Source organism: Drosophila navojoa, chromosome 5 (genome assembly GCF_054131105.1).
Source record: "Drosophila navojoa isolate 15081-1374.11 chromosome 5, UAZ_NAV_1.0, whole genome shotgun sequence".
NCBI classification, from domain to species: domain Eukaryota; kingdom Metazoa; phylum Arthropoda; class Insecta; order Diptera; family Drosophilidae; genus Drosophila; species Drosophila navojoa.
The window spans coordinates 5,667,544-5,789,439 of NC_142893.1; the positions used below are offsets into that span (position 1 = coordinate 5,667,544).

The 121,896-nt window shown below is 40.3% G+C and overlaps 5 protein-coding genes across 6 annotated transcripts in view; 4 read left to right on the plus strand and 1 right to left on the minus strand.

The window, feature by feature from the left end:
- Positions 1 to 3,087, plus strand: part of LOC108653168 (uncharacterized) — a 17,933-nt gene extending 14,846 nt beyond the window's left edge. For both annotated transcript variants that reach the window (XM_089261520.1, XM_018103486.3), the window contains exons 3-4: positions 1 to 2,471; positions 2,560 to 3,087. The exon at positions 1 to 2,471 is cut by the window's left edge. In XM_089261520.1, the coding sequence (XP_089117646.1) occupies positions 1 to 2,471; positions 2,560 to 2,752 (2,664 nt within the window). In that variant the 3' untranslated portion in view covers positions 2,753 to 3,087. The remainder of the gene's footprint in view (positions 2,472 to 2,559) is intronic.
- A 3,590-nt stretch (positions 3,088 to 6,677) lies between these two features.
- LOC108655091 (uncharacterized) lies at positions 6,678 to 19,728 on the plus strand. The gene is given in 6 exon segments (XM_018106795.3): positions 6,678 to 7,436; positions 13,242 to 13,651; positions 17,494 to 17,714; positions 17,783 to 18,402; positions 18,658 to 19,049; positions 19,051 to 19,728. Coding segments are annotated over 6 exon segments (1,917 nt in total). The 5' UTR covers positions 6,678 to 7,210; the 3' UTR covers positions 19,099 to 19,728.
- An 872-nt stretch (positions 19,729 to 20,600) lies between these two features.
- On the minus strand, positions 20,601 to 120,832 carry Stacl (SH3 and cysteine-rich domain-containing protein). Its single transcript, XM_089262041.1, is given in 21 exon segments — positions 20,601 to 26,507; positions 26,624 to 26,818; positions 29,270 to 29,365; positions 29,596 to 29,729; positions 30,628 to 30,843; positions 37,487 to 37,912; positions 39,163 to 39,300; positions 40,603 to 40,758; positions 40,830 to 40,954; positions 47,182 to 47,238; positions 48,159 to 48,310; positions 83,821 to 83,967; positions 84,066 to 84,191; positions 85,307 to 85,498; positions 85,847 to 86,092; positions 86,459 to 86,575; positions 88,176 to 88,281; positions 88,425 to 88,533; positions 91,995 to 92,186; positions 95,182 to 97,077; positions 119,334 to 120,832. Coding segments are annotated over 20 exon segments (7,017 nt in total). The 5' UTR covers positions 96,620 to 97,077; positions 119,334 to 120,832; the 3' UTR covers positions 20,601 to 23,858.
- Positions 79,585 to 80,522, plus strand: LOC108654762 (uncharacterized). Its single transcript, XM_018106294.3, has 3 exons — positions 79,585 to 79,986; positions 80,055 to 80,178; positions 80,305 to 80,522. The coding sequence occupies exons 1-3, from the start codon at positions 79,672 to 79,674 to the stop codon at positions 80,412 to 80,414; spliced, it is 549 nt and encodes a 182-aa protein (XP_017961783.1). The 5' UTR covers positions 79,585 to 79,671; the 3' UTR covers positions 80,415 to 80,522.
- On the plus strand, positions 107,589 to 107,835 carry Mtk (Metchnikowin). Its single transcript, XM_089262291.1, has one exon. It carries the CDS (start codon positions 107,624 to 107,626, stop codon positions 107,777 to 107,779), a length of 156 nt encoding a protein of 51 aa, XP_089118417.1. The 5' UTR covers positions 107,589 to 107,623; the 3' UTR covers positions 107,780 to 107,835.
- Positions 120,833 to 121,896: the final 1,064 nt, after the last annotated feature.

Sequence of the window (121,896 nt, forward strand, 5' to 3'; positions counted from 1 at the left end):
AGCGGCATTCACGTCTCCTTCGGCGCCGAGAACAAGCACCAGACGGGCCACATCCTGGAGGAGCATGACGCGGAGAGCATTCAGCGCCAGGTGGTGGCGCTGCCGCTGACCAACACGCGCGCGGACTACGGACGCGAAAGCAGCTTTGCACGCGGTCCCGTTTCCAATCTGCTCTTCGGCAGCAACAGCTATCAGCAACATCAGCCGCAGCAGCAGCAACATTTGCATTTTGGCAGCCAGCAGCAGCAGCAGCTGCCGTCGCAGCACAACAGCAACTATTTTCGAGCCCCAGCAGCGCTGCCCACCAAGCAGCTGCAGCAGCAGCAGCAGCAGCAGCAGCCATCACAGCAGCAACATTACTATCAGAAGCAGCAGCAACAGCAGCAACAGCAGCGGCCCAGCATAACGCAGCAGCAATTGCCGGCCACATCCTCTCAGACCATCTTCAACAAGCTGGTGCAGCAATCTCAGTTCTACGTCAATCACAATCAGCAATATCAAACAGCGCAGCCACAGCCGCAGCAGCAGCAACAGCAGCAGCAGCAATATCAGAAGCCGCCACACAAACAGGTTCAGGTGCCATTCTTTCCCACAATACCCCCAAAAAGTCAAGAGTTGCCAACGCGTGCCAGCCAAACGCCATATCAGCCCATCAAGTTCCGACCCACACCAGCGCCAGCGCCGCAAGTGAAGCCATTGCAGCTGCCACAACAGCAGCAGCAGCAGCAGCAACGTCAGCAACAGCAGCAACAATATCAAACGCCCAAGCCGCAACCTTATCAATTCGTTAGACAGCCGCAATTTGTGCAGCAGCCGCAGTTTATAGTGCGCTCCCCCACCCCAGCAACCGACTACTATGCACAGCAGCAACACCAGCCCCAGCAGCAACAGCAGCAGCAGCATAAGTACTCAGCGCTCAACTATTTTGACATAAAGCCCTCCAAGGAGACGGAGCTGTTAAAGTCCATACCCAAGTTTGAGCAGCACATTACAGAGACGGTGCAGAATCCCATTGTCAGCCAGCAGCAGCAGCAGCAACAACAGCAACTGATTTCCCATCAGTCATTCGCTTACAGCAGCAATCGTAATGAAGTGATTCATGATATTCCCGCTCCCAATCTGGCACCCAATGCGCCACAGCCTCAAGCTCAGCCGCTGACGGGTCACTACATTACCGCCAGCTCCACACAGCAGCAACAGCAGCAGCAACAGCAACAGCAGCAGCAGCAGCAACAACAGCAACAGCAGCAGCAACAGCAGCAGCAATTGAACTTTGCCAGCGAAGCGACCCCCATCTATGCCGAGTCTACGCATGGCCAGAAGGTAATGGTGGTCACGCCCCTGCCGCCCTCATCCAGCTACGCCAGCTACAATCAGTATCCCTCGCACAATGAGCAGGTGATTCAGGTGCATCCGCAGACGCAGTCCAGCAGCAGCAACAGCAACAACTATGTGCAGCAGCCCAGGCAGTCGAGCAGCGCAGCTGTGGACAACTCACCCTTCAGCGTCTCCACCTACCACTCGGATGTGTTCAAAGAGCTGCAGCAGCGACAGCAACAGGAGAAACAGCAGCAGCAGCAGCAGCACCAACAACAGGCGCAGCAGCAACAACAGCAGCCGAAGCAACAGCAATCGTCCTATGTCACGCCAGCAGGATCCGCTGCAGCTGCAACTGTTGCTGCACCCACCTCGCCCTCGCCCTCAGCCACGCCCAATGGCAAGGCATCGCAGACGCTGCTGCAGCTGCCCGACGAGGTGCCCGACGATCTGCGCCAGCAACTCCTCTCCTCCGGCATTCTGAACAACGCCGACATCTCCGTCCTGGACTACGACAAGCAGGGTGACATTGCCCTGGAGAATCTGCCGGCGGAGCATCTGCAGCACTTCTACGGAGCAGGAGGCGGTGCTCAGATAGCCGAGACCAATAAAGTCCTCACCGTGGTCAAGCCCAACGGCGACAAAGTGGCGCTGAGCGAGAAGCAAATCGACCGTGTGAAGCAGACGAACTCGCTGCCCCAGAAACAGAATCTGGACGTGAAGGTGGTGCGCTACGATGCGGCCCAGGGACAGAGCGTGAGCGACAAGTATGTGCGGCAGGATGCGACCGTCGTGACGCCCGTGGAGCTGGCCGAGCGACAGCAGTACAATCGCTATCTGCCGCTGAAGATCAATGGAGCACAGTTTCCCATACCCGACAGCGAGGAGCTGCTGGGCAAGAAGATCGTTAGCGTGGTGGTGCTGGCGCCAGTGGAGGCGCAACCACAGACCAGCGAGGCCAGAAGCAGCAGCAGCGGCAGCGGCAGCAGCAGCAGCAGCGCCGGCACTGTAGACAGCAAGGAGATCAAGTTTCTGGGCGGCGAGCTGGTCAAGACGCTGCTCAAGAAGCCCACCAAGGACAACTTCAAGCGCTGGCTGGAGAAGGAGGCGCGCACAGACATTGAACTGCAGTCGGTGGTGCTGCTGGTGGCCAAGTGAGTAGATGAAGATGAAACTATGAATAATTCAGTATAACTTAACTCTCTCTCTCTCTCGTACTCTCTCTCTCTCTCTCCCTTGCAGAGCCAGCGAGAGTGCCGATCAGGAGATCTTTATGTACGACATTGCCACGGGCGGCGTGAATAAACTGAATGGGGAGCTATCCAGCACCTTCGTCAATGTGGCCGAGGAGAATGCCAGCAGTGAGGATCTGGAGCATGCTGCCACGCTAGATCAGAGTTCCATTGAGACCATGATGCAGTTGCGTCGCAGATAGACGCACACACACATACGCACACTCATACACACACACACATGCGCACACACACAGAGAGACATTATGCCATTTAGATACTCGAGCTATTCTTGTACTAGATACAAAAAATCTTTACATCATTATATTATGACACCCGCACACACACACACACACACACTCACACACACAGAGAAAATGCAAAATTTAAACACATTTTATGCAAAGGGTTTGAACGTTCGCAGTGCGTATATTCCTTTATTTTTCGTAGTATTTCAATGTTGTAAATATATTCTTGATGATTATCGTAATTTAAGTTAATTTACGTGATTAATAAAAACAAATTTAATTAAAGTCAATTGTGTGGAAACTAATTAAATTAATTAATTAATAAATTAAAATTATTTAAAGTAAATTACATTAAAAGACGACATCAACTTAACAGTCTGTGCTTGGTTGTTGTCTTAGCTAATTTTAGTATTATTATTGAACAACAATTTAGATCAACTCTGTAATAGGTTTATGTCTTAGCTACAGTTGATCTAAACAAAATGTAATTCAGCAGGCAACTTCAAACAGCTCAATAATCGGTTGTTGCCTTGACTAAATTTGAGTTAAAATTAAAATGACACTTGATGCGGCCCCACCAGGGGCTATTGTCTTGGCTAAGTTTGATTGAAACAAAATTTAACAGAGTTCCACATATGAATATTGCCTTAGTTACGTTTGAGTTGAACTTTTTGAAAATGGTTATTATCTTAGCTAAAGTTAGTTTCAATATATATTTTAACATAGTCCGGTAATTGGTTGTTGTCTTAGCTAAGCGCAAGCTGTTAGTTTATTTTAAGCTTTGCCACAGCATTCGAGCAACTTCTTAAGCTTCAATCTAAGAGTCATACAAAATGCTGGTCAAGACACATTTAGGCCAAGGTTGGCCAGCAGCACAGATTAACCGCACACACACACACTGTGATAACAGGACCAGATGGCAACGCTCACTAATCGAATGCGCATACGTGACCTATCAGCGCTGCCCCGATTGCCTTTGGCTATGGACGACGTGACCAAAGGCCAGCGAAGAGCACGCATTAAGCCATGCCTTGAGCAGCGTGAGCGCGCGCTCTTTGAAGACGCGCTCACAACGCTTACGCTCTTTGTATATTTCGAGCTCTCTTTGTGCAGTTGCTTGGCCGGTTCGATGCTGGAGAAGCGGGAGAGTGTGCACCGTGTAAGTATGTGAGCTTGTGATTGTGTGTGTGCGTGTGTGTAAGTTGGACTGCGTAAGTGAGTGCAACAAGTCGCTGGCAACGTCTATAATTATGCCGTTTATTTTTAGCTGCACGGCAACAACAGTTGTTTGGCCAGACAACAACAACAACACCAATTAAATGCAATAGCCAAAAACGTGGCTAGCAAACAACAACTGCAAAAAAATGCAGCGCATAAATGAGGCCTGTTTTGTTGCTGTCGTTGTTTGTTTATAGCATCGAGCAAAAGCGAACATAACCGGCTATTGCTTGTTGTTGTCGCTGCCGGATCGAGTTGACAACAACATAAACGCACACACACACTCTCGCACACACATGGATGCACTCATATATAAAAGCCATATACATACTTATGTACATTTGTACATACTTATATATATACTGTGTGTGTGCGCAGTGCAAACAGCGTAATTTGAGCTGTTGAGGTCTTCTCCCTTATGCAATCAGCGTTTCATATATCTTTCAATCATCTTGAGTCTGATGAATCACAGAAAAAATATATTTTACAAAAAATATGCAAGTTAAAGAGCTTAATTAAAAAAAAAAAATATTGTAAAGAAAATTTATTAATTATTAAAGTTATTATAACCAAATAGTCAACGAAAAAGTAAATTTATTATTTGAAAACATGTTTATTTACCTTACTTTATATTAATGCGCATACACATACATATATACATACATATACACATTCTGAATACAATAAATTAATCTCGGCTTTGTTTTACAATTCAAGGCTTAAGGCTTACATTTTTAGCTGTAGAACCTGGTTTTCGTCAAGCTGAAACCCAGTTTTTTGGCTGAAGCCTTGAGTTCATTTATTTTAACATTTCAATTATGTGTATATATTTTACTTTTATTTCGTACAGTTTTTTTTACCAAAACATTGCAAGTCTTTAATAAACTCATAAATAACATTTGCCATATATGAGCTAAGAAGACTTTGAAGACAGAAAAAATCTATAAATATTATAGTGTTTTTTATGAATTTATTGAATAGTCTAAAGAATTCGATTCACACTTGGAACAAAGACCTAAGGAAGGATCGTATACCAAAGTCAAGGACTTCAAATGAAATAAAAATTCTTAAAATACCTAGCTAAATATACTCTTTATATCTCTAAATCGTTTGACCATAAATAAAACCGAATTGAATATAAACTTATATTTATCTCTATACATTTTTGAATATCATATTCATGATATTATATTAATAAAAAATATTATAATTATATGAATATCACAATGAATGGCATAAATATCTTTGGCATATATCTAGATATACATATCTTCTCTCAATTAAGTTCCATCGAACAAATTTCTGATAATCTCCAGTGAAAACTAGTTTTTCAACTTCAAATAGCACTTCACTGGTTTTTGGTTATTTATAAGACTTAATTAGTAACTCAAAGCTTCATACAAATTATCACATTTACTTAAGCTAATTTTTGTCGATTTCTATTGATTTTGTTTAAAAGTCTATTTTAAGCTAAGTTTACGCATTCAATGGGCATTTCCTTTGCTCTTTATGGCAACGCGTTTTGCGAGCACTAAAAATAGCAATAAATTTGTATAGGAATCGATTGAGTCAACGCTTTATTGGTTAACTACTCAAATATAAAGCTCAGAACTGAATGCATACAATTTAATAACGGTTAAAGATCTCTTGAAGAAAAATCTGACTCAATTGCATTCGCTTTGCTGTTCATTCCTCACGGCGAGTACACAGACGCACACCCACATACGCATACATATGCACACTCTCACACGCATACACTGACATATGTTGTTTGAATTGTTTTCGATTTCTTACAACGCCTTTCGCTGTAATTTTCGTATTCTGCTTCCCATGCATGCGTGTTTTTCGCTGAGCTTTTACTGCAACTCGTTTTAAAATTGGGTTACAGAGCCCAAGACCAAAGCCCCAAACCAGCAAAGAAAAAAATGATGAAAAAACGAAAACAAAAATAAGGAACAAAGCACATACACACACACAAAAAAAATGCAAAAATCCGTTTGACGCCGTAAGCTCCATGAGTCAGAACTGTTGCAGTGATTGCCAAAAGCAGCACCAACAGCAGCAACAGCAGCGGAGGCCGCAGCAACAGCCGCAGCAGCGCCCGCTGGTGTGGGTGAATCAGGTAGAGATAGAAGAAGAGGAGCTGCTTTAGCTTGGACTTTATTTTTGTGTGCAAAAGATTTCGATTTCTCCACTTTTTGTTTGTTTGCTTCTTTAAGCGTGTCTGCTTTGTTAGTTGATTTGTAACATTACATTCGGGCGTCTCTTGGCATTGTTTTTGTTTTCGTGTAACATGTGAGTTGTTTACGAGCAGCTGCAATAAATTTAAGAGAGGCAATATTTGAGTTAAGAGCAAGATTAAACAACAATGGGATAGCTAAGCCATGAACAGTGCTGCTAGCCTTGAAACATTTTTAAAGCTAAAAAGTAACTTAAATATGGATTAATACAGTAGTTTAAAGTTGTAAATATTTATGAGTAAAAGATTAACTCTCAGATTTGTAAACACTTAAATGCAAACAGTAATTAAAGTAGCTAAAATTTAGACATAACAGATATTGGCTACTTGTACTGTCGCGAGCAAGCTAGTTTTTAGCGGCGGCCAAGCTAAATTGCCAGCATTGTCGAACGGCGACTCAATTGTAAAGCATCGTCGGCTGGCATCGCTCAAAGCTGCGCTCAGTTCGGTTCGATCATTCGTCGCAACAAGTCTAGTAAAGTCAGCGCGCTTCACACACAGCGCAGTCGAGAGTCGAGGGTGGCGCAGTGCATGGCCCAGTCTCCGTCTCCGTCTTCGTTTTCGTTTTCGTCTTCGTATTTCTCTAACCAACGGTAAAAAGGGCGCGCGAGTGCATTTAACTCGGAGCATAAATTTACAAAAAGTAATTGTCGCTCATTTTTGGTGACACTCGCGACTCGCGCTTATTTATATGCATGTGTAGAATTGTATGTCCAATCGAACTTATTATGATTTATTATGCAATTGGCCTTTGCTAAGTAAAGAGTCAAATTGTGAGTGTTTTTTTCTGTAATGCGCCGAAGAAACGAAAAGAGCGAAATCCAAGGAAAAGTGAAGCCATCCAACCACAATTGGCACGGCACTAAAAAGCCGTTTTAAAGCAAAAACAAATACAAAAAATAGCAATAAATACAATAATAACAAATACAAACAAAAAGTGTAGCTGAATTTAAGGCATGTCGCAGATAAAGATGGCGGCTGCAGCGACTGCGTCTCCGTCTGGGTCCACGGCGAATATTTGCGTCAGCTGCGCACGCCAGCGTCAAAGTCGACGCTGCGTCGGCGCCGGCGCAGCTGGAGCAACCGGCTGCAATGCTATAATGCAAATTTATAGCGCTTGGGCGCTGCTCACGCTGCTGGCGGCCAGTGCTGCCTATGTGCAGAGTGCAGCTGTTTCCTTTGGTATGTTTGTTTGTTTATTTATTATTTTTTTTTTTTTTAGCTATAGCCACATTTCATAGTTCCTTTATGGTGTGCTGCCACCAGACTAGCTAGACTTTCATTTCAATTCAATGTGAAGAAGAAGCTCTCAGAAAACAACGATTTGTCATTCAAATTTCGCAAGAAAGCCCCATTAAGGCATTAATTACTTAATACTTATTTGTAGATTTATGTTTGTATTTCTAAGCGTCTCATCTAGGGTTTCTGTGTTTAAACAAAAAAATTCACTGAAAACCACTGTCATTTGTATATGTATATTTTCTGTGTGTGAGCTTATTTTTTGTATTATTTACTGTTTATTTTTTTGCGGCGACAATTCGTGAACGTGAACTGTAAACCGGTCTTTGTCTTTCTCTCTCTTATTCACATGGGTTTTATTACTTATTTATTTATATTTTTCATCTTGTTTTTGTATATTTTATTTGTTTGGTTAAGCGCGTTATCGTCGTTCTTATTGTTGTTTCAGTTATTGTGAAGACCTTACAGAACTATGAACATAGACTTTTGTTTTCGCTTTTTGCTCGTCTCACTCCAATTTTTCGACGTGATTCACACTCCGGCCTAGGCGTTATAGCATTAAAAATAATTATTTAACTACACGCGGAAGCCGCAGGTTCAAAGAAAATAAAATTAAATCGAAAAATAAAACTTGCCTGAAAGACATATGAAAGTAAATGAATGGAGTAATATTTTAATTACAATCAGCAACAGATTGAAACAGAGGGGCGGGAGAGAATGGCAGATTGGGAGAGTTGAAAGTGGAGAATGGGAATGGGTGAGCGACCGACCTCATTGTCATTGAAATACAGTTAAGAAGAAGCACAAAGGCAGCGATGCCATGAAGTTCAGCAGTTGCCAGTTACCGTTAACCTCTCGCCTCTTCCTCCTCTCCCTCGCTTCTTTCCTTCCATCGTGTAGCCGCGGGCAACTGCAACAGTTGTTGTTGCTGATGTAGCCGTAACTGCGAACAAGCGCAGCTTTTAACCCTGTGTTCCGTTGAACTTTTTCAGCATTAATTTGACGTTCCATTTCGGAAATATGCCAATTGCAGCTGGCGAAGAGATGAAGAAGAAGAAGAAGAATGAGATGAGTTAACAGGCGAAATGAAGAACAAGCTGGAAGAGTGATGTGCCAGAGATTGTACCATGTTCGCTCCACGCTATGTACACCATGCGAAACATAAAAAAAAAAACAACCCCTGCAAAAACAAGAAGTTGCCAGATCTGCTCAATAACCATATGCATATGATATATGTATGTACATACATACATATGTACATGTATTCAGAGTCTAACCGGTTACTGAATCAATTTGCGTAAAAACAAAAAAAGAACCAAATCAACAACAGTCACGCGAAACAGCTAGAACTGTTTTTGTTTTCGAATTCTTTTTATTTTTAGTCGTTTGGCAACAAGAAGTTAAGCCGCCTCTCACACACACTTACACTCTCACACACACTCTTGCAGGTTTTTGCTCTAAGCTTTTGATCTGTTGATGTCATAAGAGTTCAATTAGGTGCAACACGCCCACCCGTTTAGCCTGTTGGCAGTTAAAATGCAAATAAAAGCTGCACAGCCAAAAAAAAAAAAAAAATGAAGAAGAAGAGATGTGCTAGAGCGAGAGAGAGAGAGAGTGGAAGAGCAAAAACTGCGATAGGCTTTAGATGTGTGCGCGTCAAACAAGCGCTCAATTAAAATGCAAATTGACCGTTATCTGAGCTGACTGTCCGCGCTCTTACACACACACACACGCACACTCTCTCACGCGCTCTCACACTCAAAATGGCGACACTTGAAGATGTTGCTGTTCTCTTTTCGTGATTTTGTGTTGCCATTGCTGTTGCTGTTGCTGTTGCTAACAGACGCCCAACGCCCACTAGCTTGAAACTTTATCTAAATTGGCGCAAACTATTTTGGCCAGCAGCAGCAGCAGCAACAGACACACGCATACATATATGTATGTATGTATATATATACTAGTACAAGCACTTACGTTGTTGGTAATTTTTTGCTAATTGCTAAAATGGCCGCCTTGATTTATGTATGCGACCGTTACAAGGCAGCAGGCGGTTGCGAGCATATCTCTCAGTGTATGTGTGCGTGTGTGTGTGTGTGTGTGTGTGGAGCCATGCTGAACCGGCTGGAGCAAGAACTCGCAATGCTCGGTCACGCTGCTGTTGGCAAACTGTGCGGCAACAGCAACAGTTGCCGTTAGGCTGCCTGCAATAAAATTGTTGCTGCTGCACGCAATGGCAAGCCACAGCAAGAGCAGCAGCAGCAGCAAGAAACAGTTAAAGCTGAATGCATGTCAAGTTCTTAGTATTTGGTTGTTGTTGCCTTGTTGTTGTCTTGTTTATACTACAATTTATTTTATTTAGTTTGCTGCCGCTGCACAAACAAAACAGACAAACGGACAGCAGCAGCAGCAGCAGCAGCAACACACGCTTGACCCATAAGCGAGATTGGCCAACAGGAATTGTAGCATTGTCCACTCATTCTTTTCTCAACAGAAGTGTGCATGTGTGTGTGTGTGTGTGTGTGTGGGCTAGCACTTAACCCTTGCTGCTCTGACTTTGATAGTTGACCCAATTTACAGTTGGTAAAAAAAAAATCTGAGAAAAAAACTTAAAAAATATATAAACTACACTCAAACGTTTTTTTGCTTCTTCTATATTTTGTAGCTTTTTATGCGTCAAGTGTTTACTAGTCTCTTCTTCTGCTTCTTCCTGCTGCCTTCACTCACTCTCACTCTTACGCCGACTCTCTTTGCGCTCTGCTCCTCTGCCACACTCTAGTGCGCTGTGTAATTTGTTTTAAACAACAACAACAACAGCAAGAACTTTTATTTTTTTATTTATTTCGAGTGCTTTGGCAGCACACTCAACGGCTGTGCGTAGCTTTTTGTGTGAAACTGTATGCAACTGTGCGTAATTATGATGCTCTCCGCATGCAATATGCAACATGCCACAGAATTTTTTATGTTATGGCCAGGCCAAGAGCCGCAGAGCCAGAGCCAGAGCCAGCAGCAGGCGTGGCACTCGAAACCGATGCTTGACAATTTACAAGCCAAGTGCTGCGCTTAACACATGAGCGAACTGCTGGCCCAAACAAGACCCCAAACAAAGCCCCGAAACAAACAACAACAACTACAAGGCCGCAGCCTCTGTGGGTGTGCCAGTGTGTGTGTGTGTGTGTGTGTGTGTGTGTGTGTGCGAGTATGTGCATCCATTTTAGTAGGCACCTGTAGATCAACATTGACTGCCCTTCAGTTAAGTTCAGCCCTATTCAAGTGACCGCCACACACAGCTCACGCACACTTGAACACACACAGAGACACTCAACCACACACACACACACACACACACATGCATTCACACATACTGGCACAGCCTCTCAATTATACTCGCCGCACACTCACGCAATTTTCAAATGTTTTTAGCCATTGTAAACGCGATTCTGTAATCAAACTTTTAACACAACTGCAAAAAAAAACAAAAAAATAACACTAAAATTTCCAAACAAATATTAAAAACAATTTAAAATAGTTGTTTTACTATCACTATTTTCCATATGATTCTTTTTGGGCAATTTTCAGCTTTCCATTCAGAAGGGAGAAATTTCGGGTCAACTCAATTCATGTTCTGCTCTAGAAATTGAGACAAATTATTAACGGCACATTTATGAGTCGGCAACCCAGGTCCCCCTCCAAAAAAAAGGGGCAATATCAAGTGAAATTTTAGCCCTTTCTTTGCTCCGGTTGGCTGGCTACCTCCCCACCTCCAGCAAAGCCCCATTGAACCAACAGTCCGGATCAGACCAAATGCGTTTCTCGTCTGTTGCTGCAGCCAAGCACAACACTCATTTATACTTGTTATACATTTATACACACACACATGTGTGTTTGTGTTTGTGTGAGTGTGCTTTTAACCCAATTAGCTAAAGCTGTAACTAAAGCTAGAGTTCAGTGGCATAAGCCCCGGCTTTTATAGCCAATGCTCTGTCAGTCAAACAAAAATATAAAATATAAAAAAAAAATAGGTAAAAAAAAATTGCAATAAACCTCATTGCTTTGCGGTGCTAATGGGCCAAAATTATAAGTGATGGCTCAATTTATCAGTCCATGCCGTCAGTAAAGGGTCAGAGGAACTAGTTTACTAGCAATACGTAAAGCGAATGCATTTGTTTATCTCGCATTTTATTCCCTTGCTGATGGATTAGAGCTAATTCTCATTGAAGGAAATGTGGATAATGTGGATAATATATTTAATGAATAAAAGTAAATTAATTAAATGAGCATTCTTTTGCCATTAATGACTATTTAGTATGTGTAAAGTATTAGATTAAATGTTTGTTTAGTCGGTGAGCTAGATAGAGTTACAGCAATCCATTCGGTATTCCTTAAACTCAAATTAAAGTTAAGAACTGCTTTTACTTTAGCCAATGCCAAAGTCAAAGCCAAGTAAATGCTCTAAAATCTTTGCAAAAGTAAAAGTTCAGCGATTCATAGAAATTTGCGCTTAAAACTTTCGAATAGCTAATCGGGCTTTAAGTTTCTGTTCAATAACTCCAATACCCAAGACAATTCGTGGTATTTGCTTAAATATAAAATTCAAATTGGTTTTAAATGTTATTCTTGTAAGTGAATGGAGTCGCCCACGCCCCAAGCGTCTATTTTGTAATCTGTAGAGTAGAATAGGAAAAAAGAAATGAATAACAAATTATTGGCAATTATTAATAAGCTTATGAGCTAACAAACAATTTGCGAATCATAAATGCAATTCGAGTGCAGCTTTTGTTGTTTGTTATTGTAGCTGCAGCTGAAGCTGAGCATTCGAATAATTTATTAAAGTGCAGCACGTGTCGAGCCACTTGGCTATTAATGTCAAGTTCACAATAAACTATGTGTGTGTGTGTGTGTGTGTGCTACAGTGGCTGCAAAAAGCAAATGCAAATTGATTTTGCGCATTAAATGTTAATAGCCCAAATGCGTTGGCAATTGCATAAGAAATGGCCAAGCCAATGGGCGACGGGGGGTGAGGGGCGTTCCGTGGGAGCTGTAATAAAAATGTAGCAATATGTGAAGTGTGTGCGAGTGTGTGTGAGTCAGTGACCCAGAATATAATGCAAAGAGTAGTTTTTTTTTTTTTCATCCTATAGCAAAGGCAAGCGAATCGACTGGCGCAGCAACTGGCGGCGGCACATTGTAAACACATATTTCATTATTAACAAACAGCCATAACAACTCGCACTCGTGCTTTATTAATTTAGCTGCAAGTGTGTGTGTGTGTGTTTGCAGCTTGTATCTTTAACCTCAAGCGCGCAAAGTTCGAGTGCGAGTGCAAAATAATTGAGCCGCAACTCTTGACGAGCTGCTGCTGCTGCTGCCTTTATAGGTAGACTAGATGCATGTTATTCAATTAGCAACTATATCAAATTAATTGAATTTCACTTATAGATGCCATAGATGTTATACAATAGATGTACATGTGGCTGTCCACATGAGCGACAAAGTAGCGCCAGCTATTTATAGTTTGATTACACTTCTCATCTGAGCCGGCAGAGAGGCATGACCTGAGGCATGTCGCCAAGGTGCTCCACATAGAGTCTCACACACATACATGCACATGTGTATATAACAGTTCCATGTGTGCGCCATAAATTAGCAGCTCTTTGTAAATTTGTGAGCAACTTTTACCATACACTCATACCTACCTCTTCTCTCTTTCTCTCTCTCTCTCTCTCTCTCTCTCTCTCTGTCTTTCCACAGGTGATCTGCTGTCGCATCCCACCTTTAAGCCGCTGTGCAGCGTTCAGCACGAGCATTTCATCGAGAGCGATGGCAAAGAGTCTAGTCTGATTATTGAACTGAAGCCGGGCAGCTATGGCGCCCAGCACAAGTCCTGCTCCCGCATATTGAGCGCCCCGCCCAGCTATGGATTCATTGTGCGCCTCATTCTGCCCAAGCTGCGCCACACCCAGCGCACCGACAATGCCAGCAACAATCCCCCGGCTGCCGCCAACTCCAACATTATGCCCGCTTTGGTCAGCGCAAACAAACAGTCGCAGTTGCTGCTAAATGCGACTGCAGCAGCAGCAGCAGCAGCAGCAGCAGCAGCAGCGTCAAATGCTGCCTCCTCCTCTGCCATTGTTGTGGGACGCACCTGTCCATTGAATATTGTAAGTACAAACGATTTTGGAGTATCTAATTGAATGTGTGTGCACTTCGAAAGCTAATCAGCTTTGGAGGGCTTGGGATAGCTGCAGATGATAGGTGTAGATTCCACATTGAGGTTAATCTAAATGCAATGAAGTATTTCATATGAAAATATTAATTCAAACTAAATGACTTTGTGTGCATGCTGGAGATGAAATTGTTAGCTCTAGCCATCTAGAAAATTTAACTAGAATATAGAATATAGAAATAGTTAGTCAACTGGAAAGCTAGCAAGCAACTGCCAATAGATGGCGCTACCAGCAGCAGACTGTTATATAGAATTTATAGGTCAGAGCTAGAGCTGGTAAATATTAAATTTCCTTTGAGAACAATATTCAAGCTAAATTAAAAAGCTAAAAACTATAAAAAGTAAAGCTAAAATTAGAAACTAGAGTTCGAACTCAATAAGCGACTAATGGTTAGATGGACGCTAGCCAGGCTAATAAAAGAATTTTTGATATGGACAACGCTACTAGAAATAAAAAATTTTTTAATGAAATGCAATTCAATAGAAATTTTATAATAAATTTCACAGAAAACCACAAATTAGTGTAATAAATCAATAGATTTTCTACTTAATTAATTACTGAAAATTAACTAATCATCACAAAGGAAATTGTTGATTAGCTCTTGTTTAATTACTAACTAAACCTAATTGCTAAGTGTGGCTCATTGTTATGCCAAAAAGGGCTGCAATAGAAAGAGAGCGCAACATTTAGTTGAGCAATGCACAAACAAACAATCAACAATTAATTAATTGAATTGAATGAAACCAGTTAGCCAGCCTGGCTAAGTGCTGCTGCTGCATCAGTAGCTATTTGATAAGTGCAGCTAATGATTGCCAATTGATATTGTGCAATGCGATATTAAATGCGATATGCTGTTCGTGTGCGACTCTCGATTTACTCATTAAGAACAAAAGCTGCAAATTGTGTGACATATTCGCAGTGCGCAAACAACGCAAACAACAAATAACAACAACAACAACAACAACAACAACAACATTTGCATATGCAGGCAGCTCAGACAAAGAAATCGTTTATATAGTTGAACAGTTGTAGATACAAGTATATATATAACTACCTATATATATATACATATATAAAGGTATAGATATAGGTAGAGATACGGGCAACCGCACCCGCAACTGAATCGTTGATATCCTCACATGCGCAGCACAATTTTTTATGGCTTAAAGACTGTCCACGTTTCAATGCTGTCAAACTGTCGTCTATCAGTCCGTTCGTCTGTCTGGCTGGCTGTCCGTCTGCCTGTCGCCGTAGTATTTATGGCAACGCAACGTCATAGCCGCAACTGAAAGTGTTGTCTGTGTTTCGTTTCGTTTCGTATTTTCCTGGCCAAATGAGACAAACGTGTTTCAAATACACAACAACTTTTCAGAACTCACAGCAAAAGCCAACAACGGGCGCGCGCTTATGCAAATCGCACGCGCTCGGAATATATCTCTCGTTAGCTGAGAGCAGAAGCAGCAGCCACAGCAGCAGCAGCTGCCTCCCTCTCTCTCTCTCTGTCTGCCTGTACTGCCGCAAAGAGTTATCCATAATTTAGTAGCTTCAGTGTCGCATTAGTTGCACTCGCTTAGTGCCTCGTAACTCAGCTCTAGAGTATATTTGTTAAATTGACAGCGAAATTAACTGTAATTGAGAACAATTTGAAATGTCAAAATGTCTTGTGAAAACCGCAAAATAGGTCAGAACACCCGCCCATTACAAAACCTCAATACAATTGGCCACAAATGCTGAAAAGTACTCAATGCCCATGTACACACACTCATACACACCCTCACACACACACATGCTCATGCAATCAAATCAAGTTTTGTTAACCTTCCGAATCGAGTCATAGGCAACGCATAAATTAGAATTAAAGCACTAAAGTCACAATAGCTCACAGCTTGGTCTTTATTTCTGTCATTTTGAGGCGAGTTCAATGCTAACACAAAAATCCAAAGCAAACACAAAATCTCACACATTTTGTTTTTTGTTTGTTGTTTTTTTTTTTTTTTTTGTGGTCACGCATGCGCAGTCAAGAGTACTCACATATACACACATATACGCACACACCCACCCATGCACTCACTCGCTCATTCATTTATGTATTGAGTCAAGCCAAAGTCAAAGTCGAAATGTTTTTCACGCCGATGCTAGGTGCAGATTTTGCCAAACTAACTCTAATTGCGTTAGCCCAAAGAAAGAAAACCTTGATTCGCTGGCAAAAGATGTTTAGATGTTATCTAAATGAGGGAACCCATTTATATACTATATAGTTAGATATATACTTGTGTATGGGATCTCTTTGCTAACTTGGTTTCAAGTGCCAAAAATTAAAAATTTCCAGAATTGATCATTTAATATAACAATCTCTAGACGAAATATCCGCATTAGATATAATAGAGTAAACAGGTGAAGACTTTCTGTAGAGGACCAGAGAAAAAATTACCCTTTTTATAAGGTTCAATGAAAGTAACTTATTATAAATCCGAAAGAATGGAGCTGTTTTTACTTTAATATTTTATTTTTTATTTATTTATATATATTTTAATATATTATTTATTTTTTTTAGTCGGAGAATTTCCACTTCTACTTTTTACTTAATTTATATTTCCATCAGTATCATATTTTTACTGAGTAGATTAAATAAAAGATATCTTGAAAAAAAAAAAAAAAAAAAAAAAAAAAAACACTTTCAGCACTGATTTCCCATTTTCCATGTGTTCAAAGCAACAAATAAAATCCTATAAAAAATACTACAAAATGGATAATATATTGAGAGTTAAAAAAGTGAAACACAAACATAAAAATATTTTAGAATACAATAAAAAAAAATGGCAAATAATAAAAGGTAAAATAATTTCAAACCAGTTGAAAAAATGCGGGCTAGAGTGAAGCGGGGAAAAAAGTTGATTTTATAACCAAGTTTATGGAATTTGAGGCATAAACAAACAAATGTAGAGATGGACTGATTGATTTGTAAGAAATATATTATTTTTGCAAGTGGTATAGAAAAAGTTTGCTGAATAAACATGTACAAATTATTCGAATTCCATTGTCAAAGAATTTCATCACAGTTTTGTTTGCAAACACCTGGTAAAAATTGTTGAAAAATTGTATTTATTTGTTTTTAACATTTCTTAGAGATATTGTCATCTGATAACGTCGCTCTGGCTTACTTAATTGAATTAATATTTATTTAGTCGCAACTGTATTTAGTTTAGGAACAGCAACTCGCAAATTTGAATAAATATTTGAGATGCTTAACTGGCAGCAGGCGATAATATAATCATAAATTGTATACATTCTACGACTTTTCAAAATGCATGTGTGCATGTGTGTGTGTGGGGGTGTGTGTGTAAATGCATATATAATATATGAGCTTAGAGTTTCGCATATGCTAAATGAAATTGCTTTTTGCGCGACGACGTATATAAATATAAATAAAAATGTATAAAATAATTGTATAAATGTTTCACAGTGTAAATATTTAATTTGCCATTATTATTGCCGTTTCCCATGCCGAATATTCGCTGTTGAGTGTTTATTGTGTGCACGTTTACATCTTTGTTTAACTAAATAATTTATATCACGTCGGATTTCGTGTGCCTTTGTGTGGGCGTGAAAAGATTTGAGTGGTTTTTATTGTTCGTAGTTTTTAGACCCAATTTCGTATGTTTCTACCATTTCGATTTGCATTTGGTATGTGAGCCGCGTGAATTGTTTGCGCATGCGCGAGCAAATATTGGAGCAGTTCTTTAGATATAATTGATTTGCCCGCTTTGCCTTTGCAGTTCAGCTCGTTGGATCCGCATACGGCGCAATGGCGCGTCGATCCCTGCCAGCTGGAAGATACCGCCTCCGAAATGGAGGATCCGGTACGTTTGTTCCATGGCCGCGTGAGGATCGTGTGGGAGCACGGAATGCATGCACTCAAGTCCAAGCTGATGGTCACGGTGCTGGGCAAGGGCGAGCAGTGCAAGGATGTGAGCAAGCATCAGTGCCTGAAGATTGGGTAAGTGGCAGATATACCTATAATACCATATGGAATGAAATTACTAATAGATATCTCTCTGTTCGCAGCGACGAGCCCATTCTGTGCATCTCCAAGGAGCTGGCGTGCGATGGCATACGCCATTGCCCGTACAGCAATGAGTACGACAGCGACGAGGACTACGAGCTGTGCTATAAGCAGCGTCGTCCTGGCGCCGGCACGCTGCCCTCTGCGCTGGAGTCTGATCTGTTTGAGCAGTTCGCCTTGGAGGTGTTTCGCAATCTGTTTGCCTACGATGCGCCCACATCGCCGGAGGATATGCCGCAGCGCAATGGCAGCGCCGGCGAAACGGAAGCAGCAGCAGCAGCAGCAGCAGCATCAGCGGGAGGAGCAACAGCAGCAGCTGGCGTCAATAGCAATTCGACAACGCAGCTGCGTAAAGTGCACACCAAAGACATGAAGAAGCCGGACCCAGGCTCGCCCAATGCCATCGGCACTCAGTTCGCCACCGAGGTGGATGGCAAGGCGCAGGATAATGGCACCATGGAGAACGGCATTGTAAATGGCAGCGGTGCTGGCAGCGGCTTCACCAGGCGCAACTCCACACGCAGCGGACTCCACTCGGACCTGTCCAAGTACGGGCCGTGGGGCTATCTAATGCTCGGCATGCTGCTCTGCGGCGGCGCGCTGCTCATCTGCGGCCTCTGGGGTACGTTCAATTGCACACTTTTGTAGTTCAAGTAAGGCATAGACATCAATATTTATGCGAGTTTTCTTGTTCGTGTTTTGTTTTCGTATTCTTCTTCGTCGTACATTGCGCATGCCATACAACTTTTATCCGTATCTCTGTATTTATGTATCTATGTATCTATGTATCTCAATGTATCTCTTTGTATCCATGTCTATGTCTAACTTTCACAACTCGCCATTAACTGCCTCCTCTGTGGCCGTCATCTCGCAACAGTTTCCTGTTGTCGCTTGAGCTCTCACATTCAATCCATACGTACACTTACAGCTTCCGCATCGCAGCACGCTGTCAACAATGAGCGCGAGGCAGCGCTGGCCGCAGCCAATGGAGCTGGCATGGATCCAAGCAGCGCCACATCGCCGCCCAACTACGAGGAGCTGGATCCGCCACCGGCATATTCCGTGCTCTTTCCCAATCAGAAGGCCGCCAGCAGCAATACGCTTAATGCGCTTGATGGTGCGGTCGCTAGCACAACAGCGGCAGCGGCAGCGGCAGCAGCAGCAGCGGCAGCGGCAGCAACAGCAGCAATAGCACCAGCAACAGCCACAGGAGCAGCTGCAGCAACACTAGCAACAACAACAGCAGCAGAACAATCACAGCAGCCACAGCAATCAGGAGACGAGCCAGCAGCAGCAACAACAACAACAACAACAATAAACTAGCTCTAAGCCTGACATTAAGGTCGCCTTCAATGGGGCGCATCTGGCAAAGTAGTTTAGGTTTTAGGTTCCAACTTCTTTGACTGACTCTGATGCAATTAGTTTAGAAAAACAAGTTATTAGTTTTAGTCCCTAATTGTAACTATATGTTTAATGTTTAACTAGCTATGTACGTATAACTGGTCAAGCCGATTTGCCCCCATGAAACCCTCCATGTCCCTCGATGTGCCAAGCATGCCGTTGCGACAGTCTTAACTATATTTAAACAACCCATTCAATTGCCTGCAATGTGAAAGAATAATGCGTATACTATGTAATAAACCTATTAACTATGTAAAACCCATGACAAATATTGTAAAACCCTCGATATGCCAAGCATGTCGATCCGAAAATCCTATAATGTAAAACCGATTCGAACGAAATGTCTAGATACATACATAACTACACCTATATACCTATTCATTAAAATAATATCTATTAATATGTAATGAAAACGATTGTAAAAATGACAAATGATTATAATGACAATGACAAGTCGCATATATTTTGTATCTTGGTTAATGTAAAATTTAATGTGATATATATTATAAATAAAATAATCAAATATAAAAAAAAAACAACAAAGAAACTCTTCTTATTTGGGTGGGTGGGTGAGTCGCAGATTTTGAGTAAAGTCGATGGAAATACCAGGCACACAGCAAGCCTTAGCAAGCGACGAATTGCACATAATTTTTGTGTGCAGCAGCAGGCGAAAGTATGCCACACGAATTAAATATTGATTATTTCGCACAGCCCAAAAGTATGCAATGTTTATTTGATTGATGAAAATTTTAGCGAGCTGCAACTTGCTACTCATTTCTGTGTGCCTGGTATTTTAGCTGAATTTGCGGTTAAAATGGAGCTTCGCTAGCTGCTAAAGAAATCTTTTTTCCTGGGCTGAGCAGAAAATGCTGAGTAATTTCGTCTGAGCTACCAGGCGCATAGAATTCATTGGCAAGCAACCGAGCACTTTTAATTTTTACAGAGAGCCCTCGCGGGTATGCAACAGAATGTTGTTTTTGGACAGCGGCCCGCGAAAGTATGCTACGCAAATAATTATGTCGATTATCCTGCGACGCTCAAGAGTATGCAATAATTTTTCGATATGAGTCGATTTGCCGATTTAATTTGCAGCCTGAAAGTATGCAATGCATTTTATTTGCAAGCCCTGTACCAAAGTAAGTAAAACTCGTTTTATATTTTTACATCGAATTTTAACATCATTGTTTTTATTTATCTTTTCATTTATTCGGGTAAATTAAAAGGATGTGAGACTTTTTGTGTTTGCACTAGCCACAGGAGCTAGATTGGGGAGTTAGGCAAAGGATAGCGAGGAAAATGTTTACATATCAATTACACGTAGTGCTAAAAATGATTTAAGTTGCGTTTCGTTTTGTTGTTGCTTGAATTCAATATGGTTTATATGTTTGAATTTAAGTTTATTTACTAATTGTCTAGATGTTTTTATTTTAATTGTTAAATAGTTTTGTTTAGTTTTCGTTTTTCGCTTTTTGTTTTTCTGTTGCTCCAGTTGATATATATATGTTAGTTGTACTGATATCTTTGCCGGATTGCCTTACACACAATGCATACATACACATGCATGTATATGTATCATATTTTCCTTTTTAGTTTGTATATTTCCTACAAATAGTTCTATGCTCCTTGCGGTTTATTTTTGTGGGGGTGTTGCGAGGGGTACGTGCGCACGTTCCTTTAGCAAATACTCTAAACTGTTTACGGATTAGCATTAACATACATCGATTCTCGATTCATAATGATCTTCTGACCTTTCTCTAACAATATTTTTACACTAAATAAACAAAATGAAGCTTCAAATTGTTTATCAGCTGGGCTGCTAGAATTATTATAGTTAAATGTTCGTTTTAGTTATAATTAAGTTCTACTTTTACTTAATTGCCAATTTCAGCATTTCACGTAACTCGTTTTTTACTTCCTTTGCTTTTACATATTTGTTTACATTTGTTTTGCATTTTCTATTTTGTGTTTAAATTACATACTCATAAGATTTGGGCGTTTTTCATGTTCATCGACTTCGTTCATTTTACATTTGTCTTAAAGCCTAGAAACTGATCATATCTGACTAAACATATACATATACATATATATTTATATATACCTAAGTATCTGCTATAGATAAATGGGTGCTCAATGTGTGTTGGTGCAGCAAATTGTTTTAGTATTTTGTTTGTTTGTTTTCTCCTTAACGACTAAAGTAGGCCATAGGGGTACACTTAGAATAATATATGTATGTGTAAGTACGTCAACAACAATGTGGTTAGAAAAAACGATGCCTAAGAAAATGTTTCTCTCTAGTTCCTGCTCTTGTCTTAGTTGGAAAAATCTTGAAAAATCCAAAAAGTTTAAATTCAAAAGTTTAATGCACATATTTTGTTGAGTGCTAAAAACAGTTTTTGTTTTGTTTGTTTTTTCTTTTAGTTTTTGTTTAGCTTTTCTTATGGACTACAAAATACGCAGCTCGCTTAGTTGAGGCTCGTGTACAATTTTACTCGCTATGCTTAACTCCTTCACTAGCGCATAAATATATATATATATATTTTTATTTAATACTTATTTATGTTCAGTGTAAAATTGGACGCCAAAATAATTAACAAAAAAATAGAAATCAAAGCCTTAGAAATATATATTTGGAATCAATATAATTAATTCTCAGGTGCGCTCAAAAGTTTTACGCAAATAAATTCATATATTAAGTGCATAAGTTTGTGTGTGTGTGTATGTGTGGTGTCTCTCTGTCTATGTGTGTTTGGGAATTCAGCTTGTGTTTCGGTTTGCTTTGTTACTTTGTCAATATAAATAAGGCCAGTGGATACGCATACATCATAAAAGTACAATCATACATACATACTATGTATATTATTTATAAATACTAAGTTTAGTAAACATCTTATATACATTAGACGATCTCTAGTGGTTGTTATAAAAAGCGCACGCACACATACACATCCGTCTGCATGTATGCATATGTGTGTGTGTTTGTATCTTGTATAAGACTAAAGTTCTGTCAGTGCCTAGAAGCCGCAACTTATAGAGTCAAGCCTTACAATATATTCCACTAATCAAATAACTTTTTCTTCTTATTCTCCCTCTCATTCCTTCCGCTTCTAAGTAGGTTTTACTTCATATTTGTTGTTCTTTATGTTTAGTTTCTGCATTTAAAGTTGTTTGGTATAAAAAATAGAAAAATTTTGTGGCAATAAAAACATTTTGTCTCAAATGATTTTTTGGTTTTTGTTTTCCGTTTTCTTTATCTTCAAATAGTTTGTAGTAATAAAATCTGCTTAACTGCTACAAGGTTGTATTACAGGGTATACAAGATGCTGTCGCTTTCAACACTAAATACAATGTGAAACACGGATATGAATGACTTAAGCCTAGCCTAGAAGTACTCTTTCTTTCTATATATATATATATGTATATATAGTATACGCTGCTGATTGCTTAAAAGTTGCTCGAAAAATTAGTGTTAGCATACACATAGCATGCATGCTTATTCTACATATATTAACTAGATGCGGCGATTTCTCAAGCGATTTAAAAGCACATTTGTTTGTGTGAGTTTGAGTATGTGTGTGAGTGTGAGTGTGTGAATATGTGTATTCATATGTGTTTCTGCGTTTGTCAAAGTCAAAGCTAAGCTGCTGTGGCAGCTCTTTCTTAATCCGGTTTCATTAACGAAACTTAAAAAAAACTACTCGTTACTCGTTACTCGTTACTTCTCGCTAGTTACTTCTTAAATGTTACTCGTTAGTTACTTGTTGCTTATTAGTCGTTAGTTGTTACTCGCTACTAGTCACTTCACAATCGTTAGTTGTTGCTCTTAACTTGTTAACTCGTTAGCTGCCTCGTGAAGTAAGTAACGCCTACTAGCTGGAAGTTTTACACACTAAATCGTTAGTTGTAACTTCATATTTATTGCTCTTGACTAGCTACTCGTTAGAAAACTCACGTTATCTTTGCTTTTTACCTAAATCTTGTGGTTCGTTACTTCTTAGTCAGAGCTCGTTAGCAGATTCCTCAAACTGTTTTCCACTCGTTACATCTAACTCGTTACTATTCAGTGCTTGTTACTTGTGACTAGTTACTTTAAACTCTTTACATCTTACTTCCTACTCGTTATTTCTATGCTTACAATTTTCGCTACATTTCGAAGACGCTTCACTTCCTGATGCTCTCCTACTTCAGTTTTATTTCCAATGGTATGGCGCAGTTGTTGTTGTTGTTGTTGGTGATGGTGTTTCTTGTTGTTGTTGTTGCTGTTGGCTGTTGGTAGTTTTTATCGCTTGTGAAAATTGAGTGTCAGACAAACGACGTGATGATGCTTCAATGCTCTATCCCACAAAGTTCTCAACATTAACGACCTGGCTGTAAAATGGGGAAGGCGGGGCGAAGACGAGGTTCCACTACAACAATAGTTGAGAGCCCGAGCCCAAGTCGCAAGAGAAAAAAAAAAACGTACTCTGGACTCAACTGGGGGCCAATTTGTGCGTTTGGATTTTTGTTTGTTTTCAGTTTGTTTATTTTTTTAATTTTTTTTTTTTGGTTTTGTATTTTTGCTGCTTGTCGAGCGAGTCTTTTGGTTAGTTCCATTTTTTTTTTGGTTTTTCCTTTAGTTGTGTTTAGTTCTCAGTTTCTGTTTTCTTTTCTGGAGATTCTCGGCAGTCGCTGTGAGCATAACTAACAATAATTACCATTACCATACCACGGAAAGGTCCAGCACCATCAGTGCGGAAGCATCAGAGGTCGCGCCGTGCTGGTCAGCCTCTGATGTGATTTATCTCCGGCGATCCCGCCGCCGCCGCCGCCGTATTCATCATAGGCCAGCAGCGGCGAGATCTTCAGGCCCGTCTTCTCGGGAATGATCTTGAAGTGCGGCTGATCGGCGCTGACCAGCAGCGGGCGCTTCATCGACGAGTGAAGATACTCGTGGCCATGCTGCATATTGCTGGAGGCGGCGCCCAGGGGCCGTCGAGTGCTCGGCACGTTCATCTTCTTGCACGGCTCCGGCTTGCTCTCGTAGTTCAGCTGGCAGTTCTCGGGCGAGTACTTGTTCGGCTTGTAGATGGAGAAGATGTTGTTGATCAGACTCAGCGCCGAGTGGCCGCCGGCCGAGGCATGGTGGACGCCCGCCGTCGGCTGCTGGGTGAGCACGCTGCCCAGGGTCGTGTGCTCCGGGTAGAAGTTGTTGTACTGATACGTGGGCAGGGTATCGGCAGTCGGGTACACCTTGTGGCCGTAGCCACCGTAGGCTGGTGCTGCTGGCGCTGCAATACCATGGTGTCGCTGCTGGAGAGGGTGGTGCTGTTGTTGGTGGTGGTGAGGGTGGTGCAGCGAACCAGCGGGATTCTCAAAAAAACTAAAGCCCGTCGCATTGTTCGAGGAGCCGCTCGAGTCGAGCTGCGGCGGCGACGGCATGCCCTCCAGCAGCGACTTCTTGATCATCAGCCGCTCGTGCTCCCGGTCGTGCATATCGATGGGCTGCCCGTTGTTGTAGCAGCGCACGTTCACGTTCTTCACCTTCAGATTGCTGTGCATGTTGCGTCGCATGTCCATGTTGATGGGGCTGGGCGGCTTGTCCAGCTGCTCCCAGTACTTCTCCAGGTCGATGTTGAAGTCCTCCAGATCGATCTCAGTCGTATCCGAGCAGCTGTCCTCGTCGAACAAGCTGGGCGGCTGCACCTCCAGCAGGGATTTGCTGCGCGTGGGCCGCGTATAGTGCGCGTAGCGTCTGCCCGGACTGGCCATGTGACTCTGGGCCAAGTAGCGTTCGTCCTCGTCGAGGAACTTGTCCTGCAGCAGCAGGCGCTCGCGCTCGGCGCGTATGAACTGCTCCAGGTCGGTGTCGTAGCGGCAATGCATATGCTCCTCCTCTTCGGCGGCCGGATGATGGCCCGGACAGTGGGGCCGCCTTGCCGCCCGCTGCTGTGCCTGGCGATGGCAGCAATAGTCCTCTGTCGCACAGCAGCAGATCACGGTCGTGCCGGCTGGCGTTGCCTGAGCACCCATTGGCAGGCGCTGGCCCCGGCCCAGCCGCTGGTGCTGCTGATGATGATGATGATGATCTGCTGCTGCCTCGACGCGCTCGTCAAACAACCAATCGTCGGGCGAGCGCAGGCTGCGATTCAAATTGAGATTCAAATTCAGATTCCTGTTGCTGCCAGCGCCGTAGGCATCCAGCCGCCGCCTGGAGCCAGCATAGATATCGTCCAGCAAGCACTTGGCACTGGTGCACTGCTCCCGCGCACAGCAGCTGTGCGCCAGCGTCCGCTCGTCCAGGCTGTTGCTATACAGCATATTCATGCTCCGTCTGTACGCCTCGCGCTTCTCCCGGCGCGTGTTCGAGGCGGGCGGCAGCTCGTAGTCGATGATGTCGAAGGGCATGGTCTTTGTGGAGGCGCTAAACGAGTACGATTTGGGCACTCCAGCGCGATTCTTCAGTATGGATGTGGTGGCCGTCGCCCCCGAGCTGCCCGTGCCGCCAGTGCCGCCCGCCTCGAACACGTTGCCCTCGAAGCAGCAGCTCTGCGACTTTGGATATTGGAATTCCTTGCAGCTCTTCGAGCGCTGCAGTCCGTAGCCCGGCGAGCCCTCGCCCTCGCCGCGGCGCTCGCGCATCGGCAGCGCATCCTCCGCATACTTCTCGTCCTGTTCGCGTATGTCGCGCAGAATGCGATTGCTGTAGCTGCCGTACTTGAGGCAGTCGGGCACATAGTCCTCGTCCAGATCGTCCGAGCGATTCGAGTAGATGTTGTCCGTGTACCAGGTGGGGTCCAGCTGCTTGGGCTTCGGCTTGGCCAGCAGCAGCTTGTCCCGCTTCGACTGGCGATAGCTCTCGAAGCAGATGTTCTTCATCTTCTCCAGCTTCTGTTCGCGTATGCGCTCCCAGTTCTCCCAGTTCTTGTCGTTCTTGTTGCGGCCCGACAGTATCAGCACATCCTTGTCCTTGTCCCAGATGAGTCCGCCATCCGCATCGCTGTACTCGATGTTCAGGCGCTTCGTCTCTCGGCTGGGCGATGTCTGCGCCTGCGTCTGCGTTTGTGATTGCGTTTGTGATTGTGATTGTACATGGGTGATGGGTATAGAGCTACTGCTACTAGCTAAATTGTTATTATCGGTAACTACGATTCTAATTCTACGCTTGGTCTTGTCGCCGGCGCCGGCTGCGGCAGCGGTAGCGGCAGCGGCGCGCGACGTTTGCATTGATGATTTTGCAGGCGGCTCTTCCTCTTCTGGCTGTCACACCTCCTGCAGGTACTTGATGGGGCAATAGCCCTGACGATTGTCCGCCGAGCGCACCATGACCATGCCGTTCACCTCATCGCCAGTCTATAGAATGAGAGAGTGATAAAGAGAGAGAGAGATGGAGATAGAGAAGAGTTTTTAGTGCTTCACAACTCCCGCTTTAGGCAGCTCTCTCCAGTTCCAATTATAGCCAAACTTACCTGTATAACAATTTGGTCTCTTAACAGGGTCATATTCTCGCCGCGCTCGCCATCCGATACCTGCAGATTGTGTGTCACCTGTAATGGCTTCTCGTTGGCATTGAGACGGACGCAGTACTTTGACGGAAAGAAGCCGACGCGTCCCAGCACTTTGCCCTTCCACCAATCCGGATCGGCGGTATCGATGACCGTCACCTGCGTACAAAGAGTTTTGCGTTAAGCAACAGCCATTAACTACAGTCGCTGTGGCAGTGGCAGTCACTTGTCCTTGCCAGGACACAATGGCAAACGCAGAAAAAAAGTGGAATATAAACCTAAAAACAAAAAAAAAACAAAAGCTGCTGCTCGACTTGGCTAATGCATATGTAAATATCTTGCACAATTTGCCAGCGGCCATGGGGGCGTATGCGCAATCGCAATGCCAATCAGTGGATGTGTGCACAGGCTACACACACAGCCCGCCCCACCTCCACACGCCCCGCCCTTTAACTACTAATATTGCTATTTTTTGTACACATTCACGAAAATTAAATGAGCATATTGGTTGTAGGCAATGCCCGACTAGAGCATCTGGAGAACTCTGGAATTTTGTATATACATACAGATATACATATGTAAGCTCATCTGATAAAGTTTTAGAACTATCAAAAAATATTTATATATTTTTAATATATATATTTTTTTTATCTCAGAAGTCCTGTTCCTATATTGAAATTTGGATTCGGCGAATATATCTATGCCCATGGGCTATAAAGATCGATGTATAAATTTTATATATTTTTATAATGATATACATGTATAATATTTTATATATTTTTCCATCATATTATGCAGTCATTCCCACCCGATTGCAACGCTCGAACTTCTCGTTTTTGTTTGCACTTTTTCTATTATTTCCCACTGTGTACATAATAAAAAATGCGCTGTGTACATTATAAATGAAGCAGCTTCTCTTGCTCTTCAGCTGTTTCTTTGCTTTCTGTTGTTTTACTCTTGGATTTGTTGTTGCGCATATTGAATATATTGTTGTGCACTCGTATATATAGAAATCTATATACAAATACATATGTCTCCATGCAGAGGTTTATTTATGTGCGTTTGCTTTGCCCAAGCAATTTCCTGCACAGCCATTGTCCTTGCTGTACGTGTTTGCGTTTGTGTTGGTGTTTGTTTGCGAGATAAATTCACAGTTTAGCGGATTTAACAAAGCTCTTTTAGTCATTTAAACAGTGCATGCGAGAAGTATACGCGCACTGAATACCAGCACTCAGCGAGCGAGTGATTGCAGTGCCTACAGAGTATGCTTAACATATGTGAGAGCGTCGAGTTGAGACTCTGGCTTATTAACATACTGCTGACAGGCACTGTAGAGCATGCCGAGTGAAGATTCTGCATTGTGATTGGGCGAAGTAGAGAGAGAGCTGGAGTGCAGTTGTAGTGGTTGATAGATAGAGCTCTGAGTGAAATAGATCTCTTTATGATGTACTCAGATGAGTGAGCTATAGCTGAGCTGATTGTCAAGACGATCATAAGAAACATATATTTTTTGACTAATATATTAGTTTTTTATGTGAGACACCCTGTGAAAGCAACGCCCTGTGCTTGAAGAATTCTCTGTCCTGTGCTTTGAAAATCTCTGAAATACCTAGCTTGGTTCAATAGCTATGATTGGCCTTGGCTTTCCTTTCCTTGTTAGAGCTGTAATCATAGACATCGTCAACTAATAATCTATTATATAAAGCTAGCTTTACTGCCTATATAAGCAACTATAAATAGCTAGTTGATTATATTATAAACACAAACAGTTTAGTCTATCTGTGATTACTTCTTGCCCTTGTTGATTAGACATAAACAACGTAATAGATCAAGTTAAGCCAGCAAGGTGAACAAAACTTGGAGCTGGGAAAGTTTGCCAAAGTCCAAATTGACATATTGGATATAATTGTTATATACCTATATATATATATATGTATATGTATGTGTATATGTGAGAGAAATACAATACAATGGCCCTCGAATTCAGCAGCTACGAATCGACTAGATTATTCTCTCTGGGCCACTTTGCAGCGCACTTTCCAATGCGCTGAAGTAAACTATTATCCGTAAGTGAGCCGCAATGCTGGCAAGTCGCATTCAGACTTTTCCTAAGCGTCTCAGGGCCATAGTTAAGGGTAAAGTTTGTTATAGCAAGAAAAAGTAAATTGATTCTGCATTTTTGATTATGTTTATACTTTGAAATAAATGAGAATCTTTTGCTCAAAACGAATTCGAGGTATTGTGACACAGATTACACAGTGAGAGCAGGAAACGAACTATATTTACTGGAGTCTATTTATATATATAACAGATTTCTCTGTGTCTAAAAGCACAGATCTAAGAATAAATGAAAGTCTGATGTATGAGGATATGATAAAATTATATATGATTATCTAAAGATTTGATATTAGAAACGATACTATATATTCCACACATACATATATATAGATAACATACACCTTGGCTCTTTCTGATACAAAATAAAGTCAAATTATAAAGAAATATTTACCTAATCTGATGTAAATTTCAATAGAGATATTGCCAACAATTTCCACATTTTCCGCCTTTATCCCCTTTAACCATCACTTATTACCTGATCATTTAACTCACCTTATAGCCCGCTTTGAGGTCCAGCTCATCGGCATGCCGCGCCTTAAAGTTGTAGAGTATAACGTACAAATTGGTGGGCAAGAGGCGATGCGATTTCTTGAAATTGGAAAGATATTAGAAGGCGCTGCTAATAAACAACATGCCACATATATCGATATAAAGTGCAAAACTGATACAAATGGCAAACATAGGCAGAGCACGAGAAGGAGAGAGAGACAGAGAGAGAGAGACAGTGCGAGATAGAGCAAGAGAGAAACGCAAAAGCAATATAAATTGATTGGGAGGCAAACCGAAAATGTGAGGGGGAATACCTGGGCATGTCTTACGGGTGATAGGCAAGGCGATGTGCTGGCCGAGGACTGTGACTTCTCCATATCGTCGGGTAAATCGACGCTGCCGCCGCGCATGCCGCGCGTGGCATACAGCAGCTTGCGGCCCGGATGCGAGGGGCTCGATGGCGCTGTAATTTAGATGGTAGCAAGAGAACAAGAAATTGCAGTGTTAATGGCCAACAGCAATGGCAGGCGAGTACATGCAGAGCACACACGCACGCACACGCATAGAGAGCGAGCGCGTGTGTGTGTGTGCGACTCTCAATGCGGTTTGGCAGTAAATTGAATGCACGCATGATAGAAAAGAAACAAGATACAGTAAGATAGCTACAGTTAAAAAAGAAACGAAACCAAAAATGTATATATATATAGATACATAGAGCAGGAAAAGTGGGTGTCGGTGTGGGTGTGTGTAGAGGCCGAGTGCTTCGAGCCAAATTAAGCCTTAAGTTGAAAATATTCAATAACTACTCGAGAGCGATGATAATTGTATGACTGTATTTTGATTTTGATTTATTTTATTTTATTTTTTTGGTGAATGGAACTGCTCAGCGAATTCTACAACTGTTTAGCTAAGGCTACGAGAAAGTAAAGCAAATTAGTTATATATTTAATTTAAATTCAAGCTACATTAAGCCAAGAGAACTACATTAAACTTGAGCTGTGTTTGGTGAACGAAAACAAAAACGAAACAAAGTGGAAGAAGCAGCAGCAATTGTTGTATTTTGAGCAAACTTCTGCATATACATAGATCTTATCCAGCTGAGTGTAGTATTTTGCTTTGATTGTAGAAGATCTCTGACTTGTGTGTGTGTATATATAGAAAAGTCTTTCGAGTTGAGGATCAGAGTTAGAGTAGAGTCTTAGAGCGCAGTTGGCTTTGCTGAAGAGCATTGATCATTGATAGTAATAATTGTTTTTTTTTTTGAGAATTGGAGAATTGGAGATTAGGGTGCAAACGCCGTTCGTGGTGGTGGTTGAGACGGTGAGCGGAAGCGGGAGCGGGATGGTTGGTTAGCTACTTACAGTGCAGCCGGCTGTTGTTCGACGGCGGAGTACTGTGCTCCAGATGGCCTCCCGAGCCGCCATGATAGTAGCCGCTGGATGTGGACGCAGCTGCCGCGGCGGGCAAATGCTGTTGGCGTCGCCTAAACTGACCGTGCAGCTCCGACGATTCGGGTGAGTCCAAGCTCAACGATTTCATGCGCAAATTCAGCTTTTGGCGGCGCGGAGAGTGCGGTGCTGTTGTCGGCAATTGTTGTTGTTGTTGTTGTTCGTGTGTTGGTGTTTGTTTTGATTTTTGGATCAAGTGTTTCATTTTTTGGAGACAACACATGAGTTTATTTTTTTTTTTTTGGTTTTGTTTTATTGGTTTTCATACGAAAAAGCGATAAAATGTATAAAAAAATTTGCAATTTAATTGAGGTATTTTTCAGAATTTTCGTATGCTATATTTTGCAGTCTACAGCTCTAGGAAATCAAAATAATAATAATAATAGTTAAGTACTAAAGAAAAGAAGTTGAAAACCGAAAAGAGAAATTAAAATAGTTTTTATGCCATCAATTTGATTTGTTGCTATAAAAAATAAATTAAAACGTAAAACGGACATAGACTAGAGATAGATAGATATATATATATACTTTTGCAACAGAGCAACATTCAATAGACAGAGATAGAGATAGAGAGAGAGAGTAAGAGACAGAGAGTAGAGAGCGAGATAGACAGCAAGTGTTTCAGGTGTGTATAACAGCTGTGTTCGTGTCCGTGTGTGTGTGTGTGTGTGTGTGTGTGTGTGACTTTTTTTAGGCGCCCCGTGCCAGCTGCCTCAGTAAACAATGTACGTGTAGTTTAGTGTAAATCTCTGTGGACATTCGTTTAATTTGCACTCTTCATGACTCTTCATAAACGTTTTTCAGTTTTTCTTTTATGCATATTTTCGTCATCAGTTTTTATTCATTCTTTAGTTTTTCATATTTACAACAATCAGATTTAAGCATACAGTGTGTGGCGGTGCATTGATAAAATACTAAATAAAATACTTTAAAATACATTTAAAAAGCTAACGCACACAACTCATGCGAATCGCACTAGACTACAGAGAGAAATCACTATGCTTAGCTTAAGTGTGTGTAGTTAGTTAGTTTGAGTATTTTATAATAATTACTGTGCTTCAATTACATTTACATTTAGAATTACGGCTAAGGCTTTCAGACTACGGCTACGGATACACAAAAGAAGGAAATAAAAGTAGATCAAGGTTGAGTATTAAGGCAAGACTTAAGATATAATTAAATTAAAAGAGATAGAGAGAGAGAGAGAGAGAGAGTGAGAGTGAGAGAGAAAGAAAACAAAATATATTCAGATGTCAGCTAGTTGTTGTTGTTCTTGTTGTTCTTGTTGTTGCTGCTGCTTGAATTAATTTCTATTTGAATTTGAATCCAAACGCACGCGTCGTTGGGTCTTGGCCTCATCATCGACTGGACTGGGCTCAGGGCTCTTGAGTATGGTTCTGGTTAGCATCAGCGGCTCGCCAAAGGGACGCACAATATCGGTGTTCGTCACAGCTACATACATACATATATATATTGGTATATATAATCATTTTATTCGGATTTAGTTTTATTATGCGTAGCGACGATTGTTAGAGCTGCTTTGGTGGGCCTCGACTTTGGCATGCGAAAGCGAATTAAAACTAATTAAGTTAAACGAAGACAAAGCAAAAGTATTAAACATTAAGACGCCAGCGTTCATGCATAAAACAGACACTGTCCGCCGGGCACACTGTAATGGACCAGCGCCAGAGAGACAGAGGAAGTGAGAGAGAGAGAGGGAGTGAGAGAGTGAGATGGGCAGCGCATAATAATAATCCTAGAAAAAGTAGTGAGAGCGGAGCGCTCAGCCAGCGACTTGTGCCTAGCTCTGGACTCTGGTCTGGGCTGTGCCCCAAGCTAAGAGCCAACTCGGTCCAGGGCGCCGTTAAGAAAACAGGCAAATGGGCGCGGACAAAAAAACAGAGGAGAAAGTAAGCAAAATGAAAGTCCCAACCCAGTCTAAAAAGCAGAAGGGGCTGTATAAAAGAAAATGCGCGCCACAACAAATTTCAGCATAATTATGTTGCAGCCAGCCTGAAGTGGACGAGCAGCAGGAGTGGGAGCAGCAGCAGGAGCCGGAACATCAGCAGCAGCAGCAGCAGGCGCAGCAGAGACAAAAATGAAGTAGCCAAGTTTTGCCAGGCTGCCCATAGATCAGCGAATGCTATTAAAAATGCGGCAAATATTAAGCAGAAATGAACTCGACTCGACTCGCCTCGCCTCGACTTGCAACTTCAATTTTGTGCTCTGCAAAATGGCAAAACGAGCAATTTGCCAGCTGGCAATGCTGCATTATTTGTGCAGCAGCTTGCGCTAGATACCCTGTAATTAGGAATGACTAATGACCTATATTAGAGTTGTATGTACTTAAATGGAGCTGCTTCAATTGAAGCTATGAGAGCATGGCCAATATTTAAATTTCGATATATATCGATTAATGCAGTTTTTAGCATACGTTTTGGGGTTTAATCTTCTATTCAGTTGAGCAATGTGTATAGTTATAGTTATAGTTGAGCTTGTCTAAAAACTGCATGTTTACTGCTAGTCTAGCTATAATTGGGGAGTCTGTTCAGTTTTGGATCACCTAAGCATAGGGTATCTGCTAGTCGAGATGCTCTTTGGCTGCATATATTAACTGCTAGCTTAGTTACTATAGGGCATACAAATTAGTCTTATTGACACTTTAATAGTCCTCCCTTTAACCCAAGGCAACTCATAGTCGTGCATGCCCTACTATTAACTTCCTATTGCTCTTCTAAGTAGCATAAGTTCCCAGTTTCTAGTGTTTCTAGTTGAGCATGCTCAGCTGCTGACTGCTCAATGCTATTAACAGGGCATCTACCAGTCGAGTATGCCTCATAGATATGCCAAGTGTAGTCTAATCATCAACAGGGCATCTGCTAGTCAAGCAGGCAATCGCTTTACCTTAGGCAATATAGATCTGTTTTTGCTAAGCTTTCGCGCAGGGCATCTGCTAGTCGCGCATGCCCACTCATTGGCTGCACTCTCATCGCCATGCTTTAAGCCTTCTTCGTTGCGCTGTGTAATACACAAAAGCTGACAATGGGACGCAATTTACACGGCACAGACGCTGCAAGTTGTTTCTTTAGCTGCTTTTGCCAGCGTCGAGTTCTTGCTTACCCCCCAGCCCCCTCCCCAGTCCCCCTCACCCACTAACACTTTTTGCTCTGCAGCAGGCAACTCGGCCATGTATACAAATTATGGCAATGTGCTTGTAATTGCAGTTGTTGCTGTTGTTGTTGTTGTAGTTGCTGTCGCTGCCGGAAATGAGCCGTTTGCCTGAAGTGTAAACTGGGTTAAGACTAATTGGCGTGCTGGGGTCCATTGTTAAAGTGAAGTTGGGTTCGGGATTTTGTTTTTCTCGACGCGTCTCTAACTGGAAATTAAAGTAAATGAAAAGGGGGGTGGTGGGTGGGTGCAATTAACTAAGGTGTAACACTTAATACACACACACACACATACAGACACACACACACACGCACGCACATACGCACTCTAAACAATACAACACATACAGAGAGAGAGAGAGAAGGATAGAGAGAGAGGTCACATTAAGAGACAGTGTGTGAGAGAGAGAGAGAGACAACAATAAAACACTTGCTAAATGTACATGAATTAAACATCCAATTGGAATAAAATGCAGTACTATTCCAATAAGAACAGCTGCTTGTTCGAGTTGTAGTAGTTGTTGTTGTTGTTGTGCTGGATGATGAACTGTTAATTGTTGTTGTTGCTGTTGTTGTTGTTGTTGTTGCTGTTGTTGCTGTTGTTACAGTTGTCGCTGTCGCAATACTGCTGATAGCAGCACTCTCAAACGAATAGTTGCCGCACAAATCGATGACCGAATGTGTTGCACGTTGCGTACGCAAACAGTTGAAAGGTGTTTCAGGTGTTGGAAATGTTGTATCTGGGTAATTGCCGTGTGGATAGTGATGGTAGAAGTGATGATAGTGTTGGTGTTGTTGTTGTTGTTGTTGTTGTCTATGTTGTTGCTGTTGTTGCAGTTGACTGTATGTGACGTAATTACTTTCTGGCAATGATATCGAGCGATGTTGCTGCTGTGACGAGCGCTGCTGTCGCATACGTCCAAAGCCCGATAATGGTCGAAATCCGGCAAAGAGACGACGTCGCACTCCCGGATCATTTTGCAAATAGCTGCAAGAGATTGGCGGCTGTTGTTGCTGCAATTGCTGATGTGCTGGCGATGCCTGTTGCTGCTGCTGAAATGAAGCTGTTGCTGCTGCCACAGATTGCTGCTGCTGTTGCAGCTGTTGTTGCTGCTGTTGCTGCTGCTGCTGTTGCAGTGCGCTGGCCGTGTAGTAGTTAATGCCAAAGCCGCTGCTGATGTACGCCGAGCTGGACATGTTGCTGACGGGCGCATAGGGTGTGCCATAGCGTTGCACTTTGTTGTTGTCAAGTTGTGGTAGTTGTAGTTGTAGTTGTTGTTGTTGTGTGTTGGCATTTTATTGAGAGTTTTTGGTTGTATTTTATTTTGATTTTTTTTCAGCAAATATTTTCAAGTTATTTGCGGCAAGAGAAGGGACACGAGAAAACATTTTGTAGTGTGTTAATTTCGAATTGTTGCACAATCAATAAATTATGTCTGTGTGTGTGTGTGAGAGTGTGTGCTTAATTAAGGCACTTTATCAATACATGTATAATCCCCATCCAATCTCAGTCAAATTGGCCAAATTAGCCAATTGCCAGTTTCTGCTGCAATAAACCATAAAATATTGTCGAACTAACTTGCCAAGAGAAATGACCAAAAGGCACATCAACAATGCACACACACACACTCGCAGAGACGCCCACACACATGCACACTTTTGCTAATTGGAAATGTGTTGCATGGGAATTGCTGCTGCTGCAGTTGCAAGTGACGAATCTGTCGCTAATTATGAGGCCAACATTGGCTTTTGGCCTGGCCAATAGACTCGATGGCGACTAAGTGTGCGACAGTCAACGCCATTTAAGTTGATCGCCCATAGCGTCTGTTATGCTATGCCTGCATGCATGCATGCGACTGTGTGTGTGTGTGCGTCTGTGTGTGTGTGTGTATGTGAAATTGTGTTGCCAGCTGGCTGCGTCGATTTTCAATTGAAAATCATTCTTGCATGGTTGCCTTTGATATTGACAGATGCACATCAATATATATATATGCACATACATATACATATACATACACAAGGCCACCACCTAGTATACCCTATAAAATGTGAGCAGTTCAGTGTTGAATTTGGAGTTTTTTTTTTTAATTAAATTATATTATTTTCAATTATTCTCATTCACAATTTGTATTGATTTATAATTGTTTATACTAGTTAATTAAAAGTGCACTTATTATAGTGTATCAAGTATTCGACGTAGTATTTTTTGTTAAATATTCAAATTGTTATTTGGGTCAGGATAACAGATACAACGAGTGGGCAATTTTGTTGAAGCACAGCAAATGTATCTGTGCCTAGCACAAAATACACAGAAGCGCCACACACACACGCACACTGGGGAAATATAGACTCACATACACACGCACACGCACACATAGAGGAAGAAGCACAAGTCCCAAAGTCAAATAGTTATTAAATAAATGGCCTATTTAACAAACAGTTAAGCGCTGCTATTTAAATTTCTCGCCAAATGAGACTTTTATTAATGTTGTATTATTAGCATTAGTATAAATAAATATATATATGAGAGAGTGTATGTGTGTGTGTGTGTGTGTGATAATATATATGACATGATTAGCATATACAAAATACATACAGACTAAATACGTTAGTTTAGTTTAAGCACTAGTTATATATTTGGCTAATTAAATGCTGTTGCTAAGCTAAGAACTACGAATCGGCAAATTAGCTAAAGAAGAAGCATATTTTTGTTATATTTGTAAATAGTGTAGACAAAATGCATAGCTACGTTGCTCAAGTTTGTTAGTGTATGTATGTATGTCTGTGTGTCTGTGTGTGTGTGTGTATTGGTCAAAATCTAAATTGCAAGCGTAGGAGCAGCAACGGCAAGGCGAAGCAACGGGGCGTATGCGCAATGTATCTAACGTATGCGGTTGGGCAATCAGAATGAGCATTGAAATTGAATGCAATAAAAGTGTAATCGTATGTGTGTGTGTGTGTGACTGTCTGTGTGTGTGTGTTTTGAGGCTAGAAAAGGAAAGGCGCTACTTGGCATTTAAACAAGTGCAGTAACAGCATTTAGCAGACTTTATAGGTGGTTAAAAAGTATTTAAGGACTCATTGTAACAGTATATTTGTGTGTGAGAGTGAGAGTGAGAGAGAGAGAGAGATGGAGTATATCAAATATTTGTAGTATGCATGTGTGTATGCGTTTAGTTTGTGTACAATACTTTCAACTTTGCTTTAAAGAATTGATTTCAGGTCTTGAAATTGTTTTTTTTTTCTTGAGGGAGGCGGGGGGAAACGTAACGAAATGAAGAAATGAGGACGAAATTGATTGATGGTCTACAAGGGAGTGAGAGGGAGAGACAGAGAGTGTGTGTGGATGAGAAAGAGAGAGAGAGAGAGAGAGAGAGAAAGAGAGAGAGATTGGGAGCGGTAGAGAGAGCAAAGGGCAATCAAAGCTACAAACCATAAAAATGTCAAAAGTAACTGCACGAAATAAATAGATTTTTTATGAAATCATGAGACAGACAGAGAGAGAGAGAGACAGTTAGAGAGAGAGAGAGAGAGAGACAACAAAACTACTTTGTTGCAATTTGTGTTTCTTTGATTTCTTTTTTGTTTGTTAATTTTTTGCGGACCTGAACTACTAGAGATATCTTGTGTGGGCACCGGCAGACCGCCGCGCTGCTGCTGCAGCTCCTGTTGTTGCAGCTGCACGCCCAAAATGGGCATGGCCACGGGCGGTGGGCGCACACCGCGGCCGGCCCGCACCGCCGCCGCCTGCGCCACCGATGCCAGGCTGCGCTGATGGCTCTGATGTAGCTGATGGGCCGATGGCTGGTGCGTCTCCTGGGCCAACGACTCCGGCACATTGACGATGGGTATCTCGGGAACGGGCATCGTACGCTCGACTAGGCCCGGCTGCAGCTGTTGCAGCGGCTGTGAGACGGCGCTGGGTGCAGCGACTCCGCCTCCGACTCCGACTCCGGCTCCGGCTCCGACTCCCGTTCCAGCGGCGCTCACGTCCAGCGTTTTGCCCGGCACGTGGACGGATTTGTCGGCGGCTGGAATATGCCCGGATTTGAGTTCTCCGGCTTGTTTCAGCACTCGATAAATTTGATCGATTTCGGTAATTTCTGTATTTTTTTTGTTTTGTATTTTTTTTTTGGTTGGTTGATTGGTGCCGTATTTGTTGCCGTATTTGTGGGTGTTGATGGACGTGGGCGTGAACAGTGGTGGGCGTGGTTGGTTGGCCAGTTGTGGTTTGATTCAATTTCGATACACAATTCGTTTTCGATTTCGATTTGGATTTGGATTTCGATTCAGGTGAGGTGCATTCAAGCGCATTAGTTCAATTTTGTTTTTGGCAAGTGATTGGAACGAATGATGCGATGAATATTCGATTCGATTATTATTGATGGGCGGATTTTTAATATATAAAGGGACTGGCGATATATATAGATATATCTAGTATATATATACATATATCAAATTGGGAATCTGAGTGTTTTGTGTGTGTGTGTGATGAGAAATGCTTTTCGATTAGAGAATTTTACTATAGATAACTCCACCTTTTAGCATGGTTCGCCTGCTCGAGCGCTTATCAAATATATTTGAGTGTATTTTTGTGAGCACTAGCTTGTTGTATATAAGGAAAATAAACACCTCTAAGTATGGCAACAAATGCTAAATATATTTATCGATTCTTTAGCCAATACAATACCCATTTAAATCAATCGATATATATATATATGTGAATGTTTTGTGTGCGTGTACGATAGCTAGTGAATTAAATTTGATATCTGATTGATTGTTTTAAGTTGTTGTTGTTGTTTTAGCTGTGACAATAAGATATACTTAATGATAGCTCTAGATCATGCTCCACTACGCAATCTTATTGGTATTTTATTTTTTGGATCGATAAATCGATTACTTTAATTTTTTTAGCCTGCTTGAAATGTGTGTGGAATGAACATTTTGTGTTTATTTTTGTTGTTGAATTTGAACTTGAGCTTGAGCTTGATAATATTTGGCAATATATGTAAATATATAAAATATTTATATAAATTATAATTGTTTTTTTTTCTTGGTATTTTTCATTCTTGTCTGGCTAATTAGGTGAATCAAAGCGCAACAATCATTGCATTAACCGATCCGTTAAATGATAATAGTAATACAAATGAAACCAATTTAAGGGAACCAAAGGTAAACCATAGAAATCATAGAAGTTACAATTCAAGCGCATGGCAATTGAGTATCTTTGCGCATACAATATAAGTATCGTATATACTATATAGAGTAATACTGTCGGTACCTAGTTGCGCAATGCGATTGATGAAGGGCGTCTTTTGACGAAATTTCGTATTGGGCACATTCAACAGATTTGCGCTTTGATTTTGTTCATCGGCTGCGGCTTGACCACATTGGGGGCTAACGGACTCCTGTGGCGATGCTTTTTATATATTTGATTTTAGATAGTTTATTTTTTTCGGTTTGTTTGTGTTTGTGGGGAGGGAAAAGGATTTTATAGTTGATATTTGATATTTATTTGGTTGTCTAAAGTATTGATATTTTCAATTTTTAAATATTTTTTGTTTTTGTTTTTGGTCAAAAGGCTAAAATACACAGTTGTCGATGCGGCAGTTGCATATGAAATTACAGGTAAACGTGTTTATATGCTACTCAAATTGTCGCTATAATTTAGAATATTCAATTATATATAAAGCCTGTTAACAAATTCGATTTAAATTTGGATTTAGCGATTTTTGGTTTAGCTCGAGCTGTATTTTGGCCTTAAGCACAGAGTATATATGCCCCCAAAAAACAAATATGCCAATAGTTAAATAATTCAGATAGTGTTTATATATTAATGTATATAGCAGCTGAGAGTCTGCCACCAACACCAGAAAATATAATATAAAAAAAAAATTACAAATAAAAATAAAAAAAAAAAACAGAAAAAACTTTCAATTTTTTTTGCGAATCGTTGCAGAATCAGAAACGTTGCAATCAGTTAGTCCCACGACTGACATGAATCCATTGTGAGTTATCAATTGCTGCCCACAACACAGTCAAATCAATATACAGAGAGAGAGGGAGAGATAGTGATAGAGAGAGAGAGAGAGGGGAGGCAGTATATGCTACCATACAACATGACAATTGTTGTCAGTTTACAATTTTTCGTTGTTGTTGATGTCCTTGCCAGGTCTAGAAGTTGTCATGCAATGGGCTGGAAATAATGCCATACACTTGTGAGTTTGTGGAAGGTTCACAAAATGCACAATTTGCAGAGGAACTCGATCGAGCGGGACGCACACAGTTTGCCAATCAAAATGCCCAAACACAAATGAATCGAACAAATTCAACACAAAAAACTTAAACAATAAACCAAACACGAAACGAAAGGAATCACAAAAACCAAAATTGAATTTCATTTTAAAGCATAAGCACTCAAGGATTCCAAGGCTTTGCTTATGCATAGTTAGGAGGTTGTTAAGACCCATGATGCCTATGGGACAAATTGTTAATATATGTATGTACAATAAAACTTGGGCCACACAGCAGCGAGCCAAGCAGACAGAGACAGATATATATATATATATATAGAGAGAGAGAGAGATAGAGAGGGGAGTGTGTGTTATTTTGTTATTTTCATTTTTTGGTGGGCAAAGGGGCGGAGCGTTTGATGAGCTTGCGAGAGCGCGTTTTCATTTTGTTGGTTGCGGTGTAATTATAGTGCTTGGAAAATACTCACTTTCTTCCTCGATGTCGACGCGATTCTCCAGCTCGGAGGTGCTCTTTTGGCGACGCAGCAGCTTCTGCTTGGGCTGGCAGCGCGGTAAATTCGGAGCACAGTCTCCATGGGCGTTCAGCTTGCAGATGCGACAGCGCAGGCCCTGACGAGTGTGGCCTGTGAACGAATACAGTTATCAGCTGAGCTTAAGGCACTCGAGGCACTCGCCTCTACACTCATGTACGCACCTCTCAAAATTTGCGAGCAAACATCGCAAGCTGTTATCTTTTTGTATGTGTACTCCTGCAGATGGTGGCTGCCATCCAAATTGGGGCGCAGCGCTTCCGATGGGGCATTCGAGGCACCATTACGCCTGTGGAGAGTGCAATTGAGATGGCATCAATATGGGTACACAAATACGCACACACATTCAAACTCACACGCACATTCATACTCACACTCACACACATACACACACTCACACTCAAATCATATATATATATGCATTGAAAATTACAACTCAATTGAATTCCATTCAATTCACAAAAGTGTGTTAAATGTTGCGCCTTCGCTTGGACTAAACAAAGCAAATATAATTATTGTGTCAACCACAATAAACAAATATTTATGATATATGCACGTCTATACATATATCTATATAATATATACATATTTATACATGACGAGCATATGTGTGCCCTGCTGCAGCATATTGAAGTGAAAATTTGCATTTTGTAGATAAATTCTGTGGCTGTGGTCGAGGCCTTTGTTGTGTTGTATTATTATTACATATAACTGCGCACAATGACAGCAGCTAACAATGCCAAACGCACAATGGATAGCCTGAACATTAATCACAGCGCCTTGTTTAAAGATACAATAAGTGGCCGAGCATGTGAAATTAAATGTATATTCAATATTTGGTTACTCTAAAACATCGAACTGCTGCTGAAGAGTAGGACTCTTTCTCTTTCAAGCACAGAATTACTTATACAATATTATGTATTCTGTTAAGCTCTCAAAGCGATTGCCTCTACTTTCCAGCTAGCTCGGCAAAAGACTCTATTAAGAGAGCTTTAAATGTTAAAGTACTTTGGGCACGTTGCACTGAGAATTTGCTGTGATAAATTGAATGCCTTTGAGACTGTAATTTATATAGGACGTATGTATGTACACTTGATCATAATGAAGTGCTCCAATGTAGTTCACTTGTGATTGCTTATTCTTTAACTTATATGTAGTCATTTGATCGCCGTCCATTTCTTTCCAGTTAAACACTACAACAACTGCTTTGCGTTTTACTCTGCTTCATTTCACACTCTCTTTTAAGTTGCGTTCTCTTTGCCAATCAGAATCAGAGCTTTCGCTCTTACACTGCAACAGCCGTGTGCAGTAATTGCTTTGTCTGCCGCTCTCACTGCTCGCGTTCTCTTCTCGTTCTGCCATCTCGCTCTGACTCAGCGGCAGCCAAGCCTACGTTCGGCAGCAGCTTTCTGTATCCCTCGCGCTCGGAGCGTATGCAAGCCAGAGCAGCGCGCAACTAAAGCGCACACTCACTCGGATACTATTTATAGCTCAACTACATATACACACGCTCTGAGCCTCTCTCACCAATACTACTGCAACAGCAGCAGGCAAGCACGAACGAATTGAATACAATTAGGAGAAAGCTATTAAAATGATTTTGTTATTAGCATTATACTATATTTTGAGGGGCATTTATTTGAATATATTCTATCTATTGATTTAATATGAAATTAAACTTTTTTATTGCCTCACTATGCATTGCCATTAATCACAGCTGGAATCTAATCAAATTGAAAGCTAAACGAAATCATATTTATCTTCAATATTTATTTGCATGAACACTTTTGGCAAAGACTCGGCAAATAAAACTTGGCAAACGCTTGCACACATTTAATTATATTTGATGCATTGAAAAATTTGGCTACGGATCAAATTTAGAACAGCCAAAGAGATATCTAGATGAAAGTATGGCCTGTCCTCACATTCACAAACCAAATTACTATAAATTTATTTATACAAAAAATTACAAGAAATATTTAAGTAAATCTCTAATTTATCATCCTAAGCATCCTTAAACTCGATCTAGAACCGAAATGGAAAACATCAAAAGAGTCCTTTGTAACCAATTCAGCATTAATTCTAATTGGATTTTCTGCTCGACTTTGAATTCATATTTCCGAAAGTGTATCAACTCTTTGACGAATCAAATTTCATACGCCTTTCCTGTTCATTTAGCCACAATCGGAATGTTGGGCAGCTGCGAACGTGATATACGAAACCATCAAATGAATTATATAACCCGTTCCTTTATTTCTTTTTCGTGTATCTCAATAATTTGATGTCATATTTATATGCATAGCATTTGCCCTCGAATATAACCAATTTGTTGTTTTTATGTTCCTGCTGATGTTGATGTTGCTGTTGATGCTGTTGGGGTATTTCCTCTCGCACTCTGGCCCTGTTTTATTTACCAGAAAAGCATACAGCCGAACTGTTGGCCAGACAGTCAGACAGACGGACGGATGGACGGGCAGAAGTACAGACGTACAGAGCCAGGGACATATAGACAATACGCCAGACAATGCTGCAATTGTGTTCACAGTGGGCGGTCGAGAGGGTCATGGCAGAGAGCCAGGCACAGGCAGAGGCAGAGGCAGGGAGGGCACAGGCTGAGGGCCAGGCACAGACCCAGGTTGAGGACCAGGACCAGGCACAGTCGCAGGCACTGGGCCAGGCACAGCCATGACGAGAGTGGTAATGGAAATGGGCCAACTCTCGACGCTGATTGTTTGTAAGTGGCTTATATTGTGCACAAACAAACAATTCAGTTCAGTTCAGCACGCTGGCTTATAAAGTTGTTGCAAACGTGTAAAATATACAAATTTTTTCTGCATAAATATAAATATGTATGCATTTATATTTATATATATGTACATATATTGTTGTTGTTGTTTATCCTTTTCAAGTTAAGTAATTACCATTATACATATATATTTATTTATATGGAAATAAATCTGTTGTTCGTGCTGCAAGCGAAAGCGCAACACTTGCTACAAATAATAAAATTGTTTCTTTAAAATTGAGTTGGTTTCACTTATTTAGCTAGAACTATTAAATGTATCAAATAATTTGTATTTAATATAGGTAGCTTAAGAGTTAAAGGTATTTCAAAATAAAAATTAGATATATCGGGTTTGTGTTCAGTAGCATCATACATATAAACATATACTAGTGTTGGCTAATACCGAAAACTACAAAAGACATTCAATTCTAAATACGAGCTACATGTACTTTTAGCTTTTGCTGAGCTAACTCTCTATAAATTCTATATAGAATAAATTAAGTCTGTTTTGTCTATCACTAAAGTGAACTGATTTTCTTACCACATCTGTACTACATTTTTAACAAAGTCTGATTTTCTTTCTAAACCATAATTTTGATGTTGAATTCACTTCCTAAAAGGTTGGATAAAGGTTCTTAAAACATAACAAAAAACCAAATTCTAATAATTCTAAATAATTCTCATGTATTCCTTCATATTTTAATAACTATACTATTTCCTTTTCTTTTTGTAGTTTTAAACAGGCCTCATCCTATAAAATTATTTAGATGAAGTCTTACCTAAGTCTAATAATGATATTATGCTCTGAAAACTTCTCTCTCTGTTCTTCCCAGCTGCTTTACTCTGAACTCAACCTAAAAATGCTAGAATCAAATGTAACCGCTGCTCTCACTATGAATTTGCAGACCTCTTTTCCAACACTGTTCACACTCATACACCTAATTTTATAATATTTTGACATCAACTAGAAATTAAACTAAATCCTACTTAATTGAAACTCAGTCAAACCAAGTTTATATAGAGATCACACATACATATATACACTATATAGTTTATATATATTATTTGCATTATAAATATAGTAAATATACATTGTTAATAAAAAACTAAATACATTAAATTTGGATTTATGGCTTTTATACTTTGACATACATATTTATATAAATATAGAGTATAGTTAAACGTTTAAGGGGTACACTAAGTGTGTGTGTGTGTGTGTGAGTGGGTGGGGGTATAACTTTATTATATATTCAAATTGTGATTTACATGATTTAGTTCAGCAGTTTTTTACTGGAGTTACGAGTTGCAATTTGTGGGCGGGGTGTTGAAATTCTAGCAAAATGCATGTTTTACTCTTAACCAACATAATACCAAAATGAGGGCCATAAAATTAATTATACATTTTTCATTAATGCGCAAGGAAAAGTTTTATGAAAACCAACGAAAAAAAAAAAATATAAATGAAAATGACAAAAACAAAAACAAGCACAGCAAAAACAACAAAATATATTTTGTGGGCTCCAATAAAGGAAAAAACGAACTGAATTCTGACTTTTCGCGGGCTGCTTGGCTGGCATAACGGGGGCGTATACGTAATTTGGTGCGCAATGCGAAAAGTTTTGCAATATAACAAAAGTTGAACTGTGATTTTCTTGTCACGTTTGTAAATGTTTATATTAAATCTTAGCGCCAGCGCCCCTATGAACGAGAACTAATATACTATTATACTATATGCTGATATGGCCCAGATCTGCAGCAGCTAAGCAGATGAGTTGATGAATGAGGCTGCAAGCGTATATTGCAAAATCTGTCGCCGACGTCTCAGTTACCGCCGCAGTCGCAGCCGCAGTCGCAGCCGCAGCAGTTGCCTCATAATTCCGCTTCAGCTGACGAGTTATCGCACAGCTATCTCCATCTCACTTTATCTCTATATGTCACTCACTCTCCCTATCTCTTTCGCGCTCACTGAAGCCGCTCTAAGCCGAGAAGATTTTCGATTTATCATCGTTTGCAGCGCAAGCTGTCGGCATGGTATTAAGTATTGTTGGCGAATGCGACCAAACAAATAAAAAAAGATGATGAAGAACGAGAGAGAGAGAGCGAGAAAGAAAGAGAGAGAGAGAGAGTGAAAAAACGTGTATATATATCAGGCAATGGGCCAATGGGAATGCCATAAACGGCAGCCAATTCGAATGCGAACACTGCTAGCGGAAGTGCATGCGAATGTGAGTATGCGGATGCGGATGCGGATGCGGATGCGGATGTGGATGTGGATGGAGATGCGGACGCCATTGCCCAGTGCATTGCATTGCCAATGCCAATGCAATTTATCTATCTGCATGTGTGTGTGTGTGTGTGTGTGTGTTGGTGTGTGTGTGTGTGAGTGTTGGCGTGTGTGTCTATGGCGGCTTTCTATAAATTTATGGCCAGCAATTTTTCGCATATTTTCCAATGCTTCAACTGGCGCCAAGTTGAATTTAGTGGCCGTGGCGTAAGTTCTATGGGCACATATGGACACCGAAAGCAATAGCTACTAGCAAACTAGGCTAGTTAGAGAAATGCCTTAACGGCATAGCAGATAGCAAAAGTGTGCTTTGGCCTGGCTGCTCCTCTGATACTCTAGCTGAAGGTGAATAAGCTGGAATATATCGATGTTCGTTTGACTCTGGCGAAAACATATTTCTAAATAATATATGGATTGATGGATGTTTTTTATGATGACTTTTTGAATGGTGAGCCGCAAATGGTTTGGATCCTTACATAAATATATATACTTGAATTAATCCTAGTTATGGAAAAATTGAATATGCTCTCTTGCTATTGAAATTGAAAGGCTCTGTTAAGGAAGAGCAAAAAGAAACTTCTTCTAGAATGAACTTGACTACCTAAATGAGTTATTTTAGAACAAGTTTTATACAATGAGATAACTGGTTCTTCATATTGAATTTAGATATTGAGAATATTTTATAAGATTTTTCATGAATATAAAAACTACTACTAAATAATATAAAAACTAATACCTATTAAATATTTTTGTTTTGCATGTACATAGTACATAATAATGAAACTCAGTTCAGCTTCAATCGAATTTTTTTTCAATTAAAATACTTTGTTAGGCTCAAGTCCTTAATTGACATTCGCAAGGGTATTCGTCCTGCGGCAATCGAAACCTAATTACTTCTACGGGCTTTCGCCGCCTACTCAATGTCTGGCATTCCATGAATGCTATTTTTTGTTGCGCCTTTGCCTATTTTAATTGATTTCACAGCAGCTTTGATTGATGGTCGCCGCTGGACACAGGTGCAATTTATGGCGCTCATTCAATGTATAAAATATACATATATAAATAAAAAATAATTCAATTTATAAAACGTGAAAATGTGAAAAATGCAAATAAAAATAAAAAACAGTTTTAGTTTTTTGCTGGTTTTTGCAGGTTTTTGATATTAAATATTTGTTTAATATATTTAATGGATTTTTTGTCAATTTTAATTTTGTAATTTATACAAACGAATTGTTTTGCATTGCGGGGCAGCGGCTAATTCTACGTTTGCGTGCAACATTTACGGCAATTTGTTTGCTTTTATTTTTTTGGTATTCTATCAAGCGCTAATAAAGCAAAATATATGTTTTTTAATATACATTGTTGTTGTTGTTGTTGTACCATTCGATTAGAAACATAAAGTAAATGTTGATTGATTTTTATTTGTTGCTTGATTAATTTTGGTTACCTCAAGGTCAAAACGGTTGATACGGCGTGGTACATTTGATTTTGTCGGGGTTGTTGGCTGATTTGCATTGATAATTATATATATAAGTATATATTTGATGTATATATAAATATATATTGTACGATTTTGGCGTCAAATTAAAAGAATGTTTCAAATGTTTTTTTTTTTTCGATTTTTTTGTTATGTAGAGAGAAATGTGTAGAGAATATTAGTTAAATACATCTGTTAAACTGGACTAACTTAAAGGATATGCAAAGAGGATATGCCTAAAGGATATGCTTAAAAGCTAACTTAGTTTCCGTTGATATTCGTTATGTGGTCTGTTCGTGTGCGGATGTTGGCGAGAGGGGCAGGCGGAGGGGGAGAGACGACTGTGTGGTTGCCAAATGCAAACGAAAGGAACATTTTCAGCTCTCGTTTTGCCCGGGTTCTTTCTATTTTTCTTTTTTTTATTAAATTACTTAACGTAAATTTGGAAATGCAAAAATTGCATAAATGGAAATATTTTGAGGAAGATTTTACGTTTTGCATAAAATTCCATTTCCATTTCGAATTTTTTTTCATCATTTTTATTTTTCTGCAATTTTCGCACGACTTTTCAACTTTTTTAAGGGCATATTTTCGCGGCTTTTAGTCATATTAAAGTGCGGGTGGATACTAGAAAATATTATTATTTTTTTTTTTTACATTTTTACTTTGGCTTTTCCGCGCTTCATTTTGTATCTATGCAGTTGGAACATTTGCCGACAATTCGCAGCTGTTTTGCTTTTATTTGCCACGAGCTGGAACTGTATACATACAGAGATAGGTATATTGGGGAGGCGAGAGAGTTTGCATTTTGGCTTAAACGTGGTACAAAGATATATAAGCATGCGATGGTAGTTATTTTTAGCATGAATTGTTTGAATGGGCAACGGGGTGCGGGTTGCGGGGGCTTGTATTTGTAGATGGCTGTGACTAGGGGCGATGGCACTTACCTATCTGCTTGTGTTGCTGAACCAGAACCCGCCGGCTTTAGGCTCTTAAATGCTTTCAGCCACTTTGTTTTCATCGATGGCGCTGTGGCGGCCGAGAATTTGCGTTCGTTGCGCGGCGAAGTTGGCTCAACTTTGCTAACGAATAACTCCTTCTGCCAGTGCCACACAGATGGTTTGTAATAGAAAGAGATAGAAAGAGACAAAGAGAGAGAGAGAGAGATGAGTACTTGCTGCTTTGGTAAATACAATTTGGCTAAAGTCAAAGCAGTTCACTTGCTAGCAATTTGCATTTAAACGTCTCACGTTGCAGTTTAATTACAGCCATTAGCACAACACAGACACAACACACACGCACACACACACATGCACACGTACAGCTCGTTATGGCATAATTACATGCATACGAGTTGTATTTAGGCGCACAATGTTAAATATTTAACTGCATATCTGATATTCGGTTATTTTGATAGGCGCTCTAACAAGTCCACAGGCGTGCGTGCCATGGCAAATAAAGCTATTTTAATTAATAATCAACACTTTACAAAATACCACAAAATGTAATTACACGCACACTCACACACACATGCACACACACACACACACACACACACACACAGAGCAGATAGTTACTTGTGACAATAATTAAAACCACGTGTGACATTTGGTCACAGTTGAGTTTAGCTTCGGCTTTTGCTTGTTGCTAAACGAACCTAATGCCCATAATCACAGTGTGCACTGCTTAAGTAATCCAGAAATAGATGCATAAATATCACATTATGCGGTTCTTTTATAATGGCATACGAAATGTTGATTAAATGCGATTTATCTATATGAGAATTTACATCTATTTGGAATTGACCCACTTTGCATAACATAACGGGTGGGGGAGGGGGGAGGCGGGGCCAGAAGCAAGGCTGTTGAGTTGAACGAGAGCCAATTTATTTATATAACAACAAGAGCGAAACTTTTCAAAATCTGTCTTCCTCTGTACAGTGCAACAGAGCAACTGCTGTGGGGCTTAATTAAATTTCATGAAAATCGCATAGAAAGGCGTTATTGAATACAGTGTGGCAAGAGTAAACTGAAGAGCGAGGGGTGAGGAGGGGAGAGTGGAGGGAGTGACTGAGTGAAAGTTGACAGGGAAGAAGAATGAGGGTAAGTCAAGAGTGAGAAAGAAAGAGGGAAAGAGAGGCAGGAAAGTGAGAGTGAATGCAAGAAAGTGAAAGTGAGAAAAGTAAGAATGAGCGTTACTTAACAGGAAACATGTAAGGCAGGGAGGGTAGAGAGCGATGGAGAGATACAGAGAGAGAGAGAGAGAGATAGAGAGAGTGAGAGAGAGAGAGAGAGAAATAGAGAGAGAGAGAGAGAGAGAAAGAGAGAGAATGACAGGGAGATCAAAGAAAGAAGAAATTTTATGAGGAAAAAGACCTCCGTCTAGCATTTTTGTCAAGTTTCTCTTTAACCCCACTTGACTAATGCACGTTATTGGAACTTAAATAGCCTTCACAATAAATATAAAGAATTGCATAAATAAACGTTGTCAACCCTTGTACATGCTTATCTACCTTTAATCAGTTATCCGTATGAATTGCAGCGCATTGCTGCTGCTGCTGCCAGCAGAGAAACTTTTAGCTGTCAATTTCAGTTGATGACATGCCAAGGTCCCAGCTGGAACAGCTGCTAGATCGTTTGCCATGCCATGATATTGACTTGTGTGTGCCAGTCAATGTGTGTGTGTGTGTGTGTGTCTGTGAGTGAGAGACAGCCGGATAGACATGCCTTGCCTTGCCACAACAATAACAGAACTCGGCCCGACCAAAAATATTCAGCACTCTTGGCAATTGCGGCATTTATAATGCAATGAGGCGCGTGCACTTTTGTTGCCTGTCGCCTGACTTTTTGATGCACGTTGCAAATGCTATTTTCGACATGTTTTTTTCCAGAGAGAGAGAGAGAGTGGGAGAGCGTGGGAGAGAGATAGCAGTTGAACTGACAGGCATGACAGAGAATTGGCATGAGTGCCAGCTCCTGCCTGACAGCAGGATATTAAGTTTGTCATGTGTCCATAGTGTGTAGCAGGAATTCGATGGCAATGCACGCAAGCGGCTCGAACAACAATTGCATAAGGCGATGGCAAATGCATTTTTAAACGTTTCAGGCGCACTGCTCGGCAATTAAACATTAATTTGCAGCAATTAATTTGAAGCGGGCATTTCATTAAAATAAATGCAGATGACAAAGCTCCGATAAACCAAGAGACAAAAGCAAAAGTTGAGCAACTATTAAAGAGTCGCTTAACTAGATAAACTACCAGCATCTTTAGCTCTCTCTCTTTGCCTGTGTGTGTGTGTGTGTGGGTGTGTGGTACGTAATGGACATGTGACTATCATGTTGCCTTTGTCATTGTCGACGTTTTGGCGGGCGTGTCCTGTGCCATAAATTTATGCATGCAGTGCATAAAATTCAAATTAAAGGACCTGCCGCTGCTGCTGCTGCTACTGCTGCCTGCCTGCCAGCGACAAGTACAGGTTTTGACACTTTACAACACTGGCGGGGGTCTGGCCCTGCTGTCGCCATAGACTCTGCCCATAGACACATGGGCAAAGGCAAAGGCAACTGTTACCCGCAGCCAGCGCAAGCGCCCGCTCCTTGGCCTGTCAGGGCCAACTATATGGCAGCTGTGAAAAGCGAGCGCCCGGACCTGATGTGGGCGTCAACGTCAACGTCAACGTCTAAGCAATCAGCGGCCGGCCATGTGTCTGACAGCCAGCCGCAGTGCCAACACAATGAGCGCCATCAAATGTTCCATTTGAGCTTTAAGCACTCTGGCCATGCTCTGCCAGTTGATTTTTCTTTCTTTGCTTTGCTCCAGGTTCAACTTCAATTGCATATAATGTGGCCTAATTGATTTCCTTGTGCCCAAACCGCAGCCTGCCAGCCCGTCCCAGCCACACTTCAGATTGTGCTGGGCAAACGATTTTTTCAGCTGATTTGTCATTGTGAGCGCCCTGGCGCTGGCTATCTGGGTCCTCTGGGAGCCGGAGAAGAGCAAAAATTTATGGCTGTCACAATTTTTAATTATGTTGCTCTACGATATTGAAACCACAAAGGTATCATAAATGGCCGAACCCAACTGGAAAGGCAACAAAAGGAAAGGGAGCAGAGGAGGCGAGCGAGAAGCGAGCAGGCACAAAACAATAAGAGCACAACAAGCAACAGCAACAGCAGATTGGCTCACAAAGGGACGCTGCGTAAGAGCCAACAGCTCAAGTGGGCCAGCAGGACTCAGAAATTTGCTCATTAAGACCGCAACAAAGCGGGCCAAAGCGAACCCTTTTCGAGATGGGCGAAACAAAAGGCGGCGCGCTTCATCTGTCGGCCAATTGCAACAAATTGTGGTTGCCAATCGCAAAGAGAGAAAGGGAGAGAGAGAGAGAGAGAGAGGGAGAGACAGACAGAGTGTGGGCGAAGGGCGGTGCATGGGCGTGGCTGCTTGTGCACTTGTAATGAACTATTCGCGATTCGCCATTCGAGCGCATATTTTATTGCCACTTTGATGAGCAGCTGCCAACACATAAAACCATTTTTTGTAGCGCCTTTGTAATTTGCAAAGAAAAGTGGGGATAGGGAGAGAGAGAGAGAGAGAGAGAGAGAGAGAGCGAGGGGGCGAGCAGTGCAACTGCCAGAGGCAGTCATTAGTGGGCGAATGTGGCACGATATGTGCACAGTCAGCGCTCACTTCATGGCTTTTAGAGCGCCAACTAATTGCAGTTGCAGCAGCAACAACAACAACAACAGCAACAGCAACGGTGGCAACGGCGGCAGCTCCAGCTTCAGCGAGCGACATGTGAGTGCCGTGCAAACACGCTTAAGACAATTCAAACGAGACACGGGCAGACAGACAGCGGCGGGGTAGGGGGGACAGCGAGCGGGCTGGGTTGTGCTGCCCAAACAAACATTTCCGTAAATTACACGCATTTGTCAAAACGAAACAATGCGCAAAGTGTTTATTTGTTTTGCTGAGTGCTTTTGAGCGCAAAAATGACTCAACACAAAAACTGCCGTTAGAAGGGGCACGCCCACGCCAACGCCCACGGCCGCCTGCCGCGCGCTGTCTGACTGCAATCTCTCTCTATGTGTGTGAAAATGTTGCAACTTCTAATGGGTTTGCTTGTTGTTGAGATCGTTGTTGTTGTTGTTGTTGTTGCTGTTGTTGCTGCTGCTGCACTCATGCGCGAAATGTAGAGCAGCGATTATGCAACCACATGCAATGACAATGCACCATCGATCCGTGGCTCTAACCACAGCATGCATACACACACAAACAATCAGACACTCACACACATGCACTCTCATACATGCATTCATATGGCGCGCCTGCACTATGCGGCGTATGCGCAATTTGTAATTTTCATTAACGCCTAAAAGCAGCAATTAGTTTTTGCTTCTCTCTCATTTTTTTTTTTTTAGAATTTCTGCCATTTGCTTTGTCGTTTGCATCGCTGATGCTGATGCTCCGCATTAAATTAAAGAGACAAGCTCTTAAACCACATGCCACAGCCACATGCAGTGGGTGCAGCAAATGCTTTAGAGTTTAATGAGCTTTAATGAGTTGGGCTTAACATTTGATGAATTTGGGCGCATACTCCACTTTTAAGGACTTTTCTTGTCTTACTCTTATCAAAATATTATATGCCTTTTACTTAGGGACAGCTCGAACTTTCTTCTAGCTTCCTTGTCTTTAGGCTTTGCATAATCCTTTAAGCTTTCTCTGTCTTTATTCATTGTCAGTCTGTCCTTGACTTGCCTGCAATGCTTAGATGATTCCGCTTTCTAGCAACATATTTTCTGTTCTTTTACAATGTTCTACTTAGGAATATAAAATCTTTAACCTCTTTCTTGAGAAATTTCATTTATAGCTTTCGTTACCTAATGTCTACTATCATTGTAGGTGACATATGCCTCTTTCATTAGAAATCTATCCGAAGCACTAATACTCTGCTGCTGTTTTGCGTCTAACATTTCAAGTGTTTCTTGAGAAATTTACCAGAAGGATGCCATTTACTCTTGTTTTATATCTCTTTCTACTGTCAGTCTCCATCATTTACTGATACGTAAGGTATACACTCTCTACAGAGATAAAAGATATATGTGTCTCTCTTTCTATCTCTATCTCACACACTGTCTCTCTATCTGTTTGCTCCCTAACAATCTGTTGTAATTCTCCATCTCTCTATATGTTTCTCACTCACTCTTTTTGCCTATCTCTCTATCTCTTTCTCCCTCCCTCGCTATTTATAGAAATCTACGTGTTTACCTGTCCGTTTGAATATTTTCCTTTCTCTCTTCCTGTCATACTCTCTTCTCTTCTAGATCTCTCTCCCTCTCTGTCTCTTTGTCATCTCTGTAGCTACATAAAACTTTTCAATTCATCCATTGCCTGCTTTGCCTGCTTAACTTTTACTGATATCAAAAGCCAATATTCCCCTTTCTAAAAAGAGATTTACGTAAGGTCTCTCTACCTCCATGTCTCTTTCATTGAAACTCTTTCTCCTCGGTCTGTTGTCACATAAAATCTTCACGCTCTGGCATTGATTGCTGTGCTTGCTAAACTTTTACTTTTTGTTTTTATCATATCCCCTTTAGGAGAGACATCTAAAATCCCTCTCAGCTCGGAAATCTCTTTCGCATCTGCTACATGAAACACATAAAAGCCACACTCTGTGCATTTAGTGCCTTTTCACTTACATTTCCATAGTCTACCCTTAGAGTGCATAATTTAATGCTCGAGTGCAATTTGTTGGTTTCATTCTGATTTTTCTTTTTTCAGCTAGTGTGATTGACATTTTATAGCAGCTGTAAAGTTACGCTGCATTCATGGCCCAATTTCACTTAATTCGTGTAAATACTTATGTCGAGGCGCATAACTGACTCCAACTAAGCGAAGAAGAAGAAGAAGCAGCAGCAGCAGTAGCCGAGGAGGGCCAAAAGAAGCGTGCACAAATTTATGGCAAGCAATTAAAGCTGCAGCAGGAAGCCAACAGCCAGAAGGCAACTTGGGGTAACATGGAACAACACGGGACAACATGGGGGGGGGGGGGAACAATTTGAAGCCCCATTCGAATCAGTGCCTGGAAAAAGTAAGTAGCAATAGTCGCAGCGCAACGAGTTGCCTGGCAGCCAGCGCTGATAAGTGAGCGTAATCGGCTCACGCTTAACGCCTTACCAAAGGCACCAAGCAGGGGCAAGTGAAGAACGACGACCGGCGAACGGCGAACGGCGAATGCCAACGGCAACGGCAACGGGCCCCACAACCGGATACGGATGCGGATGCGTAGCGGCGCCATTTGCATGGCTTGTTGGGGCTTTTATTTATTATTTGGCGCAGCTTTTTGGCGTTAACGTGGGCGGCCCTCTGTCCATGTGTCCATGTGTGTGTGTGTGTATATATTTTATGGCTGCTTGCCGCAACAAATTTCATGTCCATATGAAGCCTGCCTTTATTGTCCACGTAACTATATAGGAACGTGGCCTGCACAACCAACTGGCAGCCGTGCTAATGCACAGTTATGGCTTTCATTAGGCCGCAGCAACAGCAGCAGCAGCCGAAGTCCCATCACAAGTTGGTTAAGCTGCGTGAAATGCTTTGGCCCACATAAAGCAGCTAACGGAAGCAGCAGCAGCAGCAACAGCAGCAACAACAACAAAAACTGGTTGTAAAAGCTCTTGACGGTAATGAGAAGTTAACTGCTTGCAGCTGCATTCCAAGCTCTAGCCATTTCTCTCCCCCTTCCTCTCTCTCTCTTCTCTTCCTTTCTCTATCGCCCTTCGGCTCACCTGACAATGTGGCGTGCTTTCAATTTTTGTGTTTGATTTCACTTCCAATTTTTGCAATTTGCATATTTTTTAGCATTTTGCTTCTTTTTCAGCTACAAGCTTGCCTTTATTTTTTATCACACACACACTCGACACACACTCACACACTCGCTGGCTGTAAACTCATGTGCTTGCCCCTCAGGTTCTCTGCTTGTGTTTTATGGATTTTCTTCGGGCTGCCTGACATTCTACGTGACTGCCATCAATTTTCAGTGGCATTGCCGCTTCATTTTGCATACAGTTGAATGGCATCTAGATGCCATGCCCTGCCCGGCCACGCCCCATGTTGTCCTTGTGCCCTTAACTCGATTTCGAATTGGTTCGCTACGCCAGGCAACGTGTGCGAGAGAACTGCTGATCAGCATACCTCAAATGGCATTGCATTTTGTGCTGGCAAACAACTTTTACATTCACTCGCTGCCTTTTGAATACCCTACACACAATTAAATGCACTGAGGGGGTAGATTGGTGGAAGACTTGGTATGTGACTTTCAGAGTAAATCTGTTTTTGGAGTGGTAAAATAAGGAATATTTGGATATGCAAGGTAAGAGGTTGCCAATTGAAGTATATTAAATATGAAGAAGAATTTCTATGAGCTCAATTTGAGTACAAATGAATACATAGATCATTTTGAAGAGACAAACGAATTTATATACATATATCGATCTAAGCTCGAGGTCTGCAAGAGACAACCAGTCGAAGGCAAACTATATATTCAGCAATTCAAGAAAATATATCTATTATAAATAAAGTATGCAAGGAAACCTTTGAAATGTATACAAAATTTTATATATACAGCTATCAATTACTATCTATATTATCTTAATTTGCACTTACTATTACTACCTATTGTTCAGCTGAGCCTACTCTAGTTTCCTTTACAACCTAACCTCTTAGTCGAGCATACCTCACATTTGTTTTTTTAGCGTTTTGCTCGTTTTTCGGTTTTTATGTCGCTTTATTATTATTGCAAGTGTAAATGTGGAAAATTGTGTGCGTGGCTGCCCGAAAGTGTGCGTGGGTGTTTGAGCATGTGTGTGTGTGACTTTGTGTGTGTGTGTGTGTATTTATTGTCCTATTTCTTGCAGACACGACTCTCGCTCGCTCTATCTATCTAGCTAGCTACCTAGCTAGTTGTCTGTCTGTGTGTCCGCTTAGCAGGTGTTCCTTAACAGCTCTGTGGTCCAGTTTACCGTTGGCAGAGCTCAGCATTTGCTGCAGCTGCAAATTGATTTTCAATAGCTGAGTGGTTTTTGATTCAATAAAATGACATACTCAGTTGACTCTCAACGAAGTAGAAGGGCACCCAGTTACGTGCTTGACATCTATGTGTGTGAGTGTGTGTGTGTGTGTGTGTGTGTGTGTGTAAATGTTGCCACAGTTTGTGGCATCTTTAATGGCATTGGAATTTGGTTTCTATTTTTGTTGAATTGCTGAGCTCAATTCATATGAAATCTAATTCAGCTGCTTTGCTTGGCTCACTGTAATTGATGGGCCTATAAAAATAGACAGCGTCGCCTCAGCCTGGACGCTGCTGGCCATTGCCCGTTGGCCGTTGGTTCACTGACCATGTGATAAATGGTCGAGTCTTGTATTTTACGCGTGTGACAGCTTAAAAGTAATTTATCACAGCTCAAATAGACTCGCTTACTGTGTGTGTGTATGTGTGTGATTGTGTGTTTGCGGTCTAATCGAATTGCTGCCTAACTGACTTATCAATCAAGTGTCTGCGCCCCGGGCGCCCATAAGTAGGCAATAAAAAATTCATTTTAAATATGCAAAAGGCAAACTGTGTTTGGCTGAGGCTTAGCCGGATAAACACATAAGTTTCTAATTAAAATGAGCGTCAGACTCACACGCACGCACACAGAGTCATAAATACTGATTTAAGCCAACACACACACACACACACACACATACGCCCATGGGCCGCTATCTACTTAATTACTTGGGTGGGCGAGCGCAGCGCTGGGCTTTCTGTGCATAATTTAAAGTGCATATGTGCCACACGGCAAACCGCAGAACTCCCAGCTGATTAAGTCGACAACAGGCCAACTCTCTGCACGTTTTAACCCCATCCGCCCTCGTACTCCCACTCGCATCCAACTCAAGCTCAGCCCGTCGGCATTTCGCACGCAAACTTTTATTGCACTGACAAAATGCTTGCTGCGGTTTTTTCTTCTCTTTACTTTGCGCAAATAATACATACATATATATAAAGATAGAGTGAGAGAGAGGGAGACGGAGAGAGAGAGAGAGGTAGGGAGTATTCGCATATGCGGCGGTTGGCCAGGGAAATGGAGCGGAAAATATGTTTGAGCACAAGTGCTAAAGCTTGACGCCTGAGCAGAGCCATAGTCGTCGCCTCGCCCACCTCAGCACTGCCCCCCAAGCCCGCAAAGGCAACAACAATAAAACGCGCGCACACAAAAGAGGAAATCAAAATATTTCCGTAACTTAAATTGAAAACTGTCAATTGGTTTTTATACACAAATTGCATTTGTGTGCCTGTGTGTGTGTGTGTGTGTGTGTGTGTGTGTGTGTGTGTGTGTGTGTGTGTGTGTGTGTGTGAGCACACCACAAAAAAGCTGAAAATAAATACTGAAAACAGTTATTGAACATGTCGCGCTTTAGCGTTGCTCTTCGTGCGCTTGTTACCTGTCGTCCCGCTAATAAAAAATCAATTAACTTTACTTTTGCCACAACAACTTCAGGCCTCAAAATCAATATGAGCACCATATACAAATAACCAAGCAGCTCCCCCAGCACAGCCTATGCCTATGTCTCTATGCACACGCCCCTTTGAGCCCATCGAGGGTTAGACGAGGCGCGATAATTGATGTCAAATGCGAGCGACGTGTGCGGCGGTCGTTAATCATAGAGGTGCAGGTAAGAGCACGATGTCGAATCGACTCGAATCGAAACGTATAGCGAAGTTCATAAAGCTCAACTCACATACACGCACACACACATGCACACACATACGACTACGTGCATAATTAGCGGCTGCAAACGGAAAGCAAAAACAAAAAAAATAAAATCAGTTTTTGTCAGGGCAAAAGCGAAAGCGAGCGCGCGTCCTGATTGAGTGGCGCAGATTAACAAATTTGGCCCAAAGGCAATCACAACAACAGCAACAACAACAACAACAAGAACAGCAATTCATAGTTGTTTGTGCGTCAAAGCACAAAATACACTTGAGGCGAAACAATTTAATTCGTTTGGTAAACAGCACACGGAACAGAAACGTGCTGCAGAAAGCGAGGCACAACAACAACAAAAAAAAAAAAAGAGAAGAAAATAATAACAAAAAAATATAGAAATGGAAATGAAAATGGGCTGAACTGCTGGCAGCCAGACTGTGGCAGAAGAGTCTCAGCAAATACTTGCCAAGAGACAGAAACAGAGACAGAGACACAGATAGAGCTAGAGATGGTGACGAACAAAGCGCGAGGGAGAGAGAGAGTGAGAGAGCAAAGTCAGTGAGTCGGGGCAGTCAGGACATGACTATACAGTAGCAAAGACCACTTCCTGTCAGGCTCTAAGCCACGTTAGCAGCGTCGCACAACTGCCAGGCACAACTACAAGTCAAAGTAAGGCACACACACACACACACGCACACACTCACACACACCCGCTCGCTGTTGACACCTACACATAGTCCTGCTCGAGGTGTCACTTTGGCTAACACGAAACTTTTAATGCCGCTGCGGGTCGCGGCCATAAAAGTATTCATTTGTCATTGTCAGGATGCAGTCGGCGTCTGCTGCCAACAACAACAACAGCAGCAGCAACAACAGCAACAACAAGCTAAAAATAAACCACGCTTTAACCAAAACCAACAACAACAACAAGAAATCGCTGCCAAGTAATTTTTAGTGCCTGAAAAACTGCTGACTGCCAGCTTGGCTCTTAGGCGCTCATTAATATGCAATAGTACGCATATCGGGCCATAGTATTGCCAACCAGGTTGTCTGCCAGCCAGCCAGCTGGCAGCCGCCTGCTCACCCACACACACTCACACTCACACTCACACACAAACACATCGCATTCAATTATTTAAATTTTCATTAAAATTCTAGCAAAAAATGGAAAGAGATGAACAAAAAGAAAAAAAAATGCCTGCAAAATTTCATAAAGTGTTAAGGCAGAATCCTATAGAGCACAGCGCAAGCAAAGAAACCAAAAGCTGAAGAAGCAGCACAAACCCACACGCCCACGTAAAAGGGCAAAGCACAAGCAGCAGAAGAAGAAAAAACGTGGTCAACTCTGCTGAAAATGCAAAGCTATGCGGAATTTATTAAAACGCCGAGGTCGAGGCTAAGAAATTGCTTTTGACACCAAAAAAATTATGGAAAAAAAAAAGTTAAGCCAGGTAGGGTATAAGTGAAAACGTGAATACCCTTGAAGTCGAACTCTAGTAGAAGATAATTAAATAAATAAAATATATTTATAGTATGTAGAGCTGTGGTAGGTCAAGAACTTAATATGGGCATTGCATAAATATTTAAGTTTTTTTCTTTTTAATTTAATGTGTATAAACTAAATAAAAAATGAATAATATTAGACATACATCTCATTTGACTTTAGTTTATTTTTGGATATAGTTTACTATAATTTATTTTGATTTTTTTAGTTTATTTTTATTATTTTATTTTTACTCTGCAACTTTTTTGTAGAATAAAAATATAAAAAATATAACTAATTTACTTAATCTTAAATTTTTGTTAAAATTATTAGTGATAAAAAAATAAAAAAATATATATATAAATAAATATGGAAATATAAATATCAATGCAATATTATTCATATGCAGTTATAAATTTATAATGTGCCATACAATACATCATAAGTCAATCTATTTCTGATATGCCCTTATAACCCTTATGATTCAGTCAACAAAATATATAGAATAAAATATATTTATATACCATAGACAGCATTAAAAATAAACACTCTGACCCACATGTAAAGCTCGCTGTCAAGCATTCTCTGCCCAACCCATTAAATATGCTAGGGTATATCTAAAAACGTATAGATTGTTATGTCTTATACATAATGCCGCCAGCTGCTAAATTGTTATCTTTGTTGGTCAGCACAACTGCTGAGTTAACAATATATAAATATATACATACATACGTATATATATACATATATATCAAATTGCATAAATGTAGCATTTGAGTGGCTTTTGTGCTGTGCAGGATATCATATCATATCGAAACATTTGAGTTTTGATGGGCGTGCTAAAAAATTCAGACACTCACACAATATAAAGCAATCATGGCACGAGAAGCACATACCTAAGTCATAAAGTGCTCGCGGCAGGCAAAACTTTTGACAGCCAGCGAGCGAGCGAGGAAGGAAGGCAAGGCGGCCACAGCCACGCTGCGTATACGTAATAACTTATACGGTGCCCAAGCCAGCTAGAAATGAAGCTCCAAAAGTCGGAGGCTAACTGCCTGGCCTGGTTTGGTCTGGTCGGATCTGGTCTGGTGTGGCGTGGCATGGCAGACGTAATCTTACTGCCAAGTGCCTATAAGTCAGTTATAAATTTGATATAAAATTAAGCAAGTTGCGGGCGCCGTTGCATGTTGCATGTTGCAAGGCCACACAAATTGCTCAGCTGCCCTGCTCACATATTGTGCTTGGCTCTTGGCCCTCTACACTAATGGGCCTGGCATCGTTAGCAAGCGCCCAACTAGCTCTACTCTGCATACACACACAGGAAACAGTTGCAAAGAGCTGAAGAGACCTGAGCAAGTTCTCGCATATATATCTGTGCACTGCTCGTTGTTTAATGATAGTAATATATATCGATTAGACTGGGCCAGGCAGGCCCAAATACCTTGACTATCTGGCTGACTGGCTGGCAAGAGATATTGGGTGTAGGCAAAAACCTGGGCCCTATTTGCCTTTGAGCAGCGCCAACAAAAAAGTTGACAAATAGTTTTCAAATACGTTTGGGCAAATTTATGATGTTAGTCACTTGGCCGGTCAAAGTTTGGGCTTAAAATATTGATTACAGTTGGCCAAAAGCTCGCCAGCCAGTTGCACAAACATCAACTTTACGGCTAATAGGAAAAGCGTAACTGAAAGTCTAGGCAAAGTTATTGGTAAACTAGAATGCTTACTTAACGTTTTCAAAACTTTCAAAAAAAAGAGCAAAAATAAGAGCAAAAATTATATCTGTCGCTCGACATGGGACAAGCTGGAAAAACTTATTTCGTGCCAAAACACAAAATAACTTTTGCTCCGTAAAACTTATTGGTAAACTAAATTGTTTACTTAAACATTTTGGCTGCCCGAATTTCAGCTTTAGACAATTAAAAATTATGGCGACTGAAACTTAGTTTGTGACTCAACTAGAATATTTAAGGTAAGTGAAGCTAAACTGGAAATATGATTATTATATTAGAAATTAACTTGAAATTTTTAAGCATGGAACTCTTAGTCTGAAATTTTAATAGATAAGCTAAAGTGTTAACTTATCAAATTATTTTCATGGGTTATTTAAGATTTATCCAATCAAATATCATAAAGTAGTGACATTTTGGGACTTGAATAAATTCATATAAAATTAATTGTACTTTTTATTTATGTATTTATATATATAATTTATTTATTATATATATTTTTTATATATTTTTTACAGTTAGTTTTAAATAGTTACTACATTTTTTAAATATTTTTTTTGTAAATATATATCTTTATATTTTTTAAAGAATTCCTTCAGTAACTTCTCTGCAGTAATTTGACCTTTTAAGCATTCCCTTGTTAATTGAGCCCACATTCATTTATACACATTTCACAGACACTTAGCCAAGTTTTCTGACTGTTGACGGATGGCAGCATAAATTGGTAATCAAATAGTTTGTGCTGTCCAGCCAAAAAAAATAAAAGGAGAAAAAAAGAGAAAAAGAAAAATAACAAGTCTGTCTGCTTTAATTGCATATTTCAGCTAGAATGGCTTGGCATCGCATGGCTTGGTTCGGTTCGGTTTGGTTTGGTTTGGCTTAGAGGACGACATAATTGACTGCCAGCAGTGCCATTAAAAAGTAAGCTGATATTACGCGCTATGGCCGGCAGCGACGTTCCCTTTCACTGAAGGCAACTTGGGATCTAACAACTGCCAGCAGCCCGCAGTCAGCAGCCAAAAGAGCAGCTGCGGGGCCCGCACAGCGCCAGTTGCTTTGGCAAGTGAAAGTGTGAATGAGAGTGTCAAATTTCCGCTTTCAGCAGTCAAGCCAGCCAAGCCAGCCCAACCCAACCACCCAGGCAGCTCAAACCACTCGCAGGCTGCCAACAAGCAAACACTCTCAACTAAGCAAACAGTTGTCAATTTCTGGCAAGGCAAATATTTTTTTTTCGCATTCGCCTTTTGCACTCGGCGCGCCGACACTTATGTTGACTTCAGTTGCTTTTCTATGGCCAATACTGGGGCGCCTATTCCATTTGTAGTCGATATTAGAAATGGCATTGAAGCGGACAAAGTGCAAGTGACTGGCCTGAGCTTGCTCCAAATTTTTGCTGCAGGCGGCGACGCGAATGCGAATAGATGCAGCTGCGAGCTGAACAAAGCGAGCGCAGCAGCAAACGTGGTCAGCATTCATGCGGGTAGTGTGTAAAGTAGAAACAAAGCGAAGAAGGTGGGAGACAGAGAGAGAGTGAAAGAAAGAGAAGACACATATGTGTGTACTGGCATGCCATACAAATTACATTTTCGTCTCATGCAAATTGCGGTCTGCATATTTTGAGCGGCGTCCCGAAAAAGTATGCTACAATTTGTGCAGCAGCTTAGTGGAAAGAGAGGTAAGGAATTGGGGATACGGCTGCATGGACTACTCAGGTATATTGGTATTCAAAAGGCAAAGGCGCAGGTTCAAAAATGTTCCAGCAACAATGACACTTGGGCGCCCACTCAACTGCATGTTTGTAAACGTTGCTCAGGCACAAGGACCTCTTGCAAGAAAGCCAACAAAATGGCAAATGTGCTATGTCCCCAGACACACACACACACACACACACACCAATACACAGCCACGTGTGTCTATGTGTGGTTACAGCAGCTAGAGATAAGCGCATATAAAACAAGCTGAGTGGCTTGAGCCGCAAAACAAAAGCTGCAAAATTCAGTGCAACGCACTCGACACGCCGCACGCGCGTTGCGGTATTCATGTTCCCCAGAGGCCTCACGTGTGTCTATGTGGGCGTGTGTGTTGGTGTGTTAGTGTGTGCGTGTGTGTGTGTGTGTGAGTCATTTAGCATAGCATGCTCGAAAGCACTGAGGTGCAGCCAACAAGCTCGAGGGCAGGGCAAGGCCCAAGCATGGCTGGCATCCAGTTACTGACAAGGCAGCAGCTCGCATAATACCCTTTAATGTGGGTCTTATGGCTGTGTCAGCAGGCTGGCATCGCATGCCAGAGGATATCCTTTTGGCTATTAATTACATTTACAACTACATTAAGAGTAGTTTAAGTGCCGAGCTAAGTAGTCAGCGTGACAATGCAATGATATATGAGCGAAAGGATTGCTGGCAGAAGTACATAGCTTATATATCAGAGTAGAGAGAGCAGCGTTGAATTGAGTGATATATCAGGCAATGTATGTATATATAGGAGTTATCAGTAGTCCCTATAGTAACTCAGTAAATATAGTTAATATATTGTTATAATTATTCCTAATGAGTCTTTTCACTTCTCTCTCAATGTTTGAACATATAGTGAGGAATAATCAGAGCTGTATTGCCTTGACCAAGTTAATCTTCCAGCTGCTGTCAGAGTATTTATACGCAGTCAACTCTTCATCTAGGCAGCTTTCATTTTTTTTGTCGTCTGTCTGTTGTATTTTTTCGAGACTGTGCGATATCCGGCCTGAAGGATGTGTGCACTGATGCTTCGGCAGCTGTTGATGCTGCTGCTCCTGCTCCTGCTGCTGCTGCTGCTCCTGCTGCTGTTGCCACTGTTGGCACTGTGGCAAGCATGTTAAGTTGCGATTATAGGCTGTTAGTGCAACTGGCGATGACAAGCTGTGCAGCAGCAGGACGAGGAAAAGGCGGAGGAGGAGCAGCAGGAGCAGAGTACACACACAGAGAGACAGACTCTTGCGTGCGACAGATTTACATTCTCAATTGGCCACACGAAGGACATGTGACAGACTTCCAACAACAGTTGATTGTGCTGCCGACAGTTGGGTTTGGGGGCGATGCTAGATTAGATTGATCAACTTGCAACAGCAGCAGCTGCTACTCCTGCTACTGCTGCTGCTTTTGATTGCTTAATGCTTGGCAGTCGCAGCAATTCATAATGAGCGCAATGCAAACTAATTAGCGGCTTATGAAGCCACAAAAAGCGGCTTAAACTCAGCTTGGCCCAATTGTGGATCAGAGCGTAGTCATTAGCCGGGCAATAATTTATCGTTGCCATATTTGATTTCCACTTGCCGATTACATTTTCCAATTTATTTTGCCAGCTTGTGTCTGGATTTCATTTAGTCTGTGCGCCGTTGTTGCACTTGTCAACATAATCGCATTGATCCGTCATTAGTGTGACATTAATTAAGTTAATCGCGGCCGCTGACAACTGCCAGCTGTGTCTGTATCTGTGTGTGTGTGTTGTGTGTGCATTGCTTTTTTTTTTCAGAGCGTGTCATGAGTAGAAAATCGAAATCCAATTAAATGCTGCCCCATAGTCTAGGCCAACCAGTTTGTGGCCTGACATCAATGAATGAACGTCCGTCCGCCTGTCCGCGCTCGCCCGGCCCATGCATAATTCAGCGCCAAGTACAAGCTGTACAAACAAATTACGCTTGGGCAACGTGTTTGGGGCCGTTTACTAGACTTAAGGCATGACCCATTGAATGGCGGAGCCAAACGCCCTGGCGCCTGGCTGGGCTCGTGCCTGGGCTTATGACTAGGCAGAAACACAGAATTCATCATTAATGCAAATGCTGTTAGGCAAACATCATTCGAAAGGTGGCGGAGCGGCAGGGCGTGGCGTTGCCGACGCTGGCCAACTTCTTGGCTTAAGCACAGTTTATGACATACTTAGGGGCGTGATATTTACGAAAATTTACCTGGCGCAAACATATGACAGGCAAGGTCGTGGATAATTACCTACTTTATGCAGAGCCCCCCCGAGAGAGACTTCAAGCAGTTAGCCGAAGCCAAAGTCAAGTGGAGCGAAATCGACTGAAGACGAGGCTTTAAAAAGCCGTTGAAGTCTTAAGACAGACAGCGAACGAAATGTTAGTTAAAATGTGGATTCTCTAACAGCTAAGCTTTTAAAATAAATAATCTATCAAGGTGAGCTAAAGAAATGGATGGGATGTCATAGAAGAAAGTCAAATATTTAAGCTTCATATATACTATATTGACTAGACTAGGAGATATACATTAAATATACTTGTATATATTCATAATATCAAGACAAAACAAAATTTATTCTCAAATTTCAAGTATTAATAACTTGAATCCCTATTCCAACATTTCTATGTCTAAAATGATTTATTTTCGATTCAAAACCATTTAAAATCTTCACACCATTCCAATTGGATTTATTCCGTTTTATCGAATCAACTCAAATCGATTAACTAATTTCTTGCATTAGTCCAAGAAAATCGATTGAGAAACCCAAAGAATACAAAATTAACTTGCCAATTGAATCGTATAAATAAACTGAAGGCATTTTCCTTAGAAGGAGAAACCTAAAAAATTCGAATTTACATTTCAATTAAATCGTATAAATAATCTGAAGGCATTTGCCAATTGATTCAGCTCAATGGGCGAATTTCATGCAAAATCAATTAACATCAGTTCATTCAGTGCCAAAAGATTTAGCTGATTTCACCTAATTTTCCACTCAATTCTCTATTAAAATAATATTCACATTTGCTGTAGCCTTTTAATAATAATGCCTGGCCCCGGGGCGGAGGGTCACTGGCAAATTGATTGCCCTGGGCCAGCTGTGATTTATGTTTCACACAAACACACACACACACAGATATAATATATAATATATTTGATATACATATGCATATATATATTTGTATTGCTACATTAAACTATTCAGCTGGCGTATTTGCAATTATTTTACGGCCAATTTGTTTTGCTTGGCGATGGAAAATCAATTGTGTTTTGTGTGCGTCTGGCCGATCTGGTGTCGAAGTAATTGCATTTGCTGCTTTATGGCCTTCTAGTTGGGCATGACTGACCGCATTAAGTATACGTAATGTATGCATAGAGCAGAGGCCTTGTGGGCGGCCACGAGCCCACATTGCCCACATTGCCCACATTGCCCGCCAGCCTGTGGAAGTAATAAAGTCACACGGAGCCTTAACGCTCATTATGAAAACCACTGAGCAGTCATCAAAGCAGCTCAGTCGGCGTCTGCTTTTGACAGCATTCAACTCGGAGCTCCAAAGGAAATGAACTCTCGCTTTTTGTGGTCATGTCCCAGTGGTTCCGTTCAATTATGACCAAGCGAATGCCTTAATATTTCATATGCGTTGCATGCATTTACAGGGAATCAATAAGAGTACCTGATGCAACAGCTGCTGCAGCAACATTTCTGTTTCTCTGTATCTCTGGCTCTGTCAGCATTATTCATAATTGAGGCAGCAGGCAGGAGTCTAGGTGCAAAGAGCTTGCTAAATAAATTATTTAGATCTCTTTGCGTGTGGATATAACATTTAATATATGCACGAGTTTGGGGGCCAAAGTTGAGGGCTAAGCGACATTCCCTCGATTAGTTAAGGCAACAACTAAAACTAAAAGCCAGCAGACAGCATCATGAATAAATTGCACGCATACTTATGCACATGAGCCAGCTTAGAGTCTTTCTATCTGTAAGTGTGTGTGTGCGTGTGTGCGCACAAAAGCTGACTACAAAAAAAAGATGGAAGAAGAAGCAGAGGCAGAAGCAGACAAGTTGTAGAAGAACTGACAATGCGCTGTCGTCGCCTTTTTGCTGTCGCCCTCGCTTAAGCGCAAACAAATCATGCGCCAGCAGACAATTGAAATGGCTAAAGTGTGTGCGTGTGTGTGTGTGCCAGGCAGCTCTCCTAAGTGCACTCGAGCGTTAAGAAATGAAAATACTATTTAAGCCATTTTATCAACATAATCGTAAATCATTTTGCACTTTTCGCATAAAAGTCGTTGGGCAATAAAGGACCCAATTGTCTTGTGCATATAATTTGTTATTGGATTCAAGTCGCTATCTCTATCCATCTCCCTCTCTCTCTCTCTCTTTGTCACTCTCTTTCTCTCTTGCGCTTACACGCTAAGCCCCATTGCCAGAGGGACGGGCGGCAGCTGTTTTGCTTTTAGTGTTGATTTTCTCGGGTTTTCTCGCTGTCATGTATATTTTTAGCTCACATAACCTGCCCGGCCACGCCTCCAGCTGCTGCTGCTGCTGCTGCTGTTGCTGCTGCTGGTGTTGTTCCCCAGGCAGTTGCAGCCAAAGCTTTTTGCTCCTTTTCTTTTTTGTCATACATTTCACGCTCGAGAGCGCACAATGGCCAAGCGACTGGAGACCACATCATTATATATGAGCTGTGCCGCAACACGTACGCAATGCTAGCGAGCTAGATAGAGAGTAAGATAGGGCAGAGCTGGGAAGAGAGAGAGAGGGGGGGAGAGAGAGCTGGCTGTTGCTGTTGCCCTAATGTCTGTCAATGTGTGTTGTCTGTTGTGCTTTGTTGTGGCTGTGAACTTATCGCCCACGCTTACACTTTAGTAGCTTTATCTATGGCTCGACAGCATCTTGAGGCCATACTAAAATATTTGTCCAGGACTCGCAAATTGCACTTAAAGCCAAGCACAACTCACACAGCCACACCCACACACGCTTGATTTGGACTCTGAATTCATAACATGCCATCAAATTGGCACGTGGCCTGCACTACAAAATCATCCAATTAAAATTCCATGCCAATGAGTTTAACGCACGAGCCGTTTAAAATTTGTACCCGCAGACAGAGAGAGAGAGAGAGAGAGAGAGAGAGAGAGAGAGAGAGAGAGAAAGAGAGAGAGAGAGTATGTGGCAGCGAGAGAGTAATAGAATGAGAATGAGTTGGCAGCATGAAAAGCAAAATGTTTTCTTTGAAAATATTTGTGTTAACACCACCCACACACACACACACACACACAATCATCTATATATATATATATATGTATACATATAGCTGTCAGCTATATTGGCCATAACCATATCATTTCATTTTAGCCAGCTCGACTCTCTTAAGTTGCTTTTGGTCTATAGATAGAGCTTACAATGCATTTCGATTCCTTTGCTGCAGCAATCAACATTGATTGCAACTGTTAAACCATTTATAGGGCTGCAAGCCTGCTTAAAGAAAATGCAATTAAGCAAAACACAAATGGAAACAGAAGCAGCAAAAGAGTGAAAGATAGAGAGCGAGAGCGAGAGAGAGAGAGAAAGAGAAAGAGACGCTAAAAGCTTCAGCGTGTGGCATAAGCCAAGCTAAAGTCATGACAGGCAAATTAATGCAGCTGTCGCCAGCAGAAAATAAGCAGAAATAGACCGGAAAATTAGAAAATGAATGATGGACCCAGAGATGCTCTCTACAATCTGATAAACTACAGACTGAAGTATTAATCAATAAATGATTTATGTTCTTAGATGTTATAATATAAATATGTTTTATGCATTTTATTTATATGGAATATATATACGGAATTCATATGATTGATATTTTCCAACACTATAAAGTTTGATAGTTATAAATGCAATTGATAATGATAAGTGATAAAAAATTATAAGAGAATAATAATAAATAATTGTCCGTTTTTTGTTTGTCTCCCATACTATTCAGCCAGTGTTGCAAAGCAAGAGATATTATCCTACTATTAAGTTAATTAAAAGAGCAATCAATTGCCAATCACTGTTAACAGAATGTTATCAGTTAAGTGCCATAACATATGTTATTAAGAGACAAACTGTGAACATGAATTTCTACATAAAAGTTCGTCAGGCTGACAAAAATAACATTTGTTAACACTTAACATATGTACAAAGTTTATAATAGTTAACATAATGTTCTACACAAATCGGCAACACATAAACCCAACCACAACACCGTTAACACATGCAATTCACATTAAGTTTACGGTTATTGAATAACCCACTTTAAGCGAATTTTTTTTGGAAAATTCCAGCGCAACTTTCAATGCTACCTCATTAAAAATAATAAAACCGGAATGCGCGAGCATAGGAAAAACCACTTTAAATATAATAATCCCAGCTACATACTTAACACCAGGGTATATAGAGAAAAGATCTGAAAAAATGAGAAAAAAAAACCAAAAAAAAAAGGAGGCAAAATACTTTTTTCCATTAAAAGCGATTTTCCGTTCGTTTTCCATTAAAGCCAGCCACGTACTTGCCCATAAGATGGTTACCCCAAGGCGCATTTGAGGCTTAAATGCGACACGCCCACGCACAAATACACACACACACCCATACACACACACACACACAGAGAGAGATATGTAAGCGAGTAAAACCTGCAAATATATAAAAGAAGAGGCCACGTGCTGCGCGTTTTGTGCCAATGCTGCAAAACTTTTGGCCTTGTAACACTTGCACTTGTGCACATATATATATCAGCACACACACACATACGGACTGGCATGCTCATATTTATTGTATTTTCAACATGTGCTTCTTGTGCATTCGAAAAGTGCAACTCGAAGTAGTGCGCGGAGCTAAGCTTCTGTTGCTGCCAACTTTGCCGAATTTGCGGGCTAGTAACGATGCTTTAATTGAAACCGAAACGTGCCGTGCCCTGCCCTGCCCTGCCGTGCCGTGCCGTATATTGTCGTGCTGTTCCGTGCAGCTGCAACAACGCTACGTGACAGCCGATACGTACAAAGCAAACTGCCAGCAACTCTACAGCACTTGCCCGACTCCCCATTGTCTCTCTCCCTCCCTCTCTGCCCATTACCTTAGCACCTGCCAAACTATCAACTGCCAAGCTGCCAAAAGCGTGAGTTGTAGTTGGACTTGCAATCAAGTTGTCACAGCAACTGGCAGTCAGCTGCAAAGATTAAATGACACACGGCTTTCATATATACACTCCCAAAGCACACACACACAAACACACACACACACACATGCATACACACACGCATACATGGAGCACCGTTTTGTATTGATATATTGCAAATTGATGGTGTCGCATTGGCAGCGACCTCCCTTAATCCATCTTCCCAGCCCACATAACGGACAAATGCAAAATTGCTTGTCCGTGTGCGCGCACGTGGCATCATTTAGCACTTACTGCTGCCCACACAGCGCCGCCCCTCGGCTAACCAGGCCCAATCAGCAGCAGCGTGTGCCGCACCTGACCAACTGACCAAACGACCAAAGAGCGACTCGAGCGTAATTCATTGATTTCGTCTGTTGGCGACAAATTTTTGTTGCACTTTGAGTCATGTTGCACTGTTGCAAATGCTGTGACACGCACACACACACACATGCACACACACACACACGCCTTTGAGTAATGTATGCAAAGCACTAACGACAGCAGCAATAAAAATTCATGACTTTCGAGGCGCAGCTAAATTTTCAGTTGAGTTTGCGTGACTCTCCCCCTCTCTCTCTCTCACACACTCTCACTCTTCTTCCCGCCCACTGATTTGGCTGCCTAATGTGCGAGTGAATATGGAAATGTGGCGAGTCGTCGCGCTGCTCGTTGACTTTCAAATGGTTTCATGTTAATTGCGTTGCATATGCATATACATATATGCCATATGCGGCGCTCCATATGGGGTTAAATGAAAGCAAATGAAGGAAAAAACCAGCGAGCGCCGCGAAGTATGCAATAGTTATTGACCACACAAATGCGGCTGCTGCGGCGTATACGTGATTTTTCATTCTATGCATGGGGCAAAAAGCGCAAAAATAAAACAACAACAACAAAGCAGCAAAGTCGAAAGCCACAAAAAAAAATGCTAGAATGGCTGCGGGTGTGCGAGTGTGTGTGTGTGTGTGTCGGCATGGTACAATAAAAAACTATGCAGACGAAAAGTTGTTTGTAAAATTCAAACAGCTTGGGGTTTTTGCCACACTCAAACGCTGGCTGCATGAAAGACCGCACACACACACACACACACACACACGCGCGCAAACACGCCCACACACAGTGCAAATACAGTGATAATTAAAGTTTCGACAAGAGCAGCAACAGCAACAACAACAACTGCGACAACAACACAAAAGTCACTCGAGCTTTATTACTTTGTGTCCTGCTGGGGCCAAACTGGCAGCGTTTTCTTTAGCTACATATTTAAACAAGGCTGGCTGGGTGTGTGTGTGTGTGTCCAGACAACATGTAGATGCCGCTAGTTTCGACAACAACAGAAACAACAGCAGCAAATGTAAAAGTTGTAACAACATCCTTATGCGATAACAAGGCAGCAACAGCAGCACCCCAACAGCAACAGCAACAACAACAACAACAGCAACAACTCTAGCAGCAGGCAGTGCAAAACTTATTTGCATAAATAAAAATTGAAAAAGCGGAAAATAAAAACTCTGTATGCAACAGGACTCGGAGGCTGGCACGGCACAGCAGCACCAACAGCACCAACAGCACCAACACCAACAGCAACAGCAACAGCAACAGCAGCTATGTAGTCGAGTGTAAGGCAAAATAAAAGACAAGTGCCGAGGCAAATAGTCAAAGTTTTTGCCTTTGATGGCAAAACCCAAACACTGCTATACAACGCAATGAAAGAGAAACTGTGCGAAACAACTGTGAGACTCGCTGAGAGGCTGAGATAGAAATAAGGATAGAGATAGAGATAGAGATAGAGATAGAGATAGAGATAGAGAGAGGGAGCGAGATGAGAGGTGCAACAGCAGCAAGTGGCGAGTGCAAGGACAGGGCGATGCATAGATTATGCGGACAGCAAATGCTATTATATATAAATACAGTTAGGCATATACATATGTATATAAATACATATAAATAGAGATATTCATATTTTGTTATGGTTTGGCGGGTATATTACAAGTCAATTTAGAGGCATAAGAGTGTTATATCATTGTCCAGTGCCTGACTTGGGCATACACTGCACTCTCTCTCTCTCTCTCTCTCTCTCTCTCTCTCTCTCTCTCTCTCTCTCTCTCTCTCTCTCTCTCTCTCTCTCTCTGCAGCTGCTGCAGAGGCTGTGGGAGATTATGGCTATGCATGTAATTTATATTTAGAGATAAAGAATATTTATTTTGGAAAATAATGTTCCCATATAAGTTGTAGAAATTCAAATACAATTTATAAATAAAAGTCAATAGAGAAAATTTTAGAAGAAAATAAATGATAATTATAATATTATTTATATTAAACAAAATTTATTTTTAGGGAGAGGATTTGTAACTTTGGAAATTTGTTAAGGTATCGACAAAGAAATTGAATAATTAAGTTTTTAGAAAAAATTTATTTTACTTAACTATTTTGTTTTTATAAGAATAATTAAATTTTTTTATTTATTTTATATTATTCTTTTTTTATAAATATATATTTTGTTTATAAGAATAACTTCTTTTAATAGATAATTGAAATAGAAGACGAGGCTTTTTAGATTGACTATTGTATATCAAATATTTGCATATTAAATTCTTTTCAATAACTCAAACTCAACCCAGAGCTTATAAACATTACCACTCCAAGCTCAAGAAGGTAAGCTCATTATTAGGTAGTCGAGTTGAGCCAGCTGTTTCTCAGTTTGATTGAACTAAGCCGATCATCTCTGAATGGCACTTAGACCATTGCTCTGTTTGCTCTGAGTACTTAGCTCTCATTTATAAAATTAAGTGAACTTAATAATTTTATAGTTTTTTTTTTATTGAATTCAATAAATATAAATTCAATAATAGTACAATAGATAATTCAAATCTAAACTCATCCAAAACACAGGATACTTCCTAGTCGACTAAGCTTCTTCATATCAAACCAAAAACACATCTGCCAATATTCTGTTTCAGTTATTTATTTGCTTTTCTTTTTGTTCCCGTTGATGTTTGCTGGTGCCATAAGTTTGACATCTGAAGTAACGCCTGGGCTTGGCACTGGCTCTGTGGCCTGCTTATTGGATATGCAATGGGAAAAATGAAATTATATTTTCTTCGCGCTGCGGGCTTAACTTTGCCACAATATTTTGCAAAAGTAAAAAGTGAACAAAGCAACAAAGGAGCCAGACAGAGAGAGAGAGAGAGAGAGAGGGAGAGAGAGAGAGCGAGGTAAAGTCAGACACAGAGCTCGCTCGGCGTACAGCTTCCCATTTGTGTGGGCGCATAAAGCGATGTAAGTATTTACATACAATATGTATGTATGTGTGTGTGTGTGTGTGTATGGATATATGGCTGGCTATGCAAATATGTAAATATGCATGGAAATTGGGCACCAGTGTGGGCGAGGCCGGAAAGCGACACCCGCTCATTAAATATACAACGAATGAAATGTCAACGTGAAAATTAATTAACTCAATTGCACAGCTTTGACTTTCAGCGGGGTAACCGGAGGTTGCTTGCTTGGTTGACTGTTTGGCTGGCTGGTTTGGCTGGTTTGGCTGCCTGCTTGCTTGTTTGGGGCATGGCTGCGGCCGCGTTTCGGCGGTCGGCGCGCATTTCGGTCTCATATTTCAATCAAAAACGGCGACAGCTGCGTGCCAGCAGCATAAGCTGCAACATCATTTTGGTAAGAGTCCATCAACGAGCACACGCTGAGGCGTTGCTGCTGCCACAGCGGAAGCCGCAGCATCAGCCTCATCAATATTTACAAGCGGCGTGCCGCAAAATTTTGGCGCAGCCCGGCGGGACGAGGGCGACAGGCGTGTTTATGAGGCACGGGCGCGAGTCAAGGCGCAAAGTTAATTGCTAAATGACAAAAACATACAAAAGAGGGCGTGGCCGTGGGTAGCACACAGAACACGAAAAAAGACGAATAGTGAGAGTGAGAGAGAGATAGAGAGAGAGAGAGAGAGAGAGAGAGAGAGACAAACACAAACAGAGACAATTGGCAGAAGGCACAGGCGTCGAGCAGCAGTTGGGCAACTGCCCCAAGATTAATGTGCGGCAATTAAACGTTTAAGTGTTGATTAATGTGACTTTGCCGTATTTAAGAGCCGTCCCCAGCCTCCCCTCCACCCACCAAACAAGCTGTGGGCGGACATTGGGCTGTCAATCAGGAAGAGAAATAGAAAGCAGCGCAAAAAGGAAAAATATGCAAAATGTTGTTGGCCTAATTCGGGTCACTGGCATAACCATAAATTTCGAGGGTATCCAACAAACGAGGCTAGGTGCAAGCACCGAGCACCGAGCACTGAGCAGCAGAAGTAGAACTCAAATTGAAAGACATTCGCATTTATCATCTTTACGGTTTAACTGCCAAAGTGCTTTGAAGGGATAACCAGCCAAGTGTAAACCAGAACAGAACAAAACAGCAGAGCAGCAGCAGCAGCACAGCAAAGCAAACAAGCAAAAGTAAAAAGAGAAAGAAAGAAAGAGAGAGACACAGACAGAGGGAAGGCGAATCTTTGCCAAGTCAAACAATGTTGTGCGCCTTACTATTTTTATCCCGCTTTACCATCTCGAACGAGTTCTCTTGCTGTTTATCTACAGAAAAAAAAAAAAACGAGGTGGCATAAACTATGAACGTCAAATAAAACGCACTTGGCTACAAGAAGCGCTGCAATTAAATGCATGAAATATGGCATTGGTATCTCAAAAAGTCAAGCAAAAGATGAGAAATATCAGCAGTAGGAGCTATGGCTAAACATTATACAACAAGCTGAGCACACACACACACACACACGCACAGACGAATGTCTATCAGGGGAGAGTTTTGCTGACAGAAATGTTTGTTCAAGTGCCAAGACAATGTGCTTTGGCTAAACAAAACAAATGGCTAGCAAGGATTACGGCAGCATTTTGGCTGATTTTCAAATGAAATTTTAATGAATGAAAACAGCCAGAAAACTTTGCCAACAAATGCGGCCCGACTCTCCCTGTACCTAGCTCCCTCTCGCCCTCTCTCGCTCTCTGGAGGAACAAAAAAAAAAATATAAATATATAACCAGAAACCAAAAATGCGGCACTTGTCGTGCGTTCACGAAATTCTTGAAGTGAAATCTTGTCTGTCTCGGCTCTCCTCGGCTGATCCAAGCTGCTCAAATCTGTCTGCCAAGTGCTGTTGTGGGTGCAACAACAACAACAACAACAACAACAGGAGCAGCAACAGCAGCAGCAAAATAACCATAAAAGCAGCTGCTTTGCACTAAGAGCTCTGCACAGTATTCTGTTCAGATTTACGCTTAAATATTTATCAACTTCGAACAGCAGCCACAATGAATGAGTGGGCGACAGAGTGTGAGAGCGAGGGAGGTAGAGGCAGAGAGTGAAAGAGAGGGAGAGGCACAAAATAGGTGTATAATAAAAACAAGCATGAATAGGCGCCACAATGTACCTTAAATGCTCTTACCAAGCATATTATATATGCATGTATGTATATATTTTCATATTAAATTGAACAATATCATCGGCATAGAAGGATTTTTTCTCAGTGTAACGAGAGGCTCTTGGAGTGCCTGCAAAATCTTTTCTGCAATGTTATCAAATTATATTATGTCAATTGAAAATGTTTCTACTATGATAAAGTTTACAACTTGTGACAGATATTTAAATATAGCCCATAAATATCTTGCAATGCCAAAACTCTGCAGCTGAAGTTAAGAGTAGTATTCCACTAGGGATTACGTGAGCTCAAACTTTTTAAAATATTTCAATTTGGCATCACTTTATCACTTTATCATATACCTTAAACTATTCAAATACTTTTATAAAATTCCTTACTTGAAATTTGCCTTTAAATTGTGTAAAAATTCGCAAAAAAAAAAAAAAAAAAAAAAAATTAATAAATCATTTTTGTATTTTAATGTTTCAATAATTAAATTTTGATTTTCGACTATGTTTAAGTCGCAGCTATTTAATATTAAAAGGTTTAGCCGAGCTCTATTAAATCATATAATATTACAAATTTTTTCTTCGCATAATAAAACGGAATAATATAATAAATTGTAAGCTTGCCTTTATTTTTATTATTTTTTAGAAATTTAAAATGAAATAATAATTTGATGTAATTGAATTTAATTCATGCGAATTTTCAACTTTGTGGATTATGGAAATATATATCGAATGAAATATTCAGCATTAGCTTTGCTGCTAGAGCTCCCCATTATTATAGAAGTGACCTTTAACTCTGCTCCAACTGAATGCATTGTTAACATAAATCAATATATAATATGCTAGGAATAATTTATATTCGATCTATTGCTTATGCGAGACCACAACGCAACGTAATAGGATTCATTATAATTTCAAAGTGCCCCCATTGCAACAAGTGTAGAATCAAATGTTTCGACATTTTAGCGATAGTTGTGCGCGAACGAACAACAGGAAGGACAGCAGGAAGGTGGACAGGAAATGCAGGCATATAATAATTATTTACACGCCGCAAAATTCAGCAAATTAGTTGATGTGAACATCCTTTTGATAAAAATGCTGCGTGGCTGCTGCGTGGCTGATTAATTGACAGAGAGAGAGATAGATAGAGAGAGAGAGAGAGAGAGAGAGAGAGAGAGAGAGAGAAGGAGGGGAGGCCTCTGTGAAGCCAAGGTTAAGGCAGGCTACGGACCATGCACAATGCCATGATGACTTTAATTAAATTTTCTTAGCCGCCAAACAATCCTTTTATGGCGCCATGTTGTTCTCTGTGTATGTATATGTGTGTGTGTGAATGCTAATGAAAATCAAACGTTGCAACACATTCTGCTGTCCCAGCAGCAGCTAAGCAAAATGTATGTAGCCGCGGCATGGCTGGCGCTGTTCGTTCCAGCGACCTCCAGGCGGCAGCATCTTGTGATTTATTATTAAATACGAATATGAATATTTCTCAGGACAGTGTGCGCTAGGCATAAACAACGACAACAACAACAACAGTGAACAAAGGGCATAAACAATACGCGTCTGAAGCTGCGCACCATTTTGATGCGCATTTTTATGATTAATTAAAATTTATGTAGCAGCAGCAGCAGCATGAAAAAAAAACAACAACAAGAAGAAAATGATCTTTACTTATGTGGCAACATATTTAGCTGTGCCCAATTAAGTGTGATGCCCAAGATTGAGTGCTGTCAACCCCAAACAAAGTATGCCCACAATCCCACATACATACACTCAGTCTAGCACTGCCCCGCCTCCTGCTGCTAATTGTGGTAACAAACTATGCCGTTAACTCGGGTAATGTAGAAAAATGTGCGAACGAGTGCGGGCCGGATGGGACGGGCGATAGCGAGCGGGTGCGAGATAGAGCGCAGCGCATTTTATATTTATTAAAGCAATAAAATAAAGTACAGCCACGCCCACCGGCCGGCTGGGCGCTGGGCGCTGAGCTGTGCCTGCAACAGTTGCCCAGATAACGTGTCCTGGCAGCAACAGAGAAATATCGCCATGTCATAGCCGTCATGCAGGTCGCTCCCAAAGGACTCAGCTCACGTTACATAAATTTAGCTGGGAGTGAGTGCGTGTGCGTGTGCGTGTGCGTCTGCCTGTGTAAGTATATGTGTGTGTAAATTGGTGTTGTTGTAGCATTTTGGACAACGCCTACGCCTCATGTTAACCGGTCCCATCGCATGGATTCGGAGGCATATGTAACAAGGGGCGACGCAATAAATTTAAAATTAACCCTTTTAGGTGCACGACTCTTGACCTCGGCCGCCCTTTCAATCTATTTCAGCCAAAGGGGCATTTTTCGGTGCGCACGCCCTCAACTTCAAATAGTTGTCAACAACAAAAAAAAAAAAAAATGTCATTTCATCTGCATGTGTTGTTCGCTCTGTGGCTGACCCGTACACAAATAAAATGTCTTCGGTCGACATTTTTCGTAGCATACTTTTGAGCGCAAAGCTGATATTTTACAAGGAATTCGAATAAACCATCTGCAAAATGGTGAAATATTTTGCACTTGACTTGCCAGCATTATTAAAATGTCATGCATGCTTTGGCAATCCCTAAAATTAGATATTTATTTAATCCGCAAATATGTGCTATGCAACTGTTGAGGTAGGTCGTGGTCCAAGGCTTTTGTGCAGCATCAAATGAATTTTACAAGAGCATCAAATTCGAGCAAACTGAGTAAATAAGAAGCTGAAAGGAGTTTGAAAAAGATTCTAGATGTATTCTAAAAAAATATGTTGGTCGAAATTAGCCAAGTCATAATATTTCTCTTGAATGAAAATGATTTTACAAAAATATAAAAAAGTCTTTTTGAGCACTTTGTGATTTGTATTTAAATTTTATAATGATAAGGAAACCATACATATATGTCTTTCAGAAGCTTCACTTGCTTCCACATATAGCCGCTAATTTCTACTGAAAATCATAATCCCCAACGCTCTTATTGCTGCTCAGCTAGACTCAGCTGCTTGTCAGTGAAAGTTAAGCAAAAATCTAAGAGGTAAATAAAGCTGCCTAAGTAGTTGTTAAGCTCTGCATCAATTCTACCAAGCATGGCTAGATTTACGACGGAGAAAATCAAGAGTTTAGTTTGTTTTGGCAAGTCTTATAGGTATTCTTAATGGATATTCTGATAAAAGTCTTGGCAAAAGCTATCACAACTATATTTTTGCTCATATTTAGTTCAATTAGTTATGCTGATGTGAAGTAAAAAAAGTGTGAAAAGTGTTTATATATGCAACAGCAATACAAGCGAGAAATTATTAAAAATTCAAACGATTTCTGCTGCAATTGGCAAATGAAATAATTGCGTAAAATACAAATTAAGTTGAGAATTTCATTTGAGTAAAAATTCATTTCATTTTGGCTTTCGGCTTGAACAATTTAATTAAGTGAAATGTGTGTCAAAACGCATTTGATATATATACAAATTATGAAATGTTTGTTATGCAACTCAATTTAAATCCAATATGCTGTCACTTATTGGGCCACGATGACATGGCCAAAATGAATGGCATTAGACGTACAAGGGACCGGCCAAGTATGTAATCAGGGCTAGAGCGCGCGCCACGCTCAACCACAATGGTATGCGGCCAAAGGAAGGGCCATGACTGGACGGCCTAGGCAATGGACATAGAGTTCAAGTGGCCGAGTCAAGACAATTCGAAAAATGCTTTTAAAAGGAATTTCGCTTATGGCCAACTGATTGTGCCACGACGTGGTGGTACAGGGCAGAAGGCACGAGGCAGCTGCCAGAGGCATGAACTTAGCTAGCAAATGGCAAGAGAAACAGTATGAGCAAAAGAGAGAGAGAGAGAGAGAGAGCTAGTGAACGAGCGTGAGTGAGTGAGAGTTGAAGCTGAAAAATTGAATTGTTTTAGAGATTTTTGTTCTCATTTTCGCTGCGCCAAACAAATAAATCAAATTGGATTTTCGCTTGTGCACTTAATTTTCGTCGAGGAAATTGCACAAAAACTCCATCAAAAGCAGCCGAAAACAATCAAAGTAGGCCTCTTTCTTCTCATTTTCGACAATATTTCGAATAGAGTACAAATTGTATTGTGCTTAGGAATTTCGTCAAGCCAATTCGATATCGATTTCAATGTCTATTCCAAATTTAATGCAGGGCCGACAATGGCGTCAGCAACTGAATGCCGTTAACTATGTCATGCTTCGTGTCACGACTTGCTGTTACTTTTTCAGCCTGAAATTGGGCTGCAAGCTAATTGTGGTATTCGAAAACATTTTGGGTCTTTGGCAGATGTACCAGGGCTTCAGCACTCTATATGGCAGGAATGACAAACCGCCACCCCCATGGACCCATAACAAACGGATCGAACAGAATGCCGAGCTCAATCTATTGTTTGGCCTCATTGCGTTCTTCTGCTCCCATCTGCTCCTAATCGGCGTTGTCTTTGTGAGTATTACGCTTACGATTTTAGCTTTGCCATAGATATATATATACATTTAGATATATTCCTATAGCAACGCAAGTTATGCGTCTTGATATGGATTTCTGTGATGGCAGTGTACATTGTGGCGTTCATGTTCTACACGCAGGTCTTTGGGTGCACATCCGGTCCTATGCTATTGGATACATTCATAGCAGGTGGGTGAATAAGCTACCAGTATTGATAAATATAAATACTTTACTCTATAGTGTTGTATAAGAAATCTATTTATCTGATCTTCGAAGCACTTCATTAGTTTTACAATGCTTCTTCAATTTTTCCAGCTCTTCAAGGATATTTTTTGAGCGTTGGCTTAATCTACTATATGCAGATGGGACACAGAGAAGACCCTGACGAGGACCTCGAAGTACTCTTTACGATTACCGAAGTCTAAAATCTCGGTTCATCTCAAGTCTGCGAGGTAAAAATATATATGTGGCATTCGACATTTGATTTGATTAAATGGTATAGAAATAAAAGATTCATTGATGCAGTTTCTCAAGCAGTTGTTTCGATAGCACTACGACTAATTGCTAAATCTTAGATTAGATATGTTAGATATGTATACAGAGTAAAAATATATTATTATTGTTATGATTATATCATGCCATAATTCCGACCACTACAACCAATCTTTGAGCTATTCAATTAGACTTGATTTGTTCTAATATGTACAAATGCAGTTTTGCTATTGTTGTAAATTTGTAATTAAATTGAATTAGTATTAGTTGAAACATGCTATTCTGATAATGGTGTCAAAATATTAGTTCACATTGAATTTTATTTCTCGTTATTATTGCAATGCAACTGCGCGGAAATTGTAATAGAAATTCTATTTGCATTTCCCTTCTCTTTTTTTTTTTCATTGTTTTGCTTTCCTGTTTTATTACTCAAAAATTGATTGCACTGGCAAATTTTTGGACAGAGTAAAAATTGCATAATCAAATAAATTAATGAAAATATAGTGAGTCCTAATTGCACTTTAAATATATTATTTTTTGCTATTTTGTAAACTTTTATCTTCGCTAGAACGAAGGCAATATGCTCTTTCCATATTTGTTTTTTTTTTTTTTTTTTTTTTTTGTGAACGATCAAATTGTTTCATATTATTCTAATTATTTCTAATATTAATTTGTAATGGGCAAAAAATATAAATGGTAGGACTCTTTGATATGTATTTTTTAAATTGCATAATTAATTAAATTAAATTAAACTTATTTGGAATTTTAGAATACAATCTAGATAAATCGAATTTTGACCCAACTCAATTATTTCCGAATTACGAACGAGTATTAAGCAGTCAATGCCATCTTTTCTCAACTATTTATAATTTTTATATATGGAAAGAGCATTTCGATATTAGTTCAACTCAAGCACATTGATAAACAATAAAACCAATTGTTAATTGCAACGAGAGATAATACGAATTTCTTACTTTTGCGTACGATTTTTTTGGCGGCTCTCGCGTGGCAGTTGCCGTGGGCGTGCCGCGTTTGTTAGTGCGATTCTTTTTGAGTACGATAACGCGCATGGTGCACTGTTTTTTCTTTTTATTCCTTTCTTTACTTTACTTTACGTTTAGATTAGTGATTAGTGGGTGTGTTTGTGTGTGGGTCTATGTGTGTATGTGTTTATGTGAATTATTATTGCTTAGCGATGGTCTGAACACACGACGTGGTAACAACAACAATTATTATTAGTTGAAAGGCAAATGCTCCGATTTATGCTAGCGAGTCCTTCAAATGCCGTTTGCAAACGGAGTTGTTCATTCGAGTGGGAAATTTGATTGTTAATTAAATTATTAAATTATTATAGTGTTAACTACTAGTTGGCTTAGTTTAGTTTAATTAGCTGTGCTATTTACAGTACAGTTTAGCGAGAGTAAGTAGCATTTGTTACTATATATAGTATATCTATAGTTAGGCACTAGATGCTATGTGTGTGTGTGTGTGTGATAAGAGATAAATGTAGTTCTAGCTATTGCTATTGCGATATCTGCTAAGAATTTTAAACAAGCGTGTGTGTGTGTGTGTATATATATATTATATTCTTATTGTCTTTTTAGCCAAGTTTTGGGTTTTTGTTAACCGTCTATATTTGTTAGTAGTATGCACTAATTACGATTAATACGGAAAGCAGGCAAAATGTATCGAAGAAAACTTGCGACAGTGCTACAAATTAGTAATTAATTGAATTTGGAATTTCATACTGTTCAGATTGTAAAGTTTGCGGCGCACGGTGCGTATGCGTGTTATTTGGATTTAGATTTTGTTTTGGATAGAAAGCTAATTGAAATATGTATAGATATATTTTACAATATGCGCTGCCTCTAACGTTAGTTAATTACTTAATTGGTGTTGTTGCCGTTGATCAACGACATACATGTATTTTGGTTGCTCTTTACTTACGCTCAAATCAAGTTTGATATAGATATAGTTTAGGTTTACTCGATTTTGTATCTGAACACAAAAGCCTGCCCTGTACTGCGCCTCTATCAACTGTATTTATTCGATATACATATATTTATATTGTCTAAGGATATATTGGTAATTGGTAATTGGTTATTGTTGATTGTTGTTGTTGTTATTGTTAATGTGGGGACAACGCCTTCGACTAGAACGAATGCCAGAGCATTTAGCATGGACAAACGGTATTTATATCTATATATATATAGTTTTCTGGACACGAGCTATGCCAGCCAATCAAAGGCGATGCTTTTGTTTTTCATTAATTTGTTGTTGTTATTATGGTTGTTGTTGTTATTGGTGGTGGTGTCGTACGAATTGCGGATCACTCAACAGCTAAAAGGCAGGCAACAACAAAGGCGACTTTGTTGGCTCGACGCGCGTTATCAGCAACGTTCAGATGCAGGCACGTGACTGAGCTGGTGCGAGGCTAGCACGTTGCTTTTATAAACACCAGACGACGGCGACGACAGCGACGACAACTACGACAACTACGACGACTACGACAACGACGACGATCTGGCAACGCTGCGCTCTCCACTCTCTCTCTCTCTCTCACTCTCACTCTTTCGTTAGCCGAGGCGAAACAGCTGTGCGAGCTTCGAGTTCAGTGCCAACAAACAAACAAACAAACAATTTTGTAATATTTAGTTAAATACGCACAGTGGCACACAAAAAAATATGCACACACGCACGTACACGCACACGCACACACACAGACACTTAGCGCATATTTGTTAATTTGAATGAAATGTTTAGGCACGTGTTAACGAAGACATCGTCGAATTGTTGTTGCTGCACACGGGACACTGATTGACCACCAGACGCTAGCTACTCTATCGCAATACTAAACGAGTGAAGCACGTTTCGTCCTTCCGGAGTTGTGCTCCCACAGCATTCTGGGAGCATTACAAATGGATATGTGGGACATGCGCACTGAGTGCCACTGGAGAACTGAATGCCAAAACCTAACAGACAGCTGTTTGACCTGCATACTATTTATGTGTGTGTGTGTGTGTGTGTGCGTGGGCTCGGTGCATGTGTACTTTGAAGCGTGCACACACACTTTTATGGGGCACTGTCTCACAACTCAACTGAAAGCCAATGTAGTTTAGACTAGAGAACTTTAGTTTCTCTCCCAAGAGAGTGATATGCTCATTCCATAGAACTTTTCATTAGTTGTAAAAGCTCGCACATCCAACAGGTGCCACAGGAGCTGCGAAAAAGCTGTCACAAAAAGCTGCACACTTTATGGCAACGCAGCAAGCTTAAAGCTCACGTAGTTGTCTTAGCTAAGTCAAGCTTTTCCATACGGTAAAGAGGTCTAGAACTCACCTGTGCTCGTATGGCAGCCAGGTGTATTTGCTTGGCGCGTAAATCGAATTTCTTCATGGATAAATCCTCCTGCAGCTCGTTAACCTTGTTGTACAGCTGACCCTCAATGCCGCGCATTTGTGTGCGATTCAGTGCATCAATGGAGTCCTGCAAGAAGCACATACATAAATATATAAGTATGTGTAAGTATTAAAGGTATTTCACATGTACATACATATATATATATATGATAGCTTGTTACTCACCTGCAGCTGACGTATTTGCAATTCCAATTCAATGGACTCACGCTTAAGCGACTCCAGTGCCGAGCGCTGCGACAGCGTCGAGTGCCGGTCAAAGACGAGCTCGTTGCGCAAAATTGGCGTCATCTCCTGTGCATGAGGAGAGGAGAGTAGAGTGTCCTTAAGGATTAGAGTTTACTCATTGAATTTAATTGAAAAGAGTCTCTTGAGACTTGAGAGATTATTTATTGGGTGATCAGTGCGTGAGTCAGTCCAGAATGGAATGCAGAGAGCCATGAACAGAATTTAAGTTTATTGTATTATTTTAAAGATCCTTTTAACGTAGCTCTGTGCTATTCTATTCTCAGCTGTTCGATAACACAAAAGTTCTACTGTTTAGCTGTCACATTATGAGCGATACCGACTATAGAGCTATTGAGCTATTCACGCGTAACTGAAGAGAACATTCTTACTCTATTCAACTGTTAAGCTGCTAATGATCTTTAAGTTCCCTGGAACTTTACAGCTAGCGCTCATAAACTGTCAGAAACTTGTCATATTACATTGCATATTACGAGGGCTGTATGAAAACTTATTGAACCAACAGATATTAAAATAATAATAATAATAATATATAAAATTATATAAAATAAATAATAATAATATATATATATATATATATATATAAAAAAAAAAACAAAAAAAGTCTTTAAAAATTAACTTATAATATATTTATTAAAATTCTTTTTGATAAAAAAAATTTGAAATTTAAAAAATAAAATTAAAGTATAAATAAAAAATATAGTTAAAAATATATAAAATATAAAATGAATCTTCAAGCTAAAAAAATTAAAATAAAAATAAAAATACATTAAAATTAAATTTTAAAAATTATTAAATATATATCAAATATATTACTATATTTACTCATTCATGGTTCACCTCAATGACTAATAGAAATTAAATAAATTTGGCTTCATGTTATTTATAAATTAGCTCCAAATAATTCTTGGCTTTAGGCCTTATTTAAGTCTTTCTATTTCTATCAGCTTGCGTTTGCTTGGTATCAGAAAAAATATTCATTTTTGTTTACTTAATTTATCTATCTAGTCTTCTATCCTCTATTCAAAATAGTTCTGGCTATGCACATATGTATCATTGCACAACTTGAATATTCCGCAATACGACTTAAAACTGACACTCTTGCTATATTATATAAGCTATATATAAAATAAACTATAATATGCCATGATGCATTTGCTTACATTATAGTCAGCTGCCTCGTCGGCCGGCTCGCCCGGCTGCTGTGCTTGGGGTGGGGCAAAGACGCGTCGGGGCACCTTCTGAGCCTGCGATGGCTGCGCCAGCAGACGGACAAAGTTCAACAGATCCTGCTGGGGCTGGACGGCGCTGCACTGGCTGGCCAGGCAGCCGTAGCGCCGCGACTGGTCCGTGGCCTGCAAATACATGTAAAACAATTATACAAGAATATATATATCGACATACATATAGAGCTAAGGGTATTATTTATTTTGTTATATAAATGAAAATGTGTTTTTGATGTCTGTTCGCACGCAGCGAACATTATGGGCAATTGCCGGGCGCAATTTGCGCACCTGGACACAATTATGAGCAATTATTATAATGGTGATGAAATTGTTTTCCACGACAAGTGCAAATGAAGCAACGAGCAAATTCCAGTGCTGAAAATTGTGTCGAGCAACCACCTGCTGCTGCTGCTGATGCTGGCAACAGTTGCAACAAATTGCAGCACGTAGCCATAAATCCAGATAATGCGAACTCACCTTGGCGGCAATTACATCGGCGCCCTGTTGCAGCGAATCGGAAACAATGTTGCATAGGTCGTTGTGTATCTCCTCCAGCTCCTGCATCAATTGGGGCAACGTGTCGCAATGGTAGGCCTCCAGCATGCCATTGGTGGCATGCAACTGCTGCACGTACGCATTGTGCGCATCGATATATTCGGTCAGCGAGTGCTGGCTGGGGTTCTGCCTGTGTGCCAGATGGCATTGCTTGTAGTCCAGGCGACACTGCAAAACAAATGGCCCAAAACAAAACGAATAATACAAAAGAAGCAAAACAATACAGCGGCAATTGTCAAGGGACAAGCGGCAGCATGGCGTATACGTAATATAAATGGCTGACTCTGCACACATGCATGCGAGCGCATGTGTGTGTGTGTGGCTGTGGCTTTAAGCTGCTTTCTGCTTGCCAGCATACACAATTGTTGTTGTTGACACACGCTGCGCCACTTAATAAGCCAACATCGGCTTGGAAACATTAAGTGCAGCTCATTAATAAGACGCACTTGGCCTGCCACTTAATAATGTTGCATGCCCATCTTGTTGTTGTTGCTGCTGCTGCTGCTGTTGTTGTTGTTTTATTGGTTAACGCACCTTTGACAGCTTCTCTTCAGTCTTTGCGATTATAGTCTCAAAAGACTCCCTGTGCGTAAAGATTTTGCGACTTTGAACTTTGCGATGAAAGGATTTATCCAGCATGGGCCGAGATACCTGAGAGAGAAGAAGAAGAAAACCCAAATATAAAATAACGAAGGAGAACATGAAAAAGATATAAAAGAGAATTTAATTAATTTATAATAGGCAAATAAATTGTTTTTGATGCCTTTTCACACACACACTCGTTCATCCTGTCTTTTATAATTTTTTGCCTCGCCCCGCGTTTTATTGAAGCCAAAATGCAAATCATCATGCAAAATGCTAATGAAAACCAAATGGCTCGAAAAAAAGAAGCACAATACAGGCCATAAACGAATATATAACAAAATGTTTTACAATAAAAAACAAATTAGAATGAAATTGTAAATGGTATGCGAGCGACTAGCAAATATCCTGGATTGGACAAAGGAGTGAATGATAGAGTGAATCTGTTCATTTTATAGCAAAATTACAACAACTATTTTCTTTGATTTTTTATTTCGCTCAGCTGTTTTATGTCTCTATGTCTCTCTGAACCTCTTACAGATATAGAAATTTTATTATTTTCTATATTCATCTATGTATGCTTAAAGACGGCAACTTTGTCCACTATTTCCATGTGAATAACTAACATAAATTCAGACCCATTCACACTTAAGCTATTCAATAAAGCATTTTTCATAGAGTTTATAAAAGAAGAGCGGGGCGGTCGTTAAATGCAACGAGGCGTGCATCGTATGTGTGCATATAAGTGCAGTTCAGAAGAAGAAGAAGCAATGTGAGGGCATTAAATGTGAAGTAGCCTGTTTGAGTGCAAGTATGAGGATGTACATATATGTATATGTACATGTATATGGAATTCTATATGTAAATATATACGCTTAAGCAAATTGTTTAACACATTGTAGGGGAGGGATTCACCCGACTATAATGCTTCTGCTGGACATAGACAATGCTGATAGCATACTTGGACACATTCACTACATGCCTGACACTTCGTTTTATAGCTAAAAAAAAGAAAAATAAAATAATAAAAGAAGATAATTTGGATAGATAAACCAACGCTAAACGAGCTGACTACTACAACTATGACTACCTTAGTTAGTATTGCTGAACATATATACAAGTATATACCTACATATACAGCAATTACAAGCTATCTCTTCATATCTCCCAACAGCAGTATATACCCTAATATCTATAGATAGCAGGTATATACAAAAAAAAAATGATGACATTATGCGTCGCTTCAATTACACTTGTGAATTCCCAGGGCGCACATACACAGGAATAGTCCACGCGCACTCACACAGAGACAAACACACACACATACACACACACACACACTCACCCTTACATAGCTAACCCCATGCGGTGCTCACATTAAGTGTAATTAGTTGACTTGTATACATGTAACATATGCATGCATAAATATTAGGTATATATGTATATGAATAGACCGCGATTGATTTAACTAGGCCCATTATTCAATTAACGCTTATGACAGCAACAATCTATTTTCGTTGCACTCGTAAAATGGTTGGGGTGGGGCTTCTTTTTTTTTTGGTTTTTCGGTTTATGTTTTCATTGAGGTCAACACGAGTAATCCATTTAACTGTCAACAACTCTCACACTCACACACATACAGTCACACCGAATATAAATGCTTTCTCACCTGGCGGCTGAGGACGCTGGCAACATCGTTGCAGGCCTGCGAGTCGGTTTCCGTTTCCTGCAGGAATGTTTCCCACGCCTGAAAGATGGCCAGATGGCAGGCGGGTCTGTCAGCATTTAACGAAACCGAAAACGAAAACAAAAACGAAATTTTAATTGAAAATGAAAATGAAAGCACAAATACAAATAAAAAACCATATCATTAAAAAATATCCATTCAATTTCGTATGCTTGACAGGGTCACATGTACCTCTCCTTGCGCAGCTCGGCATTCTTTTTGCGATAATTGGATACTAGAGTCTGAAGGGCAGTTGCATGTTCCTCATACAATTGGGAGAGTGATTCGTTGAAATCGGATACTGCAATGAAACCAAATCGAAAATGTAAATGAAAGCAGCACTAAAATTTTCATTTATAATTAATGATAATTCATTTTCCTCTTTTTTGTTAGTGTTAATAAATTCGTTAGTTTATTCGATTAGTTATTTATGGTGTAGGCCACAACCAACAGCCCCTGCCCTGCCCAAATACCTAACTCAATTATATATGCGTGCATCGATAGTTTCGACGCTGTGTGAACGACTGGAATATCAAACAGCTAACCAAAAACTAGTTTGAATATGCCTCACAGCGCTCAATTTGCATAGACCGAGAATAGGACTAGAGATGAGAGGATTTTGGATTTTGTTTTACGTTCTCCCCTTCATAGCGTCGAATTTTTTTTTTTTTTTTTTTGCATTGAGCAGGGGCAAATCCTTTCGCAGCACACAGGGCGCATACTTAATGTCGGTTCGAATTTGCAAATTGCTAACCAAATAAATATTTAATCCAACTCTCCGACAATTATTGTAATGGAATTAGTTCAATGTGAATTCGCCAAAAATGTTTTCCTTTCTATTCTCTATCACTGCTACTTCTCTATTAGATTTAAAGTAGCGCGATTGATTTTCTAGTCGGCTTTAAAGATGTTTTTAAGCATTCAGCCGAATGGGCAACGGCAGCAGCAAAATGCTTTGATTTTCAGCGGCAAAGTGCATTAGCGTTGAGTACAGAACGCATTCACACACACTCACACACACACACACACACATACATGGCTGCTAGAAAACTATGAAGTGAAGCGTTTGCTCAAAGCTTGCGCCCCGACTTCAGGCTCAAATGCACTTAAACTGAGAGTTGAATGTTTCAACTAAGGATTTAATCAAATCTTTACTACTCGAAGGCCTTTACACAATGCACACACACACACACACACCCATACACACATACATTGTGCTGAGCCTTTGCATGCGCACGCTGCGTATACTTAATGTAAAAAGGATGCCTCGTAAAAACAGGGAAGGAATAGCCCGCACACACACAGCCACATACGCATAAGAGAACTGTCTGTCATCGTGGTAATCCATCACATTTACGACTGTTTCAATATACATACATATATATTTTAGACTCTGCAGTGGCTTTTAACTTTTAGTCATCCGACTCCTGTTACCTGCCATAAACTTGTTTTATTGACCAACAGCAGCCGCCAACAAGTTGTGGCGCACTTTGACTGCATTTCAATTTAACACTTGGTGCATTCAAGTCAAGACATTAGTCGCCTTTATGGTCATCTCGGTTTGTTTCTCTTGCTGCCGGAAATTGCAATCAGCTGCATCGATACCTGCGTCAGCTGCGGCAGCTCTCGGCCGTCGCCCAAAGGCAAATCATGCCGCACAAAGAAATGTTATTAAAAAGTTTTTTTTCGCCCAGCCCAACTCTCGCACCCGAGCTGAGTTGAAATTGCAAACGGGCAACGCAAATGCAATTTTCTGTGCAGTTTCTGTGCAGCTTCTGTTCAGTTGGCGCACTGCGAGTATATGTTGTGCTTTGGCAGGCAAACAGGCTGTGTAACTTTTAGTGACACAAGTCAAAAGTTATGCTCGTGCGTCCTTCCGACAAATGCAGACAAACAAGACCAAATATGAGGCAACAGTTGCCATTGCACAGATGCCCTGTAAAATTATGGGCATGCGAGAGGAGGCGGCGTTACTATTGATTGAGTACTGGAAGATTATCATTATAATATAATATTTGCATTAAAATCTATATGAATGAATAACTATAATTTTTGTTAAACATTTTACTAGAGGAGGTCTGCTCAAAAAGTATCTATATTTACATAAGCTTTTCTTTTTATTATTTTATTTTAATCTCATCAAAATAATTCCTGGTTTTATTTTTCCCTTATACCTCTGTTTTATTCACTACATCAGCTCTTTAAAGATTTTGAAATATTTCCTTTTTATAGTTTATTAAAAGTTAACAAAGTATTCATATTGTCCAAACATGTTGAGTCTCATACATGCGTAAATTTCACATTCCTCAAACTTTTTAAACAGACCTCTTGCTATAAACTGAAGAATATTCTGCTACACATTAAACTTTTTATTTTTTAGTTAGATTTATATGTGTGAGACATATTTGCAGCTGTTGCGAAAATTGCAAATATTATTTTAAATTTAAACATTTAAATCTACATTTTTTGCAACATTTTTCCAAATATTTTGCATCTATGAAATTTTTTTAGTTTTTGGAATACTTTTATAAAATGTGAACAATGTATATGCAACTATTTTCTGCACTGCACTTGCAATTAAGTTGACAGCTATAAAACTTTTTTAGTCAATTTGCTTTAAACATACTGGTACCTAAAAACTCCACTTAAATTCAGTATTTTTCTATAACGAATTTAAATTCCAATAACAAATTTGCGTCAAAGGTGAATGATTTAAATGTAAAATATTCTCAATCATTTATTTATTTCCATATTTTTTTTTATTGTTGTTATTTATTAAATTTTCATTGAATTTTACGCATTTCTACGACACTTTCAACTATATTGTCATTTGCACAGTTGCCCTTCAATTTAAATCAAATCAATCATTTTATGCTATATTGAAATTCTCTTTGGACTTTTCATATTGTTTACAAATATCTTCATATTTACAGCCTGTTCGCTGAGCTGTTTTTGTCAGGACTTTTGATTTGTTTTCAGTGCTGCGCATTAAAATAAATATTTTGCTGTGACTCCTCACGGCAATGGGACAAATAATAAATAAAATTCCATTGAAAGAGAGAAAGCCAGCAAAATAAATAAATTACATTCTCGCATCTTTCATGCATGATAAGTATTTGCCAGCCGTTCGCTTTGATATTCGCCAGCCGACAATCAACAGTGTCTATAGAGGGTATCAGAGCTGGTCATGTCGCTGCAGCATGTGCACAAAGTTGTCGGAAACTTTAAAAGGGAAGCAAAGGCAACTACAACACACGACACTACTACACACATACATATAGAGAGAAATGTGTGCCTTAAGCTGTAAAGCGGACATATCGCCATGGTAGCCAGATGCTAAGCTGGCATTATTTATAGGGCAGCAAGTTGAAAACGTGTCCGACATCAATTCTATATAGATTTATGGCACAATCTCTAGGTATGCTGAACACAAAGACGCGCGCTGCGATTGAAATCAATAAGCCATAAACCGAAAGCCACATAAAATACCAGAAGAGACACAGAGCACAAAGTCAAAACAATCAAAAAACTTTTGCGAATAAAACACACAACATTTTCTTCCCCAACACACGCACACTCACACACACACACACAACACAACACAAAGTGTTTATTTGAGCATGAAAATAGACAACGAAACAAAAACTTTCGCAGTATGCCAATGTACAAACATACATATGTATATATATATATATATATATATATATATATATATGTGTATGTATTTGTATATAGATATATTTCTGCACACATTTCACTCACCTGTTTTAATTAACTTAAAGTTGACATTGTTCTGGGATTTGAAAGCCTCATTCAAGCTGCTGTGACTGTAGTCCTTGAGTATGCCATTATAGGACGCCATGCTGCCCTGTGGGCTAAGGGAACCACCCTGTGGTCCCCTCCACCCAAAGAAACTACGATTTTTTCGACCACTTGAAGATTTTCCCAAAGAATCTGTGCGAAGTAAACGACGAGGGCTTATTAATATTTCTGCAGCCGCAACAAAAACAATTCAACTCAAAGGAAAACAATCAAAGAGTAACAACAAAAATCAAATTCAACTCAAACTCCATAATTAATTCAAAGCAATATGTAAATTAATTAAATTCAAATTCGAAAGGAAATAAAAATGCAAATAAAATTACTGAAACGCAAACAAAATTAATTTCATATCAATTTAATCAAATCTCCAATCAGATGGTAACGCTAAAAAGAATTTATTAAATGAAAAACAAGAGATCTGTAAGAAAATAAGTAAATAAATAACACGAAATGAAACAGTTTGAATCGTCGGCGTCGTCTCCCGCAGTTACCCTAGCTCTGGCCCTGGCCCCGCTTTAATAATTCCTTGTTTTTTCTCTCGCCTTCTACCTGTGTGTGTGTGTGTGTGTGTGTGGTTGCGGCTGACGTGCCAGACATCTGTGCACGCCCACCAAGTTGTCTGAAGGTGGGGGACAGCAGTAAATCGCTGCCTCTCATATTTATGCATAAATAATGAGCCGGGCCGTGGGCCGTGGGCCGTGGGCCTTCGGTTTGCATCCATTCCGTTTGTTTGTTGTATTTGTCAGTTGAGCAAACGGAAATTTCAAGTGCTTGGGCGCCCATTACAAGAGTCAACAAAGCAACACAGCCGCCTCGTGGCTCCCAAGACATTGTCGAGGCTATCCAATTGAGGCTCATTTCAAATTCAATCGATAAATGAAGCGTAACGGCTTCTATTTCTGCTGCCACGGCTAAAAAGGCATTTGGGGGCATTCGGTTTTGAGTGCTCAAGAGTTTCAGCTTTTTAGCTGTCCAATTGTTTGACCACACACTCGCACACACGCACGCACGCACGCTTAAGCAACCCTTAGTGGCACACGCGGCGTATGAGTGTGATTTTATTTGCGTTCGTTCCATTTGCTCGCCCACAAAAGTATGCTACGGCAATTATTTAGCCGCATTGAATGACGCCATTGCATGTGGTAACTCGACTGCACATATTCGGAGCTGGCATAAGCCAAGGGCGTGGCAGCAGCAGCAGCAGTTGCAGCTGCAGCTCGGATCACGTCCAACACGCTGTTGATTTAGTTTCAGTTGATAGCTGCTACTCCGGCTGGTCATCAAATTTGCCACGCTCTGAACTTTGAAATGAATTCCAAGTGGGCGACAACTGGATTCTTGAGCCGTCGCGTGCTCACGTGCGGCCAACTCCTGGCGCCCAGGATGCGCGCCAAATGTTGTTGATTACACTTCATGCGCTGCTAAGCTTGGCTACGCCAGCAACAGCAGCAACAGCAACAGCTGCAGCGGCAGCGGCAGCGGCAGGATGTGCAGCATGCCTCCCTTTGCTAGTTTGCCCTTTGTAAGCACTCGCACTTGCATTTGCCAAGGAATTATGTGCGTGCCCATTTCCAAGTGGAAAAACACGCGCTCCAAAACACCTCCTCGGGCCACGCCCCGGGCCTAGCAATGCAAGGTTAAGCCCCACCCACGTGTGAGTGCATGTGTGTGTGCGTGTGTGATGTGTGTCTGTATGTACGGAGCATATGCAAGCATGCACATAATCCACTTTGCATGCATGAGGCGCTGAGCGAGGAGAACGGAGATTGGTGCATGTGTGATAAGAATTAGGATAAGACGACAGGCAGTCAGCCCGGATTTGAGTTAAAGTCAAGCGGCGGAAGGGAACTCGACGCGTTCCATATTTAGTTGAAGATTTTTTTGTATTTTGTTCTCATATTATTCATTCGCTCATAAAAGGTAACGGTAACTATGCAAACGTGTAAGAAAATATGAAAAATAACTCAAGTTTGGCATGCGAATAGCTTGCATATCCTTGCAGGAATTACTAATGCGACGTTTTCCTTCTTTTTCTACATTTTTCCACTTTGTTTTTCGCTTGTGCCTGACGTCTGACTTTTTTACTTTCTTTTTATCTTGTGAATTGCAACAATTCTTACAGCGTATTTATTGCCCAGACTAGATTTTTTATCTAAAGAGTTTAAGTGTAAGAGTTTGGCTTTATTTGATTATGAACTGAGATTTAAATGAAAATAAACACTTGAATTTTATCTATTCTAGCTACTCAGCCCGAGTCGCTTTAACTGCAACAAAATCTAACCGAAAAACTTTTAAATATCTATATCGTATGTAGAAGCTTAAGCTAGTCAGACACTCAGAACTGCAAGAAACTTGTTGAGCCACTTGCAGCTCTAAACTATTTACCAAGCCAAAGAAAATTTGAAGAAAACTCTAAGGAGTTTACTTATTGAAACTTTGTTTATGTAAGACGCCAGAGTATTTGTGGTCTTGGATAATATATTGAAAACTGGTTGAAATTTCAGACAATGAAGAAACTTTCACTTCAATCGGCTTTAAGTAAAAGTCTGCCATAATATTTCAATATTGATTCAATTTGACATAAAATCTAATTTCAAGAGAGAAGTAAGTAGTAGTAGTAGTAGCTATTCATAATTTGTATAAGAATGCCTATTAGAGTCTTATTTAAATCATTTTACAATATTCTGTCAATTATATCTTAGTCAGATCTTCATCCAGTTATGCATATTTGCCATGAAGAGTCCCTCAACAGTTTCCAGCCAAAGAAGAAGATATTAGGGATAATCTTCTTCTTTCTAATGAAAAAGTCTTCTAAAAATCTTCCTCTTCTTCTATCTGAAGACTTGATTTAACAAGCTCGCGCACATAAATCCTGCAAGGACTTTAATTTCTTTTCTGACAAGCGGCATCAAAATATTGTCAATATTGTTGCAGCGCATTGGCAGTTGTCAATCAATCAATCAATCAATCAAACGAATGAACAAACATATGTTGTATGCAATAACTTTTTCAAAGAGTAAATTTTTGTTTCTTTTTTTTTTTAGCAGCAGCAGCAGCGGCATAAAAACGAACTGTAAACAATTTGATTAGCTTGTGAGAGAATAGATTTGTTGGGGGCACCTGTCACCTTTGGAGTGCGCGCCGCCACCGGCCCGACCACCAGCACCGGCGCTGCTGCTGCCGGTCCCGCCGGTCGCCCCGCCCACCGCACCGCCAGCCGCCTCGTCCCAATTATCTGCGCTGCGGGAGCGCGCATTGAGCGCACGCTCCCGATCCTCCCGCGGTGAGCGCGCAAACAGCCCGCCGCCCCCGCTGGCCGCACTGCCGGCCGGACTGCGCGTACGCGGCGAGTCATAGACACCCGCATACCTCTCCAGGGGGGGCGAGTAGCCGCGTCCGTCCGGCGACGCTGCGTTCGGGCTGCGCGGCTGCAGCTTGATGACCGGCTCGCGTGCCTCGAAGAATGCATCGAAGTTGTTCTGGCGCAGATTCTCGCTGCTGAACACCGGATTCTCGACGTGCACATGAACATCTTCGCGCAGGCGATTGCTCTCGCGCGTATCCGAGGAGGTGGAGCGACCCAGTCGACCCAGCGGTATATGGAGCTTGGGCCGCAAACGAGATTTGCTGCTGGTCGGCGATTTGCTGGCCAGGCTGCTGCTGGAGCACTCGGGTGGCAGGTCCATGGGCGACATGGGTCGACCCCAGCCGGGGCCAAAGTGTGCGTGCGTGGGATCTGGTGAGGGTGGCTCCAGGAAGATGCTGGGACTGCGCGAACGGGCATCGACCAGAGCGCCACTCGCTCCGACTGCGCCGCCGGCCCCGCCCGCTGCAGCGCCTGCAGCTCCATAGTCAATCAGACGTGAGTCCTCGTCGTAGGCGCTGCTGCGTTGGAATGGTGCACGTCCAGACGCACTGGGATTGCCGTCTCCTTGCATGCTGGCGTCATTATACATGGACGTGCTCAGCGGTCGCTGATGTGGCAGCAGCGGCGTCAACGGCGCCTGCGAACGATTGCTGCGCACGCTCGAGCGTTTGCTGCCACCACCGGAATTGTGATTCGAGTGGGTTAGCGAGGCGCGTGAGGTGCGTCGCGTCGGCGTCGGCGGCAGGCTCTGTGTCTGCGTTGATTGCACACCAATTGGCAATATTGGTGGCTCCGGCTTCGACTCTGGCTCTGGCTCCTGCTGCAACGGCGTCTCCTGCTCAAAGCTAAAAAAGTTAACACTAGGTGGCTGGCGGTGCGGCGAGTTGGGCGGTGCTGTGGGAATGCGTGACGGATTCGGCGGCTGCACTGCGGCCGCTAACCACTCGGTGGGTCGCGTCGAGTCGTTTGTGTAGCTGGTGGCGGCGGCGGCGCCAATAAAGTTGTGATGGCTGAAGCTGGAACTGGCGTTGGCTGGACTGTTGGCTAAGATGCCGACGGGTCTCGCTGATCTCGCTGGAATCTCGATGGGTACGAGCGGTTCGCGCAGGCAGTCGAGTGTGGGACGCGGTTTCACACGTGGTGCATAGAAACCATAGGTCATTAAGATGAGCTCATCGGCGGGATATATTACGTACATTCCTCAATGTCGCCATGTGACATGATGGCAACACGCTATGAATCAGATCAGAGCGCACTCGGGCCAAGTCCCTAACACTAAAGGGCTAACAAAATTCATAAAGCGCTTAACTAAACGTGGTTATCGACTAACGGTTCGAGAGGGTTGGACTTGTCTTTTTGTGTTATCTTTTTTTCTTTTTATTGTTGTCCTTCTTCTTCTTCTTCTAGTTAGTGCAGTGTGTCGTCAATTTTTGTCTTTTATAATGTTCTGTTTTGTTCGGTCTCAAAGTCTCAGTAAACTAAAAAGAGTTACGTAGAGTAATTAAGTATATATACTATAAATATATATATAGATAGAAGAAGAGATTATGTTAAACTATAATTGGCGCGTACTTGATTCAACTTGGGTTTATCACAAAACGAGTTCGAACTTTTTGGGATCGTGTTGTCATTTAGAGCGTTGCATGCTGGCAATAACTGTAAGAGAGAGACGATGAAAGAGACAGAGAGAGAAAGAGTAATTAGTAAAATTTAGCATTTAGTGCATCATAAAAATAATATTTATAAATTATTACTTCATTTTGGCTTAGAAACTTTGTAGAATATAAACTATAAAATACCCTGTAATTTAATTTTCTGTACAGCCAATTCTGATTTTATTTTGTTTTGGACTTTAAGCTTACAAAAAATAAATAAATAAATAATAATAATAATAATAATAATAATAATAATAATAATAATAATAATAATAATAATAATAATAATAATAATAATAATAATAATAATAATAATAATAATAATAATAATAATATTTATAATAATAATAATAATAATAATAATAATAATATTAATAATCATAATAATAATAATAATAATAATAATAATACGAGTAGTCCTTAATATAAAAAAATATGTCTATTCAAATTATGGCTATACATTTAAGCAACTCCTAATTTGATTTTAACTAAAGACTTATTCTACAGCAAATATTATTATTAATAAAAATAATATTATATAATTCTTAATTTATTCTTAAAGTAGAATTCGTAAAATAGAATAAAGAATTCAAATTGCAAATTGAGAAGCAAATTGTCAAGTAGCTCCCAAAACTAACAAAATTCAACCAATAATGAAGTTGCAAAGACAAACAATGCAGGAAATGTGCTCACTCATGGCAAACAAAAACACATCGATATAAATGTCCAGAGAGTGCTCAACTAGAAGAGCAATTTAATTAAATGAAGATAAAAAGCTTTTCAGAGTCAAATAAACTTCAAACAAGTCAATTTCACCTACGCCACATGTCTGCAGGATGTTTGCACTAATTAAAGCATTGATTGTGCTCAGTTTAATTGAAGAGCGTCTGCCGGGCGTAATGGCAATGAATAAAAACAAAAACTTTGGCCACAAAACATAAATGAATTATTTAGAATTTCGCATTTCGCAGCAATTTTCGTGCTCATTAAATTGTTCAACATTCGCATTGAGCAGCGAGTGGACAGAGGATGTTGCTGCTGCTGTCCAAAGTTGCGAGTGATATGCTCTCAGCAGGATTTGGCAGGACAGTCGGGAACAGCTGCTGGACCAACTTTGCTGGCAGTTGGCAAAACAAAAGTTCAGCTCAACTTTTCTCTCACATGTCTGCCAAAATATGAAGGCCTAAACACAGACAACGGGGCCGCACAGCGTAATGCGTGCTTAGCCCAGTTAGTTAAGAGCCAAATAATGCAGCATTAGATCGTTCGGAACAAAAATTAACAGAAATTATGTACTTAGCCGAGAGTGAAGTTACGCGCCTGAAGAGTTTGCTATTATCACGCTGAGCGGCTATTAGAAAATTGATGAGCCAAATTAATTAGAGTGCTAAAGGAAAAGCTGAGCTAACTGTGAGCAAATTGAGTGTAAAATGTGATAATTGGCTGAGGATGGGATGGAAAGCTGTCAAGATGATATATATGATATAGCTGGTAAGATAAAGCTAGATGTTTGTGGAATAATTGGAATGTGAAGCTCTTTTAAAGAGGGGAGAATTCTAGATGTAGAGTGGGAGCTGGCAAGATTAAGTTGGAAAGAAAGTGGGGCTGTTAAAAAAGGGCAAAAACTCTACGAGCAATAACAGCTGAGACCAGCGCAATTTATTAAAAATATTTAGCTAGTATATAAAAAAGAAAAAAACCCAAACATGCAACAATTCTTCAATCTAACTACACTAAAATTTACCCCAAAAATCATTTCTCAATATTTACTGCCCATCACTAACATAATGCCCTACTAAATTGCAGTTCACTTGATAAATCAAAAAAATAGATAAAGCAATCACAAATCACTTACTAAAGACCATTATTAACTATAAATTACTTTGCAAATGCTTCGGCATCTTTATCTGCAGAAATTTATGGCAAAGACCTGGCTAACCTCTGGCTACATAAACAAGGCGCGCGCAAACTTAAGTAATATTGAGATACTTTTTGGCCAATGGCCAGCTGAAATCTAGACGGCATTGAAATCGCATTACGCTCAGACAGCAGCAGCCCAGAGAGCGATTAAATTCGTATTGTCATAAGCTGACAACAGAGACCTTGCACTCGCTGAATACAAGAAGAGGAAGCAGAGGGAAAGAAAAACCCGAATATGCATCAATAAATAAATAAATGAATCCGCTATAAATGATGAAAATATTTTCATTTCTGTTTATTCTTATTCATTTATTTATTTTTTTTTTTTTTTCGTTTTTTTGAAGGGTAGCGAAATCACGCAATTGAAATACAAACTGAATTATTTATAAGCTGCCATGCCTGTTAATGTGTGTGTGTGAGCTGTGTGAAGTGTGTGGCAGGTCAGCACACACATAAATAATTACACAGGCATTGCAACTAAAAACGTGGCAAACTAAGTGGAAATACGTAAGCACATTGCAATGGGATCCAACCGACTGCATAATGGGCGTTCAGGGGCCATGAAATTCATTGAAAATTTATTAAATATGAAATATTCATGTGGAAATTATTAGCAGTATTGTAGTTTTCATCTAATTATGCTTTAGATATTTGTGAAAATAGATTATAATTTTGCTAAATAAGTCAGCTCTTCAATAGATATATTTTTTAGCTAAAAAACTCCAAGTCTAGACTGTAGAAACTTAATCAAAGCACTTTGTGGGTGACCCACATGTAACTTGGCTATATAAGCTTTATACTTTCAACTGGTGAATGCTTACATGATTATTAAATAAAGACGACAGCGTGACCTCATATAAAGAAAATGAAAAATGTAATGCGCCACGTCACAAATCAATGAAATCGAAGGCAAAATTGCAGGAATTACGCTTCGCATGGCTTCTCCCTGACTTTCTCATATAAGCATATATCCGTATATACCTTGACAACTTTTAGTTTCAAAACACATTCCCAAATATACGCTCTGTGCGTCCCGGTAGTTCCATAGCTCATCATGATGTTGCCTGCTGCTGATAATCATGTTCCAGATGATGTAAGACCGATGATGCATTTGCAGCTGGTTATAAAAAGGTTAAGCATATATATGCAAATGTTTACCTTCCATTTGCCCAGTAGCAGCAGCACCAGCACTCACTCACTAACACACCCACACACACACACACACACACACACACACACACTCGCTTCGATAATTGAATTGTTTTGCAGCACTTTAGCAGCTCGTTAAATCTGTCAACATTGATCAATCATGCTTAGAACGGTGCCGCATGATGCACTGGAATGTATTAGAGTGGAAAGGGGCGAGCAAAAACGGGAAACTGAAAGCTTTAGATGTCAAAAGGTTAACAGAGAGCAGCTCTGCAAAGTATACGATTTATCCAATACGCCAGATGGCCATATCATAAAGCAAAGCACCAAGTGGAAGCCAATTTATGGAATGCACAAGCAACAACAACAACAACGAGCTGGGACAACAACAATGGCAAACGCCTTGGGGCTGCAGCAATTTGTTAGTGCCATAAAAGTGCAACGGTAAGTATATAAAATTAATTAACTACAAAAAGAACAAAATATACAAAAACGAAAGAAACAAAAAAAAAAGAGAAATCATAATAAAAACAATGAACCAATCTGACGCTGTCTGACAATGGCACTGACAGCCCCACAGCGACCGACAGTGGGGCAAACAATTGAGAAACGGCTGCAGAGGGTGGCCAGGGGTGCCCGTGGCAGGTGCAGGGGCGGTTGCAGGGGGCAGTGGCAGAGTCAGTGGCAGACTGGCAGCACGTTAGCTACTTTGAAGTACTTGCGCTTATCATTCATGGCAAGCCCAGCATGAAAATGAATTCAAAACAGGCAAGGGAAATCAGTTTATAGAGCGCAACGAAGAGCAAATACCCTGAAATATATAGAGTACATAAACAATGTATACACATTTGAACCATGTTATCCTAGCAAACCAAGTGACTCCAACATTAACAAGCAAATTCTTCTCATGTTTCATTTCCAATCAGTGAAACAAGCCCAACAAAAAGTTTTCATACACTTATATTTCAGGCTACGACTGGGAAATTTAATATTCCCACCAGTTTTTCAGCTCTCTCACTCTCATTATGTTCCACAGAAAAACTTTTTAATGAATTTTATGTTGCATCAAATAAAGAAAACTTCGCCCAGAGTCCGACACTTTTTGAAATACAATCAAACGTGCTATTGAGCAAAAAGTTTCTCCGTTTACGTTTTCCGTTAAATTAATAATTATTCGAATATGCAATTGGATTAACATATCAATCCTCAAATTGAATTCATTCGTCATCGTTAAAGTAAAGCGGGATATAATGGAATTATGAAATTAAGAAATTTTAAGCTCCTGAATAAAGTAGGAATAAAATAAAACCCATTTGCATGTATATATTTTTCTATTATTTGGATATACGGAACGAATCATTCACAAGAGCTTAACTCATTTTTTTCTTCAGGCATTCCGAATCAATAATTGAATAATTCATATGAATTTAAAAATTAGATATCATCATAAATTCGTTAGATAAACACATTAACTACTCTGTCTTCTTTATTGCCTTGCTTAAGTATAATATAATACATATTTGTTAACATGGCCATCATCCCTCGCAATGATTTACTATCTCGTATGAATACCATAAATTTCATTTATATTATTCAAAGTTTTTCACATCATTCCCTCGTAAACTAGTCAACTCTAATACAAAGTCATCATTAACATCATTCTCTTTCATCACTTTCGATCATTGCCATTAACACAATCATCCGCGATGCACTTAAAATGAATCACAAAACGAATATCATTCGGCACATTCACATTATTCGTTTCACTTATACCGTGCAATATTTCAAATACATTTCGAGATATCGAAATACCTTTGGCTTATTCCATTACTCATTCCGATCGATTCAATCATTCCGCAGTTGCACTTACTATGTAAAACTAAATTTAGAATTAGTTAAGACATTATTAGACAGCCTGCAGTTGCATATAAAATGCGAGCACTGACGAGACAGGTTGGACGTGTGCTTTGCGCCGTGTGTTGGGCATGTTTAATGACCCAGCCAATATACCCCACAATGCCAGGGGTGTATCATAATCAGGAAACGCGACAGCAAACAGCAGGCGGCGAGGCAGCGAGCAGCAAACAAAATGTTATAAATAAATAAACAAGCAGTGCTGCAGCTGCCGCAGTTGTTGTTGTAGTTGTTGTAGCTGTTGTAGCAGTTGTTGTTGTAGCTGTTGTAGCAGTTGTTGTTGTAGCTGTTGTAGCAGTTGTTGTTGCTTCTGCTTCAGCTGCTTGCTACATGCTGCTCGTATCATGCTTGGGCGTCTGCCGGACGCCCATGCGCCCATGTCCGCCCCTTTTGATGCCCCCCACAAGAAGACGACCAAGCTGTCGCTCAATGCAATTTTGGCAGCCTTTGCATTGGCAGCCAAGCAGCTCGGCAACCTGGGCAGAGAGGAAGCAAACTTGACTCAAGTGCATTGTCAAGGTACGAGGGGGCACAGCAAAAGACCCAGATACACAGATTCACACACACACACACACGTAACTAGATGGGATGGCAGTGCGCCCATATAGCCTGAGCTGAAGCTATTGCAATTGCTCTTTGCACATGTGTTATATTTATTTTTATTGCATTGAACTTGTGCACATAAATTAAGCATGTTTTCTGTGTTCTATTGCATATATACATACATATATATGTATGTACATAAATAAAACAAAATTCCTGAAATGCTTTGCGCCCTACAAGCACAGCTACTTCACGGCAAAGCATCTCGGGGTAATCAATTGCGTAAGCCGCCCTCAAGCGCACAATTCTTAGCGTGCATAACAATGAGCCAGCAGGCCCCTAATAGCTGTATTTTATTTTTGTTATAATATAACATATATATGCCTAATAGCTCATAATTCCCTTATTGAAATGCGCAGCTTTGGCGCGGCCCAATGGACGCCAACAACAGACACAAAAGTCGCATCGCAATGAATAATGACAGGTAGTATATATGCATAAAAGAGGCAGGAACGAAGGGGTGGGGGGGAGGTAGGGGTCTCAGCGGGAATGGGGGTGGGCGAGTGATGGCGAGCGAGCACTGTCGGTGTCAACCCCTAACAAAAGGAGCTGTCGAAAAAAGCAAACTCAATTTATGAAAACATTCATGCAGACAAACACACACCATCAGAGAGAGAGAGAGAGAGAGAGAGAGAGAGAGAGAGAGAGAGAGAGAGAGAGAGAAAGGAGAGAAGAGAAACCCCACAGGAAGACGCCGTGGCACACAAATTGCGTATGCGCCGCGTGAGCCCGTTTTGAATCAACGTAGACTTATGCTACACCTCCCACACACTCTCTCTTCCCCCTCTCTCTCCTTCTCTCCCTCTGCCTCTACCCATGTCTAACACACAGAGCCTATTACCGTGGCACGTTTCGCTATCATATATTTGTACATAAATAAGTGAATAAGTCTTGAGCCCTTTTTTACACGGATATAGCCACATTTTGACTTAGACAAAAGCCCAAAACGCATTTGGCTAATTAGACAGGTCATTCATAAGGTCAACCAACTGATTGATTGGCTGTCAGAAATGCAAATTGCTTTCACTCTTAATGGCCCAACAATGCGTATGTCAATTATCTATCCTGAAATTGTCATGTAAATATTTATTCTCAATAAATTTGAGCTGAGCTGAGCTGAGCTGAGCTGCATGGAAGCTTATTTTCCAAGAAAAATATAATTATATAGATCAATTATGATATTTGTTTATTTTTATATTTATCTGTACACAGTCTTTTCTTCAATCTCTGTGTTTTCTAAATATAATTTCTCATATTGCTGTAGGAAAAATTACACATATCAAAAATGAAATCTTAACTTTACTCTCCTCTCATTCCCTGTCTAATTTTTAGGCTTGCTAGACAAGTCATGTGAATTTTAGGATTTCTTGGAATGCCATGGAGGCTTAAGCAGACTAGAGAAACCTTACAAATTGCCTGTCAGCAGTACGCACGTACATACACTCTATTCTCTAGGTATTCTCTTCAGTAAGAGCTCAAAACAAGTTAATCACATTTTATATTCATTCAAATTTTATGCTTATACAGCAGCGTTTCATTGCCGAGGTGTCACAAAGGACAGTTGCAAGCAAATAAATATAACAAAAATAACAAAATAAAAACCTTGTCAATTCATAAATTATTGTAGCAGAGTTTACTTTTCTTTCTATTCAAGTCATAAAACTAATTGCATTAGTTTAAGTTTGGCTCCCATTCCATTCATAGAAATAGTAAAAGCAGATTTAGTTTTCCATAACTCTTCAGTAATTTACATTACTCTCTAGATATTGCTTAGGAAACTGTCTAAAAGCATTTTAATTTGTAAGAATGCAGCTTGCTTAAAAAAAATATATATATATAAATGAAAGACAAAAAAAAAAAAAAAAAAATATATATATATATATATATATATATATATATATATATATATATATATATATATATATATATATATATATATATATATATATATATATATATATATATACACAAAAAAATAAATAAATAAATGAAAATAATAAAATAAAAAAAAATCAAATAAAAAGATATAATAAAAACATAGATATTCTATTCTTATTCAGACTGACTCTGACTTTTTCTAATAAATAAATAAATTAATAAAAAAATACTAATAAAATGTTAATAAATGAAATTTATAATGTACATACATATTTATATAAAAAAATGTAATGTAAATGTAAAAATTATATATATAATGTACATACATATTTATATAAAAAAATGTAAACATGACAGAGAGACAGAGCGACAGACAGACAGGCTGGATATGTGAACAAAGCAGTTAGCACAGATTAAGGATATCAAGTCGACAAAACTTTGCCGTTAAGAATTTGCTGCCGTTGCAGTAAAAAAATCCTAATTTACCAGCTCTACCAGCTTCAACTTGTGAATAAACCATTCAGAAACATTTCCTACACATATCACAAAAAAAAATGCCCAAGTCGAGCAGCATTTCAAATGTCATAAATCCCACAGATTTCATTTCTTTCTCGACTCAAATATAGATACAAATAGCTATGTATGTATGTGTGTGTGTATAAAGTACTTACCGTTTAGAGCAGCTGCAATTGTGTTAAATGAAATCCTTTGCTTGAATTTATGGTTGACATTTTAAGTTTTGAAACGGATTTAGCACAAATTATTCGTGATGATTTATGACACGTATTTATTGACTAATATTTTTGTGTATTTGTTTGCAACAAAAATCAATTTGCGTTCGTTTAAGTTTTTCTTTTTTTTGCTCTTGTTTTGTTTCGTTTAGTTTAGTTTATTTATTACTTGTTACTTAGTTGTTGATGTGTCGCGTTTCTCGTAGCTCGTTTGAGTCGATTTAGCCAGCGTGTAGGGGCATCCGTTTGCCACTTTTTACGCGCGTATAGCGCCAGATATCGCATTAAATGTATATATTATATAGTAATATATTTATATATTTTAAATATTTTTATTTTTATGTATAGGTATATATCGTATTCAACCGCATAGCACTACATCGACAAACACACACACACACACGCGCACATAAACACACACACACACACACACATGCACACACAGGCGCACGGAGAGGCTAGAAAAGACGCTCGCAGCAGCGCGAGGCATTCAACGACGCCGATCGACGATGAATTTCGACTGAGGCTCAGCAGCTTGTAAGCATTTCACTTGCTATTTTGACAAATTTTGTTTTTGTTCCGCTTTTCGTTCGCTTTCTTCTTGCTGTGCTTTCGTGCGATTCTCATGGCTCTTCGTGTGTTTACTCTGCGCATATTGTTATTATACATATGTGTACATGTATATACATATATAAATAGTCTATATATATTTAGCTGATCTTATCAATTCGTTTGGGTTTCGCATATTTTGTGGCCCGCACGCTGAGAGCATCTGATAATGTCTTGTCTATGATGTGTTTATTGGCTTTGGCCAGCAGCGTGTTGTTGTTGTTGTTGCTGCTGTTGTTGTTGTTGTTGCTGCAAATTAGCTGCTAAGCTATTTGATTTGATGACGTCGCCGCCGAGCACAGCGTCCGTCCAGGAGGCAAATGACGTCACCGTTTCTGTCACACCAGCTGTCACGCGCACAGTGCACACTATTTATAGCTTGACACGGCCGATGGCGATGCCAACGCTGACGTTGACGGCGACGGCGACGCCGACACCGCAGCAGCAGCGGCTGCGACTGCGACTGCGACTGCTGCTGCTGCTGCTGCTAATTTTCGCAAGTGTTTTTCTTAGCGCTTTTCTTGGATCTGCCGCCGTCTGAAAATAGAAAGCCAAAGCCAAAAAGGAAAGAAAAATATTGTGTGTGAAACTCATTGAAATGTTTGCGCGTACTCAATTTTAATATACGCAAATAAAACTGGCAACAGTTGAGCAGTGGGAGGCATTTGATGCTGCTGGTGCTGCTCAAGCTGATGCTGCTTATGCTGTTGCCGTAGCTGCTGCCAGCTGATTACTCATACGCCCCGCTGGCGCGTCACAAAAACGCCGCAAATTAAATTGCATTAAAATTATAAATGCCATCACACGCACAACACCAGCCAGCGTGTGTGTCAACACTCACACACACACACACACACACACCTGGTGAATGCATTTCCATGCGAAGGCTTCGCTAGCCCAATTTCTAATTATTATTTATGAGACCTGTCAGCAGGGATATATCAAGACGAGCCGCATGCCAGGCAAATGCAAATTCCCAGCATAATACCAAAAGCTGCCAAAGCTAACAAATTGACCCAATTGCGGTTGGCGAACAGCGTACGCATAGCGTGCGCTTAAGTCTTACCCACCAGCGCCCTCTCCTAGTCACCTCCACTCCCACTCCCGTCAAACACATTGAATTGCATACAAAATGAGTAAAATTTGATATTTGTTTGAGCACATAATGCATAATTAATTGAAAACCTGCTAAAGTCCTGCTAGGCCTGTGTGTGCCGAGCCGAAAAAGTTCATTGACTTGGGCTTAGACGTGCGAGTGTTATAATTACATTTGACTTGCTTAGAATGCCAACAAAAGGTCGTATTTGCTTAACATATTGTGTATTATAAAATTCAAATTTGGAGGAATTTAGTATACATAACTATAGTAGACATAACTATGAAAAGTATATATGAATATGTAGTCAAAGAATCAGCCTCTTCTAACTTGATTTGAGTTTGTTTAACTCTTGATCATATACATATAAAGTCTGTATAGAGAGAGTTCATCACTCATAACAGTTCCCGCTAATGTTAAACAGCTGTCAGTTAACAGTTCAGCTGATAATCGAGCAACAGAACTGCGACCTTTGACGCACACACTTTCATAGTAAGTCTCGGTGATTTTTCTATTCGTCAAAGAAATCCCCGCCTTATCGGCACTTTTAACCCCGCGCTTATCGTCATGTGAATACCCGACCGAATCAATTGCTATAAAAGCGCCGTCTCCTCAGCTTGGCGGCATCAATCAACAATCGAGACGAGATGCAATTGAAGCTGCGTGAACTGTTGCTGCTGCCGCTGCTGCTGCTGTTGGGTCTGGGCCTGAGCGAGGCGCGTCATCGTGAGAATCGCTTTCCCTTTGATACTCGGCCATCGCCATTCAACCCTAATCCACCCAGACCTGGACCCTTCGTTTAGTCGAGGCGTTGATTAATTTCAATATTTGGTGCGATTAAAGTCTACTGCATACATCAGACACCTTTGTTATTTTATTTGGGGCATATTAGGGGCACTTTGCTTTCACCTGTCAAGAGCAAACGTTAGCCAAGGTTTGTATGCCGTTATACGATTTGCAAGTCATTTTTAAAATGTTGCAAGCTCATAGCTCCACAGTCATCGCTGGCAGTGAAAAGTTTCAATTAGCAGGCAGCTGAGGAGCTACGATTATAGATTTAGTGGAAAGGGTCTTGATTTAAGGCAACTGTAGATAGATGTAGATTGATTTACAGAAAGGTTAAGCTAAAGTGAGACTTGAAGCCGAAATTCTAGATTCAATTCGCCTTTCTCCCAAGCGGTGAAGCTATGCATCCATATTCAATATATCAATTCATTTATGTTTCTCACTATATTCTGAAAAAAGGCCAGATGAAAAGCAGGATAGATGGTAAGACGAGACGTAATTCATTCATTCATTCCTTATATTACAAATTAGTATATATACAAAGCTTAGCTGACAGTCAACAGACTTAAAAAGTTCTATTTGCGAATGGTATTTAGCTGCCACTTGACAGCTACTCAACATGCGCTTTATACACATACTTAACTGAAGCTTAACAGGGTGATATTATGTGTTTAACAGTCGTTTAACATTTGCGCGCAGATAACAGCGCACTGTAATATATTTGATAGCTCGTAATCTGACACGATGTCTGCTTGTTCTTTTCCATTCTAAAAATTGTTTGTCTAAACTTTTGCACTGACGCTGGGGCAATGAGGCTGCAAATTTCAATTATGACTTGCAAATTCTATGGAGCTGCCTTTGCCTTTGTCTGGGTTAGAGAAAAGTTTCACCAATACAAGTACGCTCCGACAATATCGATAATTGCATTACGCACATGCCTTTGATGTGCGTCCTTGCAGAGTTTGAGCACATTACAAATTGTGAGTAATGTGTTAACGATATCAGCAGCACGACATGGCCAACCCCTTGGCGCCAGCAACAGAGCCAGCAGAGCCAGCAACAACACTTAGCAACATTTCACGCAGCTTGAGTTTCATTTCGTTTCGGAAAACTCTTCAGATTAGTTGATTAATGAAGCAGCGGCGATTGCTCGCAAAAGATGCGCCAGTTGCCCATCCGGTTGATAAGTATTAAATGGGATAACCGAAAGTAAATATGAAATTGTGCTGTGGAATATTTTAAGTGAGTCGAAGGTCGTCCGTTGGCTCCACAACCAGATTTTTACCCTAGCTGCCTTGTTGGCAGCCACTTGATGTTGTTTTAGCATTGCAAATTACTAGCAACAACGATGCCATTCAAAGGCAACGTCAACATGCGTCAACACAATGCCACGCCCACAAACAACAAGCACTCGCACTTGCCCTTGTTCAGCAGCCAAGACGAGCAGATGATGCTGCTGTTGCTGATGTTGCTGATGTTGCAACCTCCTCTCTATTAGAGCACTTTGTTGATGTTGCCGTTGCCGTTGCCGTTGCCGTTGCTCTGGCATGGCAAGTGTTGCCTCATCTCTGGCGTCCTTTTACAATTTTTGCCCGACTGACATTTGCAGCAATTTCGCTCCATGCACTTTACCATTTGTGCGGTTTTTTCTGTGCTCAGTGCTTCGGCTCATTAGGTTAGGCAAATTTCGCAACAACAACAAAAAAAAAATCAATAAAAAGAAAGCAAGACGAAAGTTGAGCTGCTAAGTAAATTTATGGCCAAATCAATATGTATACAAAGGCAGCACATTCAGCGAACGTGCACTACATAAATCGACCACAAGATCAACCAAGCAGCACTGGATGGAGCAACAGAACAACATCAATAAAATTGCTAACAAAATGAAAGCGAAAATTGAACAACAACTTTTATGCAGCTAAAACAAACAGCGAATTGTTTACTTAACAATCGATGGATGTTTTGTCTATTGTGCATTATTGCCCTTTATGCGCAAATCTTTGTCTGTGTGTGTGTGTGTGTGTGTGTGTGTGTTGGCCAGTGCTTCCTAAAGCCATAAATCAAAACGAATGTGCTGCCCATTCGCACATTAATCGATTTTCATTGGGAACACACATAAAAAAAAAATAACGAAAGAAATACAATTTGAGCTAATGTTTACATGCGGCTGCTTAGATAAACAATTCCATTTAGATAAACAAATTATAAACAAAACCGAGCCACAAAAACCAATTCATTTATATTCAAGCATTACATAATTCCAGTCGAGTCGAGTCGAGTTCAGTTTCTCCTTACAACTGAAAATTCCTTGACATTTTTCTTCTTTTGCTGCTGTGGCTGACATTTTGAATTATTTGCGGCTTTTGCTGCTCTTCAAGTGAATTTTTTTTTCTGTGCCGCCCCGAGGCTAACGACCCGTGGCAACGCGGCAACAACAGCAACAGCGACAAACCCCTGAAAATGCCAAAAATTCAGCACAGTTAAATTTCATAGCGCCGTGGAAAATCACAGCAGTGAAAAGTCAAATTTAACGATAAGAAAAACATGAAAAAATATGAAACGACAACAGAAATCGAATGCCAATTGATGTGAATAAAAAACGTGAATAATAATGATTGGCATTCGCATAAAATAAACATCTATGGCTACAGCAACTGATCTATAAAGTTCCATTAGGATATGCTATAAATATATATGTACATATATATGCATGCATATATGTATCTGTATCTGTATCCGACTCATTAGTATTGATAATGAATCCATTCATGTCTGTTGCGCCAACCATTTAAATTCTGGCACATTATTTATGCCATGATTTTCGAAATTATGTTTTTTGTTCCACAATCTGTAAATATTTCTTACGCAGACATTATTTCAAACATAATTTCTGTATATTTTCTTAATATCTGTTTATACTATTTCAATATAGATTTTCACAATTGAACATAATTCTCTTTGAAATTATTATTGAGAATTTTTAAAAGCTTTTTCAATGTTTTTCTTTTTCCCTATGAAATTCAAGCATATAATATTTTTTTTTTTTTTTTAATAATTTCAGTTAATTTTTATATTATGTTGGAGAGAAATTGTAAGCCTAATTTTTTAAATTTAATAGAATTTACTTACTTTAAATAATGTAATAAAAACAAATTAATTTGTATTTATTTTTAAATTTTTAATTATATATTATTATAAAATATTTTATATTTTTCCTTTATTATTATTTTATTTATTGTAATTATTTTATTTAGATTTTTGTCTGCGAAAAAATTATTATAAAATCCATGCTTAATTTATTTTTTTATTTTATTAAAATAAAATTAATAGTTTGAGTTTTATTTTAACTCTACTATTTTTTATATACATATATATTTCATATATAAACTAATTATCATAATGTAATTAAAATGAACTAATTTAATTACATTTGCATTCCTCATTTTCATAATTACGATTTCGCATCATCAGTCAAGCAGTCAAGCACCCATCAACAATTTCCAATTAATTAGCATTGGGGGTATTACTCAACTAATTATACACTAGATTAACTCTCAATGGAATTGCGTTCTTTAAAAATTCCAAAATTAAATATTTATATGCAATTAATGTTCATAAATCTTTTAACTTGATTAAGAGCTAAAAGCATTCATTCATCAATGTTATAATGCCAGGAAATATACCCTGTATAAATGAGGTAAGAGAAAGTAATCTACGTAAATTACGCAAATGTTGATTTTTTTCCAGAAATCATACTTTCCGAGTCGCTCTGTGTTTACCCATGCCCGTAACGGTTTCATGGTATACAAAATAAGAATCCATTTCTCAAAACACATTACGAAATTAGAATTTATCACTTGCAGCCCCATAGAATAAATACGCTCAATTAATTCCCATAAATCTTTGATCCGTTAGATAAACACATGTCAATCTATCAATTCATCAATTGAAGCATGCAAAATTGGCTTTGACATGTGAGTTTTGTGGACAACTTGAGCTCAATTAAATTGATGTGCACGTTGTAAACAGTGATAGAGAGAGGGTAAGGGAGAAAGGGAGTGCACTCTAGTATTTAAGTTGTGAAACTTTAACAAAATAGTAATCAAATTATGAGTGAACGCAAGTCGAATGCGAAACGGAGGCATATGCCACAAAAGCTTCAACTCTCTGGTGGCAGAAAACTAATTTGCAAACTCGTTTTGAAGTTCCAGCGCAAGACGCTAGAGCTGCGAATGGCATACTTATATAATAAATATATATATATATATATGAGTGTATACAATATTAGAGCAATAAAAATGCCAGCAAAAGTGAATAAATACAAAGGGCCCAAACTTGAGGCAGGCATAAATATGCATTTTTCCGTGTGCTCCCCGAGATGCGTTCATAAATAAGCAGCCGAGAGCTGAGAGCTGTGAGAGCTGAGAAGTTGAGTTTGGGCTCGGCCGGCCTGAAAGGCCACACCAAGTTCATTAGGTATGTATGCTAGTCTAGTGCTCTGCTCTGAGTGCGCTGGTGTGGTGTGGGGTTTATTTTAATGCCACGCTGCCTGTGTACCCACCAAAAATGACTGCCATAAATGTGCCAGCTCATTTTGTTCATCAACGTAGGTGGGCAGGCGGCATGATGGAGCGGGACGGGGCGAGGCCTGCCTGCCCCTAATGTTATTCAGACAAGATGAAGCACTTAAGAATGCGTTGTGCGATGTCAGCTGTGGGGTCGCTCGTTGGGTGTGCACTCTCTCTCTCGCTCGCTCTCAAACAGTTGGTTGTATCTCTCATATCAGATAGCTGCCTCCCTCTCCCTGCGGACAGGCAGACAGGCAGGTGATAATGAACACACTTAGAAGCTAGCAGCAGCCCCTATCTGAAGCCGGAGCTGTAGCCGTAGTCATTGCCGCAACTGTAGCCGTAGCCGGAGCTGTAGCCGGAGCCGGAGCCGGAGCATTACACACATGTTGCCATTTAAGCAGTTAATGGCGTGTTTAAAGCTAATTGCCGTTGCCAACTGCCAACTGGCAACTGGAAACTGTTGGGCCCAGCGCCGCCGAAGCATTACCAAAGCCACAAAAGTCCCTGCCACGCCGCTGATGCCGGGCTCGGCTACTTGTTTATTAAATTTGCAATTTATTTTATGAACTTTCTGTTTGTCGCTAGCGCCAACCGCAACAAGCACTGGCCGCAAAACCTTGAATAATGCATGCATTCATTGTAAGCTTATTCTGTTTTTTTCATGCTTACAATCCCAACAACGGGGCATTGCATAAAAAAGACTCGATATGGAGGACATATGTTAAAAAATTACTATTCGTAAGTTTAATGCACTACAAAGAGTCTCTAAATGAGAGATTCACAATGAAGAAATATAAACAGAACAAATACTAGGTTTAAAGATTTCGGAAAAATATGTATATAAAAAACACAAAAAAAAATATATACATACTTTATAATTTTCTTCCAATTATAAATAAATTGAATTAATTCAAAAAATAATTTAATTTTTAGATATTAGAGTTAAAATAAAATAAGAACATCAGAAACAATTAAGATTTAAAATTAAAATTATTAAGAATTATTTTCCCATTTTTTTGCTCATATAAAATAAATGCGCACAATAAAAAATTCTTATTTATAATCCCCTGGAAATTGAATAACCAAAAACCAATTTAAACCTATAATAAAAAGAAATACAAAATAATTAGTATTATTTTAATACCGTCTGATACGAATGTTTGTTCAGCTCATCATTAGGCTAACATTAATCTCCGCAGACCCCAATTCTGTGCAGGATATGCCCAAGTCGTCCTCTGTGATCCCCGAAATTGTTATTTTGTTTTATGCAACCACAGGGAATATATCATTTCACTGGGCTTTGTTGTCACAGCGACTGTGGAAACTGTTATTGTTTCTCTTCCAAATGAGTCTGGAGGCGCCCCAAAATGAAACTGACAGCAGTGCCGACGATTGTTCCTGCCGCTGCTCACCTGTCAGTTAATCAAAACGTACAGCAACAACAACACCGAGAGATGGAAGAACAACATATACGTGAACTACTGGCACAAAGCTGCCGTATAGTGCACACCGTTTTACGTTTGTGAAGCGAGAGGCGTTCCGAGGCATTTGTTTTGGGCTAGCTGCCTTCGGCTTCCTCTTCTTCTTGTTATTTTGGTGCCTTGGCTCAAAGCGTTTGGCACTAAAAAATTAGTTTTCCCTTATTGAGCCGCCAGTGATTGCCGGAGCGTACGTGCGACCAGTGATTGGGTCAGGAAATGCATGCCTAGGACGTGAGGGGCCAGTGAGGCAAGCCGGGAGACAGAAGGTCAAGCGCTTTTGTTGTTCGTTTCGGATGCCTGTGTCTACACACCATATTGCGTATCCGGAAAGTAAGTTTCTTTGTCTACGGCCCGCATTACAAGGAAAATATCCGAACTAAATCCATTTTTCGTTGCCAAGCACTGCGTATGCTCAACGTTACGCTCATTACCAGAGGTCCATGATGCGTACACGCAGCGAAGGTGCCATTTCCGGGAACGAACAATGCGAACAATACGCACAAGTAACGTAAGAGTCACTTGCCGGCATTGAGTATGCGTAGCGGTGGCTGTGTTTCCTGGAGAGCACATTACGTATTCGTAACAGTACGTAGCGTAAACTAACGTGATTCTCAATACCTGCTCAGCACAATGCAAGTAATTGTCTTCTACTTACATTACGTAAACATAACGTAACGCCACTCTCATTACCTGTTAACGGCAGAGAATAATTGGCCACGGCGTACACTGCGTATACATAACTTAACGTAATTCCCATTTGCTGCTGAGCACAAAGAATAATTGTCTGCTGCCTAGCGTGATGAAAACTGTCTACTTTTCGCATTTGCGCCTGAGCCTTGCGCTTACAGGTAATGTAAGCCTCCTTGAGTCCTGGCTGCTCACAGTTTGTCAATCACAACGTTAATTCTCTGGCCAGACTTGACGTATACGCAACACGAATCGCATTGTTCGCAGTGCACATTGTGTGCTCATCACGTCAAGTCTTATTTGCCACTGTTGCGTACACTCGATACTGGACTAATTATCTGTTGCGTGTACGTAACGTTAGCTTGTATACGTTACGCACGCCTACCACATAGCGTATACGCACCGTGTGTCCAATCGTCAACAGACTGCGTGGCATATGTATGGATGTAGGCCCAAGTATCCGTTGGCCACATGGCGCAGGTCTAATTAAATTTTATACGAACACTTGTTGGATTTAGCTGGCTGGGCCTAGCTGTGGCTGAGAGGGAGGCAATTGGGATTGATAGGCATCTGTGGCGCTTTAGCAGATCGACGGCAACAACAGAGGCCGCAGCAAAAGCAACGGCAGATTGATGCCTGCTGCATAATGTGAAAAATGGCAGCTGTGCTTAAATGCTTAACAAGGCAATTTGCGCGCGGTCTTCTGGCCATTGTTTCGGCTCAGTTCGCTCCGGTGGTGGAACGCAACGCGCAACGTCCGCGAGCGATGTTTGCTTGGCCGAAAGGTGGGCGCGGCTGACGTTATTAGCATGCCATCAGCAATGACGACGGCCCAGCAATTTATGCAAAACGTGCTCAAGTGCCGCACATCGCGTGAGTGCCGCCAACTAACGCCAACTAGCCCTCCCCCAAAGCACCATAAAGCACCCGAGCCCATAAACATAGGCGATCCCTCACGCCCACCGCGCACCACCGCACCGCGCACCACTTCCCGCCTAGCCAGCCGCTAACGGCTCATTATCAGCAGCATGAAAGCAATGTCTAAATTATATGTATATATGTATATGTTTATACATCATTTCTTTCTTTTTTTGGGGGAGCACGACTAGCCAAACTGCACTACATTCATCGTGAGTGTAGCCTTAAAGGTTTCGAATTCAGGTCAGCTGGCTGAAAGATACTTAAGGCCAAGAGCCAAAATATAAATGTTAAGGTCAACATGGCAACCAAATACAAAAAAAAAAAAAAGTAAAATAAAATAAAAATAAAAAGCAGAAAAAAACATCACAAATATTCACTTTTGTAATTGGATGCTGGCGTCTCTGACTGCCGACTGTGTCGCATACCTTTAGCATGTGCGTTTAAAACCACGGCTATCTCACTCCCCCAACACCCATGCCAGCGGCACCCAGAGCAACAAATAAAACAGGGCGATAGAACATAACGAAGTGTTTATACGCTTCTTGATGAACAGATTCCATGCAAACATGATTGAGAGATTAAAAAAACAATGAGCATAATTGCATTCATATAGATTTTAGAAAATAATACTGATTTAGGGACATTGTGGTTCAATGTGGGGATCATAAGGAGTATATAGACTGTATAGAGTACATAAATTATGTAGAGAATCTGCAGTAAATAGAGTATATCGAGTATATAGTGCCTATAGAGTATATAGAATATATAGATTATATAGAATTTATAGAGTATATGGACTATATATAGAGTATATAGAGTATATAGAGTATATAAAGTACATAAAGTATATAGAGACCATGGAATATATAGAGTATGTAGAATAGGTAAAATAGAGATTAGAGTACAGAATATGGATTATACATAGGTAGTATATACAGTGCATCGAGCATATGGATCCCAGACTTTACAAAATATTTCCATCAAACGATTTCTCGATCTTCTTCAAGAAAGATATATGCAAATTTTTATAAAAAATATCACTGTTATTCCCAAGACCATTCTTGTGGACTCTCTGACGCTACTCTTCAAAATGAGCTTTTCTTACACACGCCTTACTGATGAAATTGCAGTACCCTCCATTAGAGTAGTTACAAAAAAAAAGAAGTATATGTATAAAGCAAAAAGCAGGAAAAAAGCACCACAAATTGTATGTGTGCATGTTTTGTTGCTGCTACCGCACCCAATGGTTATTGTTGTTGTTGTTGTTGCTCTTGTTGCTGGCATACAGTCTGAGTGTTTGTGTGTGTGTGTGGGGTCTTCTTTATTTTTTCGCCCTGGCATGTCCCTTTCTCCTTACCATTGAAGCGCATTGTATTCTGTTTGTTTTATAGTTATTGCTTTTGTTTCGCCTTCGTCAGTGTTGCGTTCCGCCCAGTTCCCTGCTACCCACCGTCCGTCGTCCGTCTGCCGCCTCTACAACGAACGTATCAAGCCCTTGCAGAGCGCAACACATTTTATGCACATTTAATCTTATGACAGGCAAAATGTTGTAAAATTGTTTATGGCACTTTGTGACATGGTCAGTTTTTACCATTTTTCAGCATAAAAAAAAAACAAAATAAATAAAAAGACGTATGAAACAAAAAAGAGACTGAAGAAAAGTTTTATTTGCCCATATGCGAACAAGATTAGCGTGTAAATTTCAGGTGATCAACGCCTGAGCAGCTGAAATGGAAACCTCTTTGGCATACAAGAAAAGGTTTTTATATTGTACAACAGGTTATACATATAAGAAGAGTTTGTTAATAGAGATCTTGCAGCAATGTGAATAATTCAATATAAGGAAAGTTGGTGTGCGGTTGAACTCAGCAGGCGGTTTATTAGTGTATAATACGAGAGATTTCTACAAGGTATATAATTTACATAGGTTTTAATCTGAGATTAAAATTGATATATGTTAAAAAATGGTTTAGCGCTAAAAATTATATATATTCCCATATGTATACTGAAACTTTTCAGCATATAAAAATTATTTAATACTCAACTCAAACTCTTTTAATGACAGCATTCTCTAATTGCGCACTTTCGATTGGATTAATTATTCAAGAAGCTGCAAAGCTGCTTAAGCTCAATCGCTCTTCATAAAAATACATGCATATCCACATCAAAGCTTATCATTTGTTGACTCGTTCATAAGTCACACACATACAACAAATTTGTATCAAGACAACCATCTGCACGGCATATTCAGCTGCAGCTCTTTGGCCTAGCACTCAACCAAATACATTCTGCACATGTCTGGTTCGCCCAGAGATCTCATTTAGCACATGTTGCATTTAAGGACTTGCAACATAAATTGTGAAAAGCCAAGGCTTAAATAAATAAGAAATATACTATAGATAGTGCTCTAACCAGCTGTCTGAGCTGTAAGCCCAAGCAGCTATAAATCCTCTCAGCTTTTGCTGCACTGCCTCAAAGCGCTGGACCATTTCTTATTTATTTATATTGCTTGATGTTTGCAAGCAAACAAAAGTTCTGGTTTAACAAATTTTTGTCACATAAAAATTGACCATTTCAAAATATATTGAAAAAAATAAAACACACAAATAAAATAGAAAGCAGTTAAAAGCAGTTTGATCAGGTTTATTTTTAGCTACATAGATATTGCCTTCCCATCGAGCAGAAGTGAAAGTTAAATATTTTGCAAATAAAATTTTCGATATAAAAACGTTTTAGTCAAACTATGAAAACAAAATAATAAAATAAGTAAAAGTGTGAGCAGGCGGAAGTGGCCGACTGGGAAATACCCTGAACTTTGCAAAGTGCTGTTATGGCAATTATTGCAAGTTTGTCTTAGACACACATACGATACACGTTGCACTCACGCACACTCGTACACACACACACACACGCACATACGTACATATACACAAGCACGCGCGCTGCTTGCTGCGCAGCGACTGCATGCACTTGCCTGGCCTTTATTATGGTAAATTAATTGTTGAGCAACTTTTGTTGAACTTTCTTAAGAAACACTTTCAGAGCTTTACAATGGCCTTTTAATGTGTCTATTTGCCAAAGCTTAAGTTTCTACTAGCTGAAATGCAACCAAGTGGTATCTAAAATTCCATTTCCATTCCATTCATCATAGTAAAACACAGCCAATTTGATATCTGGATATCTAGCGATATCGATATTAATCGATATCAAGGAAATGGGACGATTTGTTGGCAAAATAAGTTAATAATGCGTATGGCATTACATTTACTATATAGATGCATAGAGTCTACAGATATAGATATATACATGTATGAAGAGATGAATAGACGGACATTTCTATATCTTAGCTCTGCTTATCATCCGGATCAGCATAGTCAGCATAGAGCGAATAGCATAGAGAATAATGAATCAAACAAACCTTTATCGTATATATATATATACTCAACTCATCTTCCTTATCCAGCATATATACCCCATTACAACAATAGATGTAGAGCAGAATATTTAAACAGAGAGATTTTGCTATATCAAGTCAATTCATCATCCCGATCTAGCATATATAAGTCGTTGGATCAATAGATAAAAACTCGAAGAAATAAAATTTGCTACATATATATATCATATATATATCAACTCAACTCTTAAGAAGAATAAATGAACAACTGGGCATTACCATATAGACTCAGCTCATCATCTCGATTCAGCCTAAAAACCTCTACAGCTTTAGCATGCCTCCCTCTGCCTGTTGCAAACATTTGCACATATTCGCTCTACCCCATAAACCCATTTGCAATGCGAGTAGAGTATAACTTTATAGATTTGTATCGATATACATATGTGTGCATGGATATAAAATTGCAGTTGTAATTTCCAGTTTTGTTTTATACGAAATGACTCGAGCTATAACTCACCTGCGGGCGAATGTGTTTAGTTTCTAGTTGGCAACCTGTTGGTTGCAGCTGCTGCTGCTGCCGTTCCTGCTGCTGCTGCTGTTGCTGTTGCTGTTGCTGCTGCCGTTGTCATCTGTTATTGGCAGACAATACAAATTTCTCACTCACTCAAGCAGTTGGCACGCCATTTAGTTTTCGTGTCAGTGCTGTGTCCAGCTTAATTTCATTTATATTTTAATCGAAATATATTTGGCCAAGCTGTCTGCTCATTTGGCTGAGCATGTTTCATCTATATAGCAGCGAGCGAGTCGTGCATATATGATATATATGTATATATGTCTCTCTGTCTGTCATCTATATATGCGCATGCATGTTTTTATTTTCTTATTTGCCTTCGTTTCGTATAAATTTGTGAGTGTGTGTGTGCGTGAAAATTATTATTAGTTATTTTGTTGTTTAGCGCTTTTCGTGCTTTCTTGGTCTGCAGACACAATTTTTATTTTCAATTTTCTCTCTTTTTGTTGTTTGAAAATTCGTTGGAAAAGTCAAGCGCCGCAATTTTCCTTTCTTTCTTTCTTTTTTTTTATTACGTTAATTTATGATTGGAATTCTGTTTGCCAGTTAGCGCTAAAGATTTATAAACATATATGCTCTAATAGATATCTACCTATATGTATATGTATGCTTGTGCTAAATGTATGTACGAAGCTGCATCTAGAAAAATATTTTCATATATATATGTATGCATTTATATATGTATATATATATGTAGTAGAGTTATAGTTATAGTTGTAGTTGCTTCCTGTGTTTTTTTTTCTTGCGGTTTGCTTGGTCTGCCGTTTAGAGTTAAGAGTTAAGAGCTAAGTTTAAAGTTGAGTTCGCTGCGCCTGTCAGTTGACGTCAGGAAATGAAAGAAATTCGCTTGGTTGCTGTTGGTTGCTCTGTCAAGTTTGTTCAGGTTTTTGCTGCGTCCATTTTCGAAATCGTTTTGAAACCGGAGAGAGAGCACGCGCGCGCGCGCTAACACGACACTTGAAACGGGACTTCAAATGGCTTGATTGCATTAATTATTCAGCTCGAAAAAAGGGTTGTACGTAATCTATACATATGTATATATATATATATGTATATACAAGTGTTTATTTGTATTTTTATTACTTTTGTTTTTGGTTTTTGGTGGGGTCACGAAAGCCGCGTCAAAACTTCACGAAACGTCAACGCTGCGCGCGCGTTAATAAAATTCTAAAGCATACTTTTTAGCTATGCTGCACTTTGATAGCCATCAACACACACTTGTAGTTGCACTTGCACTCGCACAAACACACAGACACACAGACACACGAACACGCTCACGCACACGCACACACAGTTAGGTACTTGTTGTTTCAGCGGCAATGGGCAATGCCTTCAGGCTTTTGGCTTTATTCTCTTTTGGTCGTTTGGTCTTAATGTGGTCTTTATGCCGTGGCGCCCTTGCGGCCAACATCACGTCCAGCTAACGACTGAGACACACGCTGCGTATACGCAACGCCGTTCACTGTTCGCTGCCGTTCGACACTGTCGCTATTTTCGGAGTAAATTCACTGCGCACGCGCTGGGAGCACCTGCCAGAGGCCAACAACAATTTCATAGAGCAGCAGACGAAAGAGCAAACAATCAGCCAAACAGAATCAAGCAAGTGGTTTGCATTTGGGCCATTGGCCCTAGACGAAAACATGCCCAAAACATATGTGTGCGCGTGTGTGTGTGTGTGTGTGTGTGTGTGTTTGTGTGTCCAAATTAATGGTTAGCCTAATCTAAATATATTGAACAGCGATCTCCATAATCGAAGCATTGCTTGTGCATCGACTAATAAGCCAATTTGACCAAATGAGCAGCAGCTATACGAATGTGTGTGTGTGTGTGTGCGTGTGACAGCATAAGTTAATGTATGTATAAGCATTTAATTACCTAGCAACTGGGCTGGCATAACACAAAACATACGCATCAATTGCCAGGCCCCATGCAATGCAGTACCGTATAATTAAATCTAAATGAAAACCAACTTGACAATTCTTGTCAGCTAAATTGCTAAGCAAGGAAAATCGATGCAATCGAAGGAGCTGCAGGATATACAAACAGCAACAACAACTACAACAACAACAGCAGTAATAGCGGCATTTAGCAGGAGCTGGGGCTCTGGCGATTATCTTGCTTGGGTAAGTGAGAAAAAGTTTTTAATTAAAATTCACACGCAATATGTTGCGCATACGCAACGTTGTACCCGCAGATTAAACACCCCGCCCCGCAACTCTGTCCGTCCGTCCGTCCGTCCACCCTGTCGCAACTCATTAGCGTTCAAATTGTGCGCGTATCATGTAATTTAGATTAGCTGGAAATTGAAAATGTAAAGCGATTGCGGTTTTTTCGGTTTCGCTATGCTGGCAAGCCAGCTTCAATCTGTTACCCGGCGAAAAGCTGCGCTCCTCACCTTCAGAATCCACGGAAGTCACCGGGTGACCCCAAACTATTTGCCAAAGTTATCGCAACTCTGGTAACCTTGGCCACCAGCTCTGGCATCACTTAACCCCACTTGTCGCTTGAC

Coding starts and splice junctions, on each gene's coding strand:
- LOC108654762 (XM_018106294.3), top strand. CDS start 79,672: ATGTCTATTCCAAATTTAATGCAGGGCCGACAATGGCGTCAGCAACTG. Junction 79,987..80,054: donor TCCTAATCGGCGTTGTCTTT/GTGAGTATTACG, acceptor ATATTCCTATAG/CAACGCAAGTTATGCGTCTT. Junction 80,179..80,304: donor ATTGGATACATTCATAGCAG/GTGGGTGAATAA, acceptor CAATTTTTCCAG/CTCTTCAAGGATATTTTTTG.
- Mtk (XM_089262291.1), top strand. CDS start 107,624: ATGCAATTGAAGCTGCGTGAACTGTTGCTGCTGCCGCTGCTGCTGCTG.